Genomic DNA, 144,179 nt, shown 5'->3' with positions numbered 1-144,179 from the left:
GTGAGCATTCAACGCTGAAACCACATTTAAAGCATCTGATTCTGCTATAAGATTCAGAAAAGACATGTCTTTTGCAAATTCTAAACCTTTCTGCATAGTTAAGGCTTCTGTAACCTCTGAATCTGGTAATGAAACTACTTGCCAAGGACTTGCACCAACAACAACACTTTCATAATCTCTCACAACAACACCAATACCCCACTTATCACCCTCTATCGGACCAGCTGTGTCAATATTAAGCTTATAGAAACCACTAAAAGGAGGTGTCCAATGAACATCAGATATTGGTAAAATTGGACCTCCACTTAGTGTATCCACCAATACCGTACTAGCACACTTAAAATTCACAATAGATCTTTGTGCCTTTTGAATAGTGGCAGCCACATCAACATCAGTCCCCTCAAAATATTTATTATTTCTAGCACACCATATCTCATAACACAAGGCCAGAACATGGACCATAACATCGTCATCGACATCAATAATATTTTCCTCTAGCCACTTGTGAAAAGGAACATACCTGAAATCATGTGAATTAAATACCACACCTAAAGTGGAAGCAAACCATATCTGCTTTGACCAATGACACTCCATAAAGAGGTGTGAAATTGTCTCATTATGTTCCCCACATAGAACACACCATGGATCGCTACTTATTCCTCTTTTAAACAAATCATTTTTTACTGGTAGTTTTTCATGTAGAATCCTCCAAGCAAAATGGATGTGTTTTGGAATACTTTTTATTTTCCATAATTTTTTCCACACTTGGTAATTATTGTCCTGCGTTGAGCTATCTGAGTCATCTGCTTCACGCCTTGCCTTTAAGAAATGGTATGAACTTTTCACAGAAAAAGTAGCTGACCGTGAAGCACCCCACATAAATTCATCTTGCAATTGAGAGAAAGAAATTGGCAATTGAAGAATTTGTTGAGCCTCGAAAGGGAGAAAAATTTCATTAATTAAAGGAGCATTCTAACATCGAATATCATGGTGAATGAGATCTGAAACAAACATAATATCACAATTAGGGGGTTTAGGGGACCAAATGTTGTGTCCATTTTGATAAGGAAGTCGATTATCCTCTCATACATTAATTAGACAACCATTTACTACTCTCCAAATACCAGCTTTCTCAATAACATCCACTCATGCTTGCAAAATACTTTTTCATGTATAATTTGGGCAGTAACCAGTTGAAGCTTTCAAGAAATTGCTACTAGGAAAATACCTTGCTTTCATACATTGTGAGATCAATAAGTCGTCATTATGCATAATACGCCAACCTTGTTTAGACAACATTGCAAGGTTAAACTCATGAAATGTTCGAAAGCTTATCCCACCTTTCTTTTTTTCCTTACATAATGTCTCCCGTTTAATCCAATGGATTTTACGTTCACCTTGTTTGCTACCCCACCAGGACTTACTAATCATACTCTTAATATGCTCACATAAACCCATCGGAAGTAGAAAACACTCATCACATACGTAGGAATAGCTTGAACCACTGATTTGATCAAAACTTCTCTCCCAGCAGTTGATAGAAATTTTTCTTTCCAACCTTTCAGCTTCTTCCACACCCTATCTTGGACAAAATTGAAAACCTGTTTCTTAGACCTACCAACAAAAGCAGGCAGCCCTAGATACTTTGAATGACAATCAACAGCCTTAATTTGCATCCAATCTTGGAACAAAATATGAGTTTTCGTTGTCTAATATAATAATCTAATTTTCGTTGTCTCTAGTTCAAAAATTAAATTAAAATTATAGAGTTTAATTTGTATGTATTGTCAACCGAGAAAAAATTCATCACAATCAATTATGTGTGCAATTTTAAAAGTGATTAAAATAAGAGTCAGAGGTGTTGTGATTATGCCTAAAACATGTGAACTATAAATGAAAACGCATATCATATCAGTCTCAGAAAAAATCGGGGGGCGAATTTGATAGACATTATGGATTGAATTTTGCTCTCCACCCAGCACAAATCACTCGCACCCTGCAGCCCTTCCATTTTTACCCATGCGCAAGTTAAGTCACGCAGCGCAACTATTTTTTGCGTGACTTAAGTCACGCTGCATGAGTTAACTCACGCACCCTGCGTGAGTTAACTCACGTAAGTTTTAAAATCCCAAAAGCATGGCTTCTTTCACGCTAGTTAAAACATGTAGCAGAAGTTTGTTCACCGACTTGTTTTAACAACCCGATAGCATCGTAGCTTCTTTCACCTTCTGGGCTCTTGAACAATCCAAAATCCTGAAAACATGTTTACTGTTTTTAGAAGGTCAAAATTAAAATATATTTCAAAGATCATTACAGTAGTTATCCAATATAAGCTAAAGCACCTCAATTTTAATTTCAGTATTGGGGCTACAGAGAAAAGTATTCCTGAACCAAGGAGACGATTTCCATGCAGATGGTGATTCAAAACCTTTCATGAAAGGTGTTCCACCAAATCTATAATCAAAGAAGCAGACAGTCAAAAACAGTGTGACTTCTTGCAAATAACAAAAAGCAGAGCCATGCTTTTGGGATTATATCATTTATATAGTAAAAACTAAATTCAATTAGCATACTTTCACAACTAGTATATACAGAGCCATGCTTTTGGGATTTTAAAACTTACGTGAGTTAACTCACGCAGGGTGCGTGAGTTAACTCACGCAGCGTGACTTAAGTCACGCAAAAAATATAACTTGCGCAAGTTAAGTTGCGCTGCGTGACTTAACTTGCGCAGAGGTAAAAATGGAAGGGCTGCAGGGTGCGAGTGATTTGTGCTGAGTGGAGAGCAAAAATCTTATGGATTTAGTTGGATTGAATATTGATATGTTACTTACAAAGTGAAAACTTTCAAACTCAGAGGAATTCCGAAATTAAAAATGGATAATCTTGTGCTAAATCCTTCTTTCAAAAAACAAATAAATAAAAATCTGGAAAGTTAAAATCGAAAAAGGATAGGTGCGGAGATTCAATAGAAGTTGTTCTAACAAATAGAGTTGACAACATTTCCTATCGCAATAGGAAATGAATCTTTCTTTTCATAAAATTTTCGTAGAAGGATTAAGGATAAACATAAATAATAAGTTGATGTACATCTTACATAGTTTAACGATGCAAGACTTTTTTTCAATTCATACTACTGGCTCATTCGAAATAAGTTTTTTTTTTTTTTTTTTGTGTACACATTTGAAATAAGTATCGTTATATCCAATTTTAGAATCTCAATGAATCCCTATATTATTGTTTTTTATTTATTTATGTCTTGTTACATATCCCATCCATAATAAGATATCAATGAAACCTTTATTACTATGTCTAATTTATAACAAAAAGAATTATGTACACACATTTTTCTTGAACGACTAATACTAGGAGACAGAGGGAGTAAATATAAAAACACATCCTATGTCATTTTGCGTCAAAGTTGCATACAAAAGAATCTTATGTGTGCCCTATTAATGTATTAAGTTATGAGGTGTGTTATTTGAACAACCATTTAAGAGACAACTTTTAAGATAACCATAAATTTCCAAAAAAAAAATAGATATTAACATGAAAACCAAAACAATAAAGAGAGAAAGTAAAAACATAATATGAGGATGAGGGAAAAATTTGTCACAGAAATTATCATAAAATTGTTGTACAAATATCATTTCTCTTGAGTTATTGTATTACAACCGAAGGTAAAACCGAGATATACAGTTTTTGGTGTGTTTCTCTCATAAAGTATTTTCATTGCAGCTTTTACAAAAGCTTCCGTTGCATCTGCTTCCCGCTTCTGCAGCCTCCTTAGTTACCTCTTCAACTTCCGCAATGGCGGCTTCCACTTCAGCAACTGCTCGAGAAGGGATATTTGCTCTTTTCTAGACATGGACCTTATTTTACTAATTTTTAATCTAACTCAGAATTCGTAGGGATATTGCTCTCAGCCCTGTCAAATTTCAAAGAGGCTCTCTGCCTCCCTTCCAATAATAACATAACATGGGTTGGTGTCTTCCTCTGTCTGAATATGCTGGGGTAGGTGCAATCCTATACCTTCCTTTCACTGAAATATAAAAACTCAACCCATGAGTACGGCCTCTAATTGAAACAAGTAAATATGACATCCAAAAATGAGAATAGCATCCAAATACAGCTCACAATACATGTATACACTAAATCATGAAAAAAAATATTGATTCCTAAATATATATATATACACACACACACACACACACACACACACACACACACACACACACACACACTCCCTCCGGTCACTATTATAAGCAAAAATTCACCTTTTACATTCATTCAATAAATTATGTTATGTATGTAGTCTATATATAGACCACATACATCATTTATTGAATGAACCTAAAAAGTCAACTTTTGCTTATAATAGCGACTGGATATATATATATATATATAGAGAACATATACTATGAGAATGACATTCTTATATGAGAATGGTGAGAATGATTATTAAACATTAGATCAAAAATATAAGGTTGAGATTAAAAAGTCACATATGCACCTCACCTTATTCTATCAAATTTCATAAACCCATTCTTTCATCTTCTCCACTCCATCTCTCTGATACATTTCATCTTCGTGATTCCCATAGCAACACAATTCAATTAAAAACAACATCTTTTCATAAAAGAATTGCAAAATTTATATATGATTTGCAAAATTTGAAACTCATCTAATTTTAATTTTTCAATTGCATAAATTTCTTCATCAGTGTGATTAATCCATAGATCTCTTTAATGTTATATGTTATGGAGGGTCTTCTTCACACAATTTAGAATTGAAACCCTGAACCACCAAAAATATGTCGCAAGCTTTGAGAAAGAATTAGTGGGCAATGGAGAAAATAGGGTTACTGATATATGATGGGAAAAAAAGGGTTACGAGAAGGTAGGTGTTATTTTCTGAAGCCCAAATTAAAAAAAAAAAAAAAAATTATCGTGAATAGATGAAAGGCATGATATATGTGTTGAAGAAGATGAATAGTGTTCATCAGAATTGATATAGATAAGGAGAGGTACATTTGTTTTAAAATGTATCAGAGAGATGGAGTGGAGAAGATGAAAGAATGAGTTTATGAAATTTGATAGAATAAGCTGAAGTGTATATGTGACTTTTTAATCTCAACCTTCTATTTTTGATCTAATGGTTAATAATCATTCTCACCATTCTCATATAAGATAATCATTCTCATAGTATACATCCTCTATATATATATATATATATATATAAATAACAAAAACCATTTTTTAGTGTAGCAAAAAATGTTTTTAATTCACACCAGAAGATACTAATTTTGTCTGTCTTCATTGGAAAATATAGAGTTGTATACTACAACCTCAGCCCAAACCCACAACCAGCAGCTGTATCTAAGCAACAGATTAACAGTATTTACATCAACACTTTATTTCAAATAGATATAACTCCGAATAAAAAAATACTGCAAGGATTATTTCTCATCATTTCATCTCGACCCGTCACAATTTTCATTTTAACTCCATATCTTTCGTTACTTCTTTCAGCCTCTCGCTCCAAATCCTCTTGTCCACAGATTTTTTTTATTCGGCTATTACTCCATATCCTGTCATATAAATGGTAGTACCATGGTTTGTCTAAACCCCACAGCAGCTTGTAAAGTGCAGATTGCCTAGACATTAGAGGTTCTATTTAGGCCGTATCTCACACCAATGTGAGCCATGAGTTTTTCTAATATGCTCACGCCTAACTCATGGCTAACAATGGCCCAAGAATGTGTCTATGATAGACACTAATACCATCTAATGTTTTTGGGCCTGATTCAACTCCAACAAACCAACTTCTAAGGTGAGGATTGCCTAGGCTATATAAGCTCTACTCGGGCCTTATTTCTATCCAATGTGAGACTTTGATTCAGATTTGCCCATGAAACAGCACACTCCTAAAAGATAGGGGATGTAAAGACAGGTCAACCTCTACTACAAATGGAAAATCCATGTTTTAATCTCATTCAATTCTCATTTTCCTACATTAACCCATAGGCTAGGGTTGTAAAGTGAACCCACACTGGTGATTGGAGAAAACAAATGCATTCTGAAAACAAATGTATTTATGACAATTTTTATTGTATGATTGCACAGATGCATGAGTCACACCACTCAAGCTTCTTTGTGCAAATTGGCTCACTTGACATTCAGCATAATGGCTCAATTTTAGCCTTCTTTTTTCATACTGACGCTGCTTCATGATGCCTCAACTTTGCAAAATCAAAGCAATTAAACATGTGTAATCAGAGTTGTCATATGTAATTGATATCTTTTCTTATTTTTTTGCATTTGTTAATTTTCTTTCGGATTTCTACATTTATAAGTTCTAGAACTGTAAATAAGAATAGTTTCTCGTAATGTATACACACAGCATGTTTGTTCATTTATTACTCCAATGCACGAGGCTCCCACTAGGTGGGATCTGGGGAGGATAGATGTATGCAGCCTTACACCAGCAAGCAGAGAGGCAGTTTCAATGAGTTCAACCCATGACCTCCATATCACAAGGTAGACATTATTGTGTTGCCCCAAAGCTCGCTCTCAGACAAAGTACTAACCAGTATTTGCACTAATATCGACTCCTAATCCTAATTAAACAAATAACATACCATAGTCACATAATTCGTCGGAACGGTGGAGAACCGCGAATTGGTACGCGAGAACCGGTTCGCGGTTCTTTGGCGTATTGGTTCGCCTGAATTCGTTGACGAATTCGCAGAAACAAGCGTACCACAGGAACCGGCAAAAAATTTGCAAAAAAAAACATACTGGTAAACCCAGGTTTTATTTTATGAAGAGGAAGAGAAGAAATAGATCTAAATCTCAAGTGATGGTTAGAGTTTAGAGGTTTTTGGGAAAGTGCTGAAAATGGGTTGAAGAAATTTTACAGGAGGAGGAGGCGGCTGCTCAATTGAGTGAAAGGAGGAAGATGTTGATATTAGGGTTTCCAGTTGCTGGACATTTTCTACATTGGGCCTGGGTTTGTTTGGCCCATAATGAATTATTAACATTCTGAGCAATATTTTGGCCCATATTTTCTACTGATTTTTCAAACAAAAAAAAATTAAAATTTCACTTTTTGAAAATAATGCAAATGTATTGATCGCAGATTTTTGCTAAATAATTTTTTTTGGTATTAAAACTATAAATACTTCATTAAATTTCACTTTTTTTTACTAAATTTGAAGTATTATTTAAAAACTCTACTAAAAATATCTTTTTATTAAAAAAATTATTGATAGGTTATTATATTTAATTAACTAGTACTAGTACTACGAACCAAGGCGTACCGAAGCTCTATACCCTCAGACGTACCGAATTCTTCTCATGTCGCGTACCGCGTACCCGAACCCGTACCACGTACCGAAGCGAACTACGAATTATGTGACTATGTAACATACTACCTCCGTCCCTAATTATAGGACCCTTTTGGCCAAATCACGGGAATAAAGAAAGTTGGTAATAGTATTAAATTTGCTTGTAATTACTATTGCTTTTAAAATTTTATCCTTAAGAAAGAGAGTTAGTTTATGTTTTCAACATAGTATTTATTGTTGATTGAAGAAAAAGATGTAAAATAAATAGGGGTATGTCGGTAAAGAAATAATCAATGTAGTTGGAAATGCCAAAGGGGTCTTATAAAAAGAGACAAAAAAAATCTCAAAAAGGTCTTATAATTAGGGATGGAGGTAGTATCATGGAATATGAAAACATCTCCCAACTGATTTTCTAAGATATTCTAAAATACTGTTCGGATAGAATAACAAATTTATGAGAGCATGCCAGCGACTGAATTAAATGAAATAAAAGCAGAATAAACAAATTTTGGTCTTTGAAATCAGAATTATACCTTTGAAAGAAGCAATAGTTGTTTTACTAGAACCACCAAGCTCATTCAATCTACATAAAGCTTTCATTATATGGTTATCCAATCTGTATAGTGTAAACACGGTTAAGCATACACTATCAAAATAAACAAAAAACTTACCATTTACAACAAAAGGGGGAACATATATAAACAAAATTTCGAACAGATGAAACCATTTTAGTTTGCAAGCAAAATGAGATAATGAAATCAAGCAAGCATACCAGCAAAGCAATTGAATGAATGATCTTAACACATGGGAATTAATAAGAATCCCTAATTGAAAGATAGTCGCCGACGGCAATACTAAATTATATGTTCTGTTCTGCAAACCACGTTGATAGATGCGAGTGATACCAATCGCAGATCACTAAGGGGGCGTTTGTTTCAGGGATTCACAAATTGATCCTAGGAATAACTTACCCGGGAATAAAGTAGTGTGAAGTTTATTCCTAGGTATTTTAAAAAAAAAATGTTTGGTTAGTATTCTAAATCCCCGAAATTTTTTTTTTAAAAAGTCACAAGTTTTGAATATATATTCCTATAAAAACATGTTACAGTTACAAAAATACCCCTACCTTATTTCTAAATCATTTTAATTTTTTTTTTAACCATTATAACTTGAAGCATTTGAGATATACCATAAAATAATATGATTTTTTCATATAGTTGATTGATAGAATAGAAAAATATTATTGAAAAGTGGAATAGACATAAAGAAATATTAAACGGATTGAAGAGTAATATATACCATAACCATGCCTTGATGTAGATCCTTCAAAAAAAAAAAATGTCTTGATGTAGTGTATGTGAACAATTCAACACGTTCAGTACATGGAGAAGGTAATTGGCAGTTGTAAAAACATGGACGTAGGGGGCATAGTGGGGTTTTCACGTAGCAATGTAAATGTCACTCCCGGGAATAAAACATTCCAACACCTCTTTCATGGGAATAAAAATGGGGAGATCATGGGTTAAAAAAATTCCTGGGTATAATTTGTTCCCTGGTATATTTTTCTTTTAACTTCTACCAAACATGGGAAAGTGCATTCCCATTCTCATATTCCCAGGAATAAATTTTATAACCGGGAAACAAACGCACCCTAAAAAATATTAGTTTGTTCAAATCCTGCTACATTACAGTGATAAAGTGCTGATAATAGTCTCTTACTGAGTTTCTCCCTCATCTTTTTGCAAAAAGTAGCTCCCCGTGGTAAAGTCTTGTCTAATGTATTGGCCGAAGTTACAGTAGTCACATTGAATCCTCGAATATTTTTGAAGATCCAAAAATAATCTTCCACTTATGGGGATAATTTGCAAAACTCCCTTTTCGATTCCATCGATAATTGAATGGAGTTTTCCCATACATCGACCATAGAATCTAATAGAGATATTATTGTCGATATTTTGAATTAAATCGTGTGTCGTAGAACAATAGTACTTTGTTAAATTCCACTATGCTATAGCCGCTATTTGACAACACTATTAGATGCGATTAAATAAATAACCAGAATTATACCTTTGAAAGAAGCAATAGTTGTTTTACTAGAACCACCAAGCTCATTCAATCTACATAAAGCTTTCATTATGGTTATCCAATCTGTATAGTGAAAACACGGTTAAGCATACACTATCGAAATAAACAAAAAACTTGCCATTTACAACAAAAGGGGGAACATATATAAACAAAATTTCGAACAGATGAAACCATTTTAGTTTGCAAGCAAAACGAGATAATGAAATCAAGCAAGCATACCAGCAAAGCAATTGAATGAATGATCTTAACACATGTATCCTATCCAACCCACATAACCAAACCTTTAGATCCACATTTACAGTCCAACATTAATTCAATACGTTACTATAATGAAAACAAATAAATAAACAAATAAGCAGAACAACCAACAACATAAGCAAACCTTGAGATCGCATTTGAGCGAATATCTAAGACATAGTTAAACTCAGGATCCTTGAGTATTGTGTACACCTTTACCCACCCCATGCTTGAGAGCTCCAGCTTTAAGTGCCGCTTCCTCTTCTGATGTCCATTTCTGCTTAGGAGCACCCATTTAGAGTAACACAGAAATTCACTCTCTTCTGCAACCAACATCAAAAATCAAACAGATACCAAATTCACCTCCAAACATATATTCACAAATTTCAAAGAGTTGTAACACATTAGAAACATAGGCTTTGTTCGGAAATTACGAGCGAAAGAAAAGCCAAATTGATGATAGTCCCACCTCGCCCGCGCAGTTTATTTTTCTCCGTAAAACTAAAACTTTCCTATATGGGTAACCAAAAAATGAATTAGAGCAAGGTTACAAAGGGCTTTATCAAATTGTCCAGAAAATCTTACTCTTTCATCAAGAATTCAAATATATATATATATATATATATATATATATATATATATATATATTTGAATTCTTGACTCAAATAAAACCTATAAAAATTCTTAACTCAAAATAAATCTAAGTTGTCAGTCGCGCCGCTTAATGAAGCTCTGTTGCGACGCATTTTTTGATGCGGTGCCTCCTGCGAGGCAGCTATGGCCGCGGTGGAATCGCTTTCTCACAGGCGCTACCAGAAAAGAACGGAAATCGGAAAAATGAAATAAAAAAGGAATAGGTGAAGTTTCTCACCCTAACTTCCGATGTTGACGAGCTCCGGTTGCATCGAGATTTGAAAAGCATAAAGAAACAAAGAAACAAGTAGCAAGTAACATGGTACAAAAAAGAAAATGAAAGATGAAACGGGAATAACTTCCAAAATAGAGTAGTAGTTGTTGAACTTGATCCTAAGCAAAAGTGTAGCTTTATTTTTGACAAAAAAGTGTAGGAGGGGAGGAATCTGTCGGATAGAAAATAAAGAAGGGATACAAGTATTTGATTAAAAAATATATAGAAGATGTAGCCTGCATCATGTAGGTGATATTTTAACAAAGCTTAAGGAAGACCAATGTAAAAGGGATAAAATGTTTGTATTGAGTTTTTCCACTGGACCTTACTTTACACAAGTCACAGTGGCATATAATAACAACTGTTACTTGTATAAGAAGCTATTGCTTAATAATAAAAAATAAAATTCAAGTGGAAAGTAATTGTTGTGTTGTGGGGGTATGTTGAAGGATAACACTAAGTAAAAGCAAATCAAAAAGGATAACAAAGGTGTGAAAGTAAGTGGGGTATCACTAGCAAGACCCATCAATTGATGATCCTAAAAATCAATAACTTTTCGGACAAAGATAGCCAATCCACCCTTTCTACAATGGTAAATATTAATTTTAATTAAAAACAAATTGAATGTAAAACTTCTAAGGTTCAAATATATTCAGATAAAGTTACCATTTCCAGAAGAACATAAAATGAGTTAAACGATAAATTTAGAGTTGTGTAAAGATGCAAAAAAAAAAATCAAATCACAATCTTAATATTATCAATTTTGGAGATGAATGCAATTCCATTCAGAAACACCAAAGCTTGTCAAAATATTTTCTTTATATATATATATATATATATATATATATATATATATATATATATATATATATATATATATATATATATATATATATATATATATATATATATATATCATATGTTTTAAACATAACTTTTACATATTAACAAAAATAAATGTAATGCACTACGGTTGTATCTAAAATAAGTTTCTACTACACAATTCCTTCTAAGAGGCTTATACTTGAAATATCAATAGAAAATTGTGGAATGAGGTGTGCGGAACACAGAGTATTCCCTTCATGCACCTCTCTATCTCTATCTCTCTCCACCTCACAGTTTCTATAACATCCAGCAGTTCATAAATGAGTGACTGCACCAATCAGTAACTAGCGTGAATCCTAATCCGTGGAACACTACAACCCCCTTTGATCAAGACAGTGTTTTTTCACACGATTAATTAGCCAAAGAAGTAATAATGAATTCAAACAATGTTTGCGTTTTACTCAAAAGTCAAATCGATAAATGAAAAGGCACTTTTTTCCAACAACATGAAAAGATCCAAACTAAAGCTTTGTTTGAACTTAAAGGCTTTTTATTTGAAAGGTTGAACTAAAAAATTTGTATGATTTTGCAGAAATTCGAGTAGATTCCAATTCATCTAACCATCCGCTCTCAAGAAATTAAAACAAAAAATCAAAACTATGTTCCTATAAACAACAACAAGCATATTTCAAGGTCTAGCTCTTTGCAATAATCCCCTGATAAAGGCTAGGCCTGCAAAGAGCCATTATCTATATATAATGTGAATCCGGCTGCCTCTGTCCTACCCAACACCATGGACCACGCTCCTCATGTCTCATTCTTCACACTTCAATCAAGACGGGATCGTCTACAAATTAAAATATGCAAAAAATAAATAAATAGTTAAAATACCACATCTATTTGATAGAAATACCAAATAATCACTAAGATGGCATAGAATGTCTCCTGAATGATAAATCCCACCACAACAAAATTACAATTCAAATCATTTTAGGTGATAAATTTCAAGAAGAGACGTGCTTTATGCCCTCACAAGCAGGTTATATGGAAAAACAAATAAAATAAAAATGGCATTCCTAAATAAATATCATATGTAAATATAAAAACTCATTCCAAGTGCTTTATGAAAATATAAATCCCTCCGCAACAAAATCACATTTGAAATCATTTTAGATGATAGATTTTGAGAAGAGATGTGCCTTATGCCCTCACAAGCAGGTTATATGGAAAAACAAATAAAATAAAATCGGCATTCCCAAATAAGTATCATATGTAGATATAAAAAACTCATCCCATGTGATTTTTCTTCTAAGTTGCACACATAAGAATCTTCTACATGTCCTATTGATGTATCATGTTATAGTATTACAATAAAAGGAAAAGCCAAGACTTACCGTCTCTGAGGTGTTTCTCCCCTTCAGTGTTTTCATTGCAGCTTCTGCAAAAGCTTCTGCTGCAGCTGCATCTGCTTCTGCAGCCTCTGCCTCCTTTGCTGCCTCTTCAGCTTCTGCTATGGCGGCTTCTGCGTCAGCGACTGCTCGAGCAGCATATGCGGCAGCCTCTTGAGCAGACATGGACCTTACCTTTTCTATTTCTAAATCTATCTCAGACTTTGTAGGGTATTTTCTCTCATCCCTGTCCAATTTCATAGAGGTTTTCTGCCTCCCTTCCAATAATAACATGGGTGGGTGTCTTCCTCTGTCTGAATATGCAGGGGTAGGTGCAATCCTATACCTGCGTTTCACCTGAAATATAAAACTCAACCCATGAGTAAGATCTCTAATTGAAACAAGAATAAATGACATCCAAAAATGAGAATAGCATCAAAATATGGCTCACAGTAAGCGTATAACATTAAATCAAGAAAAAAAAATATTGATTCTTAAATTATATAGAACAAAAACTGTTTTTAATCCACACCAGAAAATGTAGAGTTGTAAAACAGAATCTCAGCCCAAAGCCACAACCAGCAGCTGTGCCTAAGCAGTACATAGTAAAGATTAATGTTTTTATGTTGGTCTAAGTTAACAAATATATATATTCTACAAGGGTTTGTCTACTTTGTAAGGTTTGAGGCCAAACACAACCCGACAAAGCGGCTTGAAAGGTGAAGATTGCCTAGACATTAGAAGTTATGTTTAGGCCTTATCTAACACCAATATGAGCCTTGAGTTTTTTCTATTACACCTGCTCACAGCCTCACACCCAACACTACTGAACTAGGTACACAAATAATATGGTGGCCCATTCATGTGTCTAGGATAGACACTAATGCCCTTTTGTCTTTTTGGTCCTGATTCAACTTCATCAAACCAACTTCTACGGTGAGGATTGCCCAGGCTTTACAAGCTCCACTTAGGCCTTATTTCTATCCGAAGAGACTTTGATTTTTCCCAATACTATTCCACTACGTCTTAGAGTAAATGATAGATTTTGTATTTTTCCATGAACCATAAAACGGCACTGTAGAGAAGAACCCACTCCCAAAAGATAGGGGATGTAAAGACAGGTCAGCCTCTACTATAAATGGGATATCCATGCACCCACACTGGTGATTGGACAAAAACACAAACAAATGCATTGCTGAAAGCAAATGCAATTATGACGATTTTTATTGTATGTATGCATTAGATGGATGAGTTAAGACATAATGAAACATGTTGCAATATACCTTGATCAGTTTTCCGCTAGATGTAAGATACTTTAGTTTTGCTGACAACAACTTTTTGAAGTCTGCTGGTGGCCGGTATTGGTCCTACAAAATACAAAATGATGAAATTCAACTTATGTTTAACACAAAAACAATATTGTATAATAAATATAAGATAGAGAAGTATCCAACCAAATGTAATGCTATAACACTCTAGTTAGTATCGTAATAGCCAATATAATGTAATTTCTACATCACGTAAGATTTAGTCAATTGAAAGTTGAAATAGCACCATATATCACATTTTACCAAAGGGACATTCGAAACAGCTAAGGCTCAAGATGCACTAAGCTTCCACTCACAGAAACCACAAGTCGCAGTAACCAGGTTTTAGAAGGCATGGAGTTGTAGCACGAGACTCACACACACTCAAGCCTCATTGTGCAAATAGCTCTGCTTCATAATGGCCCCGACTTAGAAAAATCAAAGCAACGAAACATTTGTGTAATCAGTGTTATTATATGTAGTTGATTATCTTTTTTTTTTTGTATTTGTTAATTTTCTTTTCCTACTCCCTCCGTTTCAAAATAAGTGTCGTTTTGCCAATTGCACACAGATTAAGGAATGGAATAAAGTAGTCAAATGTCATAGCAATTTTACCAAATTATCCTAAACAACTATTGGTTTGTTTTTCATTAAAGAAAAAATAATACTTTGGAAGTAGTGTAACATAGTATTAATTGAAGGGTACAATTGAAAAGAAAAAGTTATTATTGCATAGAAAACCGAAAGTGACATTCATTTTGAAACAATTTTTTTTGGCTAAAGCGACACTCATTTTGAAACGGAGGGAGTATTTCTTACATTTTCTTCTATACAATTCTAGGACTATAAACAAGGATGGTCTAATGTAATTTATACACACAGCAAGTGATATTCATTTATTACTCCAGCGCACAAGGATCCCACGTGGGATCTAGGGAGGGTAGATGTATGCAGCCTTACACCCGCAAGCAGAGAGGCTGTTACAAGGAGTTCAGTCTATGACCTCCATATCAATGGTAGCCACCTTAACGTTGTGCCCAGGCTCGCCCTCATACAAAATACTAACCAGTATTTGTACTAGAGGAGTGCTAGGAACACTCTTTCCAACACTCTCTCTTATTAGGTGAAACCGGTGTGGATCCCACATTTTGGAAATGGGTCTTACATAAAGTGGTGAGACCCACATGGATTTCATCGAATGAGTTAGTGAGTGTTGAAAAGAGAGTGTTGCTAGCACTCCTCTTTGTACTAATATCAACTCCTAATCAGAATTAAACAAAAAACATCATGGAATATGCCAATATGGACATGAGATTTTTAAGATATTCTAAAACACTGTATGGATAGAATAATGATTTATGTGATATTTATTACGTATTTTAACAACTACAATCATTAGGTTAGAATAAGAGCATGCATGCCAACTACTGAATTAAATGAATTAAAAGCAAAACAAATAAAAGCTGGACTTAGAAATCAAAATTATACCTCTATGAAAGAAGCAATAGTTGTTGTATTAGAACCACCAAGCTCATTCAAGCTAGATATAGCTTCCAATATAAGGTTATCTAATCTGTATAATGCAAACATGGTTAAGCATACACTGTCGAAATAAACATAAAAAATCTGTACAATGTAAACATGGTTAAGCATACGGTTGGAAATTCCGCCCCAAATTTCAACACACACTATTGGAAAAAAAAACATAAAAAATTTGTATAATGTAAACATGGTTAAACATACACTATCGAAATAAACATAAAAAAATTACAATTTATATAACAAATGGAGGAATATATATAAAAAAAAAAATATATATATATATATATTCAAATAAATGAATCCTCTATAGAATGCAAGCAAATCAAGATAATGAAATCAGGGGAGCATAATAGCAAAGTAAATGAATGAATGATCTTAACACGCTTGAGAACCCCTAATTGAAAGACAATAGCCGATAGCACTATTAAAGTAGATGTTCTATTCTGCAAACAAGGTTGATAGATGCGAGCGTTGTCAGTCGCTTTGATACATGATGTGAAAAATATTAGTTTGTACAAATTTCGCTTTGCTACAGTGGTAAACTGCTGGCTACAATCGCTTACTGAGTTTCTTCCTCATCTTTTAGCAAAAAACTGTTCCATGATGGTAAAGTGAAAGTCCCACCTTGTGGTGTTGGCCGAAGCGATGGTAGTCACATTGAAGCCTCAAATATCTCAATTATCTTCCACTTTCAGGGATAATTTGCAAAACTCCGTATCCAATTCCATTGAAAATTGAATGGAATTTTGTTGTATTTCGATCGAAGAATCTAACAGAATATTATTCTTGATATTTTGTATTAAACCGTGAATGGTAAAAACAACAGTAGTTTGTAAAAATTTCCCTCTACCGCTATTAGATGCAATTAAATAAATACCATATTTAACCAAAAAAAATATGGGCCAAACTTAACAATAGACCTTTTTGGACCAGGACCAGGAATGTGCGGCATGTCTCTTGAGACTTGAAGAGGCTGGGCATCAACAATTTCATCATCATCGGATGGACCAGTAACGGCAGTGATAGCCATAGAGTTGTCATCCTGTTTCGGTACCGGATGATTCACCCTTTTGATTGCTCCCTTAGACTTCTCCCTGGAGCTCGATCCATTTCCCGTCACACTCAAATTTCTCCATTTATCCTATCCAAACCACATAACCAAACCATTAGATCCACATTTAACGGTCCAACATTAATTCAATATACTTTTTTTTTTTGAACAATCATAATTCAATATACATTATTATATAGAAAATGAAAATAACAAAACCTTGAGATCGACATTTGAGCGAATAAACAAGACACGATTAAATTCAGGATCCTTGATTATTGTACGCCATTTTCCCACCCCATGCTTGGCAACTCCAGCTTTAAGAGCTGCTTCCTCTTCTGATGTCCATTTCTGCTTAGGAGCACCCATCTAGAGTGACGAAGAAATTCACTCTGTTCTGAAATCAACGTCGTGAATAATACAAATATCAAATTCAACTCCAAAATTATAATCACAGGTTTCAAAGAATCATAACACATTGGAAACACTTACGCCGGAAAATGCGGCGAAATCGCGGCGGGAATCCGAAAAGTAGAAGTAAATGTTGGAATTGCTCACTCTAACTTCCGACGACGAGAACGAACACCGGCTGCAGCTTCGCTCAGACCAGTGTGACTCGAACCAGGTTTTTAGGGTTTTGATTTGTAAATTTGATTTGACGTGTTTATATATATCTAGATTTTATTTATTTATTCATATGAAAAAAATTCTCTCTGGTTAGAATTTTGGCCCTAGACATTGGAATAGATACAACAAGTCAATATAAATTTTAGGGTAAAATATGTTTTTAATCCTTATAAATATATTAATTTTTTGTTTTAGTTCTTCAAAAAAAATCAACTTATAGTTGCTATAAAATTTTCAATCACTACTATTTGTCTCTATTTTTATGTAAATTTTTGTATTTTTTAATGAAATTGTGCGGAAGTTTATAGTATATTGTAAAAGTCACTCCAAAAAAACATAAATTAAATATGAAATTTTTTACCGTCAAAAGTATAAAATTCATATTTAATTTATGTTTTGGTAAAAAATTCTAATTTTTTTGGGAGAGATCCTTATAATATTATAAACTTTTCAGTAAAATTTTATCCAAAAATATGAATTTTACATATGAGTTTACCTTAAAGGAAAGAGTGTTCTCGTGAGCTTAGCTCAGTTGGTATGGACAATGCATAAAAATATGCAAGGTCTGGGGTTCAAACTCCGGCCACCACCGAAAAAAAAAAGAGGAAAGAGCAAAAGTCTGGGGTTCAAACTCTGGCCACTACCAAAAAAAAAAAGAGGAAAGAGCAAAAGTGAAGATGAAATTTTTTTTAGGACTAAAAACTGGAAAAAAAAAATTAGAGTGATTAAAACGAGAAAAAAAAATTAGGGAAATTAAAACGAAAAGTTTACATATTTATAGAGATCAATTATAGAGATCAAAAACATATTTAACCCTAAAATTTATATTGACTTGTCGTATCTATTCCAATGTGTAGGGCCAAAATTCTAACCACATAGCAAATCATGAGCCAAACCTATTGTAGATTTGAATGGGACAAAAAAATAAAGATTTAAATGTTACAAGTAAATAAGATAAAATATTTAAGCGGGATAAAATAGATAAAAGACTTGACTATTACAAATAAATAAGATAAAATACACCTGGAATGATTATTCACTAATAATTTGCCATATTCACTAATGATTTACGTATATATAGCAAATCATTGCAGAGATTTCTTAAAATAATCTTCCCTAAATCTTACACGATTTTCTACCGAAATCATTAGCATTTGACAAACGTGGCCAGATAAACCTATGTGACACTATGTTTTTGGATGATTGCATCAAGAGAATCGTTAGTTTTTTTAGGTCTTTAGACAAATTGACAATTATTCAAATGAAGATATTTAACCTAGCTATATCAGTCAGTTGCATTGCGCTAGACCCTCTACATCAAATAGATTTCTCTACACTAAGTATGTGTTTGGAATACCGGTGCAAAGCTAAAAAAAGCACGTCTAGGCAAAAGCTGGAATTTCCAGCTTCATAAAGTCACGGTGAAAGTGACATTGGGAAGCGTGCACTGTTAAAAAAACGTGAAACCAAACACTGGCTAAGTCTAATAAATCTTGTACTCAACTGTTTTTGGTTCACAAGATAATTTGTAAAAAGAGAAATAATAAGTGAAAGTGTGCGAGAAGATAAATATATTTGTGTATGTTAAGAAATTGTATCATGTTATTCATGCCAAACATCCAAAATGTTCGTTCCATGGTTTTAGTTTTGCAGTTTTTTAGTTACTTTTCTTAAAAAATTAAAAACAAATGACATTATTAATTTTAACAACAACATATACAAATTTTAAGAAGCGGGTAAAAAAATTCGCTTCTGACAAAACTTTGACTAGAAAATGTTTTCGCATTTAATTAATATTCTATACATCTTGAATACGATTACTTTCGGTAAAAAAAAATATTGAAGTCAATGAAAGTTGGTTCAGTTGGTAAAGAGTTGATCCACTTGCAATATCACACGCTCAACTCTCGTAACAAGTGTAACAATTTCTTTGATGGTTGATCTGTAAGTTTAGACCTTGAGATTTGTCATGACGCTAATGTGACATGAAACACAACTCACCCAAAAAATTTAGAAAACAAAAAAGAAAGAACTGTTGGAAAACCAAAATTAATTCGGTCATCTAGGTTGGTGAATTTCTATATTTGTACAAACCAAGAAAAAGCTAGTGATAACATGCATGTCTCTAAGTGCGTTTCTCTAGTCTGCAGGTTCATCGATTAAAATCCAACGCATTATGAGGTGGGGTAGTTAGATAAGGATTCCAACACATTTTCAGCTCATGGTACCTTGCCCAGGAAAAAGAAAAATTAAAGAAAGAAAGAAAATGAGTCAAAATTATATATGGTGGCTTCTCCACGTTAACTGGTCTATATTTTAACTGGTCAATAAATTCTACGATTCTAAGTTAGGGTTTTGAAATTGTTTAAGTTACAAAAACACAACAAATAGATTTTGGAAAATTTGGAGATTAGGAGACGTGCTAGGATTATATTTCATCAAAAAAAATTTGTGTAATTTCATCAGTTCGCTAATGCTTCTTTTGATCGATTATAAATATTCATGTTTACTATTAAATCTTCATAAGTCGCTCATTATATGTTTTCGTTTCCGACAAACGATAAAATATCTATCTATTGTTCTGGTTAAATTATGATTCCTATCTCAGTTAACATGTAAAATAATATTGCGACACGAGAGAGGTTTGTAATTGTGAACCTAGATCTATGCGTATCAACAATACAAATGAATTTATCCTAGATCTTTTGTCTAACAAGTCTTTTCCAAGCACTTATTAAATCAAAATACCAATTTTAGAGTTTTACGTTTAAAAGCATTACAAACAAAGATAAATCGTCGATATAAAGAAATCATGATTATATATAACCGCACAAATCAAAAGTTTACAAGTGATTCATAACTAACTCACTTTGTCCTATAAAAAAAATGATTTATAATTAACTATACATAATCCCAACGCAAAGAGAATTTAGCTACTCATACTCATCGTAGCTTTACAAAAGAGATAGTAGAGATTATGTTGCTTCCAGTTGATGAAGAAACATCTTGAATGCCCTCCCTCCACCTTTGGTCACCTTCAAGCTCCTCTCTCTTCTCTCTGATGCCTTCGTTTAGAAACCAAAAAAGAACGCCAAAAGAAATTATTCTTTTTTATAGTTATTAGTTAGAGTCAAATCCTTAGGCATTTATTTTGGTGCCGAGTGGTTTGATCTTTCTTCACTATGAAGTCAGTACAATTGTCCACAATTAGACTCTAAACCACCCGAAAATCACTTAGCGGTCCATTTCAATGTTAATCAATTTTTCCCTATTTTGCATTTGTACTTTCTGTTTCTAACAACTTAGCGCATGGTTTGGGCACTGATTTCTTCATTTCTTTTGGCTTCCATCTTCCAAGTACTATCAATTATGAGTGTCAAGATCTATTTATACCTGAAATCAAGGAAGTGGGATTTTCCTATGTTAAAATCAACTATGTGATAAAATCTATGTATTCAATACAAGAAATTGGGGATTTTCTTATAAAATCTAATCAAACAATTGGCCGTTCATATATGTGAGTATCCATGTTTGAATACTATTTTCCTAGAGTTTGATGTCGTTCTCTATAGACTATTGATCGTATTACCAAACATGCGGGACAATTGTTTGGTATTATCATCGAATGTTAAACCCCTTTGAGCTTTCATACAATAATTTCTTTGTTGTTTTTGCTGACGAATCATGTCATAAGTTTTGAAACCAAATGCTATATATGTTTAATTTATTTGGAGTTGTGTAGAATATTAGGTACTTGGTATGATTTAAAAATAATTTTGGGGTTGCTCTTTGGAATTACAACATCTTATGTTTGAGATTAGATACTAGTAGAACTTGTTATGAAAAAAAAAATGTGAAAAATGTAGACCAAATCATCAAAAGTTGGTCTAAAATAATAGAAAAACAAGAGCCAAGAATCAAAAAGTTTGGTCTATTAAAAAAAACATTTCTACTATTACTCAGTTCTTGTTTTGGTAAAGAGATGAAGGGTGATGGTTGTGTTTCATTGTTTAGGGAATCTGTGGTTTAAATCTAACTCAAAATATTTTGTTACCTACTTTTCCAAATATATTCCACCTTTAACCTCAACCATGTTATAACCTTGAAAAGACCGCAAAAGTGTGCGTGATAATGTTTGACTTGGAATGAATGTTTAGAATTGTTTCAAATTCATATCAAGATGCATTAACATGTTTACTGGAGTGGGGAAATGCCTTGAATATCCACACTGACTTTATGATGATACATGATGGAATAGAGTATGGTTGAGAGTATGATTATCTTTCCTAATTTTGTCTCGCTTGAGCGAAAGTGGTAAGTTAGTCAAAGCTGCAAGTTGAACGAAAAATAATTTCAGCACCCATTCTGGAAAGGTATGTCATCTAAATATTTATGCAAATTCTAAATTCTTGCTATTTTGTTACTCGAGGACATGATATTTGATGATATTTTAACTATGTTTTTGAGTCATTTATTTAGTAGTTGAGGTCATTTAGAGATATTTTGGACGAGGTGCTCATGGTTTAAGAAATATTTTGCGTTGTTTTCATTTGAGTCATTGTAATTTTATTTCTTCCCAAAACCGACAACTCCATAGGCGTTTCGAGTCTTTTTAGTGAGAAATAATGTAATTCAAAAATTAAGACATCTCATGGAGTTATGGAAGCAATAAAATAAAGAACAATGGAGTTTAAGAAGGTTTTTCAAGGCAATACAAGGTGGAAAAAGTATGCCCCAAGTCCCAAGATCAAAACATGGAAGAAGAATATTCAAAGAACGAAGAAAATCGACATTTTTCGCACTTTTGACGGGGCCATGCTCCCTAGGCTCAAGGCTAGGAGGCACATTTTCCCTGCCCCAGGCACATGGTTCCGTGTAAAATGTGTCTTTTTCTTGTTTTCAAGCTAGATCAGTGTAAAAAGCCCATAAACCCAGTACAAACCCATTTGGAAACTTGCCTATAAATAGATACCTTTACATACACTTTTATTCATTCTAAAACTTGAAGGCGCAAGGTGAAGCCAAGCAACAAGAGGAGTTCCACCCTCTCTTTGTTTCTAGAGTATGTTTGTAATTCTTTTATTTGTTTATGTTTTCGATTACCATGAGTAACCATGTACTCTTAGATTAGGGTTCTAAGATGATCCTGTTTATTTATTGGATCATATTAGCGCAATTTCATTATTGGAACAAATTTAAATCCTTTGAGAACTTGCCTCATACCGCTCTCGTCTAGGCAACACTATCATAAGCAATTTTATAGATACATCACAGTTTCCTAAAGAAAACCATCGTTTACCAAACACTTGGTCATAATTGGTATTGAACCTTGCATTAATCCAACAAAGAAGATAGAGATAATTCGAAGAATCTTAATCACCATCAAACATTTAAACCACACTCTTTTATTTTATGCAATCAAACTAATACTCCCATTGTGCAAACAATTCAAACTCTTAAAACCATAAACTTATAGTGCTTTTTATAAGCAAGTTAAGTAAATTGCCGAGTCGAACAAAAATTTATGGGGAGACGGTAACTTAACTACTTTATTACTTGGAAACGTTTTGGTGCACTTGTCAAATTTGTCAACAAAGTGCCAAAGAAGGGTCATTACAGATGGCGCCCTTCAATGCCTAAATCTAATTGTCGTTAGAAGGCGTTGCAAGTCTGTGAGGCTCCAAAGCTAAGAGTTTGGTCTTGTTAGATTGTGCCTATATAGAAATTTGGGCCTTAGACCAAATCAAGATATTTACCAGCAATATCACTTAAGGGTCATGCTAAGGACACATGTTAGGGTTTTTACAAAAAACAAATGTTTATTGAAAAAAAATTCAATCTTTTAAGAAATATACTGGGACAATTTTCAATGGATAATTTCTATCTTTAATACATGTTAGCATTTTCTATAACTTAATTATAAATCAATAATGATAGATATAGTGGAAAAAAAAATTCACGAAGGATCAAGAACAGTTGTATTTGTAATATAACACCACTACCATCATGTATGCCGTGAAATCCGAAATTAAAATCCATCAAACTGTTTTGCCATGCATTTCTATTTAACACTAACAAAACACGTCGTGGAAATTCGGGAAAAAGAGTTTCGCTGCATATAGCATCACTCATTATAAATTGATTCTTTCGATTGAATTCCGAATTAATCGATCTTATTCAGGAAAGTGAAGAGTTAAACTTTTGACAACAACTTCTTGAAAAAGTGCTATCAATTTGGGAAAAAAAACTTATATATTGTGCTATCCAAATGGGTGGTAGGAGAAAACGAATTGGTTAATCAAATTGAGCCAATAAAAGGTCTTGCACAATGCAGTCTTTATGCATAGGCCTAATTAATAAGCTGCAAATTTTGCCAAAATGAGTACATTTTCATTAGCTTTTGGAACACTTTTTATCTTTCATATGCACGATATTTACAACTAGATGAGTTCTTTCCCCAACTATCATCATTTCAATCTTACTAATATATTCTTATTTGTAGGGGGGAAAAACTACCATATACAAATAACCACTTAAAAAACGATACGCAAATGCCACATTATACAAGTAGCGATATTAAAAGTGCACTTTTTCATGGAGGCTTAGTGAGCTACAAATTAATAATGATTTTAGTTTGATACATATAGTTATCCGAAGGGTAGTGGAGGAAAATATCCAATCCGGCCCGTATTCACCATTGAGCCAATATTTTTTACCAAAAGTAATGAAAGAATCAATATCCACTGACCTCGCACTAATTAGAAATAATATAAGTGTATTATAAAGAAAATAAATATCGAGTTAATTTGTGTATTATTGATATTTTAGTGTGAGCAATTATTCTCACAATTAATTTTATAAATGAACTACATACAAGATATGTAAAAGTGATCCGATTATGACTCATCTACAAAATATCTTGAAATTTTAGATGGAGGTTTGATGTCAATGTTTCTTAAGGTGACAACCATCTTTTTGAAAGGACATCCGTACCTGTCTTCAAACTATTTGGTTGACGAGTAATTGGATTATTTGGAAGGAACGCGCAGCTGCAGGAGCTTTCAAAACAAAGAATCAGCTATCACTGAAATTGTTAACATTGTGAAATTTCATTCATGGTGGTGGCTTAAGGTTTATAAGCCTCATACTTTTGTCGATTTTCATGCCTGGTGGACTAAACCATTAGTTTGTCTAGGTTACTCCACCTTGTAATGCAGTAATTTAGCTGCAGCAATTTTTTTGTTTTGCTTTTTGTCTTTTGATACTTTGTATTGTTTCCTGGTAAGACACACATTGTGCTTAACTTGGTCGCTTTTTTCTCTGGTATTCATTTAATTATCTCTTTCACTTCTTAAAAAAAAAGAGCTTTGATCATTAGTTTGATGATGTTTGATCACCCCTAAACTCTCCAAAAGCGATTAATTAAGATTATCTATGGTGGTGGCGGAGCTAAGGTGCGACGATCAATCTTACAAGTTCTTTGGTTTGCAAGTGTGTGGGAAATTTGGAAAGAAAGAAATAACAAGTTATTCAATGGCAAAGAATGCTCAATTTTGCAGGTGGTTGATACGATTAAGTCACTCGAATTCACGTGGTTGAAGACGAAATTTGCTTATCTTCCCTTCATTATCATGGTTGGTGGCTGAGTCCGTTCACCATTCTGGACATAGGCTAATAGTTATTTCTTTTCATGCTTTTGTTGCTTTTCAGTTTTAGATTGTAAATATTGTTCGACACTTGTGTTTCTTCCTTGATACACCTTATGCTAGAGATGACATTTTAATTTAGTAATATATTTCATTTTAACCTCTTAAAAAATTAAGATCATCTTTATAAAGATTACATTATAAAACATATTCAGTTGATCCCTATTTATTTATTTTTATTTTTTGAAGGAAGTTGATCCCTATTTATAAAAGTAAAATAAATGTCACATCATATTAAGATCTTTCTCAGAATTCTAACATCTCTTAAATGCATGATATTTACAACTTGTTCCATCTTTTACTTTAACTTTACCATTACCATCAAGACCTTTCAAAATAAAATAAAAAACTATACCATCATTCACATTTTATTAAATATACTACTACTAGCAATTATCTACTTAATTTTATCAAAAAAGTAATTATCTACTAAGAAAAAACATGTGTACAGAATCACTTAAAAAGCGATATATATGGGGAGAAACTTATAAGATAGGCGGCACATATATTGCATGAGTATTATGACCAAATCATATCATTCTGGCATATACGTATTCCAAAGTTGTTCTTTACAGATATCTTTAGACTTAGTACAATATTTTTCTTTTTGTTAAGATATCAACTGTGCGTTTGAATACAATGCACACCCTCCATAACAAAATCTCTCGCAATCTCGAATTATGCTTGTAAAGATACAGTTTATTTATAGCTTGATTTTTCTAATTTTTATATACGCCTATTTGTATAGGTTGTATATAAAATACGCCTATTTTTATATACGCCTATGTTGGGAGAATTTAACATGTCTGGGATGAAAATAATTGAAAATCCTGCATGTGACCTTTTGAGTTTGTTGCTATTTATATAGTGTGTTTATATATAGAGTATATCTTACTACTTTATGAAGTGGGAGTTCGATCGTGAATTCAAACGCATAAACCTATGTCCATTCCACATTACTTTATTGAATTGAATTGGATTCTTTACAGATGAAAATTTTGAAATCAATCAATTTAGATCCAATCAAATAAAACAATTCACAATGTACATATTGTTGGAACAAAATGTGTTTAACAATGAACCTTAAAGAGTTTTGATGATAACAAGGTATTAAAAATTGTAAATTGGACTAGCTAATATTTGTTCAAGTGTACAGGACCATAATTATAAAGTTACATCATCATTGGTTCTGAATGAGCAAATAAAGAGCAAAGGAAACAACAAAAATTTGAAGCTTGGACGCTCCTGAAGGCAACTTGTTACTGAAGAGAAAAAGCGCTCCTGAAGTTAAGTCGCTTCTGAAGTGAGAATAGTGCTCCTGAAGTTAAGACGCTTCTGAAGTAAGAATAGTGCTCCTGAAGACAAGAAGTCCAGAAGTCATATCATCAGAAGCTGCATCATCAGAAGCTGCATCATCAGAAGCTGCAGAAGTCATATCATCAGAAGCTGCCTCATCAGAAGCTATTTCACCAGAAGCTGAATCTCAACTGGATTTGCAAAAGATTCAAGAATTGAAGAATTATCAATGCAAAAGCTGTCTATTGGATTCGAAAACACTAACAAAGGATTAGTGGAGTTTTGCAACGGTCATTTCAAAGGTGTTTGAAGGCTTGTGCTTGCAATTTGGACGAAAGCGTTGACATTGTACTTTGTACGAATTGTACAACCACGTTCTCCACTACTCTGTTTTGTGTCCACGCTTCAAGACAAGAAAACAGCTCCAGAATACGGTCTCGCCTGCATATATGTTCCTTTGGATAAGGAATGGATTTCAAATTGGTTCTTCGTAGGACAACAACCAAATCAGGCAAAAGATCATTGGTGAAAGATCAAGCTTCAACAACGACTCTTTGGTGTGCTGGCAATTTCACAACGTCTCTTTCACACCTCTATATAAAGGAGTGAAGACCTAGAAATTTGGTAATGCATGAACGCTGAACGAAAGACTCATAACATTTTTACAAGTGCCAAACCTCTGCTGAAATTGTTCTGCATTCACTTAGAATTTCTGTGTCTTATAGTCATATCTTAGAAATTCTTAAGTCCATTGAGTCTGTATCTGATTTGTATTGTGAGCACCTCTGATTGTATATCAAGTGTTCAACCTTAAACAATTTTCTGTGTAATTTTGTTTAGTTAGGAAGTCTCTTGCAGTTGTGCTTGAGCAGGAAGTCTCTTGATTGTGTTCTTGAGCAAAGGAAGTCTCTTGCTTGTGTGCTTGAGCATTGGAAGTCTCTTGCTTGTGTGCTTGAGCATTTGTAATCAGATATTACTCATAGTGAAATCTCCTTGGAAGTGCAAGGGGGACTGGACTACTTCCGGATTGTGGAAGGAACCAGTATAATTGCTTTGTGTCGTTCTTCTTCTCTCTCTCTGTTTTATTCCGCTGCATTTAGATTCTGATTATCACTTCAGAAGCTGTCTCACTTAGCTTCTGATCAGTGTGTTCAGTTTTTAGGAGAAACGAAGAATTTTTCAAAACACAATTCAACCCCCCTTCTTGTGTTTTCTCACCTTCAATTGGTATCTAGAGCCTTGGTCTGTTGTGTAACACTTAACCGTGCAACAGTCAAAGATCTGAGAAAAACATGACTACTCCTCCTCCTAATGGTTCTGGTTCTAGTGATACTAGCTATAAAAATGTCTCACATGATTATAGTGATAGTAAGAAAACCAGTGTTGGAAAAGTTCCAAAGTTCAATGGAGATGCTGAAGAGTTCTCTTGGTGGAAGACCAATTTTTACAGTTACATCATGAGCCTAGATGAAGAATTATGGGATATTCTGGAAGATGGTGTTGGTGATTTAGTCCTTGATGAAGAAGGAGCTGCTGTGGATAGAAAGAAACATACTCCTGAACTGAGGAAACTCTACAAGAAGCATCATATTATCAGAGGAGCTCTTGTCACTGCCATACCCAAAGCAGAGTACATGAAAATGAGTGACAAATCCACTGCTAAAGCTATGTTTGCTTCTCTCTGTTCAAATTATGAAGGGAGCAAGAAGGTCAAAGAAGCAAAGGCTCTTCTGCTTGTACATCAGTATGAGTTATTCAAAATGAAGGATGATGAAACTATTGAGGAGATGTACTCAAGGTTTCAAACCTTAGTTTCTGGGCTACAGATTCTAAAGAAGAGCTATGTTGCTTCTGATCATGTAAGCAAGATTCTCAGAAGCTTACATGCAAGATGGAGACCAAAAGTGACTGCCATTGAGGAAGCTAAAGATTTAAACACTTTAAGTGTCGAAGATCTTGTTAGTTCTCTCAAAGTTCATGAGTTAAGTCTTAATGAACATGAGTCTACTAAGAAGAGTAAATCAATAGCTCTTCCATCCAAAGGCAAGTCATCAAAAGCTCTCAAAGTAGTTGAATCTGAAGAGGAAGAACAGTCAAATTCAGATTCTGAACCAGATGCTGCTGAAATGGCCATGCTCTCAAACAGACTTCAATATCTGGCCAAGAAGAACAGAAAGTTTCTCTCCAGAAGGGGTAACTCCAGAAGCTCAAGGAAAGAAGATCAGAAGGGATGCTTCAACTGTAAGAAGCCTGGACACTTCATTGCTGAATGCCCTGACCTTCAAAGAGAAAAGTCAAAGGACAAGTCAAAGAGGTCTACATTCAAACCAAGCAAACTCAAGAAGCAGATTAAGCAGAGTTTAATGGCAACCTGGGATGATTTGGGTAGTGAATCTGGATCTGATAAAGAGGAAGCTGATGAAGATGCAAAGGTAGCTGTTGGGTTGGTAGCAACAGCAACTTCAGAAGCTGGATCAGATTCAGACTCAGAAGATGAAAACGAGGTATATTCCAAAATTCCCAGAGATGAACTTGTTGAGTCACTTAAAGAACTTCTTACACATTTTGAAGTAAGAACCAATGAGTTGAAGGATTTAAAAGAAAAATATGCTGATTTGGTACAACAGCGAAAATCAACTCTATTGGATCTGAAAGCTTCTGAACAAGGACTTAGGGGTTTTGACTTCATGTGTAAAACATATGAAGATCAGCTCAGGTTCTTATGTCAGAAGCTACAAGAAAAGTGTAATGAAAAACCTTTAAGTAATCATGAAATTGCTCTTGAAGATTTCATTATATCTGGCATTGACAGAAGCAGAGTAGCTTCTATGATTTATAGCATTTACAAGAACAATGGCAGAGGAATTGGTTTTCCAGAGGTGAAACTTGAGAAAACCAATCTAAAGTCTTGTTGTGAATGCATCAAGGAAGGTCTGAAAACATTCTTTGTACCAGAAGGGGCTGAGTTGGAAACTGTTGTTCAATCAGAACCTGAAGCTTCTAGTTCTAAGGCTAAGATTATTTCAAAGCCAAAGAACTCTAAGTCAAAGGCTATGATCAAATCTGATTCCAAGACTTCAAAGGTTAGGATCCTGAAAAGATCAGAACCTATTCCTCAGAGTCTGGTGAAACCAAAATCTGGGGTTCTGAAGTCTAAGTTTCAGAAGAAGACAGTTACTGCTTCTGAAGTACCAAAACCTAAGGTGATGGTTAATCAGAAGCAACCCAACTCACAGCACAAGGTACAAGAAGTGAAGAGTAAAGCCTTAAGTACTAACCTTCCAGGACCCATAGAACAATGGGTACCTAAAACTAAAAATGTCAATGATGCAGGTATGTCTAAGAGCAGTGCCAAAGCAAAGATCATGGTACGTAGACAGCGGTTGCTCAAGACACATGACAGGAGACAAGTCCATGTTCCTCAGCCTAACAATGAAAGAGGGAGGAAATGTGAAATTTGGAGGCAACCAGTCAGGCAAGATCATAGGTACAGGAACTATTGGTAATTCCTCTACCTCAATTAATAATGTATGGTTGGTAGATGGTCTTGAACATAACCTTTTGAGCATTAGTCAATTTTGTGATAATGGTTATGATGTGCTTTTTGAAAAACCCAACTGTACAGTAATCAACAAGGAAGACAAATCCATTGTGTTCAAGGGAAAGAGAGTTGACAATGTCTATAAAATCAATTTTTCTGAACTGGCTGATCAGAAGGTGATTTGCCTACTATCAGTGAATGATAAGAAATGGATGTGGCACAGAAGGTTGGGACATGCTAACTGGAGGTTAATCTCTAAGCTTAGTAAGTTACAGCTTGTGAAAGGGCTACCAGACATTGACTATCATTCAGATGCACTCTGTGGTGCATGTCAGAGAGGGAAAATTGTGAAATCATCTTTTAAAACCAAAGACATTGTTTCAACCTCAAGACCTTTAGAATTACTCCATATTGATTTATTTGGACCAGTGAGTACTGCATCCTTATATGGAAGTAGATATGGATTAGTCATTGTTGATGATTACAGCAGATGGACTTGGGTGAAATTCATAAAGAGTAAAGATGTTGCGTGTGATGTATTCAGTAGCTTCTGCACTCAAATTCAATCTGAAAAAGAATCAAAAATTTTGAAAATCAGAAGTGATCATGGTGGAGAATTTGAAAATGAGCCATTTGAAGCTTTTTGTGAAAAACATGGAATTTTCCATGAATTCTCTTCTCCTAGAACACCACAACAAAATGGGGTTGTAGAGAGAAAGAATAGAACTTTACAAGAAATGGCCAGAACCATGATTCATGAAAACAATTTACCAAAACATTTTTGGGCAGAAGCAGTGAATACAGCATGCTATGTTCAAAACAGGATCTATATTAGACCTATTTTGGAGAAAACAGCATATGAACTCTTTAAAGGAAGAAAACCCAATATCTCTTACTTTCATCAATTTGGATGTACATGTTACATTCTGAACAACAAGCTCTACCTAAAGAAATTTGATGCCAAGGCCCAAAGAGGAATCTTTTTAGGTTACTCTGAAAGGTCAAAGGCATACAGAGTGTATAATTCAGAAACACTTTGTGTTGAAGAATCTATGCACGTTAAATTTGATGACAAGGAGCTTGAAGATAAAACTTCAAAGCAAGGTGAAAGTTCTGCAGAGATATAGGTTCCTGAAGCTACTCCAGAACCTGATCAGATAGCTGAATCTGAAGAAAGTCCAGAAGCTGAACCCACATCAGAAGTGCAAGATGAAACTGCTTCTGATGAAGCACAAGATGGCTCACATCAAGAAGATCCTCCCAGAAACACATTCAAACACAAGTCTTCACATCCTGAGGAGCTAATCATTGGAAACAAAGATAGTCCAAGAAGAACAAGATCACATTTCAGACAAGAAGAGTCAATGATTGGACTAATCTCAATGATTGAACCTACAACAGTTGATGAAGCACTTTCAGATGATGGATGGATCCTAGCTATGCAAGAAGAGTTGAATCAATTTCAAAGAAATGATGTGTGGGATCTGGTACCCAAACCTCAGCACAAGAACATTATTGGAACAAAATGGGTATTCAGAAACAAGCTGAACGAGCAAGGTGAAGTAACAAGAAACAAAGCCAGGCTTGTTGCACAAGGGTATAGTCAACAAGAAGGCATTGATTACACTGAAACGTTTGCTCTAGTTGCAAGATTGGAAGCAATCAGGTTACTTCTTTCCTATGCAGTTAATCATGGCATAATATTATATCAAATGGATGTCAAGAGTGCATTTCTAAATGGTGTCATAGAAGAAGAAGTGTATGTCAAGCAACCTCCTGGATTTGAGGATATTAAATATCCTGACCATGTTTTTAAACTGAAGAAATCACTATATGGTTTGAAACAAGCTCCCAGAGGTTGGTATGATAGACTAAGTAATTTCTTAATCAAAAATGATTTTAAAAGAGGACATGTTGATACTACACTCTTCAGAAGGACCCTTGAGAAAGATATTCTTGTTGTGCAAATATATGTTGATGATATAATATTTGGTTCTACTAATGCATCTCTTTGCAAGGAATTTTCTGAGTTAATGCAGGATGAATTTGAAATGAGTATGATGGGAGAGCTGAAGTTCTTCCTTGGCATTCAAATCAATCAATGCAAAGATGGAGTCTATGTTCATCAATCAAAGTACACAAAGGAGCTTCTGAAGAAGTTCAAACTTGAAGATTGTAAAGTGATGAACACTCCAATGCACCCTACGTGCAACTTAAGCAAAGAAGATGAAGGAGCTAAAGTAGATCAGAAGCTGTATAGAGGTATGATTGGTTCTTTGTTATACCTCACTGCATCTAGGCCAGATATTTTATTCAGTGTATGCTTGTGTGCAAGATTCCAATCAGATCCTAGAGAATCTCATATGACTGCTGTCAAGAGAATCTTCAGGTATTTGAAGGGAAAAACTAATCTTGGACTCCTTTATAGGAAATCCTTAGATTATAAGCTAATTGGATTATGTGATGCTGATTATGCTGGTGATAGGATTGAAAGAAAGTCAACCAGTGGCAACTGTCAATTTCTGGGTGATAATCTTATATCCTGGGCTAGCAAAAGACAAACAACTATTGCTATGTCTACAGCAGAAGCAGAATACATTTCAGCTGCAAGTTGTTGTACACAACTACTTTGGATGAAACATCAGTTGGAAGATTATCAGATAACTGCTAACAGTATTCCCATTTATTATGATAATACTGCTGCTATTTGTTTGTCTAAAAATCCAATTTTGCATTCAAGAGCTAAGCACATTGAAATCAAACACCATTTTATCAGAGATTATGTTCAAAAAGGAATTTTAGATATACAATTCATTGATACTGAAAATCAATGGGCTGATATATTTACTAAGCCTTTAATCGTTGAAAGATTTGATTTTATTAAGAAAAATTTGAACATGCACTCTGTATCTGATTAAATGCTTGCTTGCTCCTGAATAGGGTTTTAGGTTCTGAAGTCAGTTCAGAAGCGGTAGTCCATCAGAAGCTCTTTATTGAGGTTCTGAGGAAAACTCGCTTCTGATGATGACGTCAGCATCTGAAGTCCAGAAGCTGGATTTGTTGCTTCTGAATAGTTGAATTAGTGGAAACGTTGGAAGTTACCTTTTAAAAAGTAACTTCTGGCCCACTAACTTGGTAGTTACTCTGTGAACTTCTTACGTGGCCTGTATGTGTTGGTGTATAACTAAAAAGGGCAATGATGATTTAAAAGCTTTGAAAGTACTTTTCACGCGCCCCCAATTTTGTCATTAATGTTATGTTTGTTTGTCTCTTTTGAATTGCAATCGTTTTACTTTTAACACTTTGACAATTCACACACTACTCACTCACAACAAACACTTTTGCTCTCAAACCTCTTGCGAAGTAAGCGCATTCTCTCAACCTTAGAACCCTAAAATCTTCATCTTCTTCAAATCTTCGTCAATCATCATCAAATGGCATCATCAAGCTCGCAACGAGAAGTTTCAGTATCTACTTCACGGATGGTCCCTGAATTTGACTACAAAGGAAGAAGTATGAAATTGGAAGAATGGGAACTACAGGTTCAAATAGAAAATCCGGTGGATTTTGAATCACTCGCCTTCCATGAGTGTTGGATCAGAAGCTACTATGAAAAGCAGGAACTTATGCATTACTTCAAGATGTTGAATGGACCAACATACGAAGCATTGGTAAGACACTTCTGGGTGAGGGCTAAGGTTTATGACAAAGCTGCGTCTATAACTGAAGAAAGTCAAATGGTGTTGATTTATCCCGAACTGGAAGGGAAGACCAGAGAAGAAATGAGACTTGAGCCATTTACAGGTATTGAAATCAGGTCAAGTATTTGTGGTATTCCAGTGAGAATTGCGGAATGGCAGATAGAAGCTGTACTCTGTAGAGAGGCCTCTGGAAAATACTCTGGAATTGATCTCTCAAATACAGCTGAAGAACGCCTCTGGAAAGAGAAAGTAAACCTGGCCCTGTACAACTCAACGCAAGCAGGAAAGTATGCTGATCTAAGCATGGATAAGAAGCTGCTTCTGAAGATTCAGAATGAGGACTTACTTCCATGTGGTGGTAGTGAGAAACCCAATTTGGCACAAAAGGTCTTTCTTCAACACTTCATTAAGAAGGAGAAAGTGAACGTGCCAAAATATATGTTCAAATACTTGATAGAGTGTCTGAAACAGAGTCAGCTGCAGAATAGAACCTGGGTACCTTATGGAAGACTCTTGTCAGAAATATTCTATCAAGGAGGAGTCTTGGACAAGCTAAGCAGTGCTGAAGCCTTCACAGATGAGCTGCTTGATACTAAAACTGGAAAGTTCATTAATGCACAAACCCTCAAGAATATGAAGTTGATCCCTGCTGTCACCAAGCTTCATACAGATTTGAGTGAATCACTTGTTAAGTCTGATCTTATGAAGGACTTTCCACCCATCTGCAAGAAGGATCCCATTGAAGTGCAGATGTACTATATCAAGGAACATTTTGAGGCAACCAATGAGAGAATCAGATTGGAAGATATTCCAGAGGAAATGTATGGTGGTGCTCTGCCACGAGCCAGAGGCAGAAAGTCAAAAAGGAAGATGACTGCAGAGCAATATCTAGAGGTTGAACAATCTGCTAAAAAGGCAAAAGTTGCTACTGACAAGCTCAAGATTGGTAGTTCATCAGTACATTCAATTGAAGAAGCCATTAAAGACATGGATTCCAGGATGATCATGGATGTTGGCATTACTCTTGATCAACCTGCTATACCAAAGAAGAAAAGAAAGCAAGCAGTAAGGAGGACCAAGAACTTTCCTCATGTTTCTAAGAAGACTGAAGCTGCTACTAATGTGTCAGAAGCTATTGGAAAAGCTATGGAGATTGCTTCTGAGCTTCAAGAGAGGGTAATAACAGAAGCATCACAACTTCTTAAAATCCCTGACACTACTAAAGATGATTGCTCAGAACCCTCTACTACAGGTAATATTTTCACACACTCAGAACCTGTAGTACATGAGATATCCAGTGACTCTCCTTCACCTTCTTCAAAATCCTCATCATCATCTTCAGATTCTGATGATGATATACCCTTGGCTCAACTTGTTAGAAAACCAGTAAAACGCCAATCAACATCAATCAATACCAACACAAAACCATCTCAGTCAAACACTTATGAACCAGTTGGTCATATAATCAATGAGAAGTTGACTGAATTGGCTGTGCAGAGAGATAGAGTCATCAATAATATCTTTCGCCTTAACCCTCAACCCCTTAACATTCAACCTCTCAACATGATTCCTCCAGAAAATGTTGAGTTTACCTCAGAAAAGGCCTCTGAAACAACTCCAGAAGCAGCTGCTTCTGAAAATGTTGTTTCAGAAAACCCCCATCAACACACACCACCCCCACAATCACCAATAGCTACCATTGACCCCCAACTCAACACTCAAACATCAACTTCACCACAACAATCACCAACTGAAATTGAACACTCCCCAGCACCAACTCCTATGGATGTTGACATCTCTCAAGTCAATGTTCAAGCTTCAACCTCTACCACACACATTGCTTCTGACCAGCCTTCATCTTCAAACACACAAACACACTTTACCATTCCAGTTCCTAACCCTGTTCAAGATTTGGAAGTCAGTGATTCTGATCTTGAAACCCTTGAACAACCACCCACAAACATTCTGGAATCTGGATATATCAATGCTGAGCTTCTCACAATCCTGAGTCAGATGCATAATCTGGTGGATCAAAGAAGGACAATTGATCTCACAAGTGCATATGAAGACTCCTGGGCATCTCTTCAGAACCGGACAACTGAGCTTATTGAAAATATCAAGGCTAAATGCATCAGAGTCAAGCAAGCTTCAGTCAGAAGGCTAATGCAAACTTTGAATCAGAGTCTTAGAGTAAGAAGTTCTACACTGCTCCTGGCAAACCAGCCTTTCTTCTTAGAAACAGATTACTTGACCAGAGAAGCAAGGTTGTGTAAGCTTCTGAAGAAACAGATGGCACAGCAGCAGCAAGAAGCTAGAGAAAGGGAACAAGCTCTTCTCCAGAGGCAACAACAGCTTGAAGAACTGTTGCAGAAGAAAATTGCAGAAATGGAGGAGATGAAGAAACAACAACAAACCAACCCTTAGTTGCACACCTTTGTGTTATTTTTTGTTTGTTGTTTGTTTTAAATTCTTAGTCCTTGCTTCTAAAACCATCTTGTTTTATTTTTCTATGCTTCTGAATGCTTACTGCTTCTGACTGCTTAGCTGCTTCTGATAATTGGATATTCATGCTCATATATTTTGATCTGATTTATTCTAATTAATTTCTTGTATACTCTCTCTTGTTTGAGTTTTTCTCAAATCTTTTTGTCTTTTATGCTTATTTGTTTATCTCATTTTTTTTTGATAATGACAAAAGGGGGAGTATATGTGACAAGTATTTAAAGGCTCTGAGCCCCATTAATGGCATTTGAAATTTTTGAAAAACTTCTATCATTTTGACCTTATTGGTATAAGCTACGAACGAAGAAGTATCAAAATTCAAGTAAAATTAATTGAACCATTCTTCTTTTCTATAAGTTAATTCTTTCAATGATTCAATTTTTTTAAAAAAAAAAGCTCTGATAATTTTATTGTGCGAAAAATGAATTTAATTAACCTGGATAGAACTTAGGGGGAGCTTACAAACCTCACCTTAAAGACTATCAGACTCAGGGGGAGTTTGAGCTTACAAACCTCAGACTCTGAGCTTACAAACCTCAGAACCCCAAAGTCAACTTGTTAATTAGATTAACAACAATTGATCAATTTTTAAATACTTTTGTTTGTCATCATCAAAAAGGGGGAGATTGTTGGAACAAAATGTGTTTAACAATGAACCTTAAAGAGTTTTGATGATAACAAGGTATTAAAAATTGTAAATTGGACTAGCTAATATTTGTTCAAGTGTACAGAACCATAATTATAAAGTTACATCATCATTGGTTCTGAATGAGCAAATAAAGAGCAAAGGAAACAACAAAAATTTGAAGCTTGGACGCTCCTGAAGGCAACTTGTTACTGAAGAGAAAAAGCGCTCCTGAAGTTAAGTCGCTTCTGAAGTGAGAATAGTGCTCCTGAAGTTAAGACGCTTCTGAAGTAAGAATAGTGCTCCTGAAGACAAGAAGTCCAGAAGTCATATCATCAGAAGCTGCATCATCAGAAGCTGCATCATCAGAAGCTGCAGAAGTCATATCATCAGAAGCTGCCTCATCAGAAGCTATTTCACCAGAAGCTGAATCTCAACTGGATTTGCAAAAGATTCAAGAATTGAAGAATTATCAATGCAAAAGCTGTCTATTGGATTCGAAAACACTAACAAAGGATTAGTGGAGTTTTGCAACGGTCATTTCAAAGGTGTTTGAAGGCTTGTGCTTGCAATTTGGACGAAAGCGTTGACATTGTACTTTGTACGAATTGTACAACCACGTTCTCCACTACTCTGTTTTGTGTCCACGCTTCAAGACAAGAAAACAGCTCCAGAATACGGTCTCGCCTGCATATATGTTCCTTTGGATAAGGAATGGATTTCAAATTGGTTCTTCGTAGGACAACAACCAAATCAGGCAAAAGATCATTGGTGAAAGATCAAGCTTCAACAACGACTCTTTGGTGTGCTGGCAATTTCACAACGTCTCTTTCACACCTCTATATAAAGGAGTGAAGACCTAGAGATTTGGTAATGCATGAACGCTGAACGAAAGACTCATAACATTTTTACAAGTGCCAAACCTCTGCTGAAATTGTTCTGCATTCACTTAGAATTTCTGTGTCTTATAGTCATATCTTAGAAATTCTTAAGTCCATTGAGTCTGTATCTGATTTGTATTGTGAGCACCTCTGATTGTATATCAAGTGTTCAACCTTAAACAATTTTCTGTGTAATTTTGTTTAGTTAGGAAGTCTCTTGCAGTTGTGCTTGAGCAGGAAGTCTCTTGATTGTGTTCTTGAGCAAAGGAAGTCTCTTGCTTGTGTGCTTGAGCATTGGAAGTCTCTTGCTTGTGTGCTTGAGCATTTGTAATCAGATATTACTCATAGTGAAATCTCCTTGGAAGTGCAAGGGGGACTGGACTACTTCCGGATTGTGGAAGGAACCAGTATAATTGCTTTGTGTCGTTCTTCTTCTCTCTCTCTGTTTTATTCTGCTGCATTTAGATTCTGATTATCACTTCAGAAGCTGTCTCACTTAGCTTCTGATCAGTGTGTTCAGTTTTTAGGAGAAACGAAGAATTTTTCAAAACACAATTCAACCCCCCTTCTTGTGTTTTCTCACCTTCACATATTTTAATTTTATTTTTCAATATGATTCTCTTAGGCTAAAATTTGAGTTGTATGCTCTTAATCAAAATTAATCATGTATCAATGTAATTATGTCGTTGGTTTTTAATAAATACTAGGCCGTATCCAAGCCTGAATTACATGTTGTCACCGTCTCCACACATTCGTATGGTATGAACATATATAATCATTCAATCGAGATCAAACAGTTAAGATTACAAACTGCGTAAATGCATGCAGTATATTAACAACTTATGAGTTTTACTTGAATCCATACTTATAAATGTTTGTTATTGAATATGGATGTTGAATCTACAATATACCTATAGGTAACTTGTTCATATTAATCCTTTCATGGATTGACAAATAATTTAAATTTTTGTCATTCTCTCCTTGTGAGAAGTAACTGTCATTCTCTCCTTGTGAGAAGCTAACCCTGATATCCATTGAATTCCTTCAACCACTACCCTCTATGACTTCTCTCCACCAACTTTCCCTCAGTGATGAGGAGAACGAATTAGAATTCCAGATAGACGAAGCCTGATGACATTCTGTCATTACGTAATATTAGGGACTTATTGTGACATTTTGATAGAGTTCTCATGCAATTTATACTGTTCTGGAGTGCAAAAAGCTTAAAATTTGAAGTCTGTTCGAAGGAAATCGCGCCACGCCAATTTCAAGCCGTGCTGCGATTTTTGAAGCAAAAATACACACTTCCTGTAAAGGGGAAATCGCGGCACGCCAATTAACAAGGCGCGGCGCGATTTTGATGGGTCAGGCCCATGACTTCTATAAATACTGCACTCAAGCTGAAGAACAAGGGTTACGATTTTGGAGAGCAAAGTGCGATTTTGAGACATCGGAGACGGCTAGAAGGGCGATTTCTTCATCCTTTTACCAATTCATGTATGTTTTAATTATTTCATTGATTATGCTATTTGTAAACTCGATTATGAGTAGCTAAATCTCTTAGAGATTAGATCCGAGATGAATCTTTGTAACCCTAATTGACACATGTTGCTGTGAAACTCTATTTTGTTTATGAATTCAATTCTAGTTTATTCAATTCAATTGTTCTTAATGCTTTTTATATCTTGATCACATATAACTTGATTTTGTGAGAACGAATGACCACTGACCATGGCTTTCAACTTAGACCTAATTGAATTGTTCTAATAAACAGGGTTAGTCTAGGAATAGATAATCGTTTGTTAGTGATAATAGGTTAACGTTCGGTAAAACCTTCAAGAATTATTAGACCACCTAAGGAATTAGGGGCTGTAGTTTAAGAAGAGGGTCCTAACTCAAGGGATTGATTAGGGCTAATTTGTTAATCATCGTAAATTAGAAGAGGGTTCATAACAAATAGGTGCAGTAGACCAATTAGGGGAACTTAGAGGATTCGACGGATCTGATCTCATCTTTCTCTCCTATTTTCTTAATCAAATCTTTTCTGTTTCTTGATTTAATTAAAATCAAACCAAATCTACCGCCTAGTGGCAAAACAAAATAACTTTTACACATCCTATTCTTATAACGCGATTGAATTATTGAAGTTAAAACAGTCCTCGTGGGATCGATATTTTTACTACTTCGATAGTATTTGGTGCACTTGCCAAACGTCTATCAAGTTTTTGGCGCCGTTGCCGGGGACTGTTGATTTATTTCAACAAGGCAATTACGTTATTATTTAGGATTTCTGTCTTTTATATTTTTGTATATATATTTATAAAAAAAAAAAAAAAATTATTATGCTCTTTGTTTTCTTCTCATTGTACTGTGCTACTGAAAAGTTTATCCAAGTTTTGCAGCTATGATAGACAGGTTACTCCTCTATGACACAGAAGAGATTGCTAAGTTGCAGTATGAAAAATATATGCTATCTTTTAAGATCAAAATTTTGGACAACAAAATCTCGAGTTTTGGTCATTATGAGGCAAATCAACCAGGTAGTGATGGTGAAGGGAAGAAAGAGGTGATCAACATCGATTACAATACTCAACTTCAGAATATTTTAGATGATTTCTTGGTGTCAAATCAAGTTTTATTTGAAAAGTTTGATGTTCAGTGTGGTGATCTTGTTGAGAAAGCACATGAGTCTCAGAGGAAGCTGGTTCAGATGGAGATTGAGTGTCACAAAGTTGTGGTGGAAGAAAATCCAAAAGTAAGGAGTGCTGACATTTTTCCAAAGTCTGAACCAACGGAGGTTGAGGAAATCACTCGTGTGCAGATGGATGCACGTCCTTCTCTACGGTGGGAGAGCTTAAACTCTAAAGGTTTAACAGTGAGAGCATGGGAGCATCTACTTCTTTGCTACAAATTCATGGAATTCCTACCAAACAAGAGGAAGAAGAAGGATGATATATTCTTTCTGACATATTTGCCACCCTAACAGTGGTTGAAGCGTCAAGCTCAATGACGTAAAAGAAAGCGCTGGGTGGGAGGCAACCCACTGTTTAATTTTCAGGTATGATTTTATTGCTTTCAAAAATAAAAACACAAAAATATTTTTCTTTTCTTTTTAATATGAGGCAGGAAAGTTTTCGAAAAATTGTTCTAGTACCTCCTATCAAGAAAATCATGCAAGGTACTGATGTCTTGCATGATTTTCTCTTCAAAAGTTTTTCAAAAATTCAATAAGACTCTGGCATTTTTCAAGAAAACAAGTTTTGGCATGAGAGAACTCCCTGTTTCTACAAAATCGCGCCGCGCCTGTATATGGCTGCAGCGCGATTTTTCTCCTCAGCCTATAAAAACCTCACTGTTCATCATCATTTTCATTCCATTCTTCCTATTTTTCTCTACCAAAACTTCCCTAAACTTCCATTTACGAATTCTCCTCATTTTCACCATCTTATTCACTTCCTAAACATCATCTACCCACAATCTTATCATCAATTCATCAATCCAAACCACCATAAAACCATCATCATTCCCAACTTTCCCAAACTTCACAAAACTTTCCATTCACCATCTTCCAAACAACAAATGGCCTCCAACCAAAGAAACACCCGCTCAAAGAAAGCCACCAACCCCAAGCCATCCACAAGCAAATCCAAACGTCCTCGTGCCGCATCCGAACCACCCGAAAACGCCATCCATTTCATCAATGACCAAGCCCAAGAGTTCCATCAATCTATGAAGAGTTTCGAAGTAATAGGGGAAAGGAAGTTTGATTTCACAAAGCTAGTGAAATATCCTTTCTTTGAATCTGAATTAAGAAGGAGGGGGTGGACGAGGTTGAATGAGATGATCGACGAAGCAAACAACAAAACGGTGATCGTCGAATTCTTTGCAAATGCAAGGGTGTCCGATACACCCTTTCAATCTTTTGTTCGAGGAAAGTACATTGATTTCAGCCCGGATGCTCTCAACGCATGGCTGAATGTTCAAGCACCGGAGGAGTGTTGGGTTGAAAAATTGAGGAGGGAGAGATTTGCTATTACGGAGGATACCTTTGATGAGATCATCACCACCATGTGTAGGCCTGGGTCGACTTGGAAAAAGTCCCGGATGCTTACTTATGCGGAGATGCTGCCGGTACCCAAGGCATGGGTGTCTTATGTGGTCCAGACTCTTGAGAGTGCATCTTGCACTTCTGAAATTCCTCTCAAGAGGGTGCTTGCTGCCTATGCCATCATCAAGGAGCACCCTATAGATATTGGCCGCCTCTTGGCCAATAGTCTTCATGATCTAGCAACCGGAAACACCACACAATTGGGGCATGGGAGTCTAATTAATTGGTTGTGTGAGCAAGAGTTGGTGCCGGCTTATGATAGTGATCTCAACACAAGCAATATGAAGCCAATCACCGACTCGGTAATGGATGGATTTATGAAGAAATATGAGGGCTATATGAAGGAGAGAGAGAGGGAGGCAGCGAGGCAACAACAAATGGAGCAAGGAGGGAGTAGTAGCCAAGGGGGTTATGCTCCCCTTCACCCAAAGCTTGAGGAATTCATGCATGTGCAAGCTAATTGGACGAATGAGACTTCGGACCAGCTGTGGGTGAACCGTCCTAGGTTCTCAGCTGCGTTTGCTGCGGAGGCTCAATTGCATATGGGTCCGATTAGTGGGTCTTATGAGAGGTTTGGAGGCTCCCGTGAGCGCATGGAGCAATATTTTACACATCAAGAAGAGTATGGGCTGCGCATGAGGAGGGAAATCACTGATGATTTCAACAACACCGAGCAAGATCAAGGGGATGGCATCTTCGAAGGATTGAGGACACCGGGGGCTGGACACTCGGATGATGATCAAGACATGGGCTGATCTACTGATGGATTAGCATTTTCTGCTTTGTATTTTATTTTCAGTTATTTTTCTTTTGATGTATTTTCTTTATTTTCTTTTTAATGTCGAAGTCCATTGAACTTATTTCCCTATTGTAATTGCTCCTGCACTTGTTTATTATTAATGAATTTGTTTTGTTTCATGTGACCTATTCCAGTTTAGTAACAGTTGTTTGATGAAACGGTATTCCAAAAGTTCTAAAGGAGGGGTGACTTGATTCAAAGGCGAAGTGTACGGCGTTGCTAGGTAGTCACATACTCCCAGAAATCTCAGCCATAAGGTTCATTGCCAAATCTTGTTTTTCAATTTACTTATATTTAGATTAGTTTTCCATGCAACTACATTTCTAGAACTTGCATTGTTTCTCTATTATTGATCGGTCTTTGTCAATTACACACTGAGGCAAAAGTGCTTGGTCCTGTGAGCCTTTTTGAAGCCTACCCTGTTTTAATTTGTTGAATTTATCCTTTCTTAACCAATTGTGAGCCGGTAGGATTAGAACTTTTTGTTCGGTGACAAACTACATTACAAGCCTAGAGACTTTTTAGGACTTATCCCTTAATGAATTTCTGAGTTAAGGCATTGTAGAATGTTGCTAAAGATTAAGTTTGGGGTTGCTATTGGAATTTGCAACCAACTAAGTTTGGGGTGGGGGTACTAGAGAATAAGAGAACAAAAATGAAAGAAATATGAGATTGTCATGCAAAATATACACAAAAATGGTGTATCAAAAAAAAAAAAAAAAAGAAATTGAATGATGAAAAAGGGACAAAACATTTAAAATCCGAGTAACTTCAAACTCGATTGTCCCTAAATGTTAAAAATATTCTCTAGTACCTTTGCATTGATTGTATTTCCACAAGGTGAATGAAGGAATGAATTTTGTGCTATAACTTCCGTAGGAATGCCTAACTCAAATTTTGTGTAGCCTACTTATCCAAATATATCCCACCTTTCACCTAAGCCCCGTTATAACCCTAAAGACCTCAAAAGTGTGTAATGATATTGACTTTGATTGATATTTAGAAACTTTTCAAGCGTATGGTAATATGTAGACCTGCATGTCGACTGGTAGAACCCTGTTTCAATTTGATGCGAGGAGTTGTGAATTGGTGGATGCGAACAAGTCAAACTAGCTCATCTTTAGCTAGAAGGAGAATGAACTTTTGGGTACTATCGTTTTGTCAGGTAACTGTTATTTTACTGTCGTTTGTCACTGTTGCAAGCAAATTCCTTGAGGACAAGGAATGGTTTAAGTTTGGGGTTGTGATGACATTCTGTCATTACGTAATATTAGGGACTTATTGTGACATTTTGATAGAGTTCTCATGCAATTTATACTGTTCTGGAGTGCAAAAAGCTTAAAATTTGAAGTCTGTTCGAAGGAAATCGCGCCACGCCAATTTCAAGCCGTGCTGCGATTTTTGAAGCAAAAATACACACTTCCTGTAAAGGGGAAATCGCGGCACGCCAATTAACAAGGCGCGGCGCGATTTTGATGGGTCAGGCCCATGACTTCTATAAATACTGCACTCAAGCTGAAGAACAAGGGTTACGATTTTGGAGAGCAAAGTGCGATTTTGAGACATCGGAGACGGCTAGAAGGGCGATTTCTTCATCCTTTTACCAATTCATGTATGTTTTAATTATTTCATTGATTATGCTATTTGTAAACTCGATTATGAGTAGCTAAATCTCTTAGAGATTAGATCCGAGATGAATCTTTGTAACCCTAATTGACACATGTTGCTGTGAAACTCTATTTTGTTTATGAATTCAATTCTAGTTTATTCAATTCAATTGTTCTTAATGCTTTTTATATCTTGATCACATATAACTTGATTTTGTGAGAACGAATGACCACTGACCATGGCTTTCAACTTAGACCTAATTGAATTGTTCTAATAAACAGGGTTAGTCTAGGAATAGATAATCGTTTGTTAGTGATAATAGGTTAACGTTCGGTAAAACCTTCAAGAATTATTAGACCACCTAAGGAATTAGGGGCTGTAGTTTAAGAAGAGGGTCCTAACTCAAGGGATTGATTAGGGCTAATTTGTTAATCATCGTAAATTAGAAGAGGGTTCATAACAAATAGGTGCAGTAGACCAATTAGGGGAACTTAGAGGATTCGACGGATCTGATCTCATCTTTCTCTCCTATTTTCTTAATCAAATCTTTTCTGTTTCTTGATTTAATTAAAATCAAACCAAATCTACCGCCTAGTGGCAAAACAAAATAACTTTTACACATCCTATTCTTATAACGCGATTGAATTATTGAAGTTAAAACAGTCCTCGTGGGATCGATATTTTTACTACTTCGATAGTATTTGGTGCACTTGCCAAACGTCTATCAAAGCCCTCACACAGACAGATGATCCTCGCCTCTGCCTTGTTGGCCGTTTTCACACAAACAAGCCAATTCGGTCATATATGATGATGGAAACGATAGAGACCTTCTAGAATCCTGTCAAAGGAGTCAAAATCCAAGAGATAGAGCCAGGCCTATTCACCTTCCAATTTGCACACCACCTCGATTTCCAGAGAATCCTAAAGAAGGGCCCGTGGTATTTTGACAATCACCTCCTGATCCTCAATGTGATCCCAGAGAATACCGCTCCTAACCAAGTTGCCCTTCAATTTGCCCCATTCTGGATACAGGTGCATGACATTCCTCTAGGCTTCATGACAGAGAAGGTGGGGACGGACATTGCGAATTATATTGGTGAATTCCTTGAATATGATGCCAAAAATAATTCCAACCACCTCCGTTCCTATATGAGAATTCGTGTGCTGCTTGATGTTACAAAGCCATTGAAGCGTCAGAAAAAAATCAAGAGACAAGGTGGGGATTCAAGCTTCATCAAGTTCAAATATGAGCGTCTAGGAAACTACTGCTACTACTGCGAAATGTTAGGCCACATAGAAGATTACTGCGAGAAACTTTACTCGGCTGATGAGGATGATGGCACACGACTATGGGGCCTGAACTGCGTGTAGAAAAGCAAAGGAAAAACGGAGGAGGCGGAGCTCGCCGTCAATCAGAATTCGGGGGAGGAGTTTCTTCACCGGCAGCAGTTACAGTTTCAAACGGTAACGGTAGTGACATTAATGTGCCAATCAAAACTGCCAACTCTGCAGCCTTAGCACATTTACTGCGCAATCCACAATTAATGCGTCCAGCCAAAATCAACAATGGCGTAATCAATAACTCAGTCAATACGGAGCTGTTACAGGAAGAGAATGAAGAGCAAATCATTACCAGCAAACCAAAACGTTCTAGAGGCTTAAATGAGGTCAACCAGTCCTTCAATACAATTAATAACAAATCATCACCTGCAGTTAACGAGGCAGAAATTGATGCATCAGAAACTAGTGCCTTAGCAGACCAAAAACCATCCTGCAATGAGAACATCTCTGCAAGCCATGAATGTAACCATGCCCCCATGGAAGTTTCACACTCGGCAACTCATTTTTTATCGGCAGAGCCTGGCTTCCAGGCCTGCCGGAAGCAATGAATATAATATCTTGGAACTGCCGCGGTCTGGGGAACGTTAAGGCAGTTCCTGAAATTAAAGACCTTGTCCGTGTCTATAAACCGGAAATTGTAATCCTCATTGAAACTTTGGTGAATGGAAATAAAATTTCAGACTTATGCTACTCTATTGGTTTTGATAATCATTTTTCAGTTGACCGTATTGGTAGAAGTGGGGGTCTCGCTATCCTTTGGCGAAATTCTGTTGATTGTTCTCTCATAAACTTCTCCCAAAATTTCATTAACTTGCTAATTAAAGATCCTGTCATTGGTTCCTGGCGCCTCACAGCTTTCTACGGTTACCCAGATTCTGGTCGTCGAAGAGAATCATGGGACTTACTTCGCCATCTAAGCAGCCTCTCTAACGATCCATGGTGCATCATTGGTGACTTCAATGACCATCTCTCCTCTGAAGACAAAAGAGGTGGACCAGACCGTCCTTCATGGCTCATTAGAGGATTTCAGGACGCTGTAAAAGACTGCAACTTATATGATATGCCTCTTCATGGTTACCAATTCACATGGTTCAAGAGCATCGGCACGCCCTCCTCCAAAGAAGCTCGTATTGACCGTGCTCTAGCCACTTCTTCCTGGCAAACGCTTTATCCAAACGCTGCACTCCAAACTTTGGTGGCCTCCATATCTGACCACACTCCTCTTCTCCTACAGCTTGATCCTATACCGTGGAGGCAGCCTCACCGTAGTTTTCGGTTCAATAATTCTTGGCTATTAGAACCGGAACTCAACCAATTGGTGAAGAGCAACTGGGCCCATTATCCTCCGTCGAATATTCTCACCAAACTCAACCACTGTATTGATGACATTTCCTCTTGGAGCAGAAATATCACGCCAAATTTCAGGCAGCAGATTAATAAACAACGCTCAGAAATTGAAGACTTCCGGAATTCTTCCGATGACGCAAGCGATCCGAGGCTAGCCACTATGCAGAATAAATTAGCCTCTTTATTGCTCCAGGAAGAAAGCTACTGGAGGCAACGTTCAAAAATATTTTGGCTCGCAGACGGAGACACAAACAGCAAGTTCTTTCATGCTACGGCTTCATCCAGAAAAAGCAAAAACATGGTGAAGAAGCTTCGTGATAATTCTGGTAATTGGATTACATCCCAGGAAGACCTCTGCACTCTTGTTCATAATTACTTCATCTCTCTATTTCGAGCGCAGCAAGGTGATCTTCAGCCTATCATATCTTGCGTTCAGCCAAAGATATCTGACGAAGACAATTCCATGCTCACTCAGCCGTTCACTAAGCAGGAATTCAAGGAAGCTATCTTTAGCATGCACCCGGATAAATCACCTGGGCCAGACGGCCTTAACCCAGCTTTCTACCACAGATTTTGGGAAGATATCGGTGATGAAATATTCTCTTCTGCCTCAACTTGGTTAGCCTCGAGCCACCTACCCCCAGATTTAAATGCTACAAACATTGTGCTTGCACCAAAGAGCGATAATCCAGAATCCATGCGGGACCTTCGGCCTATTTCTCTCTGCAATGTGTTATACAAGATTGTTTCTAAAGTCCTTGCCAATCGCCTTCGTCCACTTATTAACAAATGGATTTCCCAAGAACAGGCAGCCTTCGTGCATTCTCGCTCAATCATTGATAATGCGCTAACAGCTTTTGAAATTCTACATCATATGCGCTGCAAAACAAAAGGAAAAATAGGTGAGGTGGCCCTCAAACTTGACATATCCAAGGCATTCGATAGTGTAAGTTGGTCGTACCTCGAAGCTATTTTACTTAAAATGGGTTTCAGCCCACAGTGGACTTCATGGATGATGATGTGCATCACCTCCGTTGAATACCACGTCATTTTTAATGGCGACCGCATTGGCCCTATCACTCCTGAACGAGGTCTCCGTCAAGGCTGCCCGCTTTCGCCATATCTATACATTCTTTGCGCAGAAGGTCTATCAGCAGCCATAAAAAACCGCGAGTTAAGAGGCAAGATTCACGGTACTCGTATCTGTCGTACAGCCCCGCCTATTAGTCACTTATTATTTGCAGATGACAGCTTTTTATTTTGTAAAGCAACAATGGCTGAAGCGCAACATCTCAAGGAAACTCTCTCCCATTACGAGCATGCATCCGGGCAAGCAATCAATTATGGTAAATCGGCTATTGCATTCAGCTCTAATACTCACCATGATACCGTAGCTGATATCACATCCCTCCTTGGTGTATTTGCGGATATTGGAAGCGGCAAATACCTAGGCCTCCCATCAATGATAGGCCGAAGTAAGAAGGCAATATTCTCTTTCTTAAAGGATCGCATCTGGAAAAAATGTCAGTCTTGGAGTGCTCGTTCCCTATCACGGGCAGGAAAAGAAGTCTTGATCAAATCCGTGGCACAAGCTATACCCTCTTACTGTATGGGTGCTTTCCTCATTCCGACTTCCTTATGTGAAGAAATGGAGAGAATGATGAATTCGTTTTATTGGGGTTCAAAGAAAAATGGCAGACGAGGTATTAACTGGATGCGGTGGGAAAAACTCACCCTGCACAAAAGTCTTGGGGGCCTTGGCTTTCATAACATGGAAGCATTCAATCTTTCAATGCTAGGTAAACAAGGTTGGAAACTCAGGCACGACTCAAACTCCTTACTCACTCGTACTCTCAAAGCCAAATACTTCCCGGGACGGGATTTCTTGGAAGCACCTCTTGGTCACAATCCAAGCTACACTTGGAGGAGTCTATGGAGTACCCAATCTCTGCTTACCTTGGGGCATAGATGGAAGAACGGAGATGGCTCAAAAATCAATATGTGGAGTATGCCTTGGATACGCGGCCTCCCATCTTGCAAACCGTCAACACCTCCACCCCCTCAATATGGGGATCTCACTGTTGATTCCCTTATGAACTTTGGCATGAACTCCTGGAACAGCACATTACTACACTCTCTACTATCCCCTGCTGATGCTGCAGCTGTTCTCTCAATTCCCCTATATCCACGCAGACGTGAGGATACCAGAATTTGGAAAGCTACAAATGACGGTCATTATTCTGTCAAATCTGCATACCGTGTGTGCATTGACCTCTTCCATTCATCCACATCGCATAGTACTAATAATTCTTGGATGACTATATGGAACTTACAGATCCCTCACCGTGTCAGATCTTTCCTTTGGCGTCTCGCTCACCAATGCCTTCCAACACGCACAAACCTCATTACTCGCGGTATTGATTGTGATGATTCTTGTGTAACTTGTGACGCTCTAGCAGAAACTCATATGCATACATTTTTTGTATGCCCAAAGGCCACAGAGTGCTGGGATCTCCTTGGTCATGGAAGCCTGGTCCGCGAGCTGCTACAAACGGCACATGACTTCACAGCTTTGTTGTTTGAATTTCTCTGCAGGTTATCTCTTACACAACAACAGTCAGCTGCTATGCTTCTTTGGAGCCTTTGGAAAAGCCGTAATCGTAAGCTATGGGATGCCTTAGACACACCGTCGGCTTTCACACATTCTCACGCAAGAGATACACTTCAAGAGTGGAGTTGCATGCAGAGGGCTAAAAAACAGGTTCAGAATCCGTCATGTTTATCTTCCTGGACTAAGCCACTGATAGGCATGACAAAGTGCAATGTTGATGCTGCAATCTTTCACAATACCTCCATTGTAGGTTACGGAATATGCTTTAGAGACCACTTGGGACAGCTGCTGATTGGTAAATCAGACTTCTTACATTCCTCCGCCACCGTTTTAGAAGCAGAGGCCATTGCTTTGCTAGAATCTCTAAAACTGGCCACATCAAATGGAATGCACGTGGTTCTATTTGAAACAGATAGTAAGACTCTGGTTGAGATCATCAAATCTCACGCAACTCCTCATAATGAGCTTGGGGATCTTATTGTTCAATGTAGAAGTCTCTTAAATAGTAATCCTGACTTTGTAGTGTCGTTTATTCGGAGGCAAGCAAATAAGGTTGCTCATAGTATTGCTAGAGCTTCCTTATCACATCCTAGCCCCCATATTTTCTATCATGTACCAACTACTTTGTACTCGTTGATTTTGGATGATATGAATTAATCTTGCTTCTGCTCAAAAAAAAAAACTTGTTCATATTAATTATACGGTGGAGAATGATCAACTAAGCCAATTATCAATCTAGCAAAAAACCACAAATCATGAGACTAGACATACGCTTCATCGACTTATCCATTACCATTACCACCACCACTACCCAAAAATTAAAGGTCAAATTTTCCTAACTTCCACATTCAACGGTTCCTCTTTCCTTTCACTCATGTCACACAAATCTTCAATCATAAATACTTTGAACATCAACTGTCGCAATCAATAAAAAAAAATGAAATGAAAATCTGGCCATTTTGTTCAAGATTATCCCAATGTATAAACAGTTCCACCTAATTACTTTTTCTTCTTCGTACAATATACAGTTGTTTTCTTTACCAAAACTTATATATGTACCACGAGAAATACTTTTTGGCCACAATACTTATTATCATTTCCAGTGGCGGAGCCCTTCATGGGCTGAGGTGGGCCACGGCCCACCCCCAAAATTTAAAAAATCAACGATTATAGGTCTATTTTACGAGATTTTATACAATTTTGTGTCGGTTTTAGGTTTCGGTTGATCCAAATTCCCGCAAAGTGATGTAGTGACCCACCCGAAAAATTTAAATAATTCAATTATAGGTCTATTTTGCGAGCTTTTATACAATTTTATGTCGGTTTTAGATTTCGGTTGATCCAAATTCCCGAAAAGTGATGTAGTGGCCCACCCGAAAAATTTAAATAATTCAATTAGAGGTCTATTTTGCGAGACTTTAAACAATTTTTCAACTGTTAATTTTAATGGTCCACCCTAACTTTTTTTCCTAGCTCCGCCACTGATCATTTCTTTTATAAAATTTTATTATCCACATATGTGCTTAAATATTTTTTTTTTTTAGAGTTGTGCCTATACAATAGTTACTCCATAGCGCGTGGCATAGCCAAGATTGACCCTAAGAAAAATGAGACCACTAATATTCACACATTTTATATAAGAAAATAAAATTACACCGGTATAATACTTGAATACTATTTCCTTCAAAAAAAAAATATACTTGAATACTATTATACCATTTAATAACTTTTTAATAATCTGTATTATGTACCAAAAAAAAAACTTTTTAATAATCTTGTCAAAAAAAACTTTTTAACAATCATTTTCGTCAAAAAATTTTCTTCTAACTATTACTTTTACAAAGCTCACCGCTGTTAGATTAAAATTTATATAATGAAATAATATCATACATTCTACTTTACCTTAGAGGGAAAGGTAACACTGGATTTTCACCTATTTACAATCAGCTTTCAGATCCACAGGAAAGACATGCATGAATCCACTTTTTCAGCATATTAATTAAAAGAGTTTTTTTATCATATGCAAGTTTGTACATGTTAAAAAGTTTTAAATAGTAACTTTGTATTAGAACTTGTATATTTTGTATTAAATATTTAACTTTTTAATAAATAATTGTTTTTTTCAATAAAAACTTACTACTTTTAGTTGCTTTAACATGTGCAATATTGTACATGTTAGACAAACCTAATTAAATTTACCAATTATCTTCTCCAATTTCATCAATCAGGAGTTTTTTTTTTTTTTTTTTTTAGGGAATCAGGAGTTCAAAACTGAGAAAAATGTTTCCGAAAATTCAATCTAACAAATATATAAAGTGACCAATTAATTCACTTGAATTAAAAAACAGAGAAAAGGAAAACAATGTGGTGTTTTATTCTCACAAATTTAGCTTTGTTTAATAAAACTTTATCTTTATTTTACGAGAAGATACATACGATGGCAGATCAAAGCTTATATAGGAAGGAGGAACAAGAGGAATAGATTCTTAAATATTACAATAACTGGCGAAAAGATAGATACTCACGTGCCCGTCTTTCCCTTTTTTTTATTGTGCCAATGTTTGAATTATGAACGGTGTTTTTTTATGAAATTTTAATTTTGATTGGCAGAATAAAAATACCTCCATTCTATACCATAATTTTGTCCTATAAATACCTCCATTCTATACCATAATATCACACTCATATACCTCTTATTCTACTTGGTTCATTGCACCAAATCGAATCGTGATGACTGGAAAATCGACACCAACAACAAGTAGCCTTAGAACTTTCGACATCGAAGGAGAGCCGATTTCACACGACGATGATGGCCGTCTCAAACGAACCGGTACAAATTTTCTTTCAGGCAGTTTGTGTTTTTCTTTGAGTTTTTTGTGTCGTGTGATATGTTTAGAATGTTTGTTTGGGGCAGTTTGTTTTGCTTTGGTTTTTGGTTAGCTAATGTTGTTCTTTTCTGCTATATAATTTTTTTTAAGATATGGTAATGTGACTGACATGATTAATTGAAATAATATGCAGGAAGTGTTTGGACTGCAAGCTCACACATTATAACAGCCGTGATAGGATCAGGGGTGTTGTCTTTAGCTTGGGCCATTGCTCAGCTAGGTTGGATTGCTGGTCCTGCTGTCATGATTTTGTTCTCTTTGGTTACCGTCTCTACTTCTTCCTTTCTTGCTGATTGTTATCGTGCTGGCGACCCCGATTCCGGCAAGAGAAACTATACTTACATGGACGCTGTTCGCTCTATTCTTGGTAACACTCACTGCTTCTCCTTTTCTTTCATATTTGACAAACAAATTATGTTCCTTTCATAACAAAAATATTACTAAGTGACTAAGGTCTCATAGATTAATGTATGTATATTGACTAAAATGTATTTTGCAGGTGGAGCGAAGGTTACATTTTGTGGGATATTTCAGTACCTGAATCTATTCGGAATTGTTATAGGATACACAATTGCAGCATCTATTAGCATGACGTGAGTTCGAATTTATATACTTTATACGTCTTTTTTATTTTTTGACGAATATAAAGAGTGATAAGAGGGTTGAATGTATTATCCCGACCCATAACATAACATTAAAATACTATCATACTCATTTTAACAATAAAAGTTCAAGTACATGTTTTTGAGGGGAGTACAAATTCTAACAATAATATTACATCTTGTTTGTTTAATTATATCATTAATAGATTTTGGCTTTTTAAGAAGAAAAACATTTTACATAATTTATTTAGTTTTACGAAAAATAATAATATTACAGACTTTATTTTTTTTTTTTTTCACAAGCTTGACTTATACCCCTAAAAAAACATGGCTTAGCAAAAGCAAAACATACAATCTCAAATTAATGTGTGGTATAAATAGGAAATTGGTTTATGTAGATTAATAATAAATAATTTATGGCTTAATTTTAATTTCATTGTTTTTTTTTTTTTTTGTTAACAGGGCTATCAAAAAATCAAATTGTTTCCATCAACATGGGGACAAAAGCCCATGTCACATGTCAAGCAACCTATACATGATCATGTTTGGTGTGATGCAAATTTTCCTTTCACAAATTCCAGATTTTGATCAAATCTGGTGGCTCTCATCAGTTGCTGCAGTCATGTCTTTCACATATTCCATAATTGGTCTAGCACTTGGAATTGCCAAAGTTGCAGGTTATATTTTGATACCCCATACTTAAAATTTTGGGTCAATTTTCTTATAGTTACATAAACTGATAATATTATGGCTTATTCATGAACAGAAAATGGTACTATCTTGGGTAGCCTCACAGGAATCAGCATTGGAGCTGTGTCAGAGACTCAAAAGATATGGAGAACTTCTCAAGCTCTTGGTAACATAGCATTTGCCTATTCCTATGCAGTGGTTCTAATTGAAATTCAGGTATACCTTTAGAAAATGGAATTCATATTAAGATGTTAGTTGTTGGATGAAGATCAAACAATTCATATTCGAGTTTATATTTACAAACAAACTTGAACTAAGTTCCGAAACTACAATTTGAATCATCTAATCTTCATTCAACAATTAAGACGGTTCAACTAGTTAAACCATGAACTAACAATTATTTAGAACATTTGTGTTGGGACTTGAATCCATCTAATATTCTTAATATTTCAGGACACATTGAAATCCCCACCATCTGAGGCAAAATCAATGAAGAAAGCAACCAAGATAAGTATTGCAGTGACCACAATATTTTATATGCTTTGTGGCTGCATGGGCTATGCTGCATTTGGAGATGCTGCACCAGGAAATCTTCTAACTGGTTTTGGATTCTACAATCCATATTGGCTAATAGATATAGCAAATGCAGCTATAGTAGTTCACCTTGTGGGAGCATATCAAGTATTTTCCCAACCAATCTTTGCCTTTATAGAGAAAAGTGCAACACAAAGATGGCCCAACATTGAGAAAGAATACAAAATTGAACTTCCTTGCCTTCCACCTTACAAGTTGAACTTATTCAGATTGGTTTGGAGGACAGTGTTTGTCATCTTAACCACTGTTACATCCATGTTGCTTCCGTTCTTCAATGACATCGTTGGAGTGATAGGTGCATTGGGATTTTGGCCTCTAACAGTTTATTTTCCGGTGGAGATGTATATCGCACAGAAGAAAATCCCAAAATGGAGTAAGAAATGGATTTGTCTACGGATATTCAGCTTTGCTTGCCTTGTAGTCTCAATTGCTGCTGCTGTTGGATCAGTTGCTGGAGTCTTAGTTGATCTAAAGAAGTACAAACCATTCCAATCAAGTTATTAAGCTTCCTTAGACTTGGTATATGTAATCTTAGACTTGCTATATGTAATGTACGAAACGTATGTACAATTATGTTATAAATCAATTGAATATTTGAATTATTACCATCCATTATCTTTCTCTTTTTTTTTTGGTCAAAAATTATGATCCATTATCTTGTTAAATCAATTGGATATACCTATTTACTATTATATGCAGTTCTCTTTCTGCATTGTGATTTATGACCATTGAAGTACTCTGGAATACCAGAAGTCATTTTCAATCTAATACACATTAGTCAAATAAAGAAATGATGAAACATTTTTTATCTGAATAAAACTAACTGATCACAGTTTTAATTTTAATCTCTACTTAAATAAGATAAAAGTAGTGTAATTTTATTTTTAACCTTTTCATGGAGGAAAACACACATTATCGTTTTTTGAGGAAAGCACACATTTACCAACAGACCCTTTATATATTTTCTTAAATATCAGTTTTACTTTATTTTAATTAAATTTCTCTTCTTCTTTTTAAGGAAATTTCTCTTTAATATCAGTTTTACTCAGTTTTATTTCCATAGTATAACACCGGGAATTCTTACCGCTTAAAAATATCGCATTTTTTTTTTATGAATGTGTTTAAGTAATTAAAATGTAAAAAAAAAAAAAGTTAAAATTGCTATTTTATTTGTGCTCGACTTTGTTTATGTTCGTCTTTAATATGTACTAAATGCATTGAAGTATTCGTCGTTTACATCCCAGGTTCTTATCAAAGGACGAAAATGTACTTTAGAACATACCCAGAAAATGTGAAGAATATAACCCACAACAAATGAAAACATGCTCAAGTTTTTAATAAAATTGAGTTTGTTCTCCCAGCACCATACAAAATAGTTGAACAAGCTTAACTGAATACCACTGACAAACAATGCTTAAAACTAGTATCAATTGCAAGGGGGGAACATAGAGGTTTGCTAAAAAAAATCAACTTATTGCTATAGCCTCCACTTGATGACAATTTGTGTAAATCACGTACATAACAGAACAATAATGGTTTATTCACATTCCACTAATTGACAACACTGATTTCTAATGAATAAAATACACAAACTTGAAAATAAATATTCATGTATAATTCTCAGTTTTTGATGTAAATCCACAACAAGATGGTATATATTCAAGACATCGTGCTATAATAATATATCACAGGTAGAAAAGAAGGGCATCCCATGACCACATCGTGGCGGACCCTCTCTTGAACCAAAATTAAGAAAAGAAAAAGAAAAGGGATCGCTTGTCGGCTTGTGAGCCCTCACTAGACAAGGATAATGAATAATAAAATTGATAGCACAAAAAGACATTTTACATCAACAAAACATGCTACATTTATAAAACATATGTAGAAACACAACAACCCCGAGAAGAACATCAATGACAACCGAGAAAGCCAGACATGGAAGCAATATGTTACCAACAACGCATCCTAACTTCAATCAAAACAATTATGCAATTGGGGAGGGTTGTGGTCTCCTCTGAATAGAACTGTCCAACAAATTACCTTGAAGTATATATTAATCCATCAAAGATTAAAACAACTCCTCGGAATTGAATTTATTCCACGCTTCCTGTTATAAAAAAATTATAAACCTTTCAGCAAATAGTGAAAGCAGAGTATTCTAGACTTAGCTATATTATAGTATTATACTAGACTCTTGATAAATATTCATGTCGCCATTAAAACATTTTTATGAAAAAAGAAATAGGAGAATTAGGGGCTTGTTTACTTTCTAAAATCATTTTCAGTTTTCATTTTCTAAAATTTGTATATTTTAAATTGCTAACAAGGAAATGGAACTCGTGTAATGAACAATTATAATAAACAAAGGATGAAAGGCAAGCTAGGAAGAATTGTTTATTTTTGTGGATGTATGTTCTCAAAAATTATAAAAGGAACATTGGATCTATACTCTCTTATGTTTATTAGATGATATGAAAATGATAACAGAAAATATGGCAAGTAAATAGGTCCTGGTATTTAAGTATTGAAACTGAAAATATTCAAGTAAATAGGCCACAATGAAATCTTTGTTTAGGAAACAATGAAAACAACACAATTTTGTTCTCACTGTTTTTATACAAAACTTTGAAGACTGTAAAAAGTGAAAATAAGTTGACATTTTGTAATAAAAAATGATAATAGAAAATGTTTCTTAAAACCAAACAAGCGGTAAGACTGAAAGAAAAATATGGATTGAGATGAGGAAATATGTGAGCCCTCACGATCAGAGTGTGAAAACCCCAAAGTTTAAGAATCAAAACGAAACCAAGCAACAAATAAACTGACAATCTGTGAAGGCAACACATCAGAGTAAACCCCTACCATAATTTTTTTTTATAAATTTCTCGATTATAAAGCACATAAGATGGTCAAAAATACCTTGAGTAGGTCGAACACCTTTTCTGCAATATATTTTTGCTGAAGAGTGGCACCCTTCTGCTGTACTTTATCTGGATGAATACACAACGTAGCTTTCCTATAAGCCTTCTTAACAGCAGCAGCTGTAATCAAATCAGTTAAACCGACTGGCTGCCAACCACATTCAGGCCACAGCACCTGATAATCATTCATGAAGGAAACAAGTTAACATCATTGACAGATTCTCTGGTCAAAAAATAGTTCACGCTAATTCTGTAACAAGAACAATAACACCTTAAATACACAAACAAAGGCACTTTTTTGGCTCATTCAAAATTCAAATGCATGAACCTTTTAGAGTGCATAAGGAAGACTGTCTGTGTGGACCATGAAGAATACGGTCCAACACTAGACCACTTGTAATATGCTATGCATATATTGCTATTTTATTCAATGATTAAGATCTCTGCCTGGTAACTTGGATGTTGAGAATTTATGGTAATTGTGCCTTAGGTCCTTTTGTTTCTCCTGAAGCCTTCACCCAAAGGTTTTCTGACCATTTAACAGAGAGTGCCTCAAACGGGAAATCTCCAGAGGTGGAGCACGAGGAGCCGATCGAAGCATGCAATGTGGAAGGTCTCGACGTGTGTTCCAGAGGAAGTGTGTGCACATGGGGTGGGGACCACCAAAAAAATCCCTTTGATACTACTGCCTTCAATTCTCTCTCCACAATGAAAAGTAAAATCCCTCTCTAGATGAAAATTCTCAAATTCTGCAATCTAAACAAAAACTGGCAAATGACAAAAATTATGCCCAGGTTGATGGCACTTCAATCGTTGTTTCCCTACCCACTCAGAGGTTGGAAATGGTGAGCGAAAAGGGGAAATGATAGATTCACCCTTCACAGTTCCCACACCAATTCAATTTAGGGAGTGCACCTCCTTACTTGCAATATTTAATTCTTAAATACCTCACCATACAAATGCAAGTATCTTATATAAGGAAGTACTGAATTTGCCATATTGAGAAACCTATTGTAGGCAAGGCAGTAAACTTGGGTGTCCATCTGTGGACGATATGTTATGCGGCCCACCATAGAATCCATGGTATAAAATTATGGAAACAAGTTGCTTTGACTCTCACCTTCCCCTGAATTGACTGAAATTGAATTATGACCACATCATTACATTCTTTTCAAAATCAAACAAACCTCTCTCATAAGGACGTGGTTTTCTGTAGGCTAATATCTTATCAGAAATTGCAACAATCAATGATACCTTTTGCAGGAAATAGACATGTTAGTTGCACCTTTAGTAAACAGAGCAACTCGGTCCTAGATCTATACAACCAGGACAGTTTTAAAAGCGACCACAGCCATTCACTTCTAGCCCTAGAAGGTGAATTGACAATCAGACAAGACACATGAGAAAGTATGTCCAACAATATAACAATTCCAGTATAGCATATGTTAAAATTTGGACCCAAGAATTGAAAACGTAAAAGAAAAAAGAGATGATCCATGCCTACATACTGCCATGCATGTGCTATACGGATCTGGAATAGGAAACATTCAGAGATATTATTCTGTGCTCTTACTAAGTACATACATATTGCAAGGTGGAGAGCAAAGCTCGTAAGTTTCCCTCTTTTCCTGCAGACCATCGCTTAATTTCAAAATCCAGTGTTTCACCAAGCCTCTGAAATCAATACACAGAAAAACAAATTAAATAACAAGAACAAAACCATATTACAATAAAAATTGCAAAATTTTATCGCAGCTTCTACAAAACAATTTTTGCCTGGAACAAGGATGAAGAAGGGATTGGTATTGTAAATGCAGTTATTGCAAGTATACGAACAAAAACCCCCTCACCCATAAATAGAAAGAAAAACAACACTACTTACACTTCTCTCAGCTTGCTCTCTTTGAGTTTGCAAGTCCCGCTGATTCTTCTCAGCCAATGCTTTTGCCTAGTACAAAATATCATGGTCATAGCATAAACAAGTTGGTTAAAAAAAGTGTATTTTTCACCGGTTCTTTGTATCTACCGTCAAGAAACAACAAAGAAAATAAATTAAGGAGACAGATGCAGTGATGCAATAACACATACCACACGCTCCTGAGACCTCTGGTGGCGTTCCAACCTAGCTTTTCGCCTTTCTTCACTTTCCCCTTCAACTTCTTGAAACTCTCCGGATGATGGAGCAGCTTCAAACCATAAAAGAGAGAGAGAGCGAACAAAATAAGCCATGTAAGTGATAGAAACTGAATTGAACTTAGGACACTGTAAAATTGTGTAGTATTTCATCAAATTAGCCACTAAATTCCGAGGACGGAAGCCTCTGTCACAGTATAGATATCTAAACTGTATTGAGACAGGAATAGGAAAAGGTAGCCCTGCTCCAGAAAATAGGAAAAATGGCGATGAACAGAAAAGAAAAGGCTCCTGTACTGAGAAGGACCCATATCTACTCTCAGCTTTTCGTCCCAAGATTTGCTAGCCTTTTCATGTCTTAAAGGTTACCCATCTTCCCCACTCCATTCTATTATTTGTCCCCTCCACCTTAATAACGGGCCTATTATTAATAGAAGGCCCAGCAGTAAGCAACGACAAAAACAAAGATGTTTTATTTTTTAAAATTAAAAAACACATTAGGTATGTGGGTCTGGCTCCTCTAAAGTGAGCAATCCACTTTAAAGGATAAAGTGAGTAATATCAACCATTGATTAACAAATCAAAGGTAGATATTAGAAGTACACCATAACAAATCATGAGTTTGTTAAAATATATTTGTTGTATGTGTATTTTCCTTGACTCTTCCATAATACTAACTATTGCAATCATCCTGGATCTTAGAGGATCCGAATCCTAGATATGTATATATTTGTTGTATGTGTATTTTCCTAGACTCTTCCCATAATACTAACTATTGCAATCATCCTGGATCTTTCTGTTCTCTGCTCTCAGAATCTTTCTTATCTTTCTCTATTTCAACATTGCAAGTCTTAACAAAAACAAACTACTATTGCATCAATAACACATTAAAATAGCAAACCTACCTCCAAAGATTGAGGTAAGATCATCAACAATATTACTTGATGATGGTGCTTTTTTCATATTTGAAGATCCGCTTTTCCTTGTTGCATCTGCCTCCTGAAAACATACAGGTTCAGACACTTATCAACCAAGTTTTGAATACAGATTAAATAAGAGTGGACATGGTTTTCAACCTTCCTTTTTATTTTAGTTTTAATTTAAATCAGATGATTTAAAAAATTTAAATAACTACATATTATTTACTTGTCATATTATAAAAAATAAAGTTGCTTTATTTATAAATAGAAATAGAAAAGGTACAACTACCCTCTATAACTATATTTTCTGTCTTTTTAGGATTATTGTTGAAAGATGGGAAGACACCAAACACCAAACCCAAGTTTGGCCATTATATTTGAATATAGACTACACATTTAAAGAAAAATTAAAAAGAGATCCTCACTGTGGAGTAGTCCCTAAAAGGCCTTGGAGCACTGCTGGGTCTTGAACCCGCGCCAAAGAAAGATTCAAGATCATCCCCATTCTTCTGTTGGTTCATCCTTGCAGAAGCTGCAGCCCTCTCTCTGGCCTCGGCAGCAGCCCTTTCTGCAGCACGTTCAGCTTTAACCCGTGCTTCAGTTTCAGCCCTCGCAGCTGTAGCTCTTTCCCGTGCTTCCCTCTCCTTTGCCGCTGCAGCAGCCTTTTCGGCTCTTTCCTTTGCTTCTGCAGCTGCCCTTTCTCGGGCTTCAGCATGTGCCCTTTGCACTGCAGCTCTTTCAGCACGCTCTCGGGCTTCAGCATTAGCTTTCCCAACAGCAGCCCTCTCAGCTCTCTGGCGTGCTTCAGCAGCTGCTCGTTCACGAGCTTCTCGTGTGGCTCTTTCTACAGCCTGTCTAGCCTTTTCTCTCTCCTCCCTTTCTTTCATTAATCTTCTTTGCTCCTTTTCCTCTCTCTCTTTTTGCTGCCGGTCACGTTCTAACCTTTCTTGTTTTTCTCTCTCCTCTGGTATAGCTCTGTCATCTTTTTCCGATTGCCCAAATTCTTTGCTTTTAGCAGCCTTTGTATGCTCTCTCTCCCTAACTTCCTTTGCATGCCTAAATTTAGCCTCAGCCCTATCCATTGCTTCCTTCATGGCCGCAGCAGCCGTGTTCATCTCTAACTCATCATCGGGAAGACCATTTCCACTCTCAGCATCATTACCGTGACTACTACCTGCAGCAAAATCATCAAGTTCATCAAACTGAGATGTTGGAGATGCCGATGCTGCAGCTGTAGCAGACCTAGGGTCATGAGAGAATCGAGTGGAACCCGGGAAAGAAGAAAATTCATTGGCCTTCTTTCTAGTGTTGGTAGAAGCCGGTGAACCTGTTCCTGACCTGGGAATATTCACTGGCCGTGGAGGAGGTGGTCTTGAAGGCGGTGGAGCAGTGGTTGGTTGTGTAAAAAGAGGAATCTCTGACACAGTCAGCCATACATCCTCACATGATTCCAAGTTTTCTTCATATTTTGGAGACATATCTGCCGGAATATTGGCTTGGCCAAAACCACTATTATTATTTGGAGGCGAAGTAGACCTTTGGCCAACTGGTTTATTAGAATCAGATGAAAAGGTAGGCATGTAAAATGAGGGCTGCAGAAAATCCCGATCACTTTCAATGGGAATGTCCTTTTGTGAGTGCCTCTCAGGACTCATCCCAGAAAACTTATCAACTGGTTCTTTATCTCCAGTCCAACTTGTGCTTGTGTTCAACCCTGGAGCACTGTTGTCCTTACTGCTATTTCTCTCAGATGAGAATGCCGGTACAGATCGCCCGAGCCCATCAAAAGGGTCAATGTCTTCATATATTCTGCCATTTGAAGTTGATGAACTATTATTTTTAGTGCTTCTAGAACTACTAAATTTACTAATTTCTTCCAAAGGGTCTGTGAAGTTGCTTCTGGATGAATCCATTGGGGCTGAAGTTGATGCAAATACTTTGAATGGGTCTTCTGCTTCGTTGGAGGTTGTTTTAGATGCACTTACAGTTGGGTCAGAGGACAAACCAATATCAGGAGCATGCCTGTTATAAACATATAAAAATGATTACGACACATCCAACATTGGCGAGATAAACAATATCTATGAAGTGCTCATCAAAGATAACACAGAAAATTATCTTGTTATTTATTCCATTTATCTGTGAGTGTGATAAATATATGTGGTAATTAGATTTTAAAATTTGAAAAAAGGGTGCACACAGCTTGAAACAAAGATTTCTCACTTCTTTTTCCCTTTACTGTTTTATTTCATGGAAAACAAAATGTTTTAAAAAGAGAACAAGTTAAAGATGATAGCAGGAAAATGATGTTGTTGTAATAATATGGGGTTTGGTTCTTATTCCTCTATTCACACACTCCTGTTTCCTATATACCTAAATGAAATACTTAGGGACAACACGATTATAAGATTTTTAATTTCTAGCACCTAATGGATGAAGCATCCTCAGACAAAGATAAATTTCTTTCTTCGCGGTAGTCCTTGTATGCATCAGCAACCAAACCAAATGAATAATTCACATTATAGAAAGAGAAACACTCAACAAATAAAATTCATTTCCCAACATAAGAATAAAGGTACGTCTGATGTGAATACAACCACCCTGAGCTGGAAACAAAAATGCTAAACTTAATTTGCATAGGGTGTGAGACATTCTCAAACTAATTAAGCCTCGAGATTTGATTGCATTTCTTACTCTTTTTAAATCACAAAGTGCACTGAAAGATTGAAAAATTATAGTAGTAGACAAGAGAATAAATAGGAAGCAATAAAAGATAGCAAGAGGAGGTCTTTCTGGAAAAAAAAAAATATGGTTAGGGGAAAAGTCCAAGTCTCTCGAATACATTAGTTGCAATACAGATTTTCAATTAATGAACACTATTTTCCTCGATATTCAGAGTAACTAGTACCTACCAAACTCATTGAGCTTTGTTCAATTGTCAACACAATAGAAAACTATAACCAATGTTACTAAACCTTATCTTTCAAATGTGCTATCAGCTATGGGCTATGGCAACTTAGGCTTTGTTTGCGAGGGGAGCTGAATAGAAGAAAAATATAGAAATCTTCCACATTTATTGAAAGGGTGTTTTTGTAGAGAATGATAAATGAATGTTTATGTTTATGATTAATATATTTTTAAATTTGAGAATATTATAAATAGATTGAATTTAAAGATTTGATATAAACCCTCCTCTAATACAATTTTTGAGTTCCTCCAAATCAGGGGAATTTTGAATTATGAAGAAAAATAGACAGCCCAAAGCCCTCCCGTTTCAAAGTCCTCTATTACTTCCACTTGTTTTCCGTTTTCTTTTTTCAAAGCCCTCCCCTTCCAAACTCGCAAACAAAGCCTTAATATGTATTGCATTGATTACGTCAGAGGTTGATATTATCACATGAACAATAACTTATGATTGTAATTACAAAATGCACAGGACATCCAAATGCATTTCAAAGACCTAATACATGGTATGCATTAAAAACCTCCTGAAAGAAAAATAAAAAATTGAATCTTCACTTCACTCCCAAATGAACAGTTTGCAATACATCGATGCTCGAAGTATATCGAAATTGAATACGACAACTGCAATGCATAATTAAGTAATTGACTACCATATATTCGGGAAAAAGAAGTTTAGAAACATGTATATACTTGCTTGCACAAAAAGCATAATCACGAAAAGTACTACTGAGTAACTGCAATTATTACAAAAGAATCTAAGTTACCAAAACAACAAAATACAGTGTTAAAAATATACTATATAATATACCTGTCACTAGACGATGATTTACTCTTTCCAAATCCAGCTAACAAATCATCAAAATCAGAACCACTTCTATCATTTTTGTCCAAACCTTTCCTACCAGAACCCTTCGAATCCTTACCAAATCCACCAAGAAGATCGTCAAATGCACCACTATCCGATTTCGGCGAGGCGAAAACGTTTTCAAAATTAACTTTCCCGGTGCTCTTCAGCCCAGGCACACCGTCAAAAACATCGTCGTCGTAAACCGGTTTATCATAAACCGGTGGCGGTGAAGAATTTCCGGCGGATCCAGGAAACATGGAATCCAAATCGAAGGGTGCATCGCGAGGATTGGATTTGGAGTTGGATCCGGTGGTGGTGGTGAAGAGATCGTCGAAACTGGAGGAATCGCGGTTGTGACGGTTGGTGGAGGATCCGAAAACGGAATCGGATGTACGAGCGGATCGGGATCCGAAATCGAAGTTGAGAGAAGTTGAATTTGAATTTGAAGAAGATGATTTAGGTGGTTGAGACATTGGAGCGGATTTACCTTGAGGTTTGATACCGAAATCGGAAGATGATAGAAGATTATCGAAATCGTTCATGGTGGAGGTTAGGGATTTTGCGATGGAATTGATGAAATTGAAAGGGGGAATGAAGAAGGTGAAGGAGAATGGGATCGGGTGTGTTAGAGTTGAGAGAGCATGCGGTGAGGATGAGGTGTTAGGCTTCTTCTCCCTTTGTCTTCTCGGAGAATTTGCCAACACGGATATCAATCAATCAAACTTGTTCAAATTCTTTTTTTATATTTTTGTAGGTGAACACTTGTTGTTCAAATTCTTCTATTTGTCAATATTCAATCATCAACCTATTCATGCAACATCATTAATTCATTCTCTTTTCGGAAAAAAAAAAAAAAAAAAATAGGGTGGCATTAACTTGTGTGAGCATATGTTAAGAAATTCAAAAAAAAAAAATATTTTTTTAAATTTTGTGCATTCAATTCATTAAAACATTAAAAATTAAATTTAATGCACGCTTTTCAATACTTTATTTCTTCCTTCAAAAAAAAATACTTTATTTCTATATTTGATTTCTAAACTTATGCCTTAAAAGCACAAGTTAACATTTCAAAAAAAAATAAAATTAATTCACTCTCTTTTGGACAATAATCATTCTCATGTATTAATGTTAATTAGATATGAATATGAGTATCTTAAAAAAAAATATGAATATGAGTAGAAGACAAGCAGACAATAAGATGCGTCGTTAAGTTTTATTAGATGGAAAAATCAATCTTCGTAAACACAATATTCATAAATCTAGAAGACACGATATTTTTTTTAACAAGCAAAAATGAATTATATTAACACTGACACGCAATTGTTACAGCACAAGGTGTGCCTGAACAATCACGGAAATAACACAGTCAAGTCATTATTACAAAGCAATTAGTCGATGCCCATACGTAAGAGCGGATTCGACCACCAAATATGAGTTCTGAAACTAAATACAACATTACTAGCTTTCAACCACCACAAGGAATAGGATTCTACTTTATTTAACATTTGTGGTAGCGAGCTTTGTTTATTCCTAAATAATCAGTCATTCCGATCATTCCACAAAATCCAAACACAAAGGAGCTATATAAGGTGAAAAAAAGATCTTCATGATTTCAAACCGCCAGCATAATGAATAAATTGTGGGAAATGGTCTGAAATAACCTCATATTCGACCCCTTGAACACCTAGCCACACTAGCACCAACGACCAAAGTGCACCAGAAGATGGGCAAATCAGAAACAGATGATCCAAGTCCTCGACTTGCCCACACCCGGCAAGACACAGCCGCGCCTCCATTGATATAATTCCACGATTTGCCAAATTCTCTTTAGTAGAAGACACGACATTGGTTTGCATAACTCTTTAAATGCTAAGCAAAAGATCAACAATCTCTGATGCTAAAAGGTCAAAAACATTACTCCTCCGTCCCTTATCAGATGACTTGTTTGACAATGTACATTTTTGTCCTAACATACTTTGACTTTATTTTTATACTAATATACGAAGATAAATAATATCATACAAAATATTGTTGGATTCGTCTCGATGAATATTTTCAAAATATTAATTTTTCATAATTTTTAAATAGATAATTAAAGATATTAAAGCTAAAAAAATGTGCATTGGTATGTGTGTCAGATTCAACTAAATCATCTAATAAGGGACGGAAGGAGTACTTGATTTTTTATAAGCCAACCAAGGGAAATAAAGACACACTATAGTTTTGTATAACCCTTTTTATGATAATTTTTAGGACTAGTTTTTTTTTCCCCCTTCTCTTGAGAAAAAGCTATATAGTGTGAAAGAAAAATAGGGAAAGCATCCCGAATCAAAACTAACCAATCACAATTTGCTATTTGGCGGAATACAGGGAGGTGTTTGTGGGAAAAACGGAAGTCAAGAAATAAACCTCCAGTTAAAACCGGCTACCTATTGTCGCTATACATTCACTCGCTAGAAAAAGCATTTCTTTATAATTATATAAGTATGAGATAGAGTTGTGTCACAAAATGGTTTTACAGATATAAATTCTTAAAATTAAATTATTTTTTTATAAATAATTAAGGCTTAAATATGTTTTTCGTCCCTCCAAATAGGGGTCGTTTAAAATTCCGTCCCTGCAATCGCTAATCCTTTTTTTTTGCCCCTGCAAAGTTTAATCAGTTAAAAATTCGTCCCTTGACCAAGTTAATGACTGCCACGTCATCAAATTAACAAAATGGCATGGGAATTGACGAAAATACCCCTGGCTTATTTTTTTTTTGTTTTTTTTCCTTAAAAAAAAAATTCAGTTTTTTCCCAAATTTTTTTTGCGATTTTTTCCCGAAAATTTTTCAGTTTTAATTTTAACAGTTTTTTTCCGAATTTTTTTTTGACTTTTAAATATTTTTTCAGATTTTTTTTAATTTAAAAAAGAATTTTAAAAATTTTGAAAAACTTTTTTTTTAAAGGAAAAAAAAATTAGCCCAGGGGTATTTCCGTCAATTCCCATGCCATTATGGTAATTTTGATGACGTGGCAGTCATTAACTTGGTCAAAGGACGAATTTTTAACTGACTAGACTTTGCATGGGCAAAAAAAAAGGATTAGCGATTGCAGGGACGAAATTTTAAGCGACCCCTATTTGCAGGGACGAAAAACATATTTAAGCCAATAATTAATAATAATTACCCTTTCTTTCCTTTGGCCTTTTCCTTTTTCTTTCCCTTTTACTTTTTTTCCTGTTGCAGATTGATTTTGTTGCTAATCAGTAATCATAGTGACATTGTTTTTTACTAGACCATCGACCTGTGCTCCGCACGGGTCCTACCGACTAAAATATGTACGAATAAGTTATATCATAATAATAAAAAAAAATGAAATATCCACATGATAAAAATGTATTACATTAATCATATCATCTTGACATTAATATAGTTTGAAAACCGTACATTTTACATTAGTTATCATACATTACGAAATACTATAAAAACGACATTTGAAGTGACATTAGTATTTTCACATTCATCATTGGTTATCATCAACCCGTTTTTTTTTTAATTCAACCCATCTCTTAAAGTAACTCTTGTTAATAGTCATCACAAATAAAACAAACAAAAATTGACTCCTTTAAAACTTGATCCAAGTCTTACACCAATTCCATATTAAGTTTGTGCTTGTGTGGCAAGAGTTTGTAATTCCCCTCATTAAATCCTACCATGACATTCTCTAGCTTATATGTTCCTCTTTCTTCAACCATTCCTTAAATCGTTGGCACCAGGAACTTATGAACAGTAGCATGGATCCATCCTCGCTAAACAAAAATTAACATGTCATTAACATAAACCATAGTATATGTTATCGTAGTGGCAACTTGAAAAAAGGATCATTTATTTATACAATCGATTTATATAATATACCTTCTCATCAACCAATATCATGTTCATGAAGATGATATCGTCTGGATTTTCCTTATCACGAATTAGCCATATATGGGCCACACAGACAATCAACTTCAAAGCCTTCTTTCCACCTGTCACAGCTGAAATGGGGGTGAAAATGTTTGCCATATTAGCAAGTTCAAGAAAGAGTTATATTTGCTTAAAGTCGAGAATGGTTGTATTAGCACAACTAAGTGGTATTTAAATAGGTAATTGACAATTCTCTTCGTTAGTTTCAAATGTGATTAATCATAGTCTTCTATTGGTAATAATTACTATTCAAAAGTTTTTAATTGCCATTAACTACGTTCTTGATTGCCATTAACACTACGTCATAATTACTATTCAAAATCGAATCAACATTGATACGTGTTATTTTTTGAAATAAGTACGTCATAATTGGTTTTAATAGGTAGTAATTGGTAGAGTGGTTATTGCATAATGCATAAAAGCAATTAAAAGTAATTCCTATACGAAAATATGCGACTTTCAAGTTTTTAATTGTCATTAACGACGTTTTCAAGCCATTAACTATGTTCTTAATTGCCTTTAACAGTACGTAATAATTACTATTCAAAATCGAATCAACCTTGATACGTGTTAATTTTTGAAATAAGTACGTAGTTAATTGCTTTTAATAGGTAGTAATCGGTAGAGTGATTGGTGCATAATGCATAAAAGCAATTAAAAGCAATTCCTATACAAAAATATGCGACTTAAAAGTTTTTAATTGCCATTAACGACGTTTTCAAGCCATTAACTACGTTCTTAATTGCAATTAACAGTACGTAATAATTAATATTCAAAATCGAATCAACCTTGATACATGTTAATATTTGAAATAAGTAGGTCATAATTGCTTTTAATAGGTAGTAATTGGTAGAGTGATTAGTGCATACTTTAGTGGTAAAATTCGAGGGAAATTTCACCTTGAAACGCATATCTTCCTATCACTCTATATCGGATAACACATTATAGTGTAAAAAATGCATGCGTGAAACATTGAAATGTCAGTAGAATAACGTGATAGGAATTAGTGTATGCGTGAAACAGTAAAAAATGTATACGTGAAACATTTTCAATGGCCACTTTCTAAGGGATGTTTATGTTATTTCTGATTAGCAATTAGTGTAGGGGAATTAGTTATTTCTAATTAGCAATTAGTGTAGGGGAATGTTGACCGACTTGATTAGGCTTTAATACGTATTCAAATTGCATTAACGAAGTGAGAGAACTTTTTTCAAGTATGAATAAATGGATGTGATCAAGTGCTTGAACGGATGAGATTACTCGAGCAATTAGTACATGTTTAGGAGGGAAAAAAGCTAGGGAATTAGGGCAAAGTAGGGAGAATTAGGGCAAACATGATAGTCAAACAAGTCTAGCTTTTATAATAATAAAGGATAGAGATATTCTAAAGTTACATTATTAACATTTCTAAAGTTACATTATTAACATTTTGGCTTCAAATGGAAAAGGGTTAATTTAATTCACTGTATCTATTGTTGTTGAGAGGGATGACCGGTAGTTGTGACACCACCATGCAATGCAAGGTTAGAAATAATCATAGCAAAAACATGTCCATGGGCCTTCATGTTTTAGAGAGCTACAAGATAGATGTTGGCCCCCGGGTAGCACTTTGGTGCCATTAATGGCACCGTGCCATTAAATCTGGGCCATTAATGGCACCAAGATAGATGTGTTGTGTGGCCCAGATGCAATGGTAATGTGTTTGTGTGGCCCAGATTTAATGGCACGGTACCATTAATGGCACCAAAGTGCTACCCGTTGGCCCCCCTCTGCCAAGATATTCTAGGAGCCCTTTAAAAGCTGTAGAATTTTAAAGTAGTGTTATTTGAACAACCAAATGAGACAACATATGTGACAACTTCTTTTTTCTCTCTTTTCATTGGTTAAAATCAATGGAGAGAGGAAAAGGAAGAGAGAGAATAAGAGTATAATGTGAGTATGAGTGAGAAAATTGTCAAAAGGTCTTCAGAAAGTGATTGTACAAATATCATTTCTCTTTTGTAAAAAATGTTACTTATTTATGGGACTAGCACACTTGAAGTCATGTTGGGCGGAGAAAGCTTCATTCTTATGGATATATAGTTTTACTGTTTCAGAATCTCAGCCTCCATTTCAGTGGGAAAAGGCCAAGACAGAGCATGTTGTCAACTTCTCAAGTTTTGTTTCACTAAAGAGTTAATATTTTATTTTGAGATTAAATATATGTTTGTCCCTCTAAATATTTTAACTTCTATTTTTAGCCTATTTAAAAATATTGATAATCCTAATAAGTAGGTTGATGCAATATGTGATGATAGTTTTTTTACAGGAATATGTGATTTTTTTTTAGGGGAAATATGTGAGAGTGGTTATTTACTTTCACTGAAATGTTATATTGCGTGTGATTCAATTTTACTCATATGGTAAAACCAGAATTCCACATCTCAGCCGATGTTTGGATGTGCTGTGTGCAGCCAATTACTTCCACGACATGGTATTGGTAGTAAGTCTTCTAAACACTATATTACAAGAAGCTACAATCTTCATATTACCAAAGCATATTTTCCTTCAGAAGCGTAGGTTTAAAAAAAAAAAAAAAAAACTACAAATTATATAGCTTTAATTTGAACTAAATGTGCGTCTAATATTATTCCCCAACCAAAACAAACATGTACTTGGACCAACTGTCTGTTCCATTTCACGTTTTCAAAAGAGTGGACATTTACAAGGGGTGGTATGAATCAAAGAAGGGAGAAACCTTGTTTGAGGCAAAGGCATACCCGAGATTAAGAAACAAGTAAACGAGTATTAGTACAAATTTTTGTACTAATATATTCCATGTTGGTCGTATTACAAGCCATATTTTTATAAAATCACTTAAAAAGGAAAAAACTTATCCCTAGCTCCTCCTTGTGTGTGTTGGTCTCCTACTTCATTGTCTCGAACTGATTAATGCTTGGGCTACCATCAAATGAGACATCATTCTCAGGGACACTGGCATCAAACTTATCACTCTTATCTGATGAAGTAGTGGCATATGATCCCAGAGCCTGTCAAATTATCACATTCCAAGTTGTGTCATTGCATCAACTTTAACTTATTGATGATGTTTACAAGAGTTTATATTCAAAATACTGTTGAAATGCTGTTTTCGAGTAAAAATTAATTAAGCAAAAATCAAATATGTGCCAAGCCAACAACCACGTTCTTTTCTTAATTAAGTTTCTCATGAAATATTATAGGCATAGCTCCCAGACAATGTCAAATGACCGGATATCTAGTGTGTACTAAATGTCTAAAACAAGAGACTTACAGTTTCATTTGGAACAACCGCGTATCTCACTGACAAGGAGGCAAATGATTTCCCTGTTCAAGGGAAAATGAAACATCCACAATCATGTTTTAATTTTTCAACAGCGAAAAATCGATTCTAAATTTAACCGACAAATGGTATAAATCAGTAATGTATACAAAAACGAATAGAAAATAGAAAAATGGGCCCAATCAGAGAACCTGATGATGGATACTTTGAGGATTCTATGTGCTGCCCACTGCATCCATCAACACTGAAGGCATCAATAATCGTTGGAACGTTCCTGTAAATCCCAGAGAGATCACATTAATATTCAAACCTTGTAATGAATTGTAACAATTACGTAAGACTATATTCAATATATGGTTTCTTGAGCATGAAGTTACCGGTCTGTGGTGTCTCCATGCCCAAGTTGTCCGTTTGCACCTCTTCCCCAAGAATATACATTTGCGCGATCGGTAACAGCAACCGTGTGTCTCCATCCACTTGACATCTGAACTACTTTCTACCAAGCCAAACAAGTTTGCAGACATAAAAAAAAGAGTTGTCATGACTCATGATTATACACAGCCAGATCTTTTTAAAAGAATAAAGGAAAGAAGGTTCAAGTACCTGAGCATGAGGAAAGTTCACTAGCATGGGAGAGGAGCAATCAAAATTGTTACCAATTCCAATCTGTCCGAACTATAATGAAAGAAAAAAAACAGGTTACAATTTACCAAACACATGCTAAAAGTGTTTCAACTTCATTATTTAACCAACCATAATATTTATTCCTAAGTATTTTGTTCATGAGTATTTTGTGATTTTAAGATACAAAAAATATCATGAAAATAGGAAAAACTGTAAACCTTATTCCAACCCCAGCCGAAAAGTTGTCCATTAGACGTGAGTGCCATACTATGCCTCCATCCACCTGATACCTGAAAAAAATGAACATAAAGTCGAATTTGAATCTCAGACTATTAGCCTCTACCTCACCATGTGTTGATCTGTTAACATGGAAATACCAAACATACTACGAAGAATATAAACAATTAGAAGGTCTGCATGAAATTAAAGGATCACCTGAGAAATGGACTTATCACTCATTGCTTGAACTTTGCGAGGCACAAGACAGTCTTCAAAGTCCCCATGTCCAAGCTGACCATATTTACTCCATCCATGTGTGTATAATCCACCGGAAGATGAAACCGATATCGTATGCCTCCAACCACAAGAAACCATTACTATCTTGTCACCCTGCAAAATGGATATTTGCGATATCAGAACTCCACTATTCTCCCACGTCATCCATCCCACTCCTTAAAGTATGTTTTGAAATTGTTTGTATGAAATGACAAAATGGTGAGTTCTAATTGGTTGTCTGTGTAAAATAAATTTACAATCACAGTCCATTCAACTCTTTTCTAAATTATAATAGATATAAGTTTGAGGACATACATCAATGTTCACTTTCTCAGGGATCAAACGATCATTTGTGTCTCCCAATCCCAAGTTTCCATATCGTCCCCAACCCCATCCGTACAAATCCCCGTCTTCCGTAATTGCTACGCTATGTTCAGCACCAGCAGCCACCATTTTGATACGTATTCCCTGCAACAGTTGAAAAATTCATGTGTCCTAGTTAGAATTCAGAGTAGTGATCATAATAGATAACCTAGATTCAGCTCTGATAAAAAAAGTACCTCGAATGCTAGAATTTTTTGTGGCACGTGAGAGTCCTTCGTGGTACCAAGTCCAAGTTCACCATTTTGATTCCGCCCCCAACTTTAACAGCAAAAGAATACAATGAACGGCTATTACGATGCGAGAAAAACATTTTTAAACAAACAAATTAAAAAGAGATTAAAATATGTGCAACAAAGAAGTACGAACCTCAACACCTTGTTTTCTATAGTAACTGCCAAACAATGACAGTCCCCACAGGCAATTTGCTTTATCCTTAGACCCTGTAATGCTCTAATGGGATGGGGAATGAACAAGTCACTAGGATCACCATGACCTAATCTTCCAAAATCACCCCTGGAAAATCATAATATGGTAACTGAGATATAATGAACAAACATTTTTAGGACATATATGAACTTGTAAGCTATGGTACCATTATAAAACAACTGCTAAATGAGATTCTAATTATGCGAAAAAAATTAGCCAAATATTGGTAAGTAAAGAGGATACCATCCCCAACTATATACATCCTTGCCGGACTCGGAACGTGCCACTGTATAATCAGCTCCACAAGTAACAGATACAATGTCTTGGCCATCAAACGCGCTTAGTTTTGTGGGTAAGAGTCGATCATCGGTATCACCATGGCCTAATTGTCCGTCTTCTCCTCGCCCCCAAGAGCAAACAACATTGCCAGCTGTTAAAGAATCAAAATTGAAACAAACAAAAGAATTACAGAAATCATAACTAGGTCCATATCCAGATGATAAGAAGTTCTTAATTTATTCAGAAAAGAGTTGTGTGAAAGCCAAAGAAACTCAACAAGGAAGACGAACTATTCAAGTTAATCACTGTAGCTTTGGAAATGGATGCCACCTTTGGAGGCAAAGAAAAAGAATGGAAGTATAAACTAGTTTTTTTTTCTTAACCCTCTGGACTCGGGGGAACGAGACCCTCTAGAGTTCAGCTAGGGGAGTAAGTAAAATATGACCAATAATTCTTTCAGCCAGGACTCGAACTCAGATACTCCCGATTGATTTGTCCGTAACTGAAGTTTATTAACCACTTAAACTCAGATACTCCCGATTGATTTGTCCTTAACTGAAGTTTATTAACCACTTAAGCTCGATCACTTAGTTATAAAATAAGGTATGTGATCCAAATCTAGGCCGTGACATCAAGAAGTTTTATCTCTCCATGTCCCCCAATATGACCATCCAGTCAATAAGGCCACATTTAACTCCAATCTTCCGCAATACAAAAGGGTCGCAAAGCAACTACGATTGTGATATAAATTTTGATAGTAAACTAGTAAATTTTGCATTCATTAAACGAAGTACTTCTTATAGACAGATTACAAGGACATTACAAAAAAACTGATTCAGTGTGTGTCTGTGATGGAGACCTAGACGCAAATCTCGAAATATTGAAATACAGTATCAATGATTGGCTGATTAACAGAAGTTCAATTCAAATACAATGACAATATGAAACCTAGATCATACAAATGCAGGTAGGCAGACAACATAACATAAATAATCCAAAAAAAGAAAATAAAGGGTCATTGTTAGGGTCTTAGGGACCACAGAGATGCAAGTAACAAGGTGGCGGACTTCAGCTTAAAACAGAGAAACAAAGCATACAATAAATGCAAAATTTTAAAAAAGCTTGTAATATAAACTTAATCAAACTTTCAACAACTCAAATGTAAGATTTCACTAGTTATAGTAATAGTACAAAATAGATGAAATCAGTGCTGCTTACTGAGAAGTGCAACAGTGTGGCTAGCACCAGCAGATATGAGAAGAACATGGGGAGGTGAAGCACTGTTTTCACTCATCATCACTTCATTGTCCATGATCGCCATCATTTCTTTGAATATATTATAGAGCAGGAAAGTGAAACTTCAACAAGACAATAAAGAAAATATAATAATGATACTAACAAACAAATAAAGTCTGTTTTAGTTCACAGAAGTCTAAAATATCAAATGAGTAGGTGAAATTCAATTAGATCATTCAAGAAACCGTATTATAAAAATACAAAAACCTGCTTTTGGTACCATACTGCCATTAATTTTGATATCAATACTATTTTTTTTTATACAAAGTCTGATACGATACTTTAACTAAATTTAAAGTTTCAAATTTATTATTTATTCTCCTCGAAAAAAATTATTTTTTATTTATTTTCTTTAAAATGTGAGATTTTTTAAAATTGGACCAGTCGATTGAACCGTAAACTAGCAAAACTGTATATCGATTGGACCATGTTCAACCCAATTTTTAAAACATTATTTTATTGATAAAAAATATCATTTATCTTTTTTTTTGTTCACAATGTTGTGGGATACCTCATTTCGTTAGACTCAATCTTCATTGATAACTCAAAGTCTAGCGATTTTGCCACGTATATTTGGATTTCTTAAAGTCAAAATTTTCTACATTTCATGTATTTAGGATAAAAATTAGGTTATTTTTATCTTCACAACGTACCATAAATGCACTTGCACACAACAATTTCTTTCACTTAACAAACTTTTATCTATATGTAGGAAAGTTTAGAAAACTCAAATGTAGAGAATCCAAGTCCCCCAACACTATGCTACTCAATCAGACATTCAACCAATATCATACAACTTTAGTAAGATAAAATACTTTTTAATCTAAAAAAAAGATAAATAAAATGTTTAAAACTTGAAATTAAACTAAAGAACCCTAGTACAATTTTGTCTTTTCTCTATTCTAACTCATTTTATTTTGCCTCTATTGTATATGTTTGAAAGGGAAATGAAGAATTGCTTATTATATAGTAGTTCAATATATTATAGTAGTTCTCTATGAGTAGGTCTGAAGTTAGTTAGGCTCTGTTTGGTAAACCCAAAAAAAGAGCTTTTAGCTCTTAGCTTTTAGCTTATAAGCTCATTTGACAAAAAAAACTCTGTTTGGTAACACTTTAGCTCTGTTTGGTACAACGAGCTTATAGCTTATTTCAGGAGCTTATAAGCTATTTTTCAGAAGCTACTTCAAGTAGCTTTTGAGCTTATAGCTTTTAGCTTCTCATTTTTTCTTCCATATTTACCCTTATTATTCAAAGCAAAAGCTATCAACTAATTTTACCAAACACTTCAACTAACTTATCAGCTAAAAGCTATCAGCTAGCTTATCAGCTATCAGCTATCAACTAATTTTACCAAACAGAGCCTTAGTAGTACATACATAGTACTAAAATAAAATGAATGCTTTGAGGACAAAAATGAATGCTTTGGTGAAAGAGAAGCAATAGAGTTGAGTAGAATTGATTAGAGATTGTTGCGGGTGGATCAATGGTAGGTGAAGTGCACTTATATTTCATTATTCCCAGACAGGTACCATCGAACTATTTTTGGTTTCTTTGTCTCCGTTTAACTTACTCCATCCATTTTAGATTTAGTGTCACATTTAGGTCGCACACGTTTCTTAATTTAAGATTTTTTCTTAGATGACGTTTCTTAAAGAAATTATTAATCGTCTTGATTTTACGATGAAATTTGTTTTATCTCTACCAAAACATTCATATTAATTAAAAATATATTAGTGAGAAAAAAAATGTTACATTAAAAATAAAATAAAACAAATATATGAAAATCTCGGGATCTAGGGAGGATGATATTGATAAAAATGCACACAGATTTTGGCATAGTGGTTAGTAAGAATCCTTAGCATTTTCAACCTTTGGAGTACTATTTTCTGGGTTGGGTATGCGCCTTCAATCCCAAGTAACATGCCATATCATGATCTTTCTTTCTTAGAGATCTCTCAACTCTCATGTCTCAATCTTTTGTTTTGACCCATCTCGTATCTCTATTATGCAAAAATAACACATTCATTAAATATAGTTGTTAAGTACATTTAATATTTTTTACTGATGTAATAAAAAAATAACTACATTTCTCAAACTACTCTTTCTTATTAATTAATTTTGCATGAGAAATTGTTTTATTGAAATTTATTTTGAAAATAATCAAGTAATTAAGCTCAAATGGTTATTGAGTTTCACCAAGTAATTAATTCTTTGATGAAACAATTTTTGGTCAAGCTATCCTTACCAGATATAAAGTCCTCGAGCATAACTCATTTAACAGAGAAAATGTATTGTTGTATGTAGAGGTCGGGATTCAAACCCCAAATACCCACTTATTTACCTTAAAAGATGAATTTTAACGACTATACTGCATCAGAAAAAATAATAATAATAAATCTTGTTGCTCTATTTCAAAATTTAAGTGAGCCAAAAGTTTGTGTGGGTCTTTGTCCACTTCTATTGGGTGTTGGCTACTTCACTTTGATTGTGGTGGAAGGTGGCGGCTATTTTGTAAAATGTTGTCCACTAATATCCATACTTAAATCATAGTACATAATCTACAAAGGAACCGCAACCAACCAAATCACAAATATCTCAAATCATCAATCATGAACTTCAAGCGCATGTTACAAACATATAAAATAAATGTCATGTTAACTTGTGTTCTAAGGGCACATGTTAAAGAACAAAAAAAAAAGAACTTTGTATTGGAAAACATAACATTTTAATTTTTAAGAAGTTGAATAAACGACTTTTAAGGAGTATTTCTATAATAAGTTTCTTAACATGTGCCCTTGAGGACACAAGTTAGCATTTGCTATAAAATAATCATAAACATAGATAAATCTAAAACATATGAAGGCAAATTAACATTAAAGATGTATTCTTAAATATATCACCATTCAACATATGATCCGAATAATTTAGGACTTTTAAAAAAAATCGAGAAAGTGACAAATTAATTAATTAAAAAACACTAACTTCAAAGAGATTCGAACTCAACACATATAATGCTAAACTTTTATCATTGAGTTAATATATTAAGGGTGCGAATAGGTCAGGCCAGAGTCTGACCTACGAAAATTTTTACAAGCCTAAGTCTGACTTATGGTCTATTATAGGCCGTTTTTCTTGGTCTGTCTTGACCTATTTAAAAGCATGGACTAACCAGAAAGTCTACTTCCAAGCTTACTTCACATTAAGGTCGTCAAATAGTTCATTTGACCTACTAAATAGGCTAAACATGCCTTAAAACCTACTTAAAAGCCTATTTCTTTGCAAGCAAATTTTAACAACATTAAAGTCTACTTAAAAAGCTATAACAACAAATCATAATGAATTTAGAGTATTTATAATGTATGCAATTATTTATATATATAAAAAAACTTTAATAGATATGTATTAATAGGCCGACCTATCATGCTTAACAAGCTTTTATGGAAGTCTAAGCCTGAACTATTTAACTAAAAAAGCTTTTTAAAAAGCCTAAGTCTAAGTCTCTCTACTAAACAGGCCAGGCCATAGGCCCCTGTAGGTCGGTCTAGCCTATTACCAACCCTAATTGTCATATTAGTCCATATAAGAACCAGGTTACTGTCAGCATTTCAGGACAATTTTAACGTTGTAGATTATTTTGACCAAGGTAATGCACAATCAATAATTATTTTGAAATTTCAACACATTGATGGACTATTATGACTACTCGCCACACATTCATAGGCAAAAATGACTATTTCCCCTTTATTTTAAGATAGATTCATGTAATTTATTTATTTATTTTTCGGTCGAAAGAGATGAGATTCCAATCAACGGAGGCTGGATATGTAAGCTTAGTTTGGGTTGGACTCAACATGAACAAAATTAATCTATTTTTATTGACAATTTTTTTTTTGGTTTAAATATATTTTTAGTCCTTACAAAATTACAAATTTTCAAGTTTAGTTCCTAAAATATTTTAATGGTAATTTTAGTCCTCCATAATTTAATGGTTTGTAAGAATAGTTCCTATTTTGAATACTTTTTTACAAAAAATGGACATTTTTAGTCCTCCAAAATAGTCCCTATAAAATGCAAATAGAGACTAAAAGTGAATAATTTTTTTGAAGGGACCAAATTTGAAATCTTGTAATTTTGTAGGGACTAAGAACATTTAACCCTTTTTTTAGTAAGCAAAAGAAATCTAATTATTAATCTATTGCTATTGTGTTTTCCAATTCATCAACTACTGCTTTCTTCTTACATCCCTACTTTTTTTTTTCATAGGTCCCTCTATTTAAAATAATTCTATTTTAAGCGTATCGAACATAAAATATGTATGAGTCACATATTCCAATTGGAATTTGAGCTTAATTCATACAATAACTAGCATGGACACCCGTGCCAAGCACGGGCTAGAATGTCGTTATATTTGATGGAGGGAATATTGTGATGTATCAGGTGTTACTTAAAATTTTAGATGGAGTTTTGGTTGTATCATTATCACTTGTGTGGTTTCTCTTTATCCAAATTGTCGATCTACATCAACGTAGGCTCCCACAGAAAGCCCAACGGTGGTATCACATCCGGGTTCGACGTTGTGGGGGATCGAGAGTTGTTCTTGGTGGTGGACTACAGACACAAAGATCCTAACACTTAATGGAGAGATGTTAATGTCTCAAGTGTGAGTTAAAATTCCGTATTGTATGCAAGAGTAGATGTGAGAAACATATAAGTGAAACTCGTATACATAATGCCTTAAGACTTTGAAAGAAGATAGGATGTGAATCTCACTTCTGTGATTGATCTTAGCTTAATGTGATAATACAATCCATTGTAGGATCCTAGCCTAATGTGATGATTTGTTTCGTTATTTTTTGAGTGTCATTTGTTTAATTTTTCATCTTAAATTTTAGTTTTTGAATGTGATTAGCTTTCATGCACAAAAAAAAATAACCTTTGTCATTTCAAATTCCTTCACTTATGGTATTTCATGGGATCTTGCAATGGAAAAATGTATATGTATGATGAGTTGACAAAATACATATTCGTTACACATTTTAAATAGATGTACATATTTTCAATAAATCTAATATTTTGGTAGCATAATTGCCAAGTAATATTCAACTTCTTCAACAAATCCATAAAATCACCAGCAATTCAGTATGTTTCCTATGCTCTCACGAATAAAACGCACACTCCTTATTTTATTTTTTTTCTCTTTTCATTTCTATCAAGTTCAAATTCATTTTTAATCTTCTTTTCTTTTATAATTTACTTTATCTCTTCTCATGAAAGAAAGAAACAAACACCCCTCTATGAAACTGCCGCCAACCCACTTTTTTTTACCATGTCGTGTCTTTGACCTTATGTGATATCTCACCAGATCACATACATAATAGTCTCACACTTCTAACAAAACTTTTGCTCAAGCTTTGAACAACGTTTGTGACATCCCCCAAAGTCAACTACCAAAACCAAGCAAGAAAGGAGACAACTTTGCAATCCCTATTCCGGATGAAGAATATGACTTGGGAATGGAGGATTGTAAATTCAATTTACATGCTAGGATACTCTGGCCAAAAGGCTCGACGCCTCTCACGGTGGTTGCCCTACGCACAAAACTCCAACCAGCCTGGAAGAATTTGGGAAGATGGGGAATTACATCTCTAGGTAAGGGATTTTACGAATTTACTTTTACTTCCATTGAAGATGCGAATAGTGTTAGGTCTGTTGGTTCCTGGAACCTTAATCCTGGTATTTTGAAACTGTTTGCTTGGACTCCTGACTTTAATCCTAGCATCCTTCAAAACTCTTCTGCTCAAGTCTGGGTCCGTATCTATGGTCTTGGACAAGAGTATTGGAGACCAAAAATACTCTTTGCCATTGCAAGTAGTGTGGGTACGCCTTTGTGCACTGATGCAGTCACTAGCAAACCTGCTATTGAAAGAACTTTTGGCCACTTCGCTAGAGTCCTGGTTGATATGGATTTATCCAAAGAACTGAAGTACAAAGTTTTGGTGGAAAGAAAGGGCTACGCCTTTTTTGTTGAACTTGGATATGATAATCTGCCAGCTTTCTGCAGCTATTGTAAGATGACAGGGCACAGCTTGGATAAATGTCGAAAAATAGCTGAAAAAAATGACAATTCCAAGCCAGACTTGCATAACAAAAAGGATGAAGGAAGAAAAGGAAAGAATGCAGCTATCATCATTGATGAGGAGGAGGGAAATAAGGAAAAAAATGATGTGCAGCCTACTGATGCAATTGATCTTACAAGTCAGAATAATGAAGAAGTTTTGCCTGAGACTGAAGTGGAACAGGTAAACCCAGACTTTGATAGGCAGGATGCAGGGCAACATACACATGGAGTTGCATTTGATGATGAAGTTTATTCATCGGATGATTCTGAGTTTGTGGATAATACTCCAAATGTCTGCAAATCTGGTCAAGGCTCGAGCCAAAAAACCAACCATAGCCAGACTCCAAACACTAACCAACAATTAAACAATAGCCAGCAAAACTCCCTTAGCCAGAAAGTAAACAATAGCCAGGCCTCAAAACCCAGCCACAATACAACCCACAGCCTTTCTAACACTGGCCAAAAATCACAACCAAGTCTCAATCAACCACCTAATATTCCACAGATTACCCCAGATAGAATCCAGCATGATATGGCTTTCCTCCAGAATTCTTGGGCTAACTTAGCAAATTTGGAGGAGGACCAGGAAGATGAAATCACATTGGAACATCAACAAAGATGCATTGATCTACAAATTGCACAGGAGATTCAACACAACATTGATGAATCTGGTTTTCAATTGGTGGCAAGTAAGGCAAAGCAAAAGAAAATCAACAAACAAAGTAATGCTGCAGCTTCCAAACCCTACACCTTGAGATCCAAGGTAGCCATTCCTAAACCTTTTAGATGAAGTGTCTTTTCTGGAACATTAGAGGAATAGCCAATTCTCCCACAAGATTGGCTTTAAAGAAAATTATAGTTAACCATAAACCTGACATAATCCTGATAGCTGAACCATGGATACCTTTTAATAGTTTCCCTTATTATTGGTTGAATAGCCTAAATTTGAAGCTGTTTGCCCTTAACATCAGAATCAACAATATCCCCAATCTCTGGTGTATATGCTCTAAATCCCTTAACCCTACCATCATTGATGCAGATAGTCAGCAAGTCTCCTTCACCATTACTGACAACAATATAACATATGGATTCAACGCCATATATGCCTCAACAAACTATATCACTAGAAGACATTTGTGGACAAAACTCCAAACAATCCAAAGCCAACATAACATACCCTGGTGTTCAATTGGTGATTTTAATGCCATTCTGGGTTCACATGAAAATAGAGGAAACTTCAACCCAGCAAGATTACCAATGGAGGAATTCTTCAACTGGTCTGATGTTAATAACCTTTTCCATATCCCTACTAGGGGGGTGCATTTTACTTGGGCCAATGGTAGAAGAGGTGCTAGACACACAGAAAGAAGGTTAGACAGGGCCATTTGTAACCAACTCTGGTTAGATAATTGTGTTTCCCTAACTGTTTCTTCCCTAACCAGACATCAATCTGATCACTTCCCTATCCTTTTGGATTGCAAAACCTCATCCATCACACAAGCATCTCCTTTCAGATTCATGAAGATGTGGCTTCTTCATGAGGATTGCAGCAGAATTGTTTCTGAATCATGGAACACTAATGTTGTTGGTAACCCGATGTTTGTTCTTTCTAGAAAACTAAAACTGTTGAAGCAAAAGCTCAAAGACTGGAATCACAACATTTTTGGTAATGTTCATGTCCTCGTTAAAGAAGCTGAAAAGAAGCTGGTTGAGATCCAAGGAATAATTGATGGTCAAGGTATGACTGATGAGCTTCTTGAGCAACAAAAAATAGCTCAGATACAATTTGAAGAAACCCTTAACAAGGAGGAAGCTTTTTGGCAGGAAAGAGCTAAAACAAAGTGGCATTTAGAAGGCGACAGAAATACCAGTTATTTCCACAGAATTGCTAAAATTAAATCCAAAACCAAACCTATAACCGCTATCAGAGTTGATGATGACATTATCCATGAACCTGAGCAAATTGCTTCTCAATTTACAAATTATTTTCAAAATTTATTTTCTTCTAACATTGTTTTGCAGGTGGATGAGCTTGTGGAGGAGGTGATTCCAAACATGATCTCCAACAGCACAAATTCTTTGCTTACTATGTTCCCTTCCATTGATGAGATCAAAAAAGCAGTGTTTGAGCTTAACAAAGACGGAGCCCCTGGTCCCGACGGTTTTGGAGCTATATTCTATCAATCGTTCTGGAGTATTATTTGCAAAGATGTTTGCAATGCTGTTATTGAATTCTTCACAAGGGGTTGGTTTCCACCTTGCTTCAACTCTAATACTCTTGTGTTAATTCCAAAACATGACAATGCAGATACAGTTGATCAATTTAGACCAATTGCTCTGGCGAACTTTAAATTCAAGATAATCACAAAAATTCTAGCTGACAGACTGGCACCCATCATGAATACCATCATTTCTGAGGAACAAAGAGGCTTTATACAAGGAAGGAACATTAGGGACTGCATTTGTACTACCTCAGAGGCTATCAATCTCCTTCATAATAGATCTTTTGGTGGAAACATTGCTTTCAAAGTTGATATAGCTAAAGCCTTTGATACTATTGAATGGAGCTTTCTTCTTAAAGTGTTGAAGCAATTTGGTTTTAATAATCTTTTCTGCAGCTGGATCAAGGCAATTCTGGAATCAGCCAATTTATCTATAGCTATCAATGGTAAGCAACATGGTTTTTTCAAATGCAAAAGAGGGGTGAGACAGGGAGATCCCCTATCTCCTCTTCTCTTTTGTCTAGCAGAAGATGTTCTCAGTAGAAGTATCAAAAAGCTTGTGGATCAAGGGAAGATTGAACCCATCAGAGGATCCAGACACTATCTTGTTCCTTCACACACTCTTTATGCAGATGACATTATGGTTTTTTGCAAGGCTAAAGCATCATCAATCCAAGCCCTAAAGGATCTGTTCCACAGATATGCTGCTATTTCTGGACAGCTTGTGAATCCAGCAAAGTCAACACTATATGCGGGTTCAATCTCCAACTCTAGAATCTCACAAATCTCTGCTCAAACTGGTTTCAATATTGGCAGTCTTCCTTTCACATACCTTGGTGTCCCCATTTTTAGAGGTAAACCAAAATCTATTCACCTTGCCCCTATAGCAGACAAGATCAAAAGTAAACTTGCTGGTTGGAAAGCTTCCCTTTGCTGGGAGAGTTCAATTGGTAAAGTCTGTGGTTCAAGGCATGTTATTACATAGCATGTCAATTTACAGTTGGCCTAAATCTCTCTTAAATGAGTTGGAAAAGTGGATTCGCAACTTCATATGGAGTGGGGATGTAGAAAAAAGAAAATTGGTTACAGTATCATGGAAAAAATGCTGCAGACCTGTTTGTCAAGGAGGCTTAGGATTGAGATCCTTAATCTCTTTGAATGAAGCAGCTAACCTTAAATTATGCTGGGATTTCAGAAACTCATCTCAATCATGGGCTAAACTTCTTAAAAGCAGGTGCATTAGAAAAAATAAACCAATCTCTTATCATATTCTCTCATCTGTATGGAGTGGTATCAAAAATGATTTTCAATCTGTTAGTGATCAGATGTGTTGGCTCATTGGCAATGGAAATGATATAAATTTCTGGAATGATAATTGGTGTGGATGCCCACTGGCAACTACCTTCAATTTACCATATTCAATCTCACACAATCTGCAAGCTTTGGTTGCTGACTTCATTATTGATGGCAACTGGAGTATCCCAATTTGGGTTCAAGATAGTTTTCCTGGTATTATGTCTATTGTGCATCAAATCTCCATTCCAATAGGGGAAACTGAAGACAAAATCATTTGGAAAAATTCTGCAAATGGGAAGCTTTCTTTCAAAGAGGCTTACACTTTCAAGTCTCCAAATGGTCAGAAGGTTAATTGGAGCTACCTCATCTGGAATAGGGACATTCCGCCCACAAAATCTCTTCTCTGTTGGAGGCTGTTGCATCAAAGAATCCCAACTGATGAAAATCTGATGACAAGAGGTTGCTCTATGGCCTCTGTTTGTTCCAATTGTAACAGGGAAGCCGAAAATTCTTTTCATCTGTTCTTTGACTGTTTGTTTGCAAAACATTTCTGGCACTGGCTTGCAGGTATTCTGAATCTCTCATTTCAAATTTCCAACATAGAGGATGTTTGGAATCTTTGCAATAGAAGTTGGTCCCCACAATGTAAAGTGGTTATTCAAGCTAGCATTGTCAACATTATTTCTGCTATTTGGTTCAGACGAAACCAAGCAAGGTTTCACAATAAGCTCTTACATTGGAAGATTATCCTCAACAATGTCATTTCATCTGTCAATATGTCTGGCTGCTACACTTCTAAAACATCATCCCCAGATATGAGAGAATTTCAAATATTGAAATTTTTCAGGGTCAAAATTCATCCTCCAAAGGCACCTCAGATTAAGGAAGTTATTTGGTCCCCTCCAACCTTCAACTGGATCAAAGTGAACACCGATGGCGCTGCAACTAAGAATCCCAACAATGCTTCTGCTGGTGGTATCTTCAGAGACAGGGAAGGTATATGTACTGGTTGCTTTGCTCAAAACTTGGGAAATGTTAATGCTTATCATGCTGAGCTTATGGCGGCCATTATTGCTCTGGAAATTGCTCAAAACAGAAATTTTTCTTATCTTTGGTTGGAAACTGATTCACAGCTAGTCTTCTTGGCTCTAAAGTCTTCATCAACCATTCCTTGGCCTTTAAGGAATAGATGGCACAACTGTATGAATTATGTTAGGAACATTAGTTTCACTTTTTCTCATGTATATAGAGAAGGAAATGCTTGCGCTGATGGCATGGCTAACTTAGGTCTTTCTTTACCTTATAATTTTTTGGCTTGGTATAGTTCCATCCCTGATGAAATCAGGGGGGAGTACATCATGAATAGGATGGGATTACCTAAATTTAGGTTTGTTCATTTTTAAAGAGGTTTTGGCCTAGTCCCCCTTTTTCTTTTGTGTGCTCCTCTTTTTTGTTTATATATATATTTGGGTTGATGCTCCTGCATCCCCTTTTTGCTTAAAAAAAAAAAAATAGTCTCACACTTAAGGGAGAGATGTTTATGTTTCATATGTGAGTTAAACTTCTGTGAAATAATATACATTGAGTAACATATAAGCAAGAAGAACAATATACCTAATGTCTTAAGATTTTACGCAAAGATGTGATGTCAATCTCACTTGTGGAGTTTCTCATAGTCAAATGTGATGGTCCAACCCATTGTAGACTCCCTCAGAACTCTAAACATTATAGTGAGTTAAACTTGTGTGCAATAATATACATTGAGTAACATATAAGCGAGAAGAACAATATACCTAATGTCTTAAGATTTTACGCGAAGATGTGTTGTCAATATCACTTGTGGAGTTTCTCATAGTCAAATGTGATGGTCCAACCCATTGTAGACTCCCTCAGAACTCTAAACATTAAAAAAAAAAAAAATAGTTTTTGAATTTCATTTGTTTAACTTTTTATATCAAGTATAAGTTTTTGGATGTCATTTGCTTTCATACAATTTTTTTATCCAATCAATATTATATCAAATACCTCCATATTTGGTCTTTGGGTGAACGAACATGCGAATGGAAAAATACAAATGTGTTATGCTGAATTGAAAAGGTACATGATTATTAAACATTTTATAAAGATGTGGCGTTTTTTTAACCGAGTCTATTTTTTGGTGAAATATTTACTCTTAAATTTCCAACACTTTTTAACTGACCCATAAAATTGTCAGTAACTCGCTATATTTCCGATACTTCCATGGACAAAACACACACTATTTTTTTCCCTTATCATTTCTTTCATGTTCAAATTTCTTTTCATATTCTAATTTAATTTTATTGTTGCTAAATTTATTTCTCTCGTTTCATGAAAGATGGGAACACAAACTTCCCTCCGCAAAAACACCATTAATCCATTTTTTTAACCATGTTGTGCCTTCGCCTAACCTTATTTGACTATCAACAAATTACAGACGCATTGAGTCTCACACTTTAGAGATATATGTTCATGTGTAAATTGTGACTTAAAGTTCCACATTATTGGATGCCAAAGTAGACGTTGAGAAACATATAAGTAAGATGACCAATACACCTAATGCCTTAAGGTTTTGGATAATGATTTGATGTCAATCACAATTGTGGTTTAACTTAGCCTAATGTGATAGTCCAACCTACTGTAGACACCCTTAGAACTCTCAACATTGCGATAAACGGTTTCGTTAGTTTTGGGATGCCAATTATTTAATTTTTATATCAAATTTATGTTTTTGGGTGTTGTTCACTTTCATGCAATATTTTTTAATCAATCTCTAAGATATTAAATTCCTTATCCTTTGATCTTTGGTGGAATTTAACCATAGATAAACACTTAAGTGTTATGTTGAGTTAACAAAATATGTGCTTAGTAAATTCTTTATATGTTGTTGCGTTTTTTTACCCGAATCTAACTTTTTGGTAAATTAGTTTTTTAACGCAATCTAACTTTTTGGTAAATTAATTACACAAAAATCTTCAACTCCTTCAACAATTTCATAAAATCACTTGCAACTTACTTCGTTCTTTATAACCTCATGGACAAAATACACAATTCTTATTTTTTTTTAACCGGTATCAGTTCTCTCAATCTCAAATTTATTTTTCATCTTCTAATATCTTTGATCTCTTCTCATGAAATAAAGGAACAAAAACACACTTTTAGTAAATTACCATTAATCTACCTTTTTGATCATGTTGTACATTGGTTTGACCTTATTTGGCTATGTCACGTAATTACGGACACAGAGAATGTCACACTTGAGGGAGATATGTTATCGTGTAAAATAAGAGTTAAAGTTCTACAATGAAAGGAATAGTAGATATTGAATAAGATATAAGTGAGATGACTCACAAACGTGTGCCTAAATAATTTGGGAGAAATTGTGGTGTCGATATCATTTGTCTAGTTTCTTTTAGCCTAATGCAAAGATACAACCCAATGTAGGTTACACTTGAAGTCCCGAAATTATGATGATTTGTTTTGTTAGCTTTTTTGAATGTCATTTGTTTAATTTTTTTATGTTAAATATTACATTTTGGAAGTCGTTCGCTTTCATGCAATTTTTATTTGTCAAGGCGATAACTTTTTTTTATTTAACCTCTATTATTTTAAGTTCCTTCACTTTTAGTCTTTAGTGGGATATGACAAAGGAAAAACGTTTATGTGTTATGCTGAGTTGAAAAATACATGTTTATTGTACATTTTAAATTGATGTGACATTTTTAATGAGTCTAATATTTTTGGTAGAATAATTACTCAGTAATATCCAACTCCTTCAACAAACTCATAAAACTACCCACAACTCACTCGTTTTCCTTGTCATTTCTTTCTAGTTCGAATAATTTTTCTAATTTAATTTCTCTCTTCTCATAAAATAAATGAGAAAAAAAAACACATCTCTATGAAACCACCACCAAGCCACCTTTTTTACCATGTTGTGCCTCTGGCCTTATTTGACTATTTCATCATATCATAGACATAGAGAGTCTCACGTTTAAGGGAGAAATGCTAATTAGTCATGTGTGAGTAAAAATTCTATATTGCCAGCAAGATTTGATATTTATGAACATATAAATGACATGAGTAATATACATATTGTCTTAAGGTTTTGGATGAAGATGTGGGGTTTCACATTTTGAAACACAATACCTTGGTATATGTTCCTCATCAATATTATTGGACATCCAACTTTAAATCTTAATTTGTGGTTTGAAATATGCAACTGTTAATATCATTCAAGAACTCAATTGAATACCATTTGCTTTGTAGCTTTTTATTTTGGTCAAATTGACAAACCAAATCAAAGCTAATATTTTCCTTCTCGTTTTCTGGAAACAACGATAGAATAATATTATTAAAGTGCTCAAATGGGTCCAAAGTTTGAGCAAGTATCCCTCACTCTTGATTTTTTTGGAGATCTATATATTTTCCAAATTATTTGGATAAACAAAGTCAATAAGGGAACACAATGAATAAGTTTGATCTAACCCACTTGTTTTGGCCTGGGACTACTTTTAAGGTCTCGTGTTTGATTCTCTCTGCTGCCTTCATATCAATTTTAAGGTCTCGTATTTTCTTTTCAAATCCATGTATCAATGCTTCATTGATTTTCAATGGAATATTGAAGGATGAACCGGTTGTACGAACACCTGGAATTAACATGTAAGCTATGACCCTAGGAAAAAATGGTCAAATTGATAATGGATTAGAGCCTCGTAAGTATGTGGATAGCAGTTCAATTTCTGCCTCATGTGTATGGAAAATATTCAGCTGAGATGAGAGAACTCGTCTTATGTATCCCACATGTTTTCCAACTAAGATTAGTCACTGCTAAGCGGTGATGTAAGCTTTATACCAATTTCATGATAACTCGAAAAAATATCAAATATAAAATTAGTTACCAAACTTAATTGATACATTTAATTAGTATATCTAATAAACATTAAAAATCAATATTTATTATTATTAATAATAATATAATAATAATAACAATAATATTTAAAAATTGATAATTTCAGCAAGCATTTATTTTGTATTATTTTCGACCAAAAATTTTCATCAATAAGTTAATCGATTGTTAGAGCATCCACAATGGACCTCTCCTTTTGGTTGCTTAAATGAGTCTCTATGTACATGTCACTTGCTCTTATAATTAATACTTAATAAGATTTAATCTTTCAAACTCTAGGAGTATATATGTTACCAGAATAACTCAAGGACTTTCTCTTAGTTCGTTCCTTTTATTTTTCTTTTGGTTTTCTTTACTTTTTATTTTCTTGTTATTTACTTTTTTCTTGGTTTGGTGTTTGCCCCTCAGCTTTTTGCTTAGCTTTATTGAGAAGGTTTTGGTCCATCCCCCAACTCTTTTTGTTCTTGTTTCCTTTTATTTATGCATTTATAAAGTGATGCAGCTGGTTCATAATTGAACCCCATTTAACTAAAAAAATAAAAAATCTCTCAAACTCAACACTTCAAAAAATATTAAATGGGTCTTAGTAATAAATAATTGTTGTGCATTTTATATTAAATGTGTAGTTTTTTAATAAATAATAGTTGTTTTCAATAAGAAGTTATTACTTTCAGTTGCTTTAACATGTGCAATATTGCATCTAAAAACCCATAGGTCTAGCCACTGTATATGTTCTACACCTAATTTTCTAGTTCTATCTAGTGGAGGTTCGGTTTAAGATTAACATAAAAAAATACACATTTGTTGGCTAGTGCCCCTTTTAAAATAGATATATTTTGATTAATGTGTATATACACTCTTTACAACTTTGTTTTTATGAGAGGTAGTACAATACTTATATTATTGAGTAAACGTGTTTTATTCAAAATATTGATTGTTATAATGATTTTTTTAAACTACCATTTACATGCTCTTCAAAGTCAAATGAGGTTTGGATTTTATCATTTTTTAAAAGTGGAAACGAACCAAACTGAATCGATGGTGTACGGTTTGGTTCGACCAAAACTGCATTTAAATAAAAGAAGAATTCCCTCAAAAAAAATAAAAGAGGAATTTTTTTTTCTTCAAATGTTTGTATTTATTTAATATTGAAAATAAAATATATGAAATTCCGTGAGAACACATAATTCAGAAATAAAGTTGCAATAAAAATTTAGATTTTTTTTTTAGCAAATTTCAGAAATAATCATAGTAATAAAATTCAGAAAAACTTTTGCAACGTAAGAATCTAGAATATGTCAAAAAAGAAACTTAAGAATCCAGAAGAGAAGCTGCAACAAAGAAAAATGAAACCCTAATTCAAAATTCTTATAATGCAACACTAATCCAAACAACACAAAGCAGAAAAATAAACAAAAGCCTTAAAAAGACTAAAATACACACTTATTACATATGATTCGTGGTATAAAATGAGTAAATGACAAATTACCAAAAAAACTAAAGTTTGGCCCTGACAGTTAATATAGGATGCGCGACCTTGAACTGAATATATAGATAGGAAACTACTTTGTTCTCAATATTATAAAGGTCTCTGCAAAATAATGAACACATTGTAAACAAAACCGATAAAAGAAATTTCAATAATGTTGAGTTTCCTCCCAATTAGAAGAAACACAACCAAACTGGAAGGAATTAAAGTCGATTAAACTGAGATATACTTTAGTTATAAATCCGATAAGTTCTTTGTAAATTTGAGGAACATTGAGTAGCAATATGGTCATCCGCAAACAAATATATGGGAAAATAAATATGTTACATTAATAGCAAAAGAAATTTAATGAATAAGATCATATCGTTATATGATGAAAATAATGTCTCAAATGAAGCATTTTCAAAAATGATATATAGTAGACAATTATTTGGAACAAAATATAAATCATGAGAGAATTGGAACAAAATATAAATCAGGAGAGAAGATTCAAGATCCCTTTCGTTTATGCCTTTCTTCAGCTTCAAAATCAATTTCTCAACAAATTATTTGATAACTAACATTCTCCCTCTTATTTTCTCCTGTACAGCTAAAAATCCAACTATTAGCAATAAAATCCTAAACCATGGTCACAAACGATGATGAAGGGGAACGGTCTGATGCAATCAACAATAAAATTTGATGAAATTGTAGGAACTAAAGGTGTTCTTGATCTTCTTACCGTTCTCAAAACCATTTTTGAAAAATAGTAATAGTGATGAGAATAGGATGGGAGATAAAGATCTGATCTATTTTATTTCCTTTTTGTGACGAAAAGAATCATTACCTTTCACTATTTTATTTTGGTTTTAATTTGATTTTAATAGGTGAGAAACAATTCAACGATAGTCTTGAATTAGACCAATTGTCAACATTCTTTTTTAGGACTGTTATAAGTGTTGAATAATTTGAATTTAATTTCATTAATTTGCAGTTGATAGTTTCTTGTTTGATTTTTTTATGGGCAGTTTCTTGTTTGATTTGATATCAGGCAATTAAATTTCTAGATATCATTTTGATCATAATAATAAATCAAATGATTTCTTAAAATAGAGGCAGTATATGGAAGTATGTGTTGAGACTGAAATACCAGGTGCTAAGCATATACCATGTAATGGAAATTTGAATTTTTCTAGCATTAATTAGCCTGACATTAATTAGAATGAGACTATAACATGCCACATGTACTTTTGAATGAAAATGGTTTCACTTGTTTATATTGTAGATGTAAATGTAGATTGTAGATGTAGATAAGGATACGGATAGAGATATTGATAGTTGGGTTAATAGTGTTTTTCACCCCTGTAATATAGGCCATTTCCGGTTTTCGCCCCTGTAAAAATTCCGGTTTGATTAATGCCCTTGTAAAAATTTTTTTTTCCGGAAAACACCCCTCCCCCCTCCAACTCAGATGATTCGCTGACGTGGCGCTGACTTGGCTTTTTTTTTCATTTTTTATTTTTTTTTAATGCCACGTGTAAAAAAAATTTCCAGGTCATATTTTTTTTAAAAAAATATTTTAAAAAATAAAAAAATCCAAAAAATAATAAAATATTCAGTTTTTTTCCAGAAAATTAAAAAAATCGAAAAAAATCCAAAAAATCATAAAAATAAAAAAGTTTTTTAAAAAAATTTTAAAAAATCGAAAATAATTTTTAAAAAATAAAAAATCCAAAAAATCATAAAAACATTCAGTTTTTTTAAAAAATTTAAAAAATCGAAATATAAAAAAACAGAAAAATAGTCATATTTTTTTTCCAAAAGATTTTAAAACCGGAAAAAAAATAGATTTTTTTGAAAAATTTAAAAATTAGAAAAAACCTATTAAGATTGTTTTTGGAAATTTAAAAAATCAGAAAATATTATCAGATTTTTTTAAAATTAAAAAGATTTTTAAAAATTCTGGAATTTAATTTTCAAAATACAAAAAAAGTAAATTTTCAAAATTAAAAAAAAGGTCAGATTTTTTATAAAACATTCTGGAAAAAAAAATAATTTTTAAAAATCTGAATACAAATATAGAAAAATTCAGATTTTTTATTCGAAAATCTTATACCACAATTTTAATAAAATATTGCGAAAAAAATCATATCATTCCAAAAATTATTTTTTTTGCCTAACGATTCTAACAAAAATCCATTTTGGGGCTATAGTAAGACTTTTTATTCTCAAATAATATCAAAGGGTTTTGCCATCGTCGTGAAAAGATTTTATGAGATTTATGATTTATGATTTCTACCTCCTCTAAGGAAGAGCTTAATTATAGGAAAAATGGAATTTCCATGACTTTTATAAAAACCTCTAAATTTGTATTCAGATTTTTAAAAATTAATTTTTTTTCCAGAATGTTTTATAAAAAATCTGACCTTTTTTATAATTTTGAAAATTTACTTTTTTTGTATTTTGAAAATTAAATTCCAGAATTTTTAAAAATCTTTTTAATTTTAAAAAAATCTGATTATATTTTCTGATTTTTTAAATTTCCAAGTACAATCTTAATAGGTTTTTTCTAATTTTTAAATTTTTCAAAAAAATCTAATTTTTTTTCCGGTTTTAAATTTTTTAAAAAAACTGAATGTTTTTATGATTTTTTGGATTTTTTATTTTTTAAAAATTATTTTCGATTTTTTAATTTTTTTTAAAAAACTTTTTTATTTTTTTTTGATTTTTTGGATTTTTTTTCGATTTTTTAAATTTTTTGGAAAAAAAACTGAATATTTTATTATTTTTTGGATTTTTTTTATTTTTTAAAATTTATTTTTAAATATTTTTTTAAAAAAAATATGACCTGGAAATTTTTTTTTACACGTGGCATTAAAAAAAAATAAAAAATGAAAAAAAAAGCCAAGTCAGCGCCACGTCAGCGAATCTGCTGAGTTGGAGGGGGGAGGGGTGTTTTCCGGAATTTTTTTTTTTTACAAGGGCATAAATCAAACCGGAATTTTTACAGGGGCGAAAACCGGAAATGACCTATATTACAGGGGTGAAAAACACTATTAACCCTTGATAGTTTAGCCGAGATTGTTGTCTTTTTTTAATATAATTTTAAAATAAATAAAAAAATATGGGTATGAAATAAAGGCAAATAAATATTATCGATGTTGATGAGTGAATCAAACAACCATAAGTATGTGTTTTATCATGCAATTTGTAAAAAAATTAACAAAGAAGTTTGAGTATGTGTTGATGGCAGAAATAAATAAATATCGGGAGATAAAATTGGAATGCTTGATTAGGTGATAAAGAGTATTTGATGCATGTGAACTAATTTATCAAATGAAATGACTGGATGAGATTTGATGTTAAAATAATTTATGTGAAATAATATATATATCAACACCATGTTTAGTGAAAATGAGTGATTGACAATAGAAACGAAAAAACTTAATAAATTAAATCAGTTCTTTTGAATAGGAGCAAATAAAAATAATAAAGAAAATAGTGAGGTTTAGATAAATTCATTGAAAAAAAGTAACTAAAATAAATTTTCTACATTTTCGCAGGGGTCGGTCTTGTTCTACAACATACATGAATAGTTTGCACCACAAAAATGTAAGATAAAAATATAATATCTTGAGAACTATCAACTAATATGTTACCCAAATTTTTTTGAGAATTCTCTGTTTTTTTTAAGGAAGAATTCTCTTTTATATGCACAACTTCAACGTTGGAAGAACAAAACATTGACATGCCTTTCACATATCTCTCATTATTAATAGTGGCAAAAAAAATAGTTTTGGAATGAAGAAATCTGATTCAAAACGTCTTTCAATTACGTCGCTTCAAATTAATAGAAAAATAATGAAATTCATTAAAACGTGAAGCAAACATTTTCAAAAGGTGTAAATATATATGGGGATGAAAACCCTAAAATTAACAGAGCCGACAGCTAAACCTATAAAAGGGAATCAAAATTCGGAAGGAAAAAAAAAGGTGCCTCAATCAATTTGATAATAATGAAATCAATAAAATTGAATTGGTCAGGAGGTAGAAATATTTGCATTTCAAATAAATGATATTATAAACAATTTGTATGGAAGGAAGATGCATATACAAATGATGAAAGACAAATTGACTATATATAGGAAAAAAAACTCAAGACTGACTAACTTAATATGATGATGTGTTGATTACAATTTGATTGGATGATAATTAAGAATTATGTACCAACATGTAATTGGTACATATCTTGTCATAAGCCGTTAGAACTCGAGGGTATCATAGGATGAATATGTGAATTTGAACAAAATACATGGATATATACAACATGTACTGGAGTAATATCATAAATTGAATCAATTTTTGAAATTAGAGTGTTGAAAAAAATATGTTAAGAAGAAAAGTGTTTCAATAAAATAAAAGAGAGATTTTGAGAATATTTTTAAAATTTTAGTATGAATTCTAAATGATGTGTAGATGTTTGAGACGAACAAACAATATTTATAGGAAAAAAGAAGCAAGTAAGTCACATCAATTATGCCATTAATTTAGTAATGAAATTAGTAACACATTAAATAGCAAAAATAATTTATATAAAATATTCTATTTATTTTTTTGTCATTATAAGCCTTTTAGTCAACTTGCATAATCATGTTAATTACATAAGTCTTGCACAAATCACATAATATGTACCAATTACACAAAACATTAAATGCACCTTTCAATATAAGGATGCCATGTGTACTATCAAAATAAAGTAGTGCAAATATATATAATAGAGATGTTTGTGAGAGCCTATACGAAACATTTAATTTCACACATTAGAAAATCGCAAATTTAAAGCTACATCTAACATATCAAATCAAACCATATAATGTGAGGGTGATCCAATTATTTTATGTTCACCAAATGAAACGCAAACGCGTTTTGAGAGAGTCAAGTGACCATGACCAGTCAAGAGGAGAGTCTCTTTCGCTCTATCTGAAGTCATCTACTCCCTCAATTTATTCAGCCTCACTCAATTTCACGCGGTTTTAGGAGTGTTCTCTTTGAGATGTCATATTAGTGTTAGTATTTAATAAGCTTTCATCACCTAATTTAATACCCAACAATTTTCTTGTGACTCAATTTGATCTAATAAAAAAAGGTCATGTTAACCGGTGTCTTCGGGACACCGGTTAAGCATACCAAAAAAGTAAATTATTACCATAAAAGGATTTTTTTTAATTTTTTATAAATTAATTACACAATTTCAATGTATTAACTATTGTATAATTTCCCTTTTAGTATCTTTAACCAGTGTCCCGGGGGAACCGTTAGCATTTTCCATAAAAAAATAGAAAAATGGTAATAAATATCTTTAGAGCATTGTTTAAAGAACTAGTAAAATAAGTAATTTTTACATATAAAATAATGTACTTTTTTTTTGAGCAAAAAATAATGTACTTTTGACTTCAACAAATGTTTCACTTGTATTTCTAAGACAAAACTTGATTTGTTGGGTTTCTTAATCAATGCCTTTAAGAACAGTAGTTAGCTAGACCTTAAAGAATAATATCAAATTAGTTTTAACATTTTTAAATTAAAGACAAATTAGTCAAATTGTTGAAATAAGTGAGAGTGACTAATATCTTTGATTTATCTATCATAAAAATTATAAAATAATAATATTTTGAAAATATATTTATTGAGACAAATTGAACATCTTGTATGCTAACAATTGTCTTTATATCTATACTATATATAGAGAATACATATTTTTTAACCGACTTTTCTTACCTATTTTACCCTCATTTAAACTAATTTTGTTTGCTATATTATCCTTTTATAATATTCTTTTAAAAAGTGGTGACTGAAAAGTGTTGGGGGATTGAGTGTCGAAGTAAAATTTTAGGAAAATTAAAACAAAAAGTTAAAATAATTATAGGACCAAAAACATACTTACAGGGATATTTTTTATGCATTGAGAGAAATTGCTTGGCCGAAACAAGTCTACCCGTGAGAAAAAGTGATCAATAATTAACCCCTTTGAGCCAAATATTAAATTTTTGTTCTTTTTGAAAATTTTGACCCGTAAATCCTAAATGAGAAATAAATCATGTCATCTAGTCTCAGGGTAAGAGAACATTTATTTATGATAAGGTTTAATTCAAGTTGGGGAGGATGAACTTGTCTGCAAAAAATGTGCAAAAAAGGGGAAAAAACACAAAAAAAAAAAAAAAAAAGTTATCAAGAGTAATAAATCGAAAGAATCACTTGTGAGTCGTGAGTGGAAAAAAAGATAGTGCTTGAATTGTAAATAGTTGTATAGTGAATAAATGCTCTCTTGTTGTTAGGCTTTTTGAATTTTAAGAAAAACAAATATTGTTTGAAGTCTAGCCAAATTACAACCTTTATAAAAGCTTTAGGTTTTGATTGAGAGTTTGTGCGGAGGGGAAGGGAGGACTCTGGGAAAGTATGATAAATTAATGCTTATGATTAATATATTTTTAATTTTAAAAATACTCTAATAACAAAGATTAAATTTTAAAAAAAAATCATATATACCTTCGAAAGCATCCTCCAATACAATTTTTGAGTTTCCCCAAATTATGAGAGTTTTGTATTGTGAAGAAAAATAAACCTCAAAACCCTCTCCTCCCCATGTCTTATATTTCTTTCATTTGCCTATTCCTTTTTTTCTTCTTCTAAATCTTCTCCTCCCTTCTCCTCCAAACTCGCAAACAAAATTTTAGTGATCCATGATTGATAACGTATGTTTTATAATTGTGCGTAGATGTATATCCCAATTGATTTGTTGTGAATGCACCATTTGGTTTGAGTGAAACACACTACATGTTTGACCGTTGAGTGATACATTTATGTGAGATTTGTAAATCTAACTTATTAACTATTGATTGGAATGTTTGAAATCATATACTTTGATTAAGCAATAATTTTATCTTTATGCTTTGATTTGTTGATGCTATGAAATTTTATTTTGAGCTTGCATTTCATGAATATTTGTCAAGTTTTTTTTTATATACTTTTTTTTGAGGGATTTTTTTTTATATACTTTTTATATATACTTATTAGTGACAACTGATTTTAAGTTTTTTATATAATTTTATTTTAAGTTTTTTTTATATACTTATTAGTGACAACTGATTTTTCAGTGTTTTATTATGTATCAATGACAAATAGATGTTATGTATTTTTTTTTTATAATTATGGATGACAAATATGCATACCATTTATTTTGAGGGACATAACACAATCAAGTAATGCTTTGCTTGTGTGAAGAGGCTTTTTTTTTTATAATTTTTTTATCAATGACAAATATTTGTGCCAATTTTTTTTATACACCAGTGATAAATATTTGTTTTTTTTAATAATATTTTTCAACATGATAAATATTTTTCCCTTACTTTTTATGTATTAGTCATTCATATTTGACCTGTGTTTTTACAATCAGAGTGACCAATGTTTTTCTTATTATTTTGACAATTATAGATTCAAATATATTTTACTTCGATTGACAAAACACAGTCGAGTAAAGCTTGCTTATGTGAAGAAGAACAACATGTTAGCATGATTTGAATCGAAAAACATGCTATATTCTAGTTCTAGTGCATTAAAGTTCAATTTGGGGTACAAATCAAAAACACGTTAGAGAAGGTCGCATACAAATTAATTAGATGCACATAAAATAAGTTCAATAAGAGATGTTATAAATTAAGTATAATCGACGTATTTCATTTTATGAAGGTCTATTTTAACAATTAACACATTTTAATTTGGACAAAAACACTCATCTTTGATTTGTAGACAAAGTGACAAGTACCATATGAAACTCACACACAACTGCAAGATCTTATATTCGAACTCGAGTGAAGATGTTCAACCTAACAATATCGACACTTTTAGTTGAGATAAATCTAACTAACAAATACAATTTTATTAGAAATCATAATGGACGTTTTAAAAAAAATATATCATAATGCATGTGTCAAATTTTTTAATATCGGCACTATGTAAGCAATTTGTTTCAAGGAGATTATAATTTACTAAAAATATAGTTTGTAATTGATTAACATGGTAAAATATTACAAATATTCTATTGGCGATAGTGAGTGAAAATTAATCTAAAAAACAAAAAAGAACGCGCATAAAAGGTCATAACTCATAATCATATTATATAAGGTCATAATTCAAAGGCCAAAGAAGATTCAACTCAAGTTGCTCGTTCAAACTTGAAACCTTACTCGTTCTTCTTCTCCACAAGACAAAGACCCCAATTTAAGAAAATTAAAACCATGGCTGCAAACGAAACTTCACCGTAAGTACTCACTCATTCATTTCCACTCACTAACTAATTTTCAAACAAAACATCATAGAATAATCAAAACTTCAATTTCCACGAAAACTCTGAGGTTGTTGTCTTTTTGACAAAGCTAAGGTTGTTGTTGTTGTTGTTTGTTGAAATTTATGAAACGATGTTGTTTTTTCTTGTGTCAGGTTTGAGAGCAGTGAGATGCTGGCAACGTTCTTGATTTCTACGCCACTGTTGCCGGAGTCATGGAGGATGTGCAGCATGGCCAACGCCTCAGCCGTCAACCTCCGCAGTTTTGTGGTGGAGCATGTTGGCAACGTCGTGTATGTAGCTTTCTCCGGCGTTCAAAGGGCCGGCGGGGGATCGGATCCGAGTTGGAGAACGTTGGAGGCGTTGGAAAGCATCGGTGGAGTGCCGCTGTTTTCGACGCGTCGGAATAAGGAAGAGGAGGAGCCGGTGAAGGTTCACTCCGGGATGTTGAATCTCTTTTCTTCCCTTTTCAACTCAATCCAAAACCAGGTTTGTTTTTTTTCATTTTTTTTTCATTTTATATTATATAGAGGAATTCATATTTAATGTTGTTCATATTTAATTTGTTTATACACATATCAATCTATTATATATAAATCCTCTTTTCTTAATATAAGTTCATTTTTCTTTCTGAATTAGGTTTTTTTTTTTTTTTTTTTTTTTTAAGCATTCTGAATTAGGTTGTTGTTTGTCATTTTGTTTTTGGTATTAATTTTGCACATTATATTTTTGTCTTGCATTCGTTATGTGGACATGCTGGCCTGTTTTTACGTGCTTTGTCCTGAATTCACACACTCAAATTATTGGTAACAATCAAGATTGGACATGTTAAATTTTAAATTTGGTATTCTGATTGTTTTTTAAATTTGTATTTATATATTTTGTGAATTGTCATATGAATCTAAATGTTACTAGTATATACTAACCAGTGGCGGAACCAGGAATTTTTTGGAGCCTGGGCAAAATAAAACAACGATAAGTTTTAGTGACAGCCGCAACCGTAGGTAGAGGTCCATAATGCTTTTAAAATGGTCTCCTTAGAATTACCTACGGTTTTTCCGTAGGTAAAGGTGAAAAACATGCAGTGACAGTCATTTGGCAATGACAGACAGATTTACCTACGGAAATTTGCCCTATAGTGACGGATTTTAGCCGTCACTAAAAGTCAAATTTCTTGTAAATTTCTCGTAGCGATACAAAGAAAGTATGGGATGAGCCCGGGCTAGCTGGGGGGTAAAATCGCCCCTGATACTAACCATACAAATGCAAGGATATCCATTGTTTGAAAACTAAAATATAGGATAGGATGACCCTAAACTGTACTCAAGTGCAATTAATGTTTAAGTAAGAGATAGAGGAAATAGTGATAAACAAATGTACACTAATTTAATCAAGTGAATTAGCTCAAGTGGTTAACGAGCTCCGCTTAAAGACGAATCATTCTTTGACAAAATTAACTTGTCCATCGACCAAATTTCGAATTCTAAATATCTATTTTTTTATTAGGAATCGGGGAGTTGAACTCTGAATTCTAAATGTCCACTTTTACCTGAAGAGAAATGATATTTTGACAACCACTTTTTGACAACTTTTGGACAACTTTCTCTCTCATACTCACATGATGTTGTTATCATCTCTCTTCCTTTTTCTCTCTCTATTGTTTTTGACCAATAAGAAGTGAGAAAAACAAGGTTGTCAACAAAGTTGTCATCAAATGGATGTCAAAATATCATTACTCTTACCTGAAATAGGAGAGTTAACACACGAAATATACACTAACATCATCGTCATTATGGGATTTGTATTTGTAGTTGTTTATTGTCCTTTTTTCTTGGATATATTTTTTGGGATATTCTCTCATATGCTTGAGACGGCGATGTTGTTAGTGAGGCGTGCTACTTTGGTATAAAAGAAAGCACTAATGGACAAAACATGAAAGTAAATTTGATAGGCCATGTAACGGTGCCCTTAGGATAGGAGCATTAGTTAAAGAAACAAAAAACTAAAATTTTCAATTGAAAATATCAATTTCTTTTTTTGTATTTTTGAAAGTTTGATCACATAAGTTTAAATTTTAATTATTATATTTGTTTTTTTAATTAGTGACTCAGAAACATTTGTTAGCATTTTCTATTATAACACTGGTAAAAATTTTAAAAGGAAAAAAAAGTTTGAAAGAGATAAATAACCCCATCTCCTCCATGATCCATTCCCTTTCACTGTCACACTCACACTCACACCTTTTTTTTTTATCAGCGTTGGTGCACGAACCTGACAAATTATGGAGATCAGGTGAAGAAAAGGAAATAATTAGATGAATAATGTTATAATTTGAAAGTTAAGTTTAAAGAAAGAAATTTTTACAACCAATATTATGTATCCTAATTCATAAACAAATCTTCTGCTGTTCAACATCAAATAATTTATGATTTAATATATTATGGAATATATTTAAAAAATTTAAAAAATGACACGTGGCACCTCATTTAGGGTGCCACGTCAGCGTTGGGGGCCAAAACTGCCAAAGATTCAATACTTAGGGGGCTGTTTTGTATTTAAATTAGTTAGGGGGCTGTAACCGCAAGTCTTGGAAAGATAGGGGGTCAAAAGTGCAATTAAGCCTAAATAATAATAGTACTAAATATAATTAGATAAACTCATCGGTTTTACTATTTCATAATAAATAAATTTCTTTGGCGTACGAAAGCAAATAATATATTAGCAGTGTGAACATGGACCCCAATAAAAATTCAAACTCATCATTTTTTTTTTCTTCCACAAAAGTGCTAACAATCAATTAGCCACCTTGATTAGTGCATAAAACATGCCACTGGGCACATTGAAAGGGTCCTAGATTCCAATATCAAAATGATAGCAGTTGCCTCCTTCATCAAGTAGATATTAAGATAATCGAAGATCCTTCACAAAAAAAAAAAAATAGATATTAGATAATGCCACAAACAAAGATGGGAGTGGAATTAACTTTTAGAATGAAAAATTAAATTTGAATAGCAAAATATATTATACTAGTAACATCACTGAGTGATGGCCATTGACCAGCACTAGTTGACTGAGGGGCATTATCGTCATTGAGTGCGTGTGAAAGGGGATCATATAATTCATAAAGATTGTCTTTTGTCCCACCTGACCTGATAGGGATTTGAAATGACAATATATTTTGTGATATGATAAATAGTTTTCAGGTGACCCTTAATAGAAGTGTATCTTTTTTGATGACCTTACAAAAAAAAAAAAATAAATATGCTACAATTATTATTACCACATGACTCACATCACGTTAAAGATAAACCTTGTTCAATGTTCACACCAGGTTAAGACAAAGTTGGGGATAATAGTCCTTATATTCAATGATTCAAGAGCACGAATACAAAATGAGTCGTGTCACACATGACACTCACAATGACGCATCTCAGTCTCAGCAAAATGATAACAAAAATAATTGAGAAGTAAACATAAGACTTGGACATGGGATGATCGTTTGCACAATTTACCCATATATGAAGAAGAGTTTTGCTTACGAGTGTTTTAATGACATTGTTTAAATATTTTATTAATTTTTTTGTTTCTTTAATTAATACAATGATTATACAATCTTTTATTATAAATTTATTATTTTTAGTATTTTAACTAATACTCTAAAATCACTCGTTAACATTCTTCTACAGAGACATACAAATATTTTTAACACGACCCCTTTACCACTTTATCAACCTTTTCTCGCCTATATACATACATCAACTATACAAACTACAAAGGGTGTTTGTTTGGCTTTAGGTGGACCGAGAATTCATTTTGAATCAACTATTTTCTAATTTGATTTTAGTTAAAGTTGATTGATCATAATATAATTTATATTTAAATATATTTATATAAAAACTAGTTAAAAATGAAATTTGAGATTTAAAATCACAATTTGAGACATAAGGTACTATCTCAGCTTTAAATTAGAATATTCTTTGGAGTCAAAAATAATTCTACTTCATAACATCCAAATATTTTAAAATAATTGTATTTTTAAAATCACTTTTTTTTGGATAATATGTTTAAAATCACTTTTATCTCTAATAATAAAAAGTAATTTTTTTTTAAAATTTTGCTATTTCCCTATTGACCAACACATAAATAAACACGAAAGATGGACAATGTGATGACTTGCGTTTGAGCCTAAAATTCCACATAAAATGTCATCACGGTCAAACCACTAGGTTGTAACAACGAGGACATATAATTATACACAAAATTAATTTTTGACCACTAGTTTTTCATTTGTTATTACTAAATATTCATGTTGAAATCTCGAAAGAGCTATTTCTTTTTTGTTTCCTAGAATAACAACCTAGAATATTATTAATAACTAACTAGTGAAAATTTATGTTACCATTTCAGGTGTTGGCTATATTAGAAAATACTGACACAAAATCACTTGTGATCACTGGTCATTCCATTGGAGGAGCTATAGCATCTCTATGCACGCTTTGGCTTCTTTCTTACCTCAGATCCATCTCTTCATCTTTACCAGTAATGTGCATCACTTTTGGTTCACCATTACTTGGTAACAAATCATTTTCCCAAGCCATTTCCAGAGAAAAATGGGGTGGAAATTTTTGTCATGTAGTATCAAAACATGACATAATGCCAAGATTGCTATTTGCACCTATTACACCTCACACTTCTCAGCTAAATTTCCTGCTTCAGTTTTGGCACTTCTCCATGAATTCACCAGAATATGGAAAGCTTGCAGCTCAAGTTTCTGAGAAAGAAAAGGCTGAGTTGTTCACTGCTGTATTGAATTCTTTGGAAACTGCAACACAAAATGGTGAAGCAGCTGAAGCTTCAGTGCCAATTTTGTTTCATCCCTTTGGAAACTACTTTTTTGTTTCAGAAGAAGGGGCTTTATGTGTGGATTTTCCAAACACAGTTGTGAAGATGATGCATTTGATGTTTTCAACTGGTTCTCCAACTAGTAGTATTGAGGAACATTTGAAGTATGGAGAGTTGGTTAATAGTTTGTCTTTGGAAATGTTGAATAAGAAAAACACTATGCTTGGGAACATTCCTAACTCAAGCTATGAGGCAGGGCTTGAATTGGCCATCCAATCTTCTGGTTTAGCAAATCAGGTAATTATTATTATTTTGACCGAACTTTTTTCTATATGTTAGAAAAAAAGAAAGAATTTGCTTCAAATAAGAAAGTTTCATAATTATTTTTTCATTACATTCAAATTGGGAGCTCTCACTAATATAATCCAAGGTTTTAAATCATAATTGTGGTCAAGATCACGTTGCGAACCACTTAATATTGTGAAGAATTGTTATCAAATGTGCCTCAATTGTGGTCGATTCGCAATCTCGATAAGAGACATCAATCGTGGCTGCAGACTTTTTTTAACCCTATGTTAGCTTCACATGATCCATAGTTTAAAAGGCCTGTTTAGATTTGTTTATTGAATTTTATCTACTGACATAAACATTTGTGTAACTGGTTGCGAAAATTTATGGAAACAACTTAGATGTGTTTATAAGCAGTTTTCAGCTTATTCCATATTCTTCTCAAGATAGCTTATGACAATAAATATAGCTTCTATGAAAAACAGATTGACTTTATTTCATCTTTTGTTATAGAAATAACTTATACATGTACACTCATGCGATAAGCCCTTATGCTATAAACGCTTAGTTAAACGATCTATCCAACAAAACCTTAGCTTCAATTATAAGAATGCAATTTTTCACTGAACAAATTACTGTATGATGTAACCAACAGGAATCTGCAGTGATACCAGCCAAAGAATGTTTGAAGTCGGCAAGGAGAACGGGTCTATCACCAGCTCTAAATGCTGCAAACCTAGCATTATCCTTAGCCAAGGTTGTACCTTACAGAGCCCAAATAGAATGGTACAAGAGGTTGTGTGATGAACATGATAATGAAATGGGTTACTATGACTCATTCAAAACAAGAGGAGCTGCCAAAGTACACATGCAAGTCAACATGTTCCGTCACAAACTTGCTAGATTCTGGGACAATGTGATTGATATGTTTGAAAAAAACGAGCTACCTCATGACTTTGACCAAAGAGCCAAATGGGTCTGTGCTTCACAATTCTATAAACTTTTGGCTGAACCACTTGACATAGCTGAATATTATGGGAAAGGGAAGCATATAGAAAAGGGTCATTACATAGAACATGGTAGAGAGAGAAGGTATGAGATTTTTGATAGGTGGTGGAAGAATAGAGAAGTTATTATTGGTGAAGAAAATAAAGAGAGAAGCACATTTGCAAGTTCAACACAAGATTCATGTTTCTGGGCTAAAGTTGAAGAAGCAAGGGATTGGTTGAATGGTATGAGAAGTGAAAGAGACACTAACAAGTTGGATACATTGTGGGGGAAAATCGAAAACTTTGAGAAATATGCCATCGAGTTGATTCAAAATAAGGAGGTGTCTATTGATGTTCTGGCTAGGAATTCGAGTTACAGTACATGGGTGGAAGATTTAAAAGAGTTCAGACAATTGAGAGCAAATGTGCAGAGGTTTCCTCAACAGTTTGGACGATTCCTTGACGGGGAAGTTGTTCCTTAGTACTTAATTTGGATTCAATAAGCTTAACTTATTGTGAGCATTGTATATATAAAAAAAATGCTCCTTCTGCTAAATAACTCATTTTAGTTATGATTTATGAGTTATGCCTTTATAAATGCAAGTTTCCTCTGTGTGTTAAGGCCTTAAGGGTGTTGTCATTAATTAATTATATTAAGTGTTTGTTTGGTACAGCGTTTGCAAAACAGTGTTCGATGGAAATCACGGCAAAAAACCACGTTAGCGAAGAAGCTAGTATTTGGAGCTTCTGAAAATCACGGCAAAAACGCATCGTGCAAACGTGCTTTTGTTTGTTGCAAACGGGAAACCAAACACACACTAAGCAATAACAGGGTGGAAACATTTCAACTAATATAAAAATGATCTACTTAAAATGTATCCATTTTTCACAGGCAGGACATTATCAATCATTTCTTTTCTAAAAAGAGAAGCTTACAGTTCTCGTCATGAAAGCCTTTCTATTGTTCTATCGGAGTCATGAATAAACTGTATTTCTTTTAAGCTTAACAATCATACACACTAGTAAAATAACTAGAAAAAAAACTACTTTGTGCAAATAATTTTATTGTAGTTGCAAATTAGAAGAGTGACACTTACAAGAGACACAAGAGTCTAGTAAATATTTGTTACTCCCCAAAATTATAAGACCAAAAAAATCCTAAATAACTGGAATTGGTTATAAAGAATTCATAAATCATTGTAACTGTAACTTCCATGCAAGATGCTTGGAGTAATCATAAGAAAAAACAGGCTCAAATTGTGATATCTATTAAGCTATGTAACAAACAAAATATTTTAGCTTGTAAACACATTTAAGCAGGATTTCATCAAATATGAAAAATTGTCAATAGGAGGCAGAGAAGGTATCCTTCTTCCTTTCTTCAAAAGTTCTTGCAAGTTAAGTCTTTGCAGGGTCAAAACATCTCTAGATTCCTTCCAAACAAAGGCAAGATCGCCATTTTGAAGTACAAAGAGGGAACCAGATTTTGCTCCTGGATATTTGAAACCATAACCACTTGCAATACCTTCTCCCGCAAAAGCATGTTCAATATTCATCGAAAACGAGTTCCTATCAGTTTCCCAAGGAAACGGATCAGAAGAAGGCTCGTTGATATTCACTATAAACATTGCTGAACCATTAGGATGCAATGCATAGCGAGCGCCTTCCAATATTTTTGTTCCAATGAGAAGTTGTTGTCCCTTCGACTCCCAATACGAGAGCAAAAGAAAGAATAAAGCCTTTTTTGGCTTGTTTTGAGAAGGTTTTTCATGAGGCCACCCAAAAGTACCGCCCCATAAACCAGCATACACTTGGTCTTCTTTAGGAACTTGCAAAGGCATCTTGTAAAGTGCAAACCAACTTTTGTTCATATTCGGCCAACCTCGAAAAGATGATAATTTTGCATTTAATGCACTCAATGTTAGCATTAACGTGTCACTTGATCTAAGAAAGTGTTGAAGCTTTGCATTCTTTATCTCATGGCTTGAACTAATCCCTATGTCATTCTCTCCAGTTCCTGCGGCCGTGTTGTGTTGCTGATCAATATTGACAACACTCCCATCAATTGCACTCGATCTTTGATCATCTATTGTTCCAGCAATCATTTTGTGATGCTGATCAATATTGTTAACACCTCCATCGATTGTACTAGATCTTCGATGGTATCTTGTTTCGTGTTTCTGATCAATATTGACAACACTGCCATCGGTTGTACCAGATCTTTGATCGTCTCTTGTCCCTGCCATCGTGTTGCGTTGCAGATCAATATTGACAGCACTGCCATCGGTCGAACTAGATCTTCGATGGTTACTTGGCCCTGCGGTTGTGATGTATTGATGATCAGTATTGACAGCACAGTCGTCAACTAAACTAGATCTTCCAAAGATATGTTTAAAGCCACCCCAAAAATAACCACCAAGACTCTTTCTCTTGATGCATTGTGTGTCACTATCCTTATTGCTTGGAGGAAAAGAGAAAGCTTTTGAATAGTCACGACTCTTTCTCGCCTGATCAACCTCTAATTCCATTGAACATACTTCTTCCCCTTGAGAATTTTCCTTATTTTCAATCTGAATACAACCAAGCTTATACATTTGAGCCATTTGAACAAGGAATGCTCTTCTTTCCTTCAAAAGCACCAAATCTTTCTGAAAATTTACAGAATCATCTCTTGATCTAGGAAACAATGGCCCAGTTCCCATATTAGGAACCTCTAATCTAACTTGGCTAGTAGTGATCTCAAGCAACTTTTTTCTATCCCTAAAACCCAACCTCCTAAAAGGAATCATTACCTCATTATTATCTTGTTTCCTAGATTCAACCTCAAGCAACAATAAATTACAAAATCTATTAACACACTTGAGTGAACCATGATAAACACAATCTACCCCCTCTTCTTCCCTACCATGAAGAAAAAACATATTAGAACCATCGAAATCGCAAACAATTTCAAACACAGGTGACCAAAGGATAGAACAATCTTGGATCCCTAAAGAAACAACCTCCTGAGGTATTATTCGACACGCTACAACAGAAACAAAACCTGGCATTACATAAACAAGATTACCAAGTTCAGGATTCTGTTGAACCCAAATACCAAGCAATGGTTTAACACTCAAAAGAAAACGACAAAGTGATTTGTAAGATGAAACACACTTTCTCCACTCAACAAGGTCTTTGAGTGAAACTATATCTATAATATCACATTGAGTAAGCCAAACTTTCTCAGAAGATGCAAGAGCATAGAGACTCTTGCAGCATAAACTAAGATTGAAAACTTCTCTGGGAATTAGGTACCTTGAAACTGTGGCAAACACATCATCTGGTAGATGAATAAGCGGACTTGAATCAAGAGGATAAGGGTAGGGTGACAACATAATGGATCTAATAAAACTTGTTGATAAAAAAATGAACTATATAAGTGTTGGTGGGTTTGTTTATTCTAAAAATATACACATACCTAGGAGTTATTTAATGTATGATATTGCAGACATTTCAGGATTGGAACATGCTGTGCTGTAACGCGTTTTGTTGCAGAAAATGAAAGTTGGATGTAATAAAAAAGTGAAGTGGAGGTGGAGTCAAGTCAAGTGAAGAAGTCACTGTCTCAAAATATAAACTTTGAATAATTGAAGGTAAAAGATTGCACATGCATCTATCTATCTGTCACTTTGGTGTCCAATGCATACAACAATACAACGTAAGAAATGGGACAAAACCTGTTGCGTGCAAATATTATTAAGTTTTGAAATGTACGACACTCTTTTTTCACATTGTATTAACATAAATAAACTATAACATGAGAAAATGGTTATTAAGTATTAATTTGTCAAAACAAAAATTGTATGCATAAGAAAAACTTGTCAAAAAAAAAAAGTATTAAATATGAATTTTGAATCTATTAAATATGAATATTATATATGTTAGTTAGAAAAAATGATTGTAAACTCTAACTCTCATTATATCTACGTATCTATTATCTATCAAATAATTGATCAAATAATTGAGCCTTCAAAAAAATACCTATAAAATAACTGATGTTTTTTATTAAACAATCGCATAGAATTTTATAACATTTCATTTCTTAAACAAATAATAATTATTAATTCTTGCCTCATTTCTTAGACAAATTATAAAAAAAATTCAAGTCTGCCTCATTTTCACTAATTTTGCCAAGTGTTTTAATGTATTGTCTTTACTTTTGTTCAGGTTTAACCATATCTACATATATATCACAAAACAAAAGCATAGAGGGGCGGTGTGGAGATAAAGAAATTATCAATCTTATGTGAAATCATAATTTTTGTGTAAAAAGAACAAATTTAACCAAAGCACATCACCTCATTTGAACCAAACATAGCCCAAGTAATTCATGTTGCGAGTGAGACATTGTTTATGTCGGTATATTTTCATTCAACTATTATTTTCTATAAAGAGGGACTGTCTTGCAAGATTGTTGTCAAAATTATTCTGAAAAATAAAATAAAAAATTAGAACATATACATCACAATACACAAGCACTCATTTTAACTGTCTAAATGTACAATACAATACAATTCAATATACATATCACTGTAGCAGTCAATAATCTTCAACTGCTTTTGCTTTATTCTCTTTTCTCCATCTTACTTCTTTACTAAGTACATGTTCTACTCTGCTTGTATCAGCCACTGGCAATAAGCATTTTGTTCTTTTAACTGAAATCTCCTAAAACGGACTGTCCAACAGAGAATCAAAAAATAAATAACAATCTCGGCAGAGAGACCTTGTTTAGATAAATAACTCAATTAAGCATTTATAGCATAAGTGCTTATCATATAAGTGGCTATGTATAGACTATTTCTATAACAAAAGATAAAATAAAGTCGAACTGTGTTTCATAGGCTATCTTGGCAAGCTTATGAAAATAAGCTGAAAACAGATTATTGACATATCAGAAGCTTTATTCATAAGCTCTTTCAAACAGTCTAAAGGTGTTTATGTCGGTCGATAAACTCAAATAAACCAATCAAACCGAAGAAACTAAAAAATGATCTAGTTTACCGTAAAAATATTTGAAAGCTCACAATCACTCATCAAGAAAACCCTATGATATATGAACTTACCATGTTAAGAAGCCTCAAAGCAGCAGTCCTAGTAAACTTTCTTGCAAAAAGGAAGCAAGTGGACGGTTTACCCTTGCTTGTACACCATTCTCTTCGGTATTCAGTCTCGTAATAAATATTATCTATTTCCTACAACAAAAAAAAAAAAAAAATCAAACTTATACATATTTTGTTTCATCAAAGTAGAATACATGAACTTTATACTATAGCCGCTATTTAACAAGACTAAGAACTAAACAACTTATTGCATAGCAATAACAATTTGTTTAAATTTCTGCTACGCTAATTGCTCTTTAAAACGTATCTTTCATTAGTTGACTGATGGAAATCAAAATTAAGATTCAGATTTTATTAGGAGCAGGATCAAGGAATTTTCTTAGCTATAATAACCAAAATCTCACACCTTGCTTTTATTAGTTTATATATGCTGATATGTAGTAGGTGAATTATTGTTTGAATTCATCTTTAGGATGATTCCTATCATTATCAAGTACCATTCTAACAAAATGTTAATTATTAATATACTCTATAATGTCTCCAGCTTCCTAGTATGATAACCTTATTATTATCACAGAATGAAAGTTGATTCAAGAAAGTGATTTTGCAGTGGTAGTGCAGTACATGTCAAACCTTTATAAATTTAATAAGCATCGGAGTAGCATCTGAGAACTTATAAGTCACTGGATGCCATCCACGGCGCTCACGATCTCTGGAGTTGGAAATATCCCATGCAGTATGTGTCACTGATCTTCGTGTTAGTTCTTTTTCGAGGCCTTTTTGCTAGATTTGGGAAGAAAAACACAAATAGTAAAAAAATATTAAAGCAAAACCAGGGTGATCACGTAAAAATATTTGTAAAATTAAACAAGCAACATCATAAAGTTTAAAATAGATGCAATGTATTTTCTTTGATTTCTTTAACTGTCTGTTTTTCAAAAGATGTTTTATATTCAACTTGAAAGAAATGCAATAGTGTTCACAGAAAGGAAAAGAGATTCTTACAGCCAGCAATGTTTGAACATAGTGTTCATCTGGTATACAGTTGTGGATCTTGGACGTGTCAGCAGGCTGCGCGAAGAAAGGAGATGTATTAAAAAGTCGTTACTTCATGTGTTCATATAATTCCTAGGAACCTAATTGACATCATGTACCAATTCAGAATGAAATATTGAATCAGACATTTTTTTGAGCAGAACTTATGATTTTATTAAGAAAAGTGACTAATTGAAGCTAATGTTATAAAATAAAGAAATTATTAAATAACTTTGTTTGTAGATACTACATAGACCACTTACAATGACTTGATCCCTCCAAAATTCGGGTAGCGGCTTTTTCTACATTTAGAGATGAAAAGTAGAATGAGACTATCGCCGTCGGCATAAAAGAGACAAGCACAAATATATGGCTTAAAAAATACTAAATGGAAGAAAGATTGGGTTTTATAACATTTAATGGCATAGTATTTGTGAAAACCATGAGAGTATATGATGGACAAATAATAAATGAAGCAAAAGGATATTGCATTGAAAATTCGTATCATTAATCATTTTCGTAAGATATGTGCATGTTCCAATTGAGACACATAATATAAGAAGGAGGAAGTACCTTGCAAAATTTTTGAAACATTGGAAAGACAGTATCGTCCTCCACTACAACCTTGGCATGCTTCCTGGTCAGAACAGCCCACTGCAGAAGAATTCATACAAAGATAGGTATAAGATGGCAATCTTTGGCAATGAATGTGTTGTAATTTAAGATTTAGAATGAACTTATAGTAAACGACACATTACATTAGATTTTTTTTACCTGAGATCCTTTTCTCCAGTTATAGACTGGAATAACTGGATCCATTTTTGGATTGTAACGACCTCCTTTTGTGTCAGCGAAGCTGTATATATTTTAATGATAAATTCATAACAATTATATTGTTGCAAATGAATAAATAACTACAAAGGCATAATAAATAGTAACAAGTAACTTCAATGACGTTTTACTCAATATGTATTTAACAAAACTAATTGTTGGGACTGAAAGTTTATATAACAGATCATCTCTGTAAATTTTTACATAAATCTAAAAATCATCTGATATATTATTGAAATCTGTCAAGATTAATGTCGTATATATATGGAGCTTTATTGAAATGTGCTAGAGAGCATAAGGCAAGTGTGTATATTAACTCACCTATCGACAAAACTAGTCGATGCTGACATGATGTAGTCATATGTGTAGCTGAAGTTGTATAAAGGTATACAGCTGAAAAGAAAATCAATCAACTGAAATATAGTAAGGTGCTAGCTCAAAATTTGAGAAACATCAGTTATCATTTTTCTTCTACCATATAATTAAGCAACGTATGGTAAGTAGAACTGTTGAAAAAAATAAAAAATTGAACCCTAGTTATCAGTTTTGTTTCACGGTCCAGCTCAGTTTTTTGTTTTTTTCAAAACAGTTCTAATATTCGATTTGGTTCGGTTTTTCGTTTTTTTTCCAACAGTCCTCGCAAAGAATCATTTGGTTTCAAAAAAATTTAGTTTGGTACGGAACCACATAACCGGTACACTGAACCTACACATCAGCTTGGTTCGGTTCGGGGTAAACTATTAGTGGTTTGGTTCAATTTTACCAAACTTTATGAACAATTCAGTTCGGTTTTCCCTCCTGAACGAAACCATGAAGAGTCCTATAGTAAGTGGAGAGTACTTATATAATGATTGAAGTTTATGGTTGTTAACAAAATTATACCCTCACCTATCTGAGAGGAAAACAAAGCGGTCATTTAGAGGATCATCAAGAGCATGTCTAAGTAAAATGCGCTCGGCCTCTATCATGCTTGCTTCACCCCAATCTATCTGCAAAAAGATCATGTTGACTAAATATCATGAAGGTATAAACATAACAAAATCATATTACAGTTTAGTAAATTGAAATAATTTTTCTTCTGACATTTTAAACATGGTATAAGCAAATAATTCATCGATGAGAGTGAGATAGAAATCAGCCGATAAAATGAGATTATTTCAATAAGTAACTATATTAACTGTGTTTGAGTCAAAATAAACTATATAACAGTGTTTTACATGTGATAAATAAACACACAGGATAAAATTAGACTATAGAACTTCATAGTTGGACCACACTTGAATCCAAGGAAAGGAATGTAACAATAAACCCCTGTTTGGATAAACAGATTAATTAAGCATTGCTTATGTCTAAACTATTTTTATAACAAAAGATCAAATAAAAAGTCAAACTTCTTTCATATAGGCTATAAGCTATTTCCATAAATTATCCAGAATAGCTTATAAAAATAAGCTGATAACAACTTAGGGACATGTCTTAAGCTGTCTTCCTAAGTTCTCTTATTCAATCTCACAAGCGTTTATAGCAGTAGATAAGTTCAAATAAGTCGATTCAAACAGCCCTAAGTCAACTACAACAACAACCAAGCTTTATCCCACTAAGTGGGGTCGGCTACATGGATCAAACGACGCCATAATATTCTACCAAATAGTTTCTTATTTTTATCCAACTCATTAATCTCTAGATCTTTCATAATAGTTTCTCTTTATAGTTTTTTTAGGTCTTCCTCTACCTAGTCAACTATAACAGCTTATTGATTCCAACACATAAGATAGCAAATGGACATGGTTGATAACAAAAAGCAAATTATGTTTCAAACAAAGAGAGAAGAGGAACCTGTATGCTATCATTAACTTGACGATTCAAAAAATATGATGATCTAGTTGTTGCCTCATTCAACACAAACCCTGGCCTAGGATGAACGAAAATCGAGAAATTGTTATCGCCTCCCTGAAAATGCAATATAAATGTTTCTGTAACCGTTACTGCACCTCAACATTTCAACAACTAGCATTCTATGAAATTGCTAACATTTACAAAACAAACATTAATGAGAATCAACAACTACACATCTATTATGAACACTTCCATAATAATTTAGCCAAAGGTGAGTCTCTTAACATATGGTCAATAAGTTAAGGAAGCTTGCGTTAATTATTAGAAATGTTGTAATGGCAAGTGAGGTAAAATTGCTCTTATCAAAATCATTATTACAAAAAAGAGGATGATAAGCATCAAAGCACTTGGGAAACCCTCTCTTAAAAGCTAGCTATCAAGAGGGAAGAACCAAGCCGCTTAAATACTCAATCGAGCATGTTTCTAGATTCTAGTTCATCCCCAAAGGACATAACTGTGTATTTAAAAGGAATCAAAATTTCCTTCTGATAGAACTTCACAGGCACACATCTAAGCTCTCCAAAAAGTAAAAACTACTATTAAGTTTATCAATGTAAAGGGTATCGAACACCAGAGAATACAAAAGCGCAAAAGACTAAAAGGACCATATTATCTTACCATAAACAATTGTCCCTACACTGTACTGATCAATGATTGCTAAATGCACATCATGATTTAAAACATATTATTGAAGTTACTAAATTTACACCATTCACTATTATCGACAATGCATTCAAGTAACATCAACACGTCCTTGAAGGAGGGATGCAAGAGGAATATTACGAACGAGGGTCTAGGTTCGATTCCTTCTACTAACAAATTTCATTTCCCCCTAATAAAATAACCACTAACATTTGCCTATAAAAAAGGTAACATCAACGCACTACCGGGAACTATGCAACGGTAGCTCAAAGTGTTACAAGTTCTGAATCTGGAAAAAGAAGCATATAGGCTTTGATTAATCATTAAAGCTGAAACTAAGCACAATTGATGCACTCTACTTTAGTTTCTAATTAAGCCTCCTATTAACCACCAAGTACACACACACACACACACACACACACACACACACACAAAATTCCAAAAAACAAATAGAAACAAAATAATAATTGAAAGAGAAAAAGAGTGTACCCTAAAGAATGCATCCCAAACCAATTCCAAAGGAAGCCTATTCCTTGCAATGAAGAGAAAAGCAATCTTAGGCTTCTGAACTTGAGAAACAAGTTGATGTTGCAATGAAACAAGTCCCAAAACATGAGTATACCGCATCTGCATAAACAACAAACTCCCAAAACAAAGCACCACCACCAAAATCAAAGCAAAAACCTTCTTCTTCCATTTCTGCTGAACCACTTTCTTCTTCATATTCTAAACTAACCCTTTTGAATCTAAAACCAACCCACCATTTCAAATCAATTCAAAAGCTAAATCACTTGATAAAAAACCAAACTTTAACACTCATTTCAACTTTGTACCACTCAGAAGTAGAAGATCCAACAGATCCATACCAAACCAATAGCCTAATAAAGAATTTAGCAAGAAACTTTAACAAATACTATCCACAAAGCAATATAATGGAAAAAGAATGCATGTTTCAAGTGATGCTATTGCTATGAACAAAAAGTTTCTAGTGTCTTGTGAACTGTTACAAAAAGTGAAAGTGTTGCTATTATTTGGAAATGAAACTTCAAAGTGAAAAAAGAATATCAGAAAAGTGTTAAAGGGGTTGTAGTCTTGTAGAGTGAGTGTTAAGAGTGGAACAAGGTTGTTTTTTTTGTTTTGTGTATGTTAAGATTGAACTTTATTTTTTGTCTGGTTGCGTGTGAAGCAGGGGATTAAAATAGACTTTTTATTTTTTCCTTATTATTATGTTTTGAGACTTGCAAAAGAAAAGAAAAAAAATGAATTCGTGAAACATTTTTGAAGAAAATATATAGGTATTGGATTTCCTTAAAAAATATAGGTATTGGATTTAGATTCACTATTATAATATTTTTATGTTGCAACAGATGTCGATCATTAATCTGAGATCATTGAGATCAAATGGTTTATATATCAACTCAGTTTTACGCATTAGGATAATCTTGGTTGTATATTTAGACCAACTCAAAATTATATTTTTCTAATAAAATGAATCATCCACACTCAATTTACATTGAGTCGATTGAAGTTTAGATTAAGAGATATTAATTTTAATTTAATGATTTGCAGTCCACTATAATAAAAGATCAAAGTTTGTCCTCGCCTTCATTTAAAAGCAATTTGTTTGAAAGAGGTATTATATCAATAAAAGATAGAAGCTCTCTTATGAAAAAATTTATTTTTTCATAAGACATTTATTTTTTCATAAGACACTAGAAACTTCATAAGAGTATCGAGTATATACTTTTTAATTTGTAAATGAGATTAATTTCCATATATTTCCGACAAATTACAATCATTATATTTGTGACTTTAGAAGTAATTATAGTTAAAATTTAAACATTTTCGATTATTATAGTTAAAATTCAAACATTTTCGATTATTATAGTTAAAATTCAAACATTTTCAATTATTATAGTTAAAATTTAAACATTTTCAATTATCTTTCTTAAAAAAAAAACATTTTCACTTATCTGATGTTTTTTTTTTTTTGACAAACAATTATCTGATAGTTATGGGCTGACTGAAAGTGTAAAAACATTTACAATAACAATGTGTATAAATTAAATTATTTGTAAATCTAGCACGTTGTTATTTAGTTTTATTTTGCAAGTTTAATGAAGGATGAAAATCTTGGCAACAACTAATTTTATTTGGTGAATTTGTAACGTGGCTTTTTGTGTATGGTAAGGCTTATGTTGACTTCATAAGAGTTTGGTGTTGGATTGGGGAAGAGCACCTAATGGAGGTTGTTTGTAACCAACTGATTATGATGAGTAATTCATTAGCGGTGCTTCACTACTTTGATCGAATGCATGAAAGCATTTATGGTTTACATTTTTTGCTTGTCTGTTACTATTATGAACAGACTTTTTATTTTGCTTGATGATAAAAAAAAATCGGTTGGTGATATATTTTATGAAGTACCAAGACATTACACATGGGAAAAAGTAGTAATTTTGTTGCTTTTGTTTTCAACAAGTTGGTTGCTGTTTGATCAAGTCTAGATGGTTGTGATGATAAAGTATCTATGTATAAAGAATACTATATACTCCCTTCCTCTCATTTTAATAACCGTTTTATAGTTGTATTTGGTTCTTAAAAAAATAATTAATTGAGTTGATTTCAATGCTAAAATTAATAACAAACGTGTAATTTTTTTTTTTTGACAAAAATAACAAACGTGTAATTGAAAAAGAGTAATTATGATTAATTTTACAAAATGATCATTCATTAAACCCATGTGAGTTGCCCTTATGGCGGTGTGTTTCTCATTAAAGTCTTATGTTGGATTCTCTCCCGTCTCAATTTTAGTGGATTAATTTAGTTTATTAAAAAAAATTAAAGATATTGAAAAGATAAATTAAAGAATTAAAAATGGAAAGAATAATAAATAGTTATGTATACTAAAAAAATTAGCATTAATGTTTCATGTGTATTGTAAAACAACTTATTTGGGACAATTTTCCCCCTATATGACTTATAATTTAGAATGGAAGGAGTATAAAAAAAGTGATAAAAAGACAATTAAAATGAGAATATTAATATATTTCAGGTATATTGGTTAAATCTGTTTTTTATTATTAGTGTGTGTGTGTGTGATGTTGCTAATATTCGAGGCTACTTGGTTAAAAGACTTAATTTCTCCAAATTATAAATCACGTTGCTCCAATTGTTCAAATTATCGGCGCAGTCTCGTGAAAGTAGAAAGATCATTACCGAACTCCATGCCGCCTAGATCATCTTATCTTCATGTCAGTTCACCTGACTCAAACTTAAAATCAGATTTTAACCCACACCAGAGTTGAGGCTCAATGATAGATCATTCACAGATTAGTCATCCAAAACAAGATCAGGGACCAAAGTATAGCATTCCCCGTCTAAACTATAAAGAACTGTGTGCGAAGAATAACAATATGTTTTAAAGAGAAGGACATAAACATCAAGAGTTTCAAGACAGTAAATTTCTTGCATTAAAATTACTTGTCCGACTAACTAAAATTACATGTCAACAAGGATGAAATAAAATATGAATGCAAAGTGCCCAGCATGGTAGGTGAACAATACCTACATAGAGGTAAGTAGCACTGTTCCATGTCCAAAGGGATTCCACCCAGTTCCAATAATCACCAACAGTATTACCATCAAAATCTTCAAATGCACCCTTCACTAAAAAATATGCTACCGGAGGAAACGCAATAAAACCTAAAGCAAGATTACAAGTGGCCCTCAGTAAGGCTCTCAAGCTCCTAGCTCGAACATCAAGCTTCAACGGTCGAGCCATCAAACAAATCGGGACAATGAGCAAAGCCCCGATTTCAGCTGTAGCAAAGTTAACGACTGACATGAGAGATAAACCAATGAAAGCGGTTGATATTGTTACAGACTTTAAGCTAGCCCATTCGCCTTTCTCAGGTTGAGATGGAGCAGCTTCGAAAATTGGAGAACCCAAAATGAAGTACAAAATTATGAGACTAAAAGCTGATAGTAAACCCCACACAATGAAGTTTGTTGTTGGGGTGGAATTAGGTATTTGATATACGAAATATGGGAGTAAGGAGACAACAGCAGCCCATAAATGAATGACCAAAACCTTTCTGGCTGAGTTCAGCCATTTCCAAGATTTGTGGCTGACTTCAACTTCAGAGGAAGATGTGGATTGCAGAGTGGATTTGCTTGCATCAGCATGGAGAGATGCCGCAACTATCGGAAGTGGTGCAACCAGTAACGCAAATGGAATCATGTAAACTCCCACAGACACATACTTACTAGAAGATGTCAAGAGGTATAAAAAGAATGACTGATGGAACTTCTCCAGAAGGTTGTTTATTGAGCGTATGACTCCTTCAATCAACCTGCAACAAGTAGCACATTCTTTGCTGAGTGATCAGACAGAGAGAAAATTTTCTGACCATGTGCTTTAGTATAAAGTACACAAAGCAGTGATATAGATTATTAAGTTCAGTCTTTACATGCTATGATAGTAGTCGTTTGCCATCACAATCACACCTCCCTCTTGGAAAAAGAAATAATACAGATAATAAACACTGCCCAATAAACTGTCATTTGTCTGTCATGTTAAAGGTTTCAATTCTTTTTTCATCTAATCTAACAATTATAAAAATACCCTTCTAAAGTTTCTTTAGCTTCCCTAGTGGAAGTAAATATAATTTACCTCTAACGACTGAGACTGAACTGAGCCTTCAAATAATTAGCCATACTGTTCTCCTTTTCTTAAGTAAACATACACAAGATACGTATAATTTTTGTAGTTACATGATAGTAAATGGAAAACATAAACAGGGCATCACGATTCACACCACATATTTAGGAATTAAAAATCGCAAAGCTTCTACAATATTTCCATTGATGACCAGACATTTATTCCTAGATGTTACAAATAACACTTGGATGAGTGACACATACCTTCCACCACTGAGAATGAATTCATTACGCCTGATCATTTTAGCAGGAGAAGCTTTTGGTGAAATTTCCAGAGTGATTGCATCAACTTGATAATCACGGAAGGCACCATGAGAACCAGTGGGAACACCCAAACCCTGGGAGGAATGATATACAAATAAAGAATGTTTATTAAAATGGTAACGGGGAATAATAATATATGATGTAATAGATATACTTTAGATAGAGTAAAAGTTAACTACCTGGGAATACATTGAACTTGCCAGTGTAGCAGCTCCCTCAACATACTGAGTAGCAGAAATACCAAATTTCCATTGAGGATTTAAGCTTCGAGCAATTTGTCCCAGAGATTCAAATATACCACCCAAAGTATTAAGCCACCTGGAGCCAAGTAGAGAAAACATCTTCTTCACTTTTATCCGCAAACCTGTTTTATGCACTCCCAAATAATTTACAATATTGATGAGGTCGAGGTTGGGCATCTGCCCATTTGACGCCTCAGGGTAGATATTGAGACTGTCTTCATGATGGTTACCTTGCTCGTCAACTTTTATTACAAGAGCTGCAGCCATAGTTCCAGCACGTTTAAAACCACCGTATAAATTTCTATCAGAATAAGAATTCTGTCCAATTTCATTAATAGCAATACTGTCATTGCATGTTTCACTATTAACTATGTCAGCTTCATGGAATACAGGGGCCTGATATTCTCTTAGCCAAGCGGACACGACAGAATATTCTCCATATTGTGAATCAGCCACAAGCCATATGACATCCTTTGCCAGCCAAGTAACCCGTGAAAGAAGTGAGAACACCGAGTAAGCAATGCCCAACGATAAAGCCTCTCCTGGACTTACTTTCTTTGGATTGTATGGTGTTACCAAGACAATAGCTTCCTTGCCATCACCCCTTGGTGCTCTAATAATTCCAGCAATGTTGATTCCAAGTGATGAACAGCTTATGTTTTTTGAGACTATACCCGAATCAGGACTGGTGAAAAAGTGCAATGGATGAAACTGATTCAGTTGAGGGTAGAACTTGTGATAAGTAACCTCAGCATCCAAGGCTGACATATACTGTGCAATTATTTTATGACTTTCACTGCATTGAAACACATAGCAAATGTTTAACTTCTTTTACTCAGTTTATTTCCAAGCAGAGAGAAAATTAGGAAGATCGAAAATGAAGACAAAATTAAGAAGCTTTGGTTAAAAGATTTGTTTCACGTAGCTTTTGCCCATTTGGACGGGATTTTCAAAGGCCAAAACAAAGACATTAATATTTGTTTGAATTCTCTTCTGATAATAGAATAAAAAGCTTTACCAACTAGTATGATCAAAATCACAAAAAGATTAAAAAGGTGTGCGGATATAGACTATAGAGCCGGTTTGGATAATATCCTCAATAAACAGTTATGAAAGATAAGTATTAAAAAATCTATGACTCATGTACTATCTGCGACTCTACCTCTAATCTCTGACTTTATAAATAATACTTTCAATAGTATAAGCTGAAATTAGCTTTCAATCAACTATAAGCTGACATTAGCTTTTGTATCTCAATTTTTTTTATAAACTCTGATTGTCCACAAACATCTAAGTTCACAGGGACATTTTCACAACTGAAGAACAATAACATCCAATGAAAGTCCAAACTAACATCCAATGAAAGTCTACTATTTTGCCACTTCATCATAATATCGTTAAATTCAATATGTAGTTACAAAGGTGGACTCATGTGGCAAAATAGTTGACTCTCATTATACATGTGTAAAGCTGATTTACACTTATCATCATGTAAGTGTAAACCCGGTTTACACTAATAACAAATTTTTAAATTACAATCGAAGTAATGATCTTGATCACAATTCTTGATATTGCATAGAATTGTGATGATAAAGCCTCAATCGAAGTCGCATTAATGTAGCGGCTCAATTTTGAAGGTAATACATGCTCTTAAAACTCTAAAATGAAACTAACAGCTATATTTTTTCGAAAGTGAAAAAGAGTGTAACAGACAAGTTAAGTTAAATGAGAAAGAGATGAAAATGGAGTTACGTGTCAGAATGAGTCAAATCATTGACGAATTTGTTGGCATGGGAAACATGTTGAGTAGAGAGCATGTTGTTAGCAGAACCTGCAGAAACAGATTATTGAATCAAAATAGTAAGTATCTGCCAGCATAAGCAATTGTGAAACTCTCTCTTTAAGAGAGCTTATAGAAACAACTTATTACATGTCCATAAACTACTGCTCTCCAAAAAAAAACTTAGGGAAAAAGCTCATAGTTTATATGAAAATAGTTTGACTTCACTTATTTGAGGTTAATAAGCAATAAATTAGGTGTTGAGAAAGAGAGAGGTAAGTAACTAACCAGGCATAAGGGCATTTTCGGAAGTGTAAGTATTGTTAGCAAGTATAGGAAGAAGAAGAAGAGCAACAATTCCAGATACGAAACAAAGCAAGCTGAAAAAACCAACCAACACAGTTATTCTTACTCATTCATTGATTCTCCAAATTGAAATTGAAATTCAGATTCAGATGAAGAATGTATGTATCTAAGTGTGTACCTGACATAGTTACTGTGAGAGATTAGAAAAAACCCTAACCGTACGATTGGGCGAATTCTCGGTTTCTTTTCCGGTACGCTGTCGTTCTCCACCATTGTTTCGTTCACACAGATTAGAGCTTCTTTCAATTCAACAACACACCCAAAATCATTATCTTTTCGTTCCTCAATTTCACCCTTCACGTTGCACTGCAAACTTCAACCTTCGTTCCTCAAAAGACATATGATGATCGATCCAAGGTTGAATCGTGACAGAATCATAAATGTTATACAGTATTATTGAAATATATCTATATTTTTTTTTAGAGATTGAAATATATCTAGTTTTTGCCAATTATATATTGTATTTGCAAAACTATATATATATATATATATATATATATATATATATATATATATATATATATATTTTTTTTTTTTTAAGGAATATTTGCAAAACTATATTGTAATGTATGGAGTTTAATTAGTATATTTTATCATAGTGTATAATTATTTCACGTATATATTTAATAAAGTTTTTTTTTTTATCAAATGTATCTAATAATGTGTTGCTACATCAATTATTTAGTGAATGAATATAACAATTCATATGTTTTTCTATTTATTAATTAACGCAACAACACATTATTGAATAGATCTATCTGTAAAATTATAGTGCATTGACAAACAAGTATTATGATTTTTTTCGTAAGTTATAATGTCATGTGCTATTTTTAGGCATGACAATGGGACGAGACGGAGACAAATTTTACCTTCCTCGTCCCCATACCCTACTCCCAAATACTTACTCGTTACTCTACCCATATTCAACAGGAATGAGAAATCGAATCCCATCCTCGTCCTCGACGGGTTTTAGTATCCCCGCCCCATCCTCATTTTCGTAGTGGATAAAAAACTTAATAAAAAAGATGTATTTTTCAGCCTCGAGCACAATGTTGTAATGCATTATCAAACAAAGAGATGATGCCAATCAATGGCTATGGTGATCAAGAAGAGAGAGACCAAAGGTTGTGAGATGTAGAAGGAGAAGAGAGATAACTCGGAGAAGTGGGCGTGGTCTGAAAGACCGAGACGTTGATTGTGTAAGTGAAATGATTTAAGGTTTGAATTTCTATTTATACAAAAGGATGATGATAAATTGATTTTCTACGTTCGTGACGAGTTTTGGTATGGGTTCGGGGTGGGTACTTTTATCCCCATTACCCGTCCCGTACTCATGTTTTGAGATTGGGAAAAACTCAAACCCAAACCCAATCAAAGCGGGGGAAAACCGTCAATTTAGATTTGGTTCGGGCGGGGTATATGGGTTTTGTTGCGATGTTTAGTTGTTTTGCACTTATGACACAACTTTTTAGCGTAAATTCCATTTGATAAATGAAATAAAATAATTTCCCAAATAACTGAAAAATAAAATAAAACTAAAATTATAAATTTTCAATCCAACATAAAACTTAAAAATCATGTATAAAATATATGAAAGTGTAAATAACATTAATAGATAAATAACACAACACTTAAAAACTGTGACATGGTTATATAATTGTTTGAATTTTTAAGTTACAATTGTCACATAGTAATTTATAAGCATTGCATACCATATTCATAAAAAAAAATAAAAAAAATTGGTTTCTACAAATAATTTTACTTTAAGTTAGCTAGTGACTAGAGAGTTACACAAAGAGAGACTGAAAGTATGACATTGATAAATATCTGTTGCTACTCCAAATTATAGGACCAAAAAGTTTCAAATCCTAAATAATTGGAATTCTTTGACATCCATGCAAGATGCTTAGAGTAATCAGAAGAAAAAACAGGCGTAAATTGCAATGTCTATTAAGCTATCTAACACATTATTTTTTTTTGAAGAAATCTAACACATTATTTTTAGCTTGTAAACACATTTAAGTAGGACTTCATCAAATATGAAAAATTGTCAATGGGAGGCAGAGAAGGTATTCTTCTTCCTTTCTTCAAAACTTCTTGCAAGTTAAGTCTTTGCAGGGTCAAAACATCTCTTGATTCCTTCCAAACAAAGGCAATAACACCATTTTGAAACACAAAGAGGGAACCAGATTTTGATCCTGGATATTTGAATCCATAGCCACCTGCAATACCTTCTCCCACAAAAGCGTGTTCGATATTCATCGATAAGGAGTCCCTATCAGTGTTCCAAGGAAATGGTTCAGATGAAGGCTCGTTGATATTCACTATAAACATTGGCGAACCATTAGGATGCAAGGCGTAGCGAGTTCCTTCCAATACTTTTGTTCCAATGAGAAGTTGTTGTCCCTTTGACTCCGAGTAAGAGAGCAATAGTAAGAATAGAGCCTTTTTAGGCTTGTTTTGAGAAGGTTTTTCATGAGGCCATCCAAAAGTACCGCCCCATAAACCAGCATACACTTGATCTTCTTTAGGAACTTGCAAAGGCATCTTGTAAAGTGCAAACCAATTTTTGTTCATATTCGGCCAACCTCGAAAAGATGATAAATTTGCATTTAATGCACTCAATGTTAGCTTTAACGTGTCACTTGATCTAAGAAAGTCTTGAAGATTTGCATTCTTTATCTCATGGCTTGAACTAATCCCTATGGCATTGTCCCTAGTTCCTGCGGTTGTGGTGTGTTGCTGATAAAGTTTGACAACACTGTCATCGATTGTACTAGATCTTCGATGGCGTCTTGTTCCCCGTTTCTTACCAATATTGACAACACTGCCATCGGCTGTACTAGATCTTTGATTGTCTCTTGTTCCAGCTATTGTGTTGCGTTGCTGGTCAATATTGACAACACTGCCATCAATTGTACTAGATCTTCGATGGCCCCTTGCTCCAGCGGCTGTGTTGTGTTGATGATCAATATCGACAACACAATCATCAATTGAACTAGATCTTCCAAGGATATGTTTAAAACTACCCCAAAAATAACCACCTAGACTTTTTCTCTTGATGCACTGTGTGTGACTATCCTTATTGATTGGAGGAAAAGCGAAAGCTTTTGAATTGTCACGACGCTTTCTTACCTCATCTATCTCTAAATCCATTGAGCCAACTTCTTCCCCTTGAGAATTTTCTTTATTTTCAATATGAATACTACAAAGCTTATACATTTGAGTCATTCGACTAAGAAATTCTCTTCTTTCTTTCAAGAGCACCAAATCTTTCTGAAAATTAACATAGTCATCCCTTGATCTAGGAAAGAATGGTTCATTTGCATAATTAGGATTTAGGAACCTTAATCTAACTTGGTTAGTACTAGCAGTGAGCTGAAGCAATTTTTTTCTATCCCTAAAACCCAACTTGCTAAAAGGAACTATTGCCTCACTATCTTGCTTCCTAGATTCAACCTCAAGCAACAATAAATTGCAAAATCTATTAACACACTTGAGTGAACCATGATAAACACAATCTACCCCCTCTTCTTCCCTTCCATGAAGAAAAAACATATTAGAACCATCGAAATCGCAAACAATTTCAAACACAGGTGACCAAAGGATAGAACAATCTTGGATCCCTAAAGAAACAACCTCCTGAGGTATTATTCGACACGCTACAACAGAAACAAAACCTGGCATTACATAAACAAGATTACCAAGTTCAGGATTCTGTTGAACCCAAATACCAAGCAATGGTTTAACACTCAAAAGAAAACGACAAAGTGATTTGTAAGATGAAACACACTCTCTCCACTCAACAAGGTCTTTGAGTGAAATTATATCTATAATATCACATTGAGTAAGCCAAACTTTCTCAGAAGATGCAAGAGCATAGAGACTCTTGCAGCATAAACTAAGATTGAAAACTTCTCTGGGAATTAGGTACCTTGAAACTGTGGCAAACACATCATCTGGTAGATGAATAAGCGGACTTGAATCAAAAGGATAAGGGTAGGGTGACAACATAATGGATACTATCAAACCCAACAAATTTAATGATAACAAAACAAACTTTTGAGTGTTGGTGTCTTTGTTTACGCTTGAAATATAAACATACTTAGCAGAAGATAATATGGCTATTTAATGTATGATTTTGCAGTTTTTTCAGGATTGGAAAATACTGTAACGCGTTTTGTTTAGGAAAATGAAACTCAAAAAGCATTAAAAAAGTGAAGTGAAGGTGAGGCAAGCCAAGGGAAGTCACTGTCTCAAACTATAGCTTTGAATAATTGAAGGCAGAAGATTGTCCATGCATATATCTGTCACTCTAACTGTCCAATGCCTACATTACAACGTTTGAAATTGGACAAAATATGTTGCGTGCAGATATTGAATTTTAAATTTTATGGCAATCTTTTTTTAGTTTTTTTTCACACCGTGAGAATGGTGCCGACAGGAGAGGAGAAATAAAACTTAAATATACAAATAGTATATATTTGAAATGTCTGATTTTATTAGTCAACTAAAAATATTCAATCATACTTTAGAGGGATAGTTCTAATTTAATATATAAAACTAAAAGTTAATAATACTTATTTATTCTTAAAAAAAAAAGACTTATTTACTATTAATTTAACATAATTCATTAAAAAGCTTCTTGATAAATATCCAAACTGTCTCCATCGTAAACATGAATGAACTAGCGAGTAATGCTTAATATTGTGTTCACATAGTAAAAAGTTCAATTTGATTTCCCTTGTGTTTCAGCCCTGCCTAATACAGTATTGATAAAGTAAGTCGGATTTAACATTTTCGGATGGACAATGTAATAGTTTCAATTTACAAAATCTTCAACCAGTAGGTTGACAAAACCATTTTGTACCACAAGCGTGGAAATAGTTCTATTAACCTTGTTTCATATGATATAACGTTAACAAGCTGCACCTACTTGTACTTTACTAAAACACCCTTTTGTCTCTATTAAACTTTATTTTAATTAAAAGGACATTTTTGTAAATAGCATAAATAATAATTGTTTATAATAGAAAAACATGGGTGTTTTGGTAAATAACTAGTAGATGCAGCTTGTTAACTTGCACCTTAGTGTTTTTAGGTGGGTGCAAGTTAACAGCCCCCATATATATATATAAGCTATACATTCAAAACCCTTTGAAATTCACTAGCAAAATCATCCAAAACAACTATGTGAACTCTAAATTCAGCCCTCCAATCCATCTCTGCAGTCTGTCTGTCACCATTGCCAGGTACTTAAGAAATCATGACCTGCATAGGGGGATACTAAAATCAGTTCATTTCACTTAAACTGCCGCATAAGCATATAAGGAATCAAAACAAATAATCTGTCCAGAGGAGGAAATTTGTAATTAAATTATGTACCTTTGATTCTTTCTTTGTTAGGGGACTTTCGCATGTTGAACAGTTTGTCGATTTTTTCTATGAGGAATGGCGTTGACCTTGATGAAAACTGTTTCTCCTTATCAGAGGTACTATCTTGGGGAGCACAACCTTTATATCCTCTAGGAGGTGTGCCATGAAGCTTCCAACATTTTTCACGGGTATGCCCTGGACGATTGCAATGCTCGCACCACCGTGGTATTTTTGTCATCTCTCTTCCCCTTGGCCTGTTTATATATATATATATAAAAAAATCTCACTATTATTGTCCCATACTCCCATTAATTAGAACTAATAATGACAGAATCAAATAAAGTCATGGAGTGGAGATTGAAGTGTTTTACGACAACAGATTAGTTTTCTGAAACGTAAGCTATTTAAGGATAAACTAAGCAAGAGAAGAAAATGTTTTTTGCTTGTGTTCACTTATCTTAGTTCAGCTTATTGTTAGTTACATCTAGTGCTACTTGTAAATGTCTGCAATACATTTGGTACAAAACAATAATGACGCGAGGGAACTAAAATATCACATGAACTACAACAAATTACCACTAATTATTTGTTGTTAAGTATTAACCATGTTCATAAACCATTACCTTGTTACTACATCCTCAGGAAAATCTTGAACTGGCTTTGCCTTGGAAAACAGTAAGCTGTGGTAACTAATTCCAGCTATGCCTTGTCTTTTCAGAAACTCTGTGTGCATGGAAAGAGTCGTCGCTGCCCAACATATAAACACTCTTTTAAGATAAAATTAGAAGATTGAGCACAATGAATTATTTCATCATATTTGTAAAATTTCAAGACCTCCTATGAGAAAACAGAATTTCAATTGTGAGATGGATATGAAGAGCAACGTCTGAAAGTTGTATTTAACGAGCAAAATCGCCAAAATAATGTAAAGCACCGATTAATGTATATCAGCATTAGCAAAAACAAAGGCAAAGCAAAAAATTTAAATTAAAAGATAATGCGTAGTACAAAACAGATATAACAAAATTATGGAATCATTACACTTTATGTTGATAATCATGTTCCTCATTGAATTGCCGTTGAGTCACAGATGCATAAAATCCTTCTTTTGGGAGGCTGAAAATCTCCTTAAGATCCTGCAAGCAATGAATGGAAGATACAGATTATCATAACTTCTACTGCAGATATGACAGTGTATCACAACAACATATAGTACTTCTCAACAAACTTGTACCTGATAAGAAAAATACTGAGTTTGTTCTTTATGTTCAGTAGCTGTTTTGAATAATGCTTCTTTATGTACCTAAACATCACGAAATTCAAATGTCAAAAAAGTCAATTGATGTCCAAACCACAAAAAATTTTGCACCTGTAGTTCAATCAAAAAATGTTAAATACTTCTCTGTCTCCATAACATTGATACTCTACAAAAACATTTGAAACGGATAAAATTACCTGCTTTCTATAGATGTTTTCTTCAACAGTTCCGCATGTCATCAGTCTATACACAATAACATCTTTCTTTTGACCAATACGATATGCTCGGTCAACACATTGATTATCAGTACTGTTGAAAACAGAAAATAGTGGTGATTTACATGCAACATAATAATTACTCTCTAAAGGAAGGGACATTAAAAGACAGCAACACAATAGGCCTGTGCAATCAACAGTAAAAAACTTCTAGACACAGTACAATTTCAAATAGATCTAATCTAACAATAGACCAAAATGATCAATATTAACAATAATGACATTATTAGTAGGAACTTTTACCATGTTGCATGTTTAGCAAAATATGAGACACAAAACTGTTGATTACAATTGACAAATTTTGCTGAAGAATTATTTAGCAAAATCCTATGACAAATTAAAATGGCCCTTCATTATGGACGTTCTGACAGGTTGGTATCCCTCCTAACCTCATCAATATTAGAATGAATTGCATTACTAACGTGCAAAGAAGTGTCAAGTGGAATGGTAGTCACTGTGATATTTTAAACCTCGAAGAGGAGGGGACTGGGGAGGCAAGGAGACCCTACCATACCTTATATTTTTGTGCTTTGTATGGATAAACTCTTTCATCTTATCTCTTTAGCAGTCAAAGATAGAGACTGGAAAACCTTAAATGTTGGAAGAAATGTCTTGGTTATATCTCACTTAATGTTTGTAGATGATTAGATCATGTTTGGACAAGCAACTGTTAGGCAAATGCAGTGTGTCACTAATGTTTTAAATCTGTTCTTCTTTTGGAGGATTTCAGTGTAATGCCCGAGACTAAAGAGGGTAGGGACTAGGGAGTGGTCGCCGGTGCACAAGGCATGACAATGAGCAGCTCCCGAGAGCTTCTAGACGAACCGAATCACATCGGAATGAGAGGGATCTTCAGGCCGTGCAGGTATGGGACTACATGGTCGAAGGAAGACTTATCATAATTGTTTGGTACTGCCTATATCACACATATTCTTTTTGGTAGCGCATTCCATAAAAACTCCACAGTTAAGCGTGCTTGACTTGGAGCAACTTTGGGGACAAAACACGCTGGAAAACTTATGTTGGTTTGTGGGGTCAGTCGGCAATCCTAAAAGTCGTCTAGGATGTTACATTCAGAGCGTCACGTTAGTGATGAGAATACATCAATATTTTTTTCTATAAAATGTTAACAAACAAACCATGAATATTTTGGTGCTAGCCTCGTTTTCAGAAAACTTGCTCCTTGGGAAAAAATATCATTCGTCCCATTAACAGGTAGAGCTCCTTCGGGTACCTCACAGATAAAGTTAAATCCAAGCTGCATCCTTAAAGGCTTCCCATTTATCTCTGGAAGGAAGAATTACTCTTACTAAATCAGTTTATTGAACAATTCGCATTTACCCCACGCTGTCCGAAGGAAATTCAAAAGTTGCAGAGAAGAATTATTCAGCGATAGCAGAAGAATAGTAGGAAAGTTCATGCTGTCAATTGGAAAACTATCCTACAATCCAAATACAAGAAGTAGAGATTAATGTGGGTTCATCCATTATTGTTGAGGAAAATCACGGTTTGGGGCTTCTTCCATGGCTGTGAGGACTCTTTTGCACAAAATTCATACACTCATGCAGCTTGAGTGAGAGGTTTGCATTTGTCACAGTTATAGAGAAGATATTTGCGCGGATCTTTTGGAAAACTTCATGTGTGCAAACTTCACGTGATTTACAGGGTTTGGTTTGTCCAAATTCATGACGAGAGAGAGAGAGATCAAAGAGCGCACGAAATCAAACGAAAGTAGTGTGCAATGAAGCTGAAAATGAAATTTATATATAGAAAGAAAGAAAAAAAAAGGAAAAGGAGAGAGAGAGAGAGAGAGAGAGAGAGAGAGAGAGAGAGAGAGAGAGAGAGAGATGATGGATATGGATTATAAATATGGTTTATAATGCACTAGTAACTAAAGGTGGACAAGGAAAGAATTATGGTGATCAACATGGTAGAAGATTTCAACCAAAATATATGAGTAATGTTTAGTGCCATTACTGTGGAGAGTTTGCGAAGTCTATAGGAGAAGACAGAAAAGTTGAAGAGAGTTCATTCTGTAAATGTGATTAGTTATGATTCATGAGAATAGTTGGAAGAAACAAAAGTAGAGAGTTAATATAAATATGGAGTCATACTGAGTTTTCTTCACCACAACAACTCTAGTCTATTTTGGTGCATTGGGAGCTTGGATAATTGTGTATCTTGAGGGGGTTTGCAATTTTTCTGTGCACAAATTGTAATTGAGAGGGTTTGCAATTTTGTTCTTATATCATTCAGGTTGAGTAATAAATTTTTATTGAGTTTTTTTTTCCTTGTGTGGAGATTTTCTTTGGTTGCTTTACAAACAATTCTTCACCAAAGAAAGGGGAAAAAAGTTGGCTTGATAGTTCAGGTGGGGGAGTGGGGTATAAGGAGGTCCAATAATTAATTCTCACCCTTAGCATAATATTAACATTTGTTGTTAAAAAGAAGTTATTGACTAAATAAACAACTAAGTGTTTAATATTTTCTAATTTAGAATTACTTTTACCAATAATACCGTTTCGCAATATTAATTTAATGTCGAGGAAAAGGAATACTTTAAGATGTACCTTGGGTTCCAATCAGGATCAACTACAATCACACGATCTGCTCTTGTAAGTGTCAATCCTATACCACCAACCTTAGATGTCAAGAGAAATATTGGAGGTCCAGCAACATCTTGGAAATCCTGAAATCAAATTAGCAGTTAGACAATGGAGGATTTAAAAAAATTATTGAATATGCAACATACACAACAAATCTTTTTCTGTCATCGGATATTGTTGTGCCATCCATTCGTAAAAAGTCGTAACCTTTGGAAGTTATGCATTCCTACAATCAATTAACAGAAACCTTTGAATCAACTCTCATATAGAAATACACAATAATAAAATGGTGCAAGGAATCATGAGGAAAACATCAAGCATCCACCTGAAAATGACCTCATATTATTAAAATTTTATAGAATCGCTACCTATGGACATCCTAGTCCAACTACAATAATTCACCATCAAACCAGAAACAGTTGAGCAAATGATTGGGTGGTCGACAGTTTTAAAAAAAAAAAAAAAACAATTGTAAAATACAAATAGAAGTTATTTCTGAACTGACCTGAATAAAATTAAGCATCATACGAGTCTGAGAAAAGATAAGTACCCTATGCCCTTCGGCGATCAAATTATCCTACAGAAAATAACACTGACTATAATGTTATGCAACAAGTAACTAACAGCATATATTGCACCTACATGACATCAGTGCTTACCAATAATGACATGATAAAAGATATTTTGCATGGTACATCGTTCTCATCTTTAAACATATATGTTTTTGCAACATCCGTTATATGCTTTACCAATATCTCTGCAACATTAACCTCATCTGGCTTGAGCATTGAGTCCATCCCGTCCAACACATCCTCATCTGCACGCTTTGTCATTAGAAGTGGATGATCACATATTTTCTTCAAAATCTGACTCATTGAAATATTTTCAAAATACAATTTAGAAAAGTGAACCATAGCCAGACAAGATTACATATGAATATAAAGAAAAAGAACGGTCATGAAAGAGAGATAATAGTGAAAATAACATAACAGGAAGTACCCAAATGGCAGCCAGTGGTGCTTTTTTAAATGCTGAGAGAACAATCGCACCCTTAAAAAATTCTTCATAAAGACAGCGCTACACCAAATAGAAATAAAAAGTCAATGAAACAAGTGATATCTCAAAAGATAAAATGAAAAACAACAAAGAATTGCATATCTAACCTGAACATCGTTCAATGGAAGCCATACAACGATTTCTCTTTTCTGAGAAAATTCTGCTTGATTGAAAACCTCACTCTTCATACGTCTCAAAAAGTAAGGCCGAATATGAGCCCTTAGCTTCTATTGAGAAAGGAAGAGTGGTGATGCTCGAGTCAGTAAAATTTTTGAGTAATTGATTGATGGTCAGATTACAGAACACTAGAAGTTATGGGATTCATCATAAGTTCTTATCATAGAGTGTTACATAGGATTAGTTTCTTATCTTACAATATCTTAGATTATTCTTACATTGTTTTTTAGAATTAGTTTTATGATTTGATTACCTATTTAATCAAGATTTGGAGTCATTTGTTAGTGTAAACAATGTTTGTGGTTCATCTTTCTTGTATTATAAGATCATCAATCATGTCAAACCATAACTCAAAATCATTACCTTTTAATTTTATTCCCTGCAATAAAACTCTAAAACTTCAATAACGTTCAAAATGTTCAGTCAAGGAATTGATTAAACTCTTGCCGTATAAAGACAGCTAAAAGAGTATACTCAAATAAAGGAAGATGTTACTTTCACACCGCTATTAAAATTTGTGTCCAGAATGTTAAAAAGAGCAACCATCAAATATGAGATGGTATTAGATTCACATCCACTATTTATACTACAGAGATACTTGTTTATTGTAATTTATCTGCTATTCTCTCTCTTTATTAATTTCGTTTCTTGATATAGTACAATCATTTCAGAATCCCTTTTTTGAGAGATACTCTTTTGAACATAAATATATGAAAAATCTCATGTAAGTTGAATACCAATTTTATCTCTTTTTAATCACAAAATCATTTCAATGGTTTTCTATGAAGGTTCAAAGTGTAGGGTTCATAGATTATAAACCCTAATTATTCATACAAGTTATAACCAACATAAGAGCATAATTTGTTCTCCAAAAGGTGATACGTTCCTCAAACTAGCAATTCAAATAAACTCCTACACAATTTAAACCCTCCCAACCTTGAGTCTAGTCTTATGCCATCCAAAGTCATAGTCCAAGTAATATAAATTAGACTTCAAAACATAAATGATTACCTCTGATGTAGATGAAGAAATACGCTTCTGTCTGTCCGTAGCATTTTTATAACTTCCACCATTTATAGGTTTTTCATATTCACGTTTGAACCTGAGAAATTATAATTTCTAAGTCAAGTGAACCTTAGCTAAATAAATATTGCATGAAAATGACTATTACCATTCTCTGTCACCAAGCAACTCAGGGCAGCAGATATTATACAATGCCCACAATTCCTGCAGGAAGTTATCAGATTGAAAGCAATTAAACAAGATTGCATAATCTAAATTTCAAAACAAAGCATATACACCAGGCTAAAATACATATACTAGTGATTACAAAACAAGACAGTTTTTTTATCAAAATACCTTGAGTTTATTTTGCAGTGGCGTGCCACTAATGATAATGCGAATAATGCTGGGTATCTCATCAAAACATTTACTTCTCTGAGTGCTTGGGTTCTTGATAAGGTGCCCCTAATGTTAATGACATTTTTACCGGAAAAAAAAAATAACTATTACCTTTTATAATATATTTAACATTATCATTTCTATTCATTGTCATACAATTTAAATTACACCACATATATATGAGCAACATGATGAAATAATTTTGAATTGTCCCACAACTGTCTTCACTCGTCAAATAAGCAGCAACAGACTGTTAGAACTGGTGCTGGTTCTTTCTGTTAAAGGGAATATTTTAGATAATTGGTATTGTATATTTAATGGACAGCAGTACCCAATCTGAGTGATAACATCCATCCAGTAAGTAATAGACAAGGAATGGAATGGATATGAATATTGTAGAATTATGATTGAAGGCCTGCTGTTATGTTCCAACAGGGCAGTTATGCAAATGACAGGAAGTTACAGACTGAACACACAGCAGTAACTGTTACAAAAACTACTCTAGGAATTATGAGGAGTGCTATATCCAGCGAAGGAATTGACTCACGAACCTTTGCAAAACTACATGCGTCGAAACTTAACGAAAGAGGAAAAAATTTGCAGTATGTTTTGGCCAGAAAACACGGGTAGAATGCCAATGAAATCAGTTTGCTATGCATCGGGAAGGAACTTTTTTTGCTAGAACAAGCATTTCCTAGGAATTATAGAGCCTAATCTCTCCAAAACCAAACCAACATACAAAACACCTAGTCCCCTCCCTCCCTTTTCCCTTTCAGCATATATTTATAATTATGACTTCCTAAAGCGGTTACAAAGCAGTTACAACCTACAACAACAACAACCAAGCCTTACGACACTAAGTGCAACCGTAACTGCCTATATTACTAACACAAACATGTCAGAGAAGGACAAATGTGGTCCATGTCAAAGTTCAAGTTCTGTGTCTTTGACACGAATTGGCTTCTATGGCATTTACGAGTTTTTACCACATCAATTTTTTCCTCCAAGCATTATTCAACCAACTGCACACACTTCCAACTTTTCTAAATTATCTATTTCCTATATTATCTATTTTCTAAAAGGGGAAGATGGTGTATGTAGACAAACCAACATTAGATCATATAGGTTTTACATAAAATAACCCAATTCTTACCTCATCAAGCATCGTGTATTCCCATGTAGTCCCACCTAAGGACTTGGTATTTTTGCGGACAGTATCATAAGTGGTGAGAAGAATACCTTTGTCCTAAAGGGAGGCAAAAGAAAATGTAGTTTAAGATGGTTATGTTACAGTTATGTACTATCTGGAAGTGGTAACATTTTACTTTTAGTTTGTGTTGTATTTATTCTTGCTTGATGCATTGAAGTGCAGGATCCTCTAACTTTCATTTGGTATGACATTCTACCATTCTCTCTATCTTCCTTCATTTGCTTTCTCTGACATCATTTTCCCTCCATTTTATCATCTCTTCCATTTTATCCAAATTTTACTCCATCCGTTTCAAAATGAGTGTCGTTTTAGCTCATTGCACACAAATTAAGGAATGAAATGAAATAATCATTAGACATAACACTTTTACTAAACTGCCATTACTTTATAGGAAAAAGACAAATTTAAAGTTGCATTGAAAATTGTGAGAGAAAAGTTGAAGAGGTAAAGTTGGAAGAAAAAAATTAAAGTTATTGGAAATGTAAATCGACATTCATTTTGAAACAATTTTTTTTGGCTAAAGAGGTTTTTTGGCTAAAGTTGAAGAGGTTTTTTGAAACGGAGGGAGTACTTGCAATCACACCATTTTTCCCGCCTAAAAGATAGAGGATCCAAATCAGTAGGTAGCTTTTACCGTGGTTTATGAACCAATCTAAACAAGTTAAATTGAGGTTTTTTGAGACTAGATTTTATTTTAGGCTAAAATGCACTTTTGGCCCCCTAAGTTTGGCCCCGTAGCAATTTTAGCCCCTTATTAAAAAAAACAACTTTTCAGCCCCCAACTTCACCCCCTTTTGCAACTCGGTGACCCCCTTCAATTTTGACTCGGTCGGCCCTTAGATGGACGACACGTGCCATATAATAAATTAAAATTAAAAAAAAAACCAATTAATTAATAACATAATTAAATAAATATAAAAAAAGAAATAAAAAATTGGAAAAAGAGAATCAATTTTCCTCTGCTTCAATGGGTAACGCGCAGTGCAAAACGGTGTCGCTGCTCCCTCTTCCTCTGCTTCGAACCAACCAACAACAGCAACAGCAGCAACGCCAGCGACGACAGCAACAGCGGCAACCAACGCCAGCTTCAATGTTTGAGATTAATCGAATTTATAAAAACCCAGAATGTGATGATGATAGCGACGACGACGACAGCGAAGCGGTGAATGGCGGTGGTAGGAAAGAGACGTAGTCGTGAATAAGTGATGGTGAAGATGATGGTGTTGCCATCTGTTGTTATGGCTTCGGTTTGGCTTCCTTCCTGTATTGTGGTTTGTAGGCATCATAGGTTTTGAGTTTGGCTTCTTGTCTTTAGCTTTTCCTTTTTCTGTTTGCTGTGCCTATCAGGTTTGGGCTGCATGTGCTCTAATTCCTTTGTAAGGTTTGGCCTGCTCTAATTCCTTTTTCTGTTTTCTGTTTATTGTCAGCTGAAGAGGTTTTAAGGAGCTCGAGAGGAGAAGGTTTGGAAACGATGGCGTTTTGAGGAAGGGGATTATCAGAACGAAGGGTACATTTAGGAATTTTGGGGGTGTTAAAAAGAGTCGATGGGGAGAGAATGTGGAATTAGGAAATTGAGCAGGAGAAAATTTGACGGAGGAGCGAAGAGTGGCGGTGGAGGAGGATGTGCCACCTGCAGCTGCCATTGAGATTGCAAGGGAATGAAGGAAGGAAGGAATGAGTGTGATCGGGTGCAATTTTAAGGGAATGAAGCGAAGGTTTGAAGGTTTAAGGTTTAATTTAGGTGAGAAGGAGATGAAGATGATTTTTTTTTTTGAAAGGAGGAGATGAAGATGATGATGTTGCTCCTTTTCCAATATTTTATTTCTTTTTTTATATTTATTTAATTATGTAAATAATTAATTGTTTTTTTTATTTTAATTTATTATATGCCACGTGTCGTCCATCTAAGGGCCGACCGAGTCAAAATAAGAGGGGGTCACTGAGTTGCAAAAGGGGGTGAAGTTGGGGGGCTGAAAAGTTGTTTTTTTTAATAGGGGGCCAAAATTGCTACGGAGCCAAACATAAGGGGTCAAAATTGCATTTTAGCCTTTATTTTATTATAATTTTATCATGATAGTGACATACACCCTCCGGTCACTAATATAAGCAAAAATTTGATTTTTAGATTTATTCATTAAATGACGTATGTAGTCTTTATTATAGGCTACATACGTCATTTAATGAATGAATCTAAAAATCAAATTTTTGCTTATATTAGTGACCGGAGGGTGTATAATCTTTACCTTGGTTTTGGTTGATTATGTCCAACTATTCAACACCGCAAATTCCTCTATTCATTTTTCAAGACACTATAAAATTCAACATATTTAGATGATCAGTTCAACATGATAGAATCCATTTCTCTGTCTTCTGTCTAGCAGTAGACATACACTTTTGTATAGTAAGTAGTAGAAATATTATTCTGCAGCAACACTAACAGTGTAACGCACAAAAAACTCAAAGCTATTTAAGTATATGAGAAAATCCATTTCTTTGTCTTCTCTCTAGCAGTAGACATACTCATCCAGGGTTAGCGCAAAAAAAAAAAAAAAAAAGAATTGAAATTGGATTCGATGTAGTCACCACAATATGTGGTTGTTTCCTATTCGATCAAGATTCAACAATTAGGATGTCAAACAAATTTTGATTTTATTAAAATTGGAATTACTGAGTTTGAGATATAGATTAGACGGTCATATAATCACTAATTGTTTGCATTCAGAGACCACAAATAATCTTGGTCCAAATGAACTATTTGATTCTCTATTTCTTTTTCTGATTTAACTTTACTCTCCTGAATATCTAAAACTATTGATCTTTTGAATTGCTTCATCTATTTCATTAAAAAAAAAAATCCAACGAGTTTAATAAAGTTCAGCATTTATAACAAGTTTAGTTATATATTTTTTGTCATATTGTTACAAATTAAAAAAAAAAATTAAAAATTTTATAGAAAAATAGAAACTATTTTGTATTTGTTTACCGTAATAAAAACCACTTTCAAAAAAAGTGATTTTAAACTTGTTTGTATACAAATTGTCAAATGAAAAACTTGTTTACTTACAACTTTATAAAAGTAATTTTTTATTACAAAATTATCATAAAAGACATTAAATATGGAAAATACTAAGATATTAACAAACGCGGATAAAGAAAAACCCAAGCCCACTTGAGCGATTATATAAACGGTGGAATCACCATTTACTACGTTAGTTTCTCTCTCATTTTTTTTACTCCGTGCTTAGCTATACTCAACTCAGTATGTGCTTGCTTCGTTAATTTCTTCGAACAAACTAATTAATTATGAAATGTTAATTAAGCTTAACGTGTTTATTTTGTAGAGAAAAAATGGAAGCTATCAACATCACCGATGAAGGATTTTCTACTTCTTCTCCATTCTCTCCTTTCTCATTCTTCAAATCTGTTCTAATCAATCAAGCATTGATGGTTGTGTTCATGTAAGTTTCATTTACTATTTTTTCTTACGAGTAGTTCAAGAACGAAAATCATTCTCAGATCTGTTTTTGTTTTTGTAGGAATATGAATTCAACGAAGGCCATTGCAATTTCTGTTGTTTTAAGCATGCTTGTTGGAAAAGAACTTCTTGAAATTGACTATGGAGCTATGTTGTTCAAAATCTTCTTCGTTTTACTCTACAAGGAGTTCAAGGGAGTTTTCTTCACGTGTTTCAAGAAATTGCTCAATCATTTGTTCTCCTTCTACTTTAGACTCTGATTTTTCGTTGTGAGTTGCTAGGATTTTGGTGCTTTTCCTCGACGGGATTCATGATAATCAAATACTAAGATGATACATTGATTTACCAAAAAAGTGATTTCACAATTTTTTTTTTCTACTACAGTACACTACACCACACCAACTGAATCTGAATTTTGACAATTAACATTCCCTAGTTAAATGGGATTAGTTGTTATTAGATGATATATTGAAGCTAGTTTTATTAGAGTTTTTTTGTTTGGTAGGAACAAAAGATAGAGTTTGTTACCTATACAAAGGCAAGCTTGTGTCCTGTATAGTTTTTTTTTTTTTTTTTTTTGAATCAATCGGATAATGATGGCGTATGATGTTGATTGATTTTTTTTTGGATTTTGTGATTATGAAGATGGGTTCCAACGAGAAAAGGAAGAAATGGATATCAGAATGTGTGATGATGAAGATGGGGTCGTGGTTTAAGACAAGGAGATCCTTTGTCGCTGTTCCTTTTTCTAATAGCAGCGCAAGGCTTCAATGTGTTGATGAGGAGAGCGGTGGAGGTGGGGCAATTCACAGGATACAAATTTAACATGGGGGAAGATCTTTTCACTCACTTAGAATACGCCGATGATACTTAATTATTGGTGAGAAAAGGTGGTCGAATATTTAAATCATTAAGGCAAATATGTTATTATTTGAAGTAATGTTGGGTCTAAAAATCAATTTTCATAAAAGTTTATCGGTGGGAGTCACTATCTCTCAATGGTGGTTGGAAGAGGCGACTAATATCCTAAATTGTAAAATAGGCACTCCGTTTAAGTACCTTGGTTTACCAATCAGAGCAAGTCTGACGAAAATACTTACTTGACATCCAGTGATTGACGCAGTGGGGTCAAGATTGTCGAAGTGGAAGAATAAACAACTGTCCATTGGAGGTCTAGTCGTTTTAATAAAATCAAAACAACTTGGTTTACTTTCTTTCCTTTTTCAATCCGACGGGTATAATCTCAAAACTAACTTGAATCACTTTTCAAACAATTTTTTCGGGGAGGGAGTGAGGAAGTGAGAAAAGTAAATTGGATTAAATGGGATACTGTTTGTAGACCTTTGGAAGAGGGAGGGCAGGGAATTAGGAACTTGTGGATTTTTATCTTAGCTTTTTTAGGAAAATGGGGTTGGAAAATAAGAAATGAAATGAACGACTTGCGGTATAGAACATTAAGTAAATAATTATGGTTTGAGCGAGGAGTCTATTAGTACAGGGAGTAAAGTAAAGGAAGTTCTGTTTGGTGGAAATACATTTGTAACATAGACTTAGGGGATGTGGAGTCTCATAACTTGTATTCAGTTAAAGAGGTCTATAAGGGCTTGATTTCTAATTTTTCAAGTTCGTCGGACCCTATATGGTCGAAGGCTTGACATAAATCTGTCCCGTTAAAAGTTTCTTGTTTGGTCCGGAGATTATTTCAAAATAGACTAGCAACAAAGGATAATCTATACTAAAGAGGCGTGTTGGGTCAAAGCTCTTTACGGTGTGTGGTAGAGTGTAAGAGTGAAGAATCAATATCACATTTGTTTTTTGAGTGTCCTGTGTTTTCAGGTGTCTGGTCCGGTATGTGCCAATGGCTTGGGATATCATCTGCATCCTAAAAGGAAGGACATATTCACCTTGAGCAGTTCAGAGGCTTGATAAGTAACAAAAAAAATTTCTCAATGCCTGCAAGCGTGATTTAGTTTGCCTGCATTTGGAGTATTTGGAAAGCAGGGAATGATAAATGTTTTCACAATAAAGGAGTTAGTACAGAAAAAATGGTGGATGACGCGAAGGTTTTCTCATGGAGTTGGATGTGTTTTAAATCAAAGAGCTTAGATTACAACATTAATCAATTGTGCGTGAATCCAAGGACATGTCTGGGTGTTATGGTGACATGAAGCTTCAGAGCAGTTTGTTGTATTGGTGTTTTTTTTTGAACAAGTTGTTGTATTGGTGTTATGGTAAGTTAATGTCATTGCTGTGTCGTCTTGTTTGTATCTCAATATCCCCTGCGGTAGAAGAATTTGAGTTTCTTCGTTTGCCCGTTAGTTATTTGTGGCAAGGAACGAGATCCTAAGAGGAGCTATCTCTCACCTCAGGATTAGTTGGCGCTTTTCTTTTAGTTCTGGAGTTTTGCAATTCGTGGTCTGTGGTGCGTATTATGATGCTGTCATTGATTTTTCTTTCATGATATGTTGGCAGTATATCATATTCATTATTAAAGGATTGTTGCCCAGTATTCCATTTTTGGCGTTGTTATAGGAGTTTCTGGGGGTGGTCTGTTGGTGTTTGTGATTATGTTCTCTTTTGTACATTGCCTTGTATTTCTTCCTTGCGGTACTTCTGGTACCAATTTTTCTAATGCATTTTTCTTTTCCTTTCCACAAAAATAAAAATAAAAATCAGTATGAATATTGCAATTTACTTTTCTTTAAGGTATGATATATGGCCAACGGTTTTGATTCGGAAGAGAAATTGGAGACAAAAAAAAAAAAAAACTCCTACCGGTTATTTTGAATAGCTTCATTTGTTTACCCCTTGGTAAGATTTATTTTGCGCCTAAACGAATCAGTAAAGTTATGTCCTTTTAATTATTCCATGTTTGTTTTTGTATTTTTTGTTGTAAAAGATTTATTCGTGATAAGGTTTTTTAAAGAAATATTTTCAATAGACTAAAAATGCTGGTCTCGGGACGTACGAACTAATCGCTGCCTTTTAGGACTTAGGAAGTGCTCATGGTTCGGGACTTAGGAAGCAAACTAATTTGAAGAAAGAAGATGAATGCATAATACATAATAGAAGGGGCATGTAACATAAGGCATTGCCACAACACACTCTAACACACTTAAGGTTAGGGATGTTCGTGGTGTGGTTTGGATCGGTTCTGAGCCAAAAAGTCATCCGATTCAATATAAGAATCACATATGGTTCGGTTCGATTTGGATGACTATTCAAAAAATCCAATTTGATTTGATCTAAATAAATGTTGTAATATGAAGTCCGAATACTTAGTACGGATGCGAGTATAATATGATACGAGTACGTGGATACGCGAAGTTTTTTAAATTTAGGATATGATACGGCTAAGATACCTTAATAAAAAATTACTAAAATTTATATGCATGTAAAATGTTTGAAAAAAAACATTGATTGCTTTTCAATGAGAAGTGATCCATTAACTCCAAAAGTAAGTATAAAGAGTTACTCCAAATCCTAACCATTGATTTGAATATTAAATAATGGTTGTGATCAATTGCTTTTAATCCTCATAATTAGGCTTATATACTCTTTCTTCTTAAACAGCTAGGCACCTGTGAGACGTCAATCAAAACACAAGCTGTGTATGCCTGTGAGAAGGATTTTCGATTCATTCTCTCAACAATAAAGGCACTGAATAGTGAATAGTGTGCACAACATGTATTGAACCCAAAAAAAATAAACCTAAAAGAATCGTCAATACACACATGTGATTCATAGTGTGCATAGGATATACCATCAACCCCAAATATACACACCTATGAATCATAGTCTTTTCGAGGTCAAAACAAAAAGAGTTACAGTTTTCTATTAAATTCAATTAAAGGATCCCTTCTCTTTGGAAGTTCACCGGTGTCGGGCTAGTACAAAATTTGTGTACAAAATCAAGTAATACTAATGAAGCTAGAAAAAGGTTTATATACTAGCCACTAGTATGGACACCCGTGCCAAGCACGGGCTAGAATTTCGTCATACTTGAGATAGTATATTGGAATGTATCAAGTGTCAACTAAATTCTAACATTGAATAAATGAGTCAACTAAATTCTAACATTGAATAAATGAGTGGAGATTGAACAACAAATAAGTGAAAAAATTCATATAATTATGGCTTAAAATTTTGGTTGAAGACGTGGTATCATTCTCACTTGTGTGGTAATTCTTTCTCTAAGGTGTTGATCCACATTAGTATTGGCTTCCCCAAATGTCCCAACGATGGCAACATATTATGATTCAACGTCGTTGGGGAGCAGGAATAACGCATGGTGGTGGATCACATGCATAGAGAATCTCACAATTGAAATAGAGACGTTAATGTATCAAGTGTGAGTTATAATTTCACATTACATGCAAGAGTAAATGTTTAAAAATATATAAGTGAGTTGACCGATATACCTAATGTTCTAAGACTTTTGGTGAAGAAGTCATGTTAACCTCATTTATATTGTTGCTCTTAGCCTAATGTGATCCCATTGTAGGCTCCCATTGAAGTATCAATATTATGATGATTTTTTTTTGTTAGTTTTGGAGTGTCAATTGTTTAATTTTTTATCTTGAATTTTAGTTTTTAGAGATGTGACAAAATTAATATTACTTCTGTTTTGCTTGGGATTGAATTAATATATATATATTGCATTAGAAATTTGTTTCAATGGAAATTTGTTTCAATCCGTAAGATTACTAGTGCCGAGCTGCTTAAGAAGAAGGAGTATATTAACCTAATAATGAGGATTAATAGCAATTCATCACACTCGTTAATTAATATTAAAATCAATGGTTAGGATTTGAAGTAACTCTTTATACTTACTCTTGGAGTCAATGAATCTCTTCTCCTCTTCAATACTATATAATCATAAAAGTCACAATTTACAACAAAAAATAATACATATGATCAAATAAAAAAAAGTTAAAGTTTTTGTAAACATTATATTTTATTTTCATTTATATATTAGGATATCAACAAATGTATCAATAAAAAAAACGTTGATTGATTGAATCTTGTCTCTCTCATTATCTCCATCCACAATAAACATAATTTTTAATTGATTCATCGAAAAATAATTATACTCACTTATATCTTAAATGAATCATATACATCTCTATTAAATTTTCACAACACTATCTAACTTTTTTATCCTTCATCTTGTTTAGGATACACATGTGAAATATCTTATATGAATCTGTGTGTATCTGTCGAGTATCTTATAAGTATCTGATAAAATATATATTTTTTTTGGTCCAGGATAAAATAT

General features: G+C 34.1%; 9 protein-coding genes and 2 pseudogenes across 24 annotated transcripts; 3 read left to right on the top strand and 8 right to left on the bottom strand.

The window, feature by feature from the left end:
* Positions 1-3,597: 3,597 nt before the first annotated feature.
* LOC146933945 (telomere repeat-binding factor 1-like) lies at positions 3,598-17,423 on the bottom strand. Of its 7 annotated transcripts, XM_085705756.1 has the most exons (10): positions 17,183-17,423; positions 16,910-17,087; positions 16,560-16,780; positions 15,586-15,670; positions 14,074-14,157; positions 12,797-13,147; positions 9,816-9,993; positions 9,416-9,496; positions 7,882-7,964; positions 3,598-4,042 (listed from the first exon to the last, which is right to left on the bottom strand). In XM_085705756.1, exons 2-7 carry the CDS (start codon positions 17,057-17,059, stop codon positions 9,952-9,954), a joined length of 933 nt encoding a protein of 310 aa, XP_085561882.1. In that variant the 5' UTR covers positions 17,060-17,087; positions 17,183-17,423; the 3' UTR covers positions 3,598-4,042; positions 7,882-7,964; positions 9,416-9,496; positions 9,816-9,951. The 7 variants fall into 7 exon arrangements, with proteins under 7 accessions (XP_085561882.1, XP_085561881.1, XP_085561886.1 ...); XM_085705755.1 differs by having other exon boundaries at positions 9,416-9,993; XM_085705760.1 differs by having other exon boundaries at positions 9,416-9,993; positions 16,910-17,082; positions 17,183-17,331.
* Positions 17,424-52,055: 34,632 nt separating this feature from the next.
* On the top strand, positions 52,056-54,765 carry LOC146933944 (amino acid permease 3-like). The gene is made up of 6 exons (XM_085705754.1): positions 52,056-52,213; positions 52,405-52,638; positions 52,771-52,864; positions 53,336-53,550; positions 53,640-53,779; positions 54,017-54,765. Exons 1-6 carry the CDS (start codon positions 52,114-52,116, stop codon positions 54,659-54,661), a joined length of 1,428 nt encoding a protein of 475 aa, XP_085561880.1. The 5' UTR covers positions 52,056-52,113; the 3' UTR covers positions 54,662-54,765.
* Positions 54,766-55,750: 985 nt separating this feature from the next.
* Positions 55,751-64,650, bottom strand: LOC146933943 (auxilin-related protein 1-like). The gene is made up of 8 exons (XM_085705753.1): positions 63,904-64,650; positions 60,557-62,153; positions 60,117-60,210; positions 59,167-59,264; positions 58,961-59,026; positions 58,663-58,752; positions 57,077-57,253; positions 55,751-56,264 (listed from the first exon to the last, which is right to left on the bottom strand). Exons 1-8 carry the CDS (start codon positions 64,482-64,484, stop codon positions 56,226-56,228), a joined length of 2,742 nt encoding a protein of 913 aa, XP_085561879.1. The 5' UTR covers positions 64,485-64,650; the 3' UTR covers positions 55,751-56,225.
* Positions 64,651-70,545: 5,895 nt separating this feature from the next.
* Positions 70,546-74,730, bottom strand: LOC146933942 (ultraviolet-B receptor UVR8-like). Its single transcript, XM_085705741.1, has 12 exons — positions 74,619-74,730; positions 73,365-73,551; positions 73,062-73,208; positions 72,872-72,953; positions 72,627-72,779; positions 72,252-72,425; positions 72,035-72,106; positions 71,796-71,867; positions 71,570-71,688; positions 71,384-71,466; positions 71,184-71,236; positions 70,546-70,920 (listed from the first exon to the last, which is right to left on the bottom strand). The coding sequence occupies exons 1-12, from the start codon at positions 74,722-74,724 to the stop codon at positions 70,798-70,800; spliced, it is 1,371 nt and encodes a 456-aa protein (XP_085561867.1). The 5' UTR covers positions 74,725-74,730; the 3' UTR covers positions 70,546-70,797.
* A 24,206-nt stretch (positions 74,731-98,936) lies between these two features.
* On the top strand, positions 98,937-105,858 carry PAD4 (alpha/beta-Hydrolases superfamily protein). Of its 2 annotated transcripts, none has more exons than XM_085705749.1 (4): positions 98,937-99,044; positions 99,224-99,557; positions 103,476-104,207; positions 104,854-105,858. In XM_085705749.1, exons 1-4 carry the CDS (start codon positions 99,022-99,024, stop codon positions 105,667-105,669), a joined length of 1,905 nt encoding a protein of 634 aa, XP_085561875.1. In that variant the 5' UTR covers positions 98,937-99,021; the 3' UTR covers positions 105,670-105,858. The 2 variants fall into 2 exon arrangements, with proteins under 2 accessions (XP_085561875.1, XP_085561877.1); XM_085705751.1 differs by having other exon boundaries at positions 98,937-99,138.
* A 376-nt stretch (positions 105,859-106,234) lies between these two features.
* On the bottom strand, positions 106,235-108,631 carry LOC146933940 (F-box protein At5g39450 pseudogene; annotated as a pseudogene). The gene has a single exon (XR_015007620.1). The product of XR_015007620.1 is annotated as an F-box protein At5g39450 pseudogene (transcript).
* Positions 108,632-109,579: 948 nt separating this feature from the next.
* On the bottom strand, positions 109,580-115,812 carry LOC146933939 (Core-2/I-branching beta-1,6-N-acetylglucosaminyltransferase family protein). The gene is made up of 11 exons (XM_085705752.1): positions 115,183-115,812; positions 113,992-114,105; positions 113,044-113,144; positions 112,477-112,548; positions 112,099-112,180; positions 111,898-111,978; positions 111,588-111,626; positions 111,295-111,360; positions 110,923-111,072; positions 110,293-110,421; positions 109,580-109,904 (listed from the first exon to the last, which is right to left on the bottom strand). The coding sequence occupies exons 1-11, from the start codon at positions 115,414-115,416 to the stop codon at positions 109,881-109,883; spliced, it is 1,092 nt and encodes a 363-aa protein (XP_085561878.1). The 5' UTR covers positions 115,417-115,812; the 3' UTR covers positions 109,580-109,880.
* Positions 115,813-118,142: 2,330 nt separating this feature from the next.
* On the bottom strand, positions 118,143-122,495 carry LOC146933938 (GPI transamidase component family protein / Gaa1-like family protein). Its single transcript, XM_085705748.1, has 6 exons — positions 122,186-122,495; positions 121,990-122,081; positions 121,674-121,752; positions 119,859-120,717; positions 119,620-119,753; positions 118,143-119,048 (listed from the first exon to the last, which is right to left on the bottom strand). Exons 1-6 carry the CDS (start codon positions 122,278-122,280, stop codon positions 118,202-118,204), a joined length of 2,106 nt encoding a protein of 701 aa, XP_085561874.1. The 5' UTR covers positions 122,281-122,495; the 3' UTR covers positions 118,143-118,201.
* Positions 122,496-123,854: 1,359 nt separating this feature from the next.
* LOC146933937 (F-box protein At5g39450 pseudogene) lies at positions 123,855-126,253 on the bottom strand (annotated as a pseudogene). Its single transcript, XR_015007617.1, has one exon. The product of XR_015007617.1 is annotated as an F-box protein At5g39450 pseudogene (transcript).
* A 586-nt stretch (positions 126,254-126,839) lies between these two features.
* Positions 126,840-137,458, bottom strand: LOC146933936 (protein CHROMATIN REMODELING 24-like). Of its 6 annotated transcripts, XM_085705744.1 has the most exons (17): positions 135,542-137,458; positions 135,370-135,462; positions 134,175-134,282; positions 133,987-134,042; positions 133,827-133,917; positions 132,746-132,865; positions 132,582-132,659; positions 132,242-132,448; positions 132,088-132,159; positions 131,547-131,665; positions 128,900-129,010; positions 128,678-128,752; positions 128,550-128,579; positions 128,485-128,501; positions 128,067-128,190; positions 127,453-127,697; positions 126,840-127,338 (listed from the first exon to the last, which is right to left on the bottom strand). In XM_085705744.1, the coding sequence occupies exons 2-17, from the start codon at positions 135,379-135,381 to the stop codon at positions 127,307-127,309; spliced, it is 1,497 nt and encodes a 498-aa protein (XP_085561870.1). In that variant the 5' UTR covers positions 135,382-135,462; positions 135,542-137,458; the 3' UTR covers positions 126,840-127,306. The 6 variants fall into 6 exon arrangements, 4 of the variants coding, with proteins under 4 accessions (XP_085561870.1, XP_085561873.1, XP_085561872.1 ...); XM_085705747.1 differs by having other exon boundaries at positions 132,332-132,448; positions 135,370-137,458; XM_085705746.1 differs by having other exon boundaries at positions 132,242-132,406; positions 135,370-137,458.
* Positions 137,459-138,607: 1,149 nt separating this feature from the next.
* On the top strand, positions 138,608-141,573 carry LOC146933935 (uncharacterized). 2 transcript variants are annotated; one of them, XR_015007616.1, is made up of 4 exons: positions 138,608-138,685; positions 138,768-138,884; positions 138,963-140,136; positions 140,738-141,573. XR_015007616.1 is itself a non-coding variant. In XM_085705742.1 (3 exons), exons 2-3 carry the CDS (start codon positions 138,775-138,777, stop codon positions 139,159-139,161), a joined length of 309 nt encoding a protein of 102 aa, XP_085561868.1. In that variant the 5' UTR covers positions 138,608-138,685; positions 138,768-138,774; the 3' UTR covers positions 139,162-141,551. The 2 variants fall into 2 exon arrangements, 1 of the variants encoding a protein (XP_085561868.1); XM_085705742.1 differs by having other exon boundaries at positions 138,963-141,551.
* The last annotated feature ends 2,606 nt before the right edge of the window (positions 141,574-144,179 follow it).

Source organism: Medicago sativa, chromosome 4, assembly GCF_051527215.1.
Source record: "Medicago sativa cultivar Bolivia chromosome 4, Bolivia_mono, whole genome shotgun sequence".
NCBI classification, from domain to species: domain Eukaryota; kingdom Viridiplantae; phylum Streptophyta; class Magnoliopsida; order Fabales; family Fabaceae; genus Medicago; species Medicago sativa.
The sequence above is the reverse complement of the archived record's forward strand: the minus strand, read 5'-3'. Positions and strand labels throughout refer to the sequence as shown.

Coding starts and splice junctions, on each gene's coding strand:
- PAD4 (XM_085705749.1), top strand. CDS start 99,022: ATGGCTGCAAACGAAACTTCACC. Junction 99,045..99,223: donor GCTGCAAACGAAACTTCACC/GTAAGTACTCAC, acceptor TTCTTGTGTCAG/GTTTGAGAGCAGTGAGATGC. Junction 99,558..103,475: donor TCAACTCAATCCAAAACCAG/GTTTGTTTTTTT, acceptor TTACCATTTCAG/GTGTTGGCTATATTAGAAAA.
- LOC146933945 (XM_085705755.1), bottom strand. CDS start 17,059: ATGGGTGCTCCTAAGCAGAAATGGACATCAGAAGAGGAAGCAGCTCTT. Junction 15,671..16,559: donor CCTGGTCCTGGTCCAAAAAG/GTCTATTGTTAA, acceptor TGCATTATACAG/ATTAGATAACCTTATATTGG. Junction 13,148..14,073: donor CTAGCGGAAAACTGATCAAG/GTATATTGCAAC, acceptor TTTATATTTCAG/GTGAAACGCAGGTATAGGAT.
- LOC146933935 (XM_085705742.1), top strand. CDS start 138,775: ATGGAAGCTATCAACATCACCGATGAAGGATTTTCTACTTCTTCTCCA. Junction 138,885..138,962: donor GCATTGATGGTTGTGTTCAT/GTAAGTTTCATT, acceptor TTGTTTTTGTAG/GAATATGAATTCAACGAAGG.
- LOC146933942 (XM_085705741.1), bottom strand. CDS start 74,724: ATGATGGCGATCATGGACAATGAAGTGATGATGAGTGAAAACAGTGCT. Junction 73,552..74,618: donor CCACACTGTTGCACTTCTCA/GTAAGCAGCACT, acceptor ATTCTTTAACAG/CTGGCAATGTTGTTTGCTCT. Junction 72,954..73,061: donor ATAGAAAACAAGGTGTTGAG/GTTCGTACTTCT, acceptor TTGCTGTTAAAG/TTGGGGGCGGAATCAAAATG.
- LOC146933943 (XM_085705753.1), bottom strand. CDS start 64,484: ATGAACGATTTCGATAATCTTCTATCATCTTCCGATTTCGGTATCAAA. Junction 59,265..60,116: donor TCTTACCTCAATCTTTGGAG/GTAGGTTTGCTA, acceptor TATGGTTTGAAG/CTGCTCCATCATCCGGAGAG. Junction 59,027..59,166: donor AGAGGTCTCAGGAGCGTGTG/GTATGTGTTATT, acceptor ATTTTGTACTAG/GCAAAAGCATTGGCTGAGAA.
- LOC146933936 (XM_085705744.1), bottom strand. Junction 133,918..133,986: donor TTGCTTGGTGACAGAGAATG/GTAATAGTCATT, acceptor ATAATTTCTCAG/GTTCAAACGTGAATATGAAA. Junction 132,449..132,581: donor CACCACTGGCTGCCATTTGG/GTACTTCCTGTT, acceptor TCAATGAGTCAG/ATTTTGAAGAAAATATGTGA.
- LOC146933939 (XM_085705752.1), bottom strand. CDS start 115,416: ATGAAGAAGAAAGTGGTTCAGCAGAAATGGAAGAAGAAGGTTTTTGCT. Junction 111,361..111,587: donor TTTGGAGGGATCAAGTCATT/GTAAGTGGTCTA, acceptor TTCTTCGCGCAG/CCTGCTGACACGTCCAAGAT. Junction 111,073..111,294: donor ATGTTCAAACATTGCTGGCT/GTAAGAATCTCT, acceptor TCCCAAATCTAG/CAAAAAGGCCTCGAAAAAGA.
- LOC146933938 (XM_085705748.1), bottom strand. CDS start 122,280: ATGGTGGAGAACGACAGCGTACCGGAAAAGAAACCGAGAATTCGCCCA. Junction 121,753..121,989: donor CGAAAATGCCCTTATGCCTG/GTTAGTTACTTA, acceptor CTGTTTCTGCAG/GTTCTGCTAACAACATGCTC. Junction 119,049..119,619: donor TTCATTCTCAGTGGTGGAAG/GTATGTGTCACT, acceptor TACTTGTTGCAG/GTTGATTGAAGGAGTCATAC.
- LOC146933944 (XM_085705754.1), top strand. CDS start 52,114: ATGACTGGAAAATCGACACCAACAACAAGTAGCCTTAGAACTTTCGAC. Junction 53,551..53,639: donor TGGAATTGCCAAAGTTGCAG/GTTATATTTTGA, acceptor ATTCATGAACAG/AAAATGGTACTATCTTGGGT. Junction 53,780..54,016: donor TGGTTCTAATTGAAATTCAG/GTATACCTTTAG, acceptor TTAATATTTCAG/GACACATTGAAATCCCCACC.